General features: G+C 37.5%; 1 protein-coding gene and 1 pseudogene across 4 annotated transcripts; one reads left to right on the forward strand and one right to left on the reverse strand.

The window, feature by feature from the left end:
* The first annotated feature begins 4,688 nt into the window (after nt 1–4,688).
* On the forward strand, nt 4,689–5,196 carry LOC308503751 (translationally-controlled tumor protein-like; annotated as a pseudogene). The gene has a single exon. The product of its transcript is annotated as a translationally-controlled tumor protein-like (transcript).
* Nucleotides 5,197–56,669: 51,473 nt separating this feature from the next.
* BBOX1 (gamma-butyrobetaine hydroxylase 1) lies at nt 56,670–119,590 on the reverse strand. Of its 3 annotated transcripts, none has more exons than XM_081064947.1 (8): nt 118,787–119,590; nt 109,778–110,031; nt 108,453–108,567; nt 82,766–82,964; nt 67,239–67,344; nt 62,190–62,386; nt 58,585–58,751; nt 56,670–57,225 (listed from the first exon to the last, which is right to left on the reverse strand). In XM_081064947.1, the coding sequence occupies exons 2-8, from the start codon at nt 109,994–109,996 to the stop codon at nt 57,065–57,067; spliced, it is 1,164 nt and encodes a 387-aa protein (XP_080921073.1). In that variant the 5' UTR covers nt 109,997–110,031; nt 118,787–119,590; the 3' UTR covers nt 56,670–57,064. The 3 variants fall into 3 exon arrangements, with proteins under 3 accessions (XP_080921073.1, XP_080921074.1, XP_080921075.1); XM_081064948.1 differs by having other exon boundaries at nt 118,831–119,175; XM_081064949.1 differs by having other exon boundaries at nt 109,778–110,034; nt 119,024–119,124.
* Nucleotides 119,591–144,179: the final 24,589 nt, after the last annotated feature.

Consider the following 144,179-nt stretch of genomic DNA (forward strand, 5'->3'; position numbering starts at 1 on the left):
TACAGCTGTGACATTTCAGAGGACAAGGCCTGCGTTCTGCTGCATGGGATTCAGTGATGTTCTTTTTTTCCCTTTTTCCCCCTTTATTAATTTTACTTTTAAATGATCATACACTAAAATTGACTTATTTTTAGTATATAGTTCTATGAATTTGCACACGTGTAGATTTCTGAGCCACCATCTCTGTCAGGATGCAATACCGTTCAGTCGCCCCAAAATACTCTCTCATGCTATTCCCCCATAGGCACACCCTGCTCCCATCCCGAACCCCTGGTGATCGCCAATCTAGTCTCTGTCACTATAGTTTTGTTTTTTGAGAATGTCCTGTAAACAGAACCATACCATGTGTCACTTTTTGGGACTGGCTTCTTTCGTTCAGCTTAACGCCTTTCACAACTGGGTTTTAATTGCATTTTTCTTTGTTTCCCAACTGTAAAGAAAATACTATACAGTAAAATTCTGTGACTCCCAGAAAAACTGTGGTGTCTCACACAAACTTTGAGAGTCTAAATTATTCTAGGAATAATATATCAATATATTTTCATCTGTGCTCTTTCAAGTGTGGGACCATGCATGGAGTTTACTTGTCAGACGCACTCAATCGAATGTTTTGACTGAAATTGTCACTTGGTGTTTGTTCTACTTCATAAAATGCTTATTTGTATTAGCTTTATTAGGCTAATGTTTTTATTTTTTTTAAATAATATTGTTAAAGAATGCTTATTCCTTAACTGTCTTTGTAAACCATATTTTGGATGGAACCCTTAAGTACATACCTGCCCCATCCCACCAAATGTTACAACATGGAGCAAACTTAAACAATTTCTTTTCAAAACTATATTTTGAAACACAGACCTCTAAAACGTCTTCATAAGGAGGATAATGACAGCACTTTAAAAATTCTCGCCTGGAATATAATCTTCACCATCATACTCCTCCTTCATGTTTGCAAGTCAGTTTTCCATTTATCCTCTGTTAGAAATCAACAACCCGGGGTAGTGAAGGAGCCAGGCCAGAGGTGTTACTCACTTTGCAGATGACAAAAGTGAAGACTAGACTAGATGGGGAGGGGAGTAGTCAAAGGTTACACAGCTGGATGGTGTAGAGCCATGATTAGAATGTAACACTTTGAGTTCTATTATGCTCATATGGCATCCAGTATTACAGTTTTCTTTCCCCGCCCCCATTAGATCATCGCAAAGACTTCCTTAGATCTAGTGCATTCTTGAAAGACAGGAACGATCTCTTTTCTTATGAAAACCCAAGTTTTTTCCATTCATGGGAATCTAAAACTTCATGAATATTTTGACAGAGATTCTCTTCCATCATGTTATTTTTGTTTGACTCTAGTCACGTGATTGTATCTGGTGTGAGGATATAATTCATTTGCCATTACAATCACACAAATAGACATTTGTTGTTTCTAGAGAGTAAAACTATGTAAAGGCTGAGACCATTTTCAGGTTCAGTTCCCTGCTTTCCATTTTAGAGGTTTCTAAGGATGAAGTCTATTATGAAACAGGACTTTTTAGAAAAAGAGACAAATTTCTTGTCTTCCTTGGAATTGCCATGGGATCTAGTAACTGCTTCTTTACACCCTTCTGATGAGGTTTATTGGGGCCCTTTTCAATCCAGGGAATAACTGATATTTCAGTGGTAGTGGCTATCATTTTAGTTAACATCTTCAGGGATGTATGGCATTTGATATGAAATGTGCTGTACATTTGGAATTTGGGAGCCAATGTCTTCAAAGGTATGGAGTCTCTCTGAACTTGACCAGGGTTGACAGAATGGGAGAAGCCAGTGGTTAGCCCTCATGCATAAAGATTGCTCTCTATATCTCAGGCACTGTTTTACCCAACCCGACATGCCCTGCACGGCTCCCAATTGAGACCAGTGCCCAGATGCCGTGCAGCTCTTCTGCGAGGATAACCTGCCACCATCACCATCTATTCAGGGTGAGAAACAGGCCCAGAATTCGTTCATTAACGATGGTGATGTGAAGTTGTAAACACAGCTGTCAGCTGTTAGCTCCACAGACCTGCCTGCCTATGGCGAGTGAAGAAATGTCGGGTGGGAACACAGTCTCATTGTCCAGGCCTCCCTAACTGAACTTGACAGCAGATAGTTGGCAGAAGGGCCAACAACAACATGCCTCTCTAGAGGCACCCGGAGGCAGGGCTCCGTTTTGCTTGGAGTTTTTATCCTGAGAGCCAACCTGATGATGAGAGAGAGTCTTGGAGAAGAGTGGGAAGAAAGCAGCAACCTATTTATGAAAGGCTGTCTTTTCCAGTCATTGAGCACTTATGTCCTCAGAGGAGACGGCATCAGACCTTCTCTTCCCAGCCGTCTTTTAGTAGTAGGTACTTATCCTTTACCCCAAACTGGATCATGGCAGTTTTCTTTCTGGGGGAGACACGTTCATTCCTTTGTAGACAAAGTTGTTTGATATGTGAAAGGACAGCACCTATTTTCTAGAGAGCCAGAGTCTGCAAAATATTTTCACTTTTTTTTTGTCATAAAAATTCCATTAAGCCTCACCAGTCCCAGTATACAGATGAAGAAACTGAGGTTCCAAGAGGTAAAGCAAATTGTACAAGGTCATTGAAGAAGCAAGTGACAGGGACAAAACGTGACTGGAATCTCCAGCCCCCACACTGTGTGCTCTTTCCACTGTCTCCTAGAAGCTGCACCAGGTCCTTGGAGATAAACAAGAACTCATCGTGAAGTCTGACTGTTGGCCTGGGGTGTTGGAATCCCTCCTATGCCTTTAAAACCACGGCCCAGACTTGTTGACTAGCACTTCCTGCATTGGTGTTTGAACCAACACTCTGAGCTCACTGACAGTGTGTTCCGGTAGCAGAAAAAGGAAGCACACGAGGCAGCTTGTTTTGTAATTACAAATGAGAGGAAAACAGGAAAACAAGTAGACTCCCAGGCAGGCCAAAGATGATGATTGCTTTGATGAGTTCTTTCCTGTTCCTGGCAAAGTATTTTCCACTTATCCTTCAGAAGGACCACAAGATGTTCAATGTCACTGGAATTTCTAATACTGGGTTCTTTAACAATTTAACCTGGACTTCAAGCTAAACAAACAAGCAAACAAACGTATGTATTTCTTTGCAAAAAACAGATACACTATATATAATCTAATATATGTATTATATTAATTACATATAGTATAATATATGTAATTCTTCTGATCAGGTTTATTGAGATATTATTGAGCTCCCAAATATAGTTTGGTACATCTGTGGTTTGCAAAGCACCATGATAAAGGCTGAGGAATATCAGAAATGACTAAGTCAGTCTCCCTGCTTTTGAGTTGCTTCCCGTCCTGTGGAAAAAACTGACCTGTTGTAAACAACTTTTTGAAACATGAGGCAGAATGAAGTAAGTGCTATAACTGAATGAAAAATTAAGTGCTATGTGAGCCAGAGGAGGGAGAACATACTCCGACAGGGATCACTGAAGACTTTAGGTACGTAAAGGAGGGATTTGCCGTGTGTCTTGAAGGACAGCAGTATTACACGGAAGCCAGGGAAAGGCATTCTGGGCTAAGGGCCCAGAGGAGCATAGGCTGGGGCGTCTGCAATGTTCAGGGGATGGCTGTAGGGTGAGCGACCTGGGAATGGCTGGGAGCAGAGGAAAGGGGCCAGGCTTAAAGAAGGAAGGTGACAAAAGTGTTAGGAATCAAGGTGGGATTTTTAAGGGTTTTATGTCCAGGATCCTGGGAAGGCTTAGATCTACCCTACCAGACACTTTTCCTCGTAGGTGATTTTCCAATGGAATAGAGATGAGGGGCAGCAGTTAAATTCTAATTTGCCTTAGGAGTACTCAATAAGCCTCACTGTGGAGCTCTGGGGAAAATGCTGAAGACTGGGGCGAAAGTTTGACTCTCAATCCTTTTGACCAGCTCAGTTATGTAGAGAGAAGCAAGGGCGGCATGCTTAGGCATGTATATGAACATATTGGTTGGCTTGCCTGAATGTATACTCCCAGCTGCATGGAGAAGGTAAAGGGATAGATGAGTTTATACCTTTAACACATGGTAAACATGGTAATCTGACCCCAAGGAAAATATGACATGAAAAATGTTCCAGAATTTTGACCAAACATATTAGTAACTCCTCCTCTTTCAAGCCCAGGTGTGTCTGATATGAAGGACTATGGTCTTATAGCACTCTCTCAACTGCTCTTTATGACTTTCACTCCCACGTCTAATAGATGAATAAGGGTCCTTATCTATTTTCTTAGAATATGGTGGGGCAGGGGGATCAAATGAATGAATGTTTATGAAAAACGCATAAGTCAAAGTGCTTTAGAAAGGAAGCAATGTTACCCTATTCAAAGTCTGATGCTTTTAGATGTTTATTGAATGAATATATACTAATTAGGGAATGCAATTTATCTCTCAACATTTTTTTCTTCCTAATTGTGTGAAGATGAATTGTTCTAAGCTACAGAAAAACAATTTTCTATAAAATATTTCAGTATAAGAACTGACCCCCCAAATTTGATTGGTTTTCGAGGATTTAAAAGTGATTGACCTTGTGGTTCCGTTCAGTAAAAGAATTATAGCTTTTTCGGCCTCTCCCTGCTCCCCGCTGGCAGTGCTTCGGCTGCCTTGCGCTCATTCTGAGCTCCTGCTAAGCCAGTGCTGCTATCGTCTCCTGCCAGATGCCATCATGGTCATCTACCCAGATCTTACCAGCCATGATGACATGCTCTCCGACATCTACAACGTCCTGGAGATCGCAGACAGGCTGTGTCTGGAGTGGAGGGGAAGATGGTTAGTAGGAGAGAGGGTGACATTGATGACTTGCTCATTGGCGGAAATGCCTCGGATGAAGGCCCTGAGGGCAAAGGTACCGGAAGCACATTTGTCACTGGTGTCGGTATTGTGTTGAACCATCATTTGCAGGAAAGCAGCTTCACAAAAGAAGGCTACAAGAAGTATATCAAGGATTACATGAAAGAAATGAAAGGGAAACTTGAAGAACAGAGTCTCACCTTTTATGACAGGGGCTGCAGAGCAAATCAAGCACATCCTTGCTGATTTCAAAAACTACCAGTTCTTAATTGGTAAACACATGAATCCAGATGGCATGGTTGCTCTCCTGGACTACCGTGAGGATGGTGTGATCCCCATATATGATTTTCCTTAAGGATGGTTTAGACATGGAAAAATGTTAACACAGTTGGTTGTTGGGATCCATCACCTGTCATCATCGTAACTGGCTGCTGCTGTTCATCCACAGACCGGGACCAGGACAGATGGGACTGAGGTTACCTTGAGCTCTTTGTTGATCTTGACCTTGATTTGTTTGGGTGGAGGCATTGTTTTTAAGAAAAACAGGTCATGTAGGTTGTCTAAAAATAAAATGCATTTAAACTCATTTGGGAGAATGCCTCTTAGTTTAATACATATTTAAATCCATCCTGTGTAGTGTTCCTGGAGAGGCTAGAGCCTGGTTGTAGCTTGCTACTGTAAAGCGTGAGACTGTCTTCAGAAAACTGCTACAGTGAAAACTACTTCTGAGACTGGAACAGAAAAAAAATAAGGATCAAAAGTCTTCATTCTGAGTTGAAGTGAAGGGAAAAACCAGGCTGACAGCACGGCCGACATTTGAAGTGGATTCCTTAGTCATTTTATCGCCTATAAACAGAAGTAGTTAACTCTGGAAGAGATTACCAAAAGAATAAAAAGAGATACAGTTGGGGAATAAAAAAGAAATATAAAAGAGCTCTCTCTTATTAAGGATACTGTATGTAGGTGTACTTGTTGTCTCTTTTAATCCTCAAGTGTGGGCATTAGGGAACTGAACCTTTAAGAGGCTGAGCAATTCACTCAAATTTATGTAGCTCAAAATGCAAGCATAAAGTCTGAACATGTTGAATGCCTTGGAATAGGAATATAGGTTTAGAGGCGCAGCTTCGGGATGACTTCATAGACCTTTCACTTCTTACAAAGTCAAGAAAAAAAATGAGTACCACTGACTATTAGAAAAGCATTCCCAAAAGTTTTGGATAAATACGAATACTTTCAGCAGCCCTGGGACCCTGAAAGGTGATGGCTGGTTATGCTCTGGAGCTCTGGTGTGTGTCTCTAGCTCTTCTCAGTAGCCTTGGCTCTAACACCCATCTGGCGAGAATCTTGTTTTCCGCCCCAGCATAGCTGGGCTGGAGTTTTTGATAGCATTTGATTTCAGCAAGTCTCCACATGAGCCTCTGATCTAATGTTGGGACAAAGCAACAGTGGAGGGAGGCCCAAGTTGGAATGAGTCAGGTGGAGACTGATGCCTTGTTTCTTATTAAATACCGTTCCCCCTCCAGGTATGTACTTTTCCCCAACAGTCAAACTCTGTCAACACAAGTCTGGGCTTCCCTCTCCCCACCAAGGCAAACACTGTGAATAGCAGGAAAGGAAAAAAAGGCCATGGTTGGAATTTGAAAACCTATGCTTTCAGGTAGAGGATCAAGAGCCCTTCACTTGCCAAACATTATTTGAATTTTGTAGAACCAACACTGGAGTTTAAGTTACATCCTCGAATTCAATATTTGGCATAGGCTAATAACCACTCGTGATTTCTTCCATTGGTGTATCTGTTAATTGCTTTGAGATAAAGGGACAGACCGGATCAGAGGATTGTGAGTACATTTGCATCACCCCACTATTTTTTAAATCGTGAAGACACTGAGTCCCAGAGACGATATGTGATTCATCCAGTGTCCTATAGCTACTTCAGGAGTGAGCTGTGCAGAACCAAGGGCTTGGAACTTGTAGTAGAGTATCTTTTCAACTACATTAGACTTAATTCTTTTTTGGGGACGGGGGGAGGGTATTAATATCCACTGAAATAAAGCTGTTTGTCTTGGATCAGCTTGAAAACACATTCTGAAGAGGTGATCTGCTAGTAAATAATAATTTTTACTATTGCTAAATATTCTGACTCAGTTTATCAGCATTTCTCACGTTGTGGTTAAGGGTGCAGCTCCTGGAGTGTGCCTGGATTTGTATCTCCACTGCACCACTTATAGGCTTTGTTATCTTAGGAAGTTTTACCGCTCTGCATGCCAAGTTTCCTTTTCATAAAACAGGAATACTATTAACCTACCTAATGGCGTTATTGTGAGAGTTAAGTGAGAGTATACATATGCAGAAGTCAGAACAGTGCCAGGCCCATAGCAAATGCCCAATAAATGTGACATGTCACTATTATTAGAGGGGACCTTAAGAAATTTTAGTTTTGGCTTTACCATTAATTAGCCTCTTACTCTCTGTGCCTAAGTTTTCTCATCTGTGAGATAAAATTCTTACTGCTTCCCTGTTCAAAATTGAATGAGTATATTTATATGCTGTGCAACGGAGACACTTACTCAGTTGTTAATTTATTCATTGCTGAATGAATATTTATTGAGTGCCAACTCTTGCAGGCACAATGTGAGAAACAGAGGAAGTCTCTGTTTTCAAGGAGTTTATAGCCTGTGGGGGAAACAGAACATTCCACAAGCAGTTAGAGTAAGGAATGATAACTGTGTTTTGAGAGCTGAAGTATGGACAGCAGGGGTAACTCAGTCTGAGGGTGGAGGTGGGAGGTTAAGGAAGACTTCTTTGAAGTCCTAATTAAGCTGAAACTCAGAGGATGGGTGGGAGTTAACCAGGAAGAGAGAAAAGTGTTCTAGGAAGGGAGAGAAGAACACATGAAAGCCCAGCGAGTGGAGAAAGCAAGAGAATAAATTGGCTTTACCATATTTCATCTACTCTGAGACAACATTCATTTTAAGATATGCCTTTATTTTATATATCCCTATGGTAGGGCGGGGGGGGGGGGAATTGCCATTTAAACTATGACATAAAGGTTTCTTATCACCCAGGGTTTTAATACTTTTTGAAAGAGCTCTTTACATTCTTAATTGGACATATATTTTAACACATAGCACTCTTATCAAATATAGCAAAATAAAAACATATGAAATGATTTGCTTTCAGTATTTCTGAAACTTCACTTTTAGAGTCAGATGCTTTTGAAAGACACTTTTGATTCAGAGGCACCGACCTCAAACTTTTCCACACAATGTGATCAAGAGCGTTGGTGATAACAGCACTTCTTTAAAGAATTCATGGATGAACTGAAAGTCGCTGGGGCTGGGCTCTTAAGCTGTGCTTGTGAGTATGTGGAATTAGCCTTCTTTTGAGATTCCCACTTGGGTAATGTTGCTAAATGCCTCTGATTCACCACCTCACTCCCCCACCTCCCCACATTTGGTATTTAGGGGTTAAAAGGGTGGTCCACAGTTGTTTCTGGGATTTTCTTACAAGCTAGCACCCATTCTGACAGTTTTAAAGCTGGTGCTTTTCATGTTTGTGCATGCAAGGCCAAAACAATTAGTTGCCTGTTCTACAATGATTTTCAGATGTGTCCTAATCCTGGGAGGGTGGGGAGGAGCGTATTATGATGTGAAAAAAATGTGCATCTCCAAGAATGACGAAATACAGCTGAAGCAGAGAGGGTGTGTGTTGCAGGCAGCAGGGTGAGGTGGACCAAGGTTAGCCTGTGGTCAGATCAAACATCTTAAGGTGTTTTGACTTTATCCTAAAAGTGTTAGTTAAGCTAATAAGGTTATCAAGCAGAGGAATGGCAACCCTTGCTGCTGAGCATAGAACGGACTGGGTGGGAGCAAGATGAATTTGGTGGATCCAGGCTGTGGAGCACTCCTGCTCTGTGAGTTGTTGTACTAAAAAGAGGGAATGATTCTCATCAACTTGGGATTTCTCAGTCGGGTCTTCAGCCATGAAAGGCAGATCTCCCCCATTTCTCAGGAAAAGGTGGTGTCCCAAGAGGAGGATTAAACAGAGAAAGAAACCTAGATTTTTACCCTGAATGACTATCCCAGATAACTGAAACCTATCCCTTTAAGAACGAAATTCTCTTTTGGATGAAAATCTCTTTCAATTCAATACCAATTTAGATGAATTCTTACGCTATGTTCTAATAAGTGTAATATATAACCTTTTCTTTTTTTTTTCTGAGCACTATCATTAAGAACACCAATATTCTTTGAATGAAATGTCAATATTAATTAATGAATGGGGTAATAATGCAACAAGTTCCAAAAGGCTATTGAATTGTATGAAAGAATTTGTCCTATACTTTTCAAAGAAGTGATGATGTAGGTGATGTTGGATCTGCTGGCAGTTTCTGAGTGTGGGCTGGGGTTGTATCTCGTGAAGCCGAAGAATGGAAACACGGACCAGGGAGAGGCAAAAAGTTTTAAAAACAGGATAGTTTATTAGAGGCAGGAGAAGAGGTTGCAGCTCCTGAGCTGGAGGGGGTCCGAATGGGGGGATGCCCCATGACTGAGGCAAAAGCTCTTACTTTTATACCTTCCCTTGCCTGCTTGGGGAAGGGGAGCTGTTTGAAGAAGGGATCTTGTTTGAAGGAGGGAACTGGCGCCTTCTGATGAAATTCGTCTACCAGGTTTGTTCTGCTTGCCCATCCTAAAGGATTCAGCAAAGTAACCCACTCTTATCTATCAGATCAGCTCCATTTGTCAGGCCAAAAGGAATTTTATGATTAATCTCAAGGCCTTGTCACATTATGTCCTGGAGCAAAGGAGTGATTTCAAAACCTGGAGTTTTAGGATATGGCTGTCTTGTCTGTATTTTACCACGGACCTCCCTGTCTACCTAGCAATCATGCTCACTAACCTGGCTCAATGATACCTAATGTTTGTTCCTCCTGCTGCAGGATGTTTACATCCTGGATCTCATTTGCCCCTCACAGCATCCTGTGTGTCAAGTCAGGTCCTCCTGGAAGCAGATGCTAAGAAAAGAAATCAAGAGTACGCGAGTTATTGAGGGATATGCCCGTGAAAGGTAAAGGGGAGAGGGAGCAGGAGCAGGCAGGGAGAGCCTTGAGGCACAGTGTAGGTTCTAACAGCCATGACAGGATACAAGGAGGAAGGAGAGTTGGGGAGGAACAGCCTCAGACTAAGGTATAGCTGCGAGTTAGTCTCTAGGGGCTGATGGGAACCTCCCGAGCAGCGTGCTCCTTAGAGGAATCTTGTGACAGGCAGAAATGGTCTGGTTCTAGTTCCACTGCTGTGCTCAGTCACTCGCTGGGAGCAGCCTGGGGAGGGTGTGGTCCTGGTGTGAATGCTCTTGCAGATGCCTCAAATGCAGCAGCTGGAAACTGTTGGCTAGCTACATTCCTCCTGGCAGTTTTTCCTCTTTAGGGGAGATCTTAGCATGTAATCGTCCACAGCTGCCACACCCTATGAAGTAGGCAGAGCAGGTCCCATTCGTCAGAAATGTCAGATAATTAAAAATGTTCAATGTGACAGTGGCAAATTCTTAGGTTTCATGTTTGTCTTGTTAAGTGAATTTTTAAAGTATTTTTGAAAACCCAGTTGTGACAGATGTTCTTCAAAGATGGCCACCCTCTATTAGTCCATTCCTGTAGGTCACATCCAGGCACTGAATCTGTTGCTCCTCCCCTTTGAATCTGGCTGGCCCTTTGCCTCGCTTTGACCAATAGAATGCAGACAAAGTGTTGTGCTGCAGGCTTTAAGAAGATAGGCAGCTGCCTCTCTTCCCTGTTAGAAACCAGATGGCATGTAAGTAGTCTGACTGTAACCTCATTCCAAGTTTGGGAAAACATCAGAAAGAACGAAATTGAGAGATATTCTACAAAATAACTGTACTTGTACTTGTTTTGACTAGTACTTGTCAAAAGTGTCAAGATCCTGAAAAACAAGGATGATGTACTATTACAGATTGGAAGAGACTACGGGAGAAATAACTGAATACAATGCAGAATCTTGGAATAGAAAAAGATCATTGGTAGATCGACTGGTGAAATTTGATAGTGTCTATAGCGTAGTTAATAGTATTGTACCATGTTAATTTCTTAGCTGTGAGAATGTATTAATGTTGTATGAGAAGTAAACATTATGGGAATCTAGGTGATGGTCATATGGGATCTCGATGTACTATTTTTGTTATACTAAGTTTCAGGGTGATTTGTAACACAGCAGTAGGTACCCAGAACATCAGAACAGAGGCAGCAGCTCAGATAATCCCAGCAGAGTTCCTCTTGAGTTGGGGCTATTGGACAAAAGGACTAATCTCAACCTTGGGGAGTTGGTGGCTTTTTCTGTGTTGTTATCTGACGGGGCCAGAAGACCTTTGGTTTCCAAACAACCTCTTATGTGGTCTATCTTGAAGCCCGAAATTTCCATTCTTCATATAATCTATTAATTTAAGGCAAGTACGTACCATGAAAAGTTTCTCATGTAACAATAATTTTGGGAGATCCTCCAAAAAAGAAAAATGCTTGGGAAATAATTGCACAGTTCATCTACTTCTTGAAGATTAACTACAAACATGAGTATATGAAAGGCTCTGAGAAATTCTACAGTAAAGAAATCTCACATCCAGAGGTGGAATCTGTTGCCTCTCCCCTTCATTTAATCTAGTATTTATCCCCCAAGTTTATTAAACCATGGAATCCTAAAAACATGCATGTAAAACTTTACCTATGGATGACACTTCAGGAAATGCCAGATGAAAGCATTGTGACCTGCAAGGGATTTCAAGTAGCAAAAGTCAGTCTCTTTTACCTAGCAGGCGTAAAAAGGAGGCTGAATGTCAAGATTACTTTGAAAAGGTCTCCCACTCTGATAGATAGTTCAAACTCAACCACCTAACAACCTCTATATGTTCTTTCCCGTTTCCAAAGTCTGTCAGTCAACGGAAATGTGTATATTAGTACAAGTTCTTAGTTATAAATAGCAGAATCAACTCTTGGTAAGGGATTTTACATTGTGGACATTAACGTTAAGGATATTAATTAGGTTGTTAAATTTAAATGAGGGCAAGGGAACTTACTTGAATGCTACACAGCTAGAGAACACAGCAAGGAGAACCCCCCAACTACAATATGAAGTCATTTAGAAGAAATCCCACTGCCAATGATATCTACCTCTTATCACCTGTGGTATCAAACCTTAAACATAGCTATACAGGAGAACCAAGTGCTCCAGAAGATCTGGTCTCATGGAGTGTGGCCAGTACCTCATATTACTTTACTTAGTGTCACTTCTGTTTTCCAAGGTTTGAATGGATGTGTGTCTTCACAGACTGTAAGTCATAGCGTAGCTTAGCTGCAGAGGATTCTGGGAAATGTAGTTTCCTCCACTTTCTAGTAGTTACAGTATAAGAAAGCACATGAGAAGGGTTTTGAACAGGTATTGGGTAAACCAATTTGCAGCACAGGGTGCTGCATTTACCCATTCTTCATTTGACATATGCAAACATGAGATTGGTTTCATATCATGATTGTCATTTTTTTTTCTACTTCTATCCAGGCCACAAAACTAATTACAAACACACTAAACATGGTAGCAATAATAAAATCTAGAACTGTAATAATGATAATAATCATCACCATAAAACCCAGTACTAAGATAATACATGCAATATAATATTAATAACAAGCCAAGTATTGTAGTTATACTAAAATTCAAAACTATGGTAGTGAAACTTAATGCTAATAAAAGTTCATTACTAGAATAAAATAAAAGTATTATATGGCAATAAAATTTACCATTTCAAATAGACTTAATGGCATGGTTTGAATCTCAGTATTTGAACTTAGTTCCTTTCCTCTTACTGGTTGAAGTTGGGTTTTGGCATCAAAGTGCCTGGCTCTACCCTGACTTTCTGACATTAGGTTAGAAAGCAATTTAGCTCTGAGTTTCTCATTATGAATTGGAGATAATAGTAATATCTCTCTCATAGAGCTGTTGTGAGAACTAAATGTGAAAAAGCAAGAAAGTATCCTGCCTATAGTTAACACTGAATAAATGTTAGGTGACAGGGGAGAACTGAAGGATATGTTAGTGAAACTTTCCCTCCTTCCCCAGAGACAGGAAGCCTGCCTCTGTAATCTAGCTTTCTATGACAGATTCCCTAATATTTCCCTATTTAGCTATTTTCTGCTAAGTTACTCACTATTCAGAAGGATGTGCCATTCATTTCCAGTTTTGAATTAATCCCTACATATGAACATGGAATTTGGGACCTGTACTCTGTCATCGAGCAGCGATGGATCTCTTTCTCTAGGAACTAGCCTTCCCATGCGCTCAGGAATCTACCTCTACCTTTAACTACCATTCCTTTGTTGTGGTTTTACAAAAAGAGACAGGGGCTTTGGAACCAGTCACAGTTGGACTCAAATACTATCTTCATTTCTTATTAGCTGAGTGACCTTAGGCAAATTATTTCACCTTTCTGAATTTGGGCTTTGTATGTGAAATGGCGTTAATAAAACTTTTCTCAAAAAGGTTCCTATGAAAACCAATAAAGTGTTGGATGGTATCTGGCACAGTTCTTAGCACATAGCAGGTGCTTTATAGTTAATATTCCACCCATTCTCCACTCTGCTCTCTCTCACGGTGCCATTATTCTTTGTTCTAATAATGTGTGTGTGTATATGGTGTTAGGGGCTGCAGGCTGAACCGTGAATTTGTTCCGATACCTTGAACACCCCTGGATGTTGTTGTGAATTTTGTTTTAGTCCAGGGGGGAAAAAATCAGCTTGTTCCCTTGTGTGTTTCTTCCCCTAGAAGTTGAATCAGCTAAAATTCTGGGGACAGAGTGTTCAGTTAACTGGTTCTGCTTGAGAGCTTTTGCTATGCCTCTCCATGGAGCAGGTTGTTCCGGGTCTCTTGCGTGGGCAGGTACTTCACTTACTCTTAACTGAACAGGTTAAAGGGCATCAGACACTTTGTACAACTTCTGAGACTATATCAAATGTTAGTATAATTGTATAATCTTAATATTATTATTACAGTCCTGGCCTTGACTACTTTGGCTATAGGGCAGAGAAAAGAGATCACACTTTGGTGTTAGATAGATCTAAGTGTACATCCTAGGCTGTGGGACATTGAGAAAATTATATCCGAACCTCTGGGTGTGCCTGAAATGGTATATTAAAGCCCTCTGCTCTTGGGTGACTGAACAGGGACTAACGTGACCGGGGCCCCACAGATGGTTTCTTATGGCTGCCGGTCCCTACAATGTGCTGTGCAAATGGTATCCTTTTATGTTTGCAAGACAAACCTTGGGTTTCTCATCTGTTAAATGATAACAACAATGTATATACCCCGTGGGGTTCTGCAAGTCTTAAAACAATATTTACAAAATGTTTAGAACAGGACCTGTCACATAGTAAGTCTATACCTAAGCAATTATTGTTATTAACTATAATTGTTATACAACTGTTATCTATAAAGGAAGGTTTCATGAATACTTATTTTGCATTTCGGGTAATAACCTAATACTATGTTACTTTGTTGCTCAAATTGTTTTGGCTTTGGCCATTGGGAGTTTTTTCAGGTTGCCTCTGTCTACCTTTGGCATGCCTTCATTCTTTTGTTTTTGAACACGTGCTTACTTTCTGGCTCTGCAAATTTCTCCAGATTCACTTTGTACTTTCCTTGCCCCAGCTCTGAAATTGGCCATTTCACCAAGGACCTCTGGTTTCTTTTATTGAGGAATGGTAGGTATTAGAAACCAAGATGGGGGACGCAGGGTGAGCCACTAGATTTTGATCCAAATACTCCTACTGTTATGTTAATGTTTGTGAAATAAAACAGACCTGAGTTGGTCAGGGAGGCCTGTAGGCCAGGATATAGGATAATAATATCAAGCCAACATCAAAGAAAGTGCTCACTGTACTGGAGCTCAAGCCTACCCAAAGGGAACCCTGCTCAGGGGAAGGTGTGGAAGAAATCAGCACATTTTTGTAGACTGTGTGAGACACAATAATTCTATAGTAATGATTGCATTTGAATGATTCCTGATTTATTCAGTATTATTTTAAGTCTTTCATTCTATTCCAACTACCTACTTCTGTGTAACAAAGTACTCCAAAACTTAGTGGTTTAAAACAACAATTATTTTATTATTTCTCTCGGTTTCTGTGGGGTAATAATTTGGGAAAAGGCTCTGCTGGATGGTCCCAGAGTCTTTCATGTAGTTTGTCAGTTGGTGGCTGCAGCTGCTGGAACACTAGGGTCTGTAGCAGCCGGGGCCCGTACAGGGATCTCTCTCTTGAATCTCTCCTTCCTATAGTCTCGAGGCTTCTTCATGTGTTCTCTTTCTAGGAACTAGTTTGGCTTCCTCATAGCATGGCGGCCTCTCAACAGTTGAACTGCTTACATGGTGACTAAAAGCCCCAGTGCAGGTATTTCAGTGGACAGGGGAGAGGGACCCTCACCCTTTCGGACCTAACTTTGGAATTTACTTCTACTGCATTCTATTGATTCTAAGTGAGTCACAAACCACTCAGATTTAAGGGCTGGGGATATAGACCCACCTTTAATGGGCAGAGTGCCAAAGTCACATTTTAAGAAGTGTCTGTGGAACAAGATACATTGTTTTAGACATCTTTATGAAAAAATTCTGCCATCCATCCACCTCAGCTATGCTGCCAAGATTTCTAGCACTTGAAAATATGCCACAAGCTCACAAAAGCTGAAAGCTGCTGTCCTATAATTGATGGGTATTTATCTGGTATCTTTCTGTATTTCTTTGTTTTCACACTCTCTAAGGGCTTCTTAGAACTCCCTTCCTACCCACTCATTCATCTGCTTTCCCAAGTCACGTTTTCTGATTCTCCCTTGATGAGCATAAAGATTTCCTTTACAAAGATTGTTTGCTCTTAGTGTAGCTGAAAGCAGACATGTCAAATAAAGAAAGCATGTAGATGGAGAGAAACATCATACATAAATAATGGAAAACACAAGCTGGAATAAACAGTGATGAGGAAAAATAGTCAGTGATATTGAATGATATGTGAGAGCACACAAAAAAAGGGCCTGAAGAACACCGAAGAGTAGAAGTAGGATGTATTTAAGGATGGGGAAGATTGCACTAGTGTCACAGGCCTATTTCTGAAGGAGAAGTGAACCTGGAGACCTGGGATGGGTTTTGGGGACATCCTTAAACCATCAAAATTATGTGCAAAATTATATATAAATGGGAGAAGAGCACTTATGAGAACCGCAAAGGTGTATATGGCCAAAGAAGCTTTAAAATACACTGATAAAGTCTGACGGAGAAGGGCTTGATCAAAGTCACATGCTGGTAGGAGCATGGGAGCTCTGGCAACCTGAGGTCACCTGTTCAGGACCATGAACTCTATGTATCCCAGTTGATACTTGTCTCATTTGGGCCATACTCTGCTTCCCCATCCTGTGAGGCACCATGCTGTCCTTCCCTTGGAAGTTTGTACATCTGTTTTTATCTAACTGTCTGTTGCCTTACAGCTGCCAAACCATTTGTTCCCCCACGCTCTTCCCAGGATTTCACAAGGGAGTGCCTCAGCAAACTGAGGCCTGATGGAGAGATAGCAGAAAAGCTCCTTTGAGGGGAAGTCTCAGCAAACTGAGACCCGATGGAATTATATCGGTCCCTCCCCTTCAATAGATTCCTTGGAGATGTGCGTGTGTGAAGGCAAAGTACAAGCTGGAACACAATGGGAACTTTTGGAAAGACAGCCATCGGGCTACTAACACACAGATCTTGAGATTAACAGTCTTTTCCCTCTTTAGAAGTTTACCAATAAAAAACTACGCGTTGGCCCAATTCGGAGCCAGTCCTTGCGGTTGCAACCCCTTGGCCCTGCTTGCACTCTATTCCTGGCTACTGTCGTTTCTTAACCCTGCGCTGCCCTTCTCCCTTCCCACAACTCTTGTGCAGGATGCGACAGTTGTCCATTTATTTCTTCTCATTCATTCATTCTCCTGTTCTTCCTAATTTGTATTGTCTCCAATTTAGCAATTGCCATTGTCCACTCTCTTCCACAACTGGCTTCTTTCTCAGAACACCCCAGCCCACCACACACACACACACACACACACACACACACACACACACACACACACACACACACCTTTGTTCCTTTTGGTCATTAGAAATCATTTTTCTTCTATGTGCAAAGATATAAACTGGATATGAGATGTCCATGAATGAAGAAAGTATAGCAAAATCTAGATGTTAAGAAATCTGCAGTTCTTGGCCATGAAGGGACAGGGTTCACTGGGTTCAGGAGGGACCCTGCCAGGCTACAAAAAGGAACTCTGCTATTTTTTTTTCTATTTTCCTAAAGTTTGTGAAAGGAAATTATGTGTGTTTAAATAAAGGCTGTGGGACAATTTCCAGTGCAAACCACTAGATGGAGGTCCTGCCTAAAAAACATACTCAAAGGCTCAGGCATGTAAGTCCTCAAGTTTCCTCCTCTAGATGAAAATGTGATTTAGGGGCACCAGGTGAGACCCCAATCTCTCCAAAGGGCTCTGTAATCTTGTCTTGTTGTGGAACACGCTTCCTCTCGAACTACTTCAGCAATTTTCTTACTTCGTAATTGCCCCAAATACGGTTCTGTACCCCATGGTTCATTAGATTTGACAACTATAAGATTGTTTACTATCTCACTGCTTTTTTTCCTTTGAATGCCAGATGGCCAGTTTTGTCTTTTATTCTCCATTTCATGAGCTTTAAGTGCTGCCTGTCCTGTGAAAAGTTCTTTGTTCTTTGAAGGGAACCCTTACAAACACAGGTAATTCTCCCAGTATGGGATTTAGAGCACAAACAAGGCAGTAAATAAACTTAGACGTATCTGAAGCTAGCTAACCTCTTTCAGGGGATTGAGCTGAGCTTTTCTGACTGATACTGATTACTCCATAGCTAAGGAACTTGGGACAGACTTTATTTTTATTGCAAGGATTACTAGAGACAAGTGTGCATTGGTTCTGCAAAGAAAACTCCATTAACTTAAACATACAATAGATTGATTTAGTGAGCTATAAACTCACAAATACTTGACATTTTTGCCAAAAAAAAACCAAAACAGCTTCACACTTGAGATTTAGAAGTGAACTGACATTTCATAGGGTTTGCCCGTTTCCCTATTGTGTGTGAGAAAAGAACAACTTTGCAATGGACAAAGAGTGATTTGTTTTCTGCCTCAGCCAGATGAAGAATTAGGTTACACTAATGTTAGCCTTGGGAAATTTTAATACTGAATAGCCTCTGAGTCCCTCCTTGCTATGCTTACCAAGGTCAAGGTGGCTGAAAGAAAATTGTGGGCTGAAGATGTTTCTTTCCTGTGTCCTCAGTGCTCAGGGTTCCTGCCACGTTTAGCTCCCTTTGCCTCTATATTCCTTGCAGTCAACAGCAGAGGACATATTTGTCATTGTGTCTGCTTGCCCCCACCTCTTGTCCAAGACTGGGCAGAGGGCATTATTATCCTACCACCCCAGCCTACTAGAGCAGGATGGTTCTGTCAGGATCTACCAGGAATAACTTAAACTACTGAGTATTTAAATCATAGGAAATGAAATGCAGGTAATTGGTTAAACACATGATAGAAGAGCTGAGAAACCTAAGAGGGCAGGAAGGCAACCCAAGGTTAACTACAGCAACAAGTCATTATTATTACCCCTAGGTTGGAAGGGACAAAGGGAGAAGGTGGTATTACCTGAGTCCAGGGGTGAGTATCACCAATGAGAGCCTGGAACCAGAGAAGGCCTGACAGCAGGAATTGGAGCCATGGGGAAGGCATCTTCCCTACCCGAGATGCCACGAGAGGCAGAGCAGGAGGGGCAAATACACTGGCTTTTCCTTTCATTGATTCTTCAGTCTTCCAATAATGCCTTCCAATGGCTGAACTCAGCAGGTGTCAGCTGACAGGGAGGTTGAGAAACTTTCCACAGGGGCAGAGCTCTGGGCTATAGAGCAAAGCAGAGGAAGGGTAAGGGGGCCCAGCGAAAGCACAGTGGGTGAACATTCACACCAAATAAAACCAACCCTATGTTTTCTTGCAGGAATTAGGATTGGTTAGGAAGCTAGTGTCAGTTGCTTTTGGGTTTTGCAGCTGGGAGGTCATATAGAACTAGAGCTGTGGTTTCCTGTTATGTTTTTGCTAAAAAAGGAGAAAACCAGTGTGGAAGGAAAAAAAGAGAGATAGAAAGGGGGGTAAGTAGGAGAGAGGGAGAAAGCAAGAAAAAGGTGCACCTTAGAGGATGAGGGAGAAGTACAGGTGTTGGCAGGCTGGGGGATAAAATTTGGAAATCAGGAGCTTCCATGGACTAAATTCTCCAAATAAAAGACAAAAGCCCAGGAAGAATTGAATGATGTTTAGGAATAGCTCTAATTAGGGAGAAGTCTTTTCATGGAGTTTCTCATTTTAAATTGGGTGTGTCTATATTCTTCTCCAGAATGGAATGAAAACAAAAAGTTTTCCAAATTTGATGACACATTCAAAAGAATCACACAACTTTTTTTTTTGTAGTTACTGACTGTGCTTTCTAATCCCCTCGCCTTCCCTCTTATCTCTACCCCTCTCCCATCTAGCAACCCTCAGTTTTTCCTCTGTGCCTCTGAGACTGTTTCTGATTAGTTCATTCATTTATTCTTTTCTTTAGATTCCACATATTAAGTGAGATCACATGGTATTTGTCTCTCTCTGTCTGACTTATTTCACTTAACATAATGTTCTCTAGGTCCATCCATATTGTTGCAAATGGTAAGATTTATTTCTTCTTTATGGCTGCATAATACTCCATTGTATAAATGTACCACAGTTTCTTAATCCAGTCATCTACCGATGTGCATTTTGGTTGTTTCCGTGTCTTGGCTATTGTGTATAGTGCTAAACATACGGGTGTATAAATTTTTTTGGATTAGAGTTTTGGATTTCTCTGGATAGATACATAGGAGTGGAATTGCTGGATCATAAGGTAGTTCCATTTTCAGACTTTTGAGATACCTCCATACTGTTTTCCATAGTGGCTGCACCAATCTGCAGTCCCACCAACAGTGCACAAGGGTTCCCTTTTCTCCACATCCTCGCCAGCACTTGTTTGTTGATTTATTGATGATAGCCATTTTGACTGGGGTGAGGTGGTATCTCATTGTGGTCTTTATTTGCATTTCTCTAGTGGTTAGTGAGGTTGAGTATTTTTTCGTATGTCTGTTTGCCATCTGTATGTCCTTTTTAGAAAAATGTTTCTTCATGTTTTCTGCCCATTTTTTAATTGGGTTGTTTGTGTTTTTGGAGTTCAGTTGAGTGAGCTTTTTATAAATTTGGGATATTAACCTCTTATCTGATATATCATTGGCAAATATCTTTTCCCATTCAGTAGGATCCTTTTTTGTTTTGTTGATGGTTTCCTTTGCTGTGAAAAAACTTTTTTGTTTGATGTAATCCCACATGTTTATTTTTTCTCTTACTTCCCTTGCTCTAGGGGATATATCAGTAAAAATCTTGCTCTGGGTAATGTCTGTAAAGTTTCTTCCTATATTTTCTTCTAGGAATTTTATAGTTTTGGATCTTACATTTAAGTCTTTAAGCCATTTTGAATTTATTATTGTATATGGTGTAAGGAGGTGGTCCAGCTTCATTTTTTTACATGTGTCTGTCCAGGTTTCCCAGCACCATTTATTGAATAGACTGTCTTTACCCCACTGTAAATTCTTGCTTCTATTGTCGTAGATTAAATGACCATATAGGCATGGATTTATTTCTGGGCTCTCTATTCTGTTCCATTTATCTATGTGTCTGTTTTTATGCCAGTACCATGCTGTTTTGATTACTGTAGACTTGTGATATAATTTGATGTCAGGTATCGTTATACCTCCCACTTTGTTTTTATTTCTCAAGATTACTGAGGTTATCTGGGGTCTTTTATGGTTCCATATAACTTTTAGGATTATATGTTCAATTTCTGTGAAAAATATCCTTTGTAGTTTGATAGGAACTGTGATGAATATGTATATTGTCTTAGGCAGTATGGACATTTTAACTATATTAATTCTTCCTATCCGTGAACATGGTATGTGTTTCCATCTATTTGTATCTTCTTTAATTTCTCTCTTCAGTGTCTTATAATTTTCTGAGTACAGATCTTTTACTTCTTTGGTTAAATTTATTCCCAGGTATTTTATAGTCTTTGAAGCAATTGTAAATGGGATTGTTTTCTTAATTTCTCCTTCTGATATTTTATTATTGGTATATACGAAGTGCAACTGATTTCTGACTATTAATTTTGTATCCTGCTACTTTACTAAATTCATTTATCAGCTCTAATAGTTTCTTGATAGTCTTTAGGGTTTTCTATATATAGTATCATGTCATCTGTATATAATGACAATTTTACTTCCTCCTTACCAATTTGGGTGCCTTTTATTTCTTTTTCTTGTCTGATTGCTGTGGCTAGAACTTCCAGCACTGTGTTGAATAGAAGTGGAGAAAGTGGGCAACCTTGCCTTGTTCCTGATCTTAAGGGGAATGGTTTTAGCTTTTCCCCATTGTGGGTTTATCATATATGGCCTTTATTATGTTGAGATATGATCCCTCTATTCCCACTTTCTTAAGAGTTTTTATCATAAATGGCTGCTAGATTTTGTCAAATGCTTTTTCTGCATCTATTGATATGATCATATGATTTTTATTTTTCATTTTGTTAATGTGGTGTATCACGTTGATTTGCAGATGTTGAACCACCCTTGCATACCAGGGATGAATCCCACTTGATCATGGTGTATGATCTTTTTAATGTATTGCTGAATTCTGTTCGCTAATATTTTGTTGAGGATTTTTGCATCTATGTTCATTAGAAATGTTGGCCTGTAGTTTTCTTTTTTTGTAGTGTCTTTGTCTGATTTTGGGATCAGGGTGATAGTGGCCTCATAAAAAGTGTTTGGAAGATTTCCCTCTTTCTGGATTTTTTGTAAGAGCTTAAGGAGAATAGGTGATAATTCTTTTTTGAATGTTTTGTAAAATTCACCTGTCTAGCCATCTGGTCCACGGCTTTTGTTTGTTGGGAGATTGTTGATTACTGATTCAATTTCCCTGGTGGTAATCAGTCTATTCAGGTTTTCCATTTCTTCTTGAGTTAGCCTTGGAAGGTTGTATGCTTCTAGAAAATTGTCCATTTCATCCAGATTGTCAAATTTGTTGGCATACAGTTGCTCATAGTAATTTCTTAATTTTTTTTTTGTATTTCTGTGGTGTGTGTTGTCATTTCTTCTCTTTCATTTCTGATTTTATTAATTTGGGTCCTCTCTCTCTTTTTTTGATGAGTCTGGCTAAAGGTTTGTTGATTTTGTTTATCTTCTCTAAAACCAGATACATTGATCTTTTGTATTGTTTTTCTAGTGTCTATTTCATTTATTTCTGCTCTGATCTTTATCATCTCCTTCCATGTACTCCCTTTGTGCTTATTTTGCTGTACTTTTTCCAGATCCCTTAAGTGAGAAGATAAACTGTTGATTAGTGATTTTTCTTGTTTCTTTAGGTAGGCCTGCAATGCTATGAATTTCCCTCTTAGGACTCCTTTCGCTGCATCCCATAGATTTTGGGTCACTGTGTTTTCATTTTCGTTTGTCTTGAGATATCTTTTGGTTTCTTCCTTGATCTCATGGCTGACTCATTCATTATTTAGTAACATGTTATTCAGCCTCCATGAATTGGTGTGTCTTCCAGTTTTTTTCCTGTAGTTGATTTCTAATTTTCATAGCACTGGGGTCAGAGAAGACAATTGATATGATTTCAATTTTCTTAAAGTTATGAAGACTTGTTTTGTGGCCCTAACATGTGGTCTATCTTGGAAAATGTTCCATGTGCACTTGAGAAGAACGTATATCCTGTAGCTTTGGTGTGAAATACTCTGAAAATATCGATTAAATCTAAGTGGTCCAACGTGTCATTTAAGGCCGTTGTTTCCATATTGATTCTGTGTCTGGAAGACCTGTCCCTTGTTGTCAGAGGTGTGTTGAAGTCCCCTACTATGATAATGTAACTATTGATCTCTGTCTTTATGTCAGTCAACATATGTTTTATATATTTAGGTGCTCCTATCACTGGGTGAATAGGTGTTTACTAGGATTATGTCCTCTTGTCAGTTCGATCCTTTATTATTATATAGTGCCCATTTTTGTCTTTTAATATAGTCTTCATTTTAAAGTCTATTTTATCACATATAAATATTGCAACTCCAGCTTTTTTCTCATTTGCATTTGCATGAAATATCTTCCTCTAACCCTTCACTTTCAGCCTATGTGTGTGTCTTTTGATCTCAGGTGAATCTCTTGTATACAGCATATGCAAGGATCTTGTTTTCTTATCCATTCAGCCACCCTATGTCTTTTGATTGGAACATTTATTCCATTTACATTTAAAGTGATTATTGATAGGTACATAGTTATTGCTGTTTTTCAAATTTGTAGTTAGATTGTTTTCATCTTTCTACTGTTTACACAAGCCCTTTTAATATTTCCTGCAATGCTGGCTTGGTGTTAATAAATTCCTTTAGCTTATTCTTTTCTAGGAAGCTCTTTATCTGTCCTTCAATTTTAAATGATAGCCTTGCTGGATAAAGCAATCTAGGTTGCAGACCTTTGTTTTCCATCACTTTGAGTATCTCCTGCCACTCCCTTTTGGCCTGCAATGTTTCTGTAGAAAAGTCATTTGATAGTCTTATAGGAGTTCCCTTGTATGTAGCCTGCTGTCTTTCTCTTGCTGCTTTTAGTATTCTCTGTCTTTAACCTTTGTCATTTTAACTATAATGTATCTTGGTGTAGACCTGTTTGGGTTTATCCTGGTTGGAACTCTCTGCACTTCCTGGGCTTGTATGTCGGTTTCTTTCACCAGGTTAGGGAAGTTTTTGGACATTGTTACTTCAAATATGTTCTCGATCTCTTGCTTCCTCTCTTCACCTTCTGATATTCCTATGATGTGCATGTTGTTGTGCTTGATGTTATCCCAGAGGTCTCTTAAACCATTCTCTGTATTTTATTCTTTTTTCTTTTTGTTATTCCTTTCTCTGCTAACTTGTCTTCTAAGTCACTGATTCGATCCTCTGCTTCATGTAACCTGCTGGTAATTCTTTCAAATGTGTTCTTTATTTCAGTTATTGTATTCTTTAGTTCTAGCTGGTTGTTCACTGTGATTTTTCTATCCTTCTCTATGTCATCACTAAGCTCCTTAAAGATTCTTATCATCAGTGTTTTGAACTCTGTCTCTGATAGGTTGGTTACCTCTATTTCATTTGGTTCCAATCTTGGAGATTTCTTCTGTTGTTTTATTTGGGACATGTTTCTTTGTTTCCCTATTCTGGCTGACTCTCTATGTTTGCTTTGATGTATTAGGTAGATCCGCTAGGGTTCTTAGTTTTTGCTGGTTTATCTTATGTAGTATGTGTCCTTTATATTTGACTTGCACCACTTCCTTCTTCTCCTCTGTGTGTGTTCCAAAGGTGACTCTTGTGTTGTGTATATTGTCCTGTTAAAGTTGAGCTTTAATTGCTTTTGGCTTGTAAGTAGGGGGGATTGATTCCTAGGCTGACTAGTTGTGAGACTTGGCTCTGCTCACAGCAGATGTTCTGCTGCCTGAGGGTTGACCGCTTAAATGAGGGTTGGCTCCTATGGGCTCTTGTGCCTATAGAGAATTCCCTCTGGGTGTGTCACTTATAGGTCAAACCCAGTAATGCTCTGGTTTGGTCTGGAGTTGGCCTCTGGGCGTGTTGAATCTTTTGCCTCTTGAGCGGGGCCCTGGTGTAGGGAAATTTCAGAACAAAGCAAATCACCAAGCACAACAACAACAATAACAACAACAACAACAACAACAACAAAGAAAAAAACAAATACACTCACATGTAAAAACAACTGATAACCCACACTCAACACAGGCAAAAATATCAAAGATACAAAAACAAAACAAAACAAAAAGAGCAGCGCCACTCTTGGCTTAAGCCCACCAAGTTATCTCCAAGTTGTCCTCTGCTGTACCAAAGAGTCCTCTGTGCCTTGTGCAGGCAGAGCCGGTCACCTGGTGCCCAGAGTGACCTTGGGACTGCAGTTTTAGATGAGTGGGGCTATGAGGACTAGATGGTAGTTTTTACAAAGTCAGGGCAGTTTTTGCCCTTGCCTGTACCACATGTGTGCCCTGAGTGTACCACAGCCAGCCCTGTGCCTAGGTCTCCTGAGTCTTAGGGCACTTGTTCTGTGTGTGTGTGTGTGTGTGTGTGTGTGTGTGTGTGTGTGTGTGTAGGGTGGGAGATTTCTGAGCTACTGAAAGCCTAGAGCTGTGTCTGCTGCCTCCAACTTTCTTGATAACTGTTGCCTTGTAATAAAATATTTATTAAATAAAGGGTTTTTAAAAAGAGGCAAGAAGAGAGTGTCTTTGGTATTTGGGCTGAAGTTTTATATGTTTAATCTAAAAAATGTAGAAAATGCTGATGCTGTCTATTTAGCAGATTTTGATCTGAGTTTTCTAGGAACCCAGCACCTAGAAAGTATTTTTAGATTAAATACGTAATGGCCTACTGAGGAGAGTCAATTAAAGGTGTCATTAATCTATTAACCATAAATGCAACTTTGGAGTTGGCAGACAATTTTATGACAAAATTAAAAATAAGATTATATACAATAAAGTGTTCAGTAGCATGCCAGTGATGCCGTGTTAGATCCAGGTATATGTTTCAAAAGTATCCTGCTTAGTTATTTTTAATGTTTTCAGTATTAATTTAGAAAGCTTGAAAATTGTTTAATGTACACAGACATGTCATTTTAACTTTAGAAAATGAATTAAAAATAGTTTTAAAGTGATATATTTTATACATTCAGTAATACAATGAAACCAATGTGTTGATCAATCTAAGTATTAAAAAAAGTAATCAGATCCACTTTGCCCAAGAAGCTTCTGTAATGGTAAGAAGTGCTCTTTGCTGACTCTGAGCCACTCAGCTGCACCCATGGGGGACAGACACAGCCTGTCATCTCATATGCCCTGAATTTTACTTGTGGACATTTTTTCTCCCCAGTAGGGGGACTTAAGCCGCTGACTCTCAGAGAGACTCTGTATTATACTTCATTTTAGTTCCCCACCCTGAAAACAGACTGCTAGTAATTCTCACTGACGTCTCAGAAATTACCCACAGAACAAATTGGCAGGTTCTTGCAGGAGCAAATATTCCACTTTTCTTGCTTGGACTATAGGTTATGTATTAATGCAGAGCCGTGGGGAAGATGCATTCCCTATCTGAGATGCCACAAGGCAGAGCAGGAGCGGGGAAATACCCTGGCTTTTCCCTTCACTGGTTCTCCAGTCTTCCAATAATGCCTTCCAATGGCTTGCCCCTTATGTTTTCCGAGTATATAACTTAAAAGAGGTAAAGCGAAAAACAACTTGACTGGGAAATCAAAAAGAATGCTAAAGCAATTAAAATTAGAATGAAAACAGAGAAGATAAAACAATAAAATAAACTTAAATCATGATAAGGCCCTAAAAAGAGCAAAGATAAGAAAGCAGTATGAATAATACCAAAAACACAAAATAGATCAAGAACAATGAAACTAGAGTAAAAGAGTTGAGATGAAAGGAATCGAAGATTCAAAGAATAACTCAAGCGAAATAGAGAGGAAAGAAAGGACAGGTTTAGGTTTATAAAAACTAAATCAATTACAGATTGGATGTGGACTCAGCTGCATTAGTGTTCTTTGTCTCCCCCGGTCATGGGAAATCTTAGCCAGACAGGCTAAGCCAGACCGATAAATTCTAGAGGCCTCATAGGACTCTGTGAAAAGGACTCTAGGGCAGAGGGCCCTCAGTGCTGAGGTGACTGAAGCTTAAATCTATTAAGAAAAACCTTCTTTTAGGCCTCATTGACTACTTAGGCCATAGATCATGGTGCAGTAGATGGTTCCTTAGAAAAAGACCATCAAGTCCCATTTTTTTGGATACGAACAAAGGCCTATATTGAAGAAAAAGGTGTAATTCTAGTGATGGAGGTGGACAAGTGAACACCTAGGGAATCTTTCTTGGCAATGCCATCTGATTAGGAGTCCTGTTCAATTAAAGACCCTACTCTCGGCACCTTCATAAATAGTACTTTTCTTGTACCTGAACACGTGCATTTGATGTGCATGGTGGTCAGGTAGCTCCCTTGGTGCCCATTCCTTACGCCCTCTAGTTTGGTTGTAGCCAGCTGAGCTATATAAGCAGCTAAGACATGTTCAATAACAGTGGTTTCCCATCAAGGGCACGGGAAGCCCTGCTCGCCTGGGCTGAGTCAAGGTTGATGCAGATGTGGTGAGAGAGGGAGGGTGGTCCTGAGGAACCCTTGGCTAGGTTTGGCGGAGCAGCTGCAGAACACTCCTCAAAGGGGAAGAAGAAGCAGAGCAGACCCTATCCCTGGGCTGGCCCCAGATTCACGTGGCCTGTCACGTAGAGCCGAGGGCTCTCTGCACAGCAGTATCCTGGAAGAGAGCCCTGGACACAGAGCTGTAGTGTACATCACGGCATCTATGGTGTGGGGACAGAGCCCCAGAGAGCAGTTTCCAGGCTCTCGGCCTCATGTGGAGAGGTGCTGGCTCGGGTAGTGGATGGCCGTCAGCTGTGGCTGGTTGGCCATCAGCTGTAGCCATTAATCCATTGGCCACTGATATAACTGCCGCGGCTACGGAGGGGAGCCGAGAGTGAAGGAGGAGACTGGAGGAGAGTGAAGGAGGAGACTGAAGGAGAGTAAGGAGAGTCGTCGAGGAGAGTTGGTCGGTTGGCAGCAAAGCGGATAGCATGTCGCACGTCGTGTAAACCCAGTCGCCAGTGAGACCATAGTGGTATGACTTCCCTACCTATGGCTCCGTGGGTGTTCCTTTTTGGCCTCACCATGTCCTGCGTTCTTATGTGGGGAACGGGAGCAGAGACCCCGCCGGACGCCCTGCACGACATATGGTAAGACACAAAGGGCCTGCAGGCCTCTTCCTTGTACCAGTTCTTGAATAGGGGAATGTATTACTTTACTATTACTGCTGTAACAAATTACCACACTCTTAGTGGCTGAAAAAGACCCAGATATATTGTCTTCCAATTCTGGAGGTCAGAAGTCTGAAATGAGTCTCATGGGCCTAAAATCAAGGTGTCGGCAGGATGAGTTCCTTTTGGAGATTCTCGAGGAGAATACATTTCTTCATTTTTGTAGCTTCTAGGTGCCTCCTGCATTTCTTGGCTCCTGGCTCCTTTTTCCGTCTTCCAGCAAGGTAGTATCTTCAGATTTACCCTCTTGACCTCTCACCATGTCTCCTTTTCTCTCTCCTCTGCCTACTTCCTAGTCTGACTCTCATGCGTTACTCTTGTGAGGGCCTTTGTGATTATACTGGGCCTATTTGGATGATCCAGGATAATCTCCCCAAGTTGAAATCCTTCATTAGATCGCATCTGCAAAGTCCCCTTTTCCATGTAAGACAACATATTCGCAGATTCAGGGGATTAAGACATGGGCGTCTTTGGGGGCGGGCATGAATTCAGCTTACCATAGAGCTTTCGTTCCCTGCCATTTCCGTAGATAGCACAATGTTCTTGCAGAATCACCCACACTGCAGATAACTGTTCTTCAGCTCCGGGTCCTCACCCCTCTCCTGGTGGGAGATGGAGGCAAGGACTGTCTTGTGACTTCATTAAATAATGAGTGGTTGAGCCAGTTTCTTTAGGGCTAGCTTGGGAATCGACTTTGTGTTAGAATTCTCAGCAGCTTAGGCCCCTGGTTCCTTAGGAAGAAAGGAGCTGAGTGTTGGGTATAAGCTGTATAGTACCAGATCTGTTCATTGAACAGATGTATGCTCAGTACTTATTGGGCACCAACACTAGGCTGGGCAGCAGAATGTCATTGGTGAATTAAGACTGATCACTCTCAGGTTTTATTGATTTTACATATTTACTGTTTCCCCATGTACTAAGCTACATTAGAGCATAGACTTTATTGGTCTGATTCACTACTGACCCCCCCATCCTCCTTTTCAGGGGTGTTGATTGTAAATTATTGATGAATTTTTGCTGAATTAGGGAAAGATGTAGTCTTTCACCTCAGTAAGCTTATAGTTTAGTATACTGAATGAGTGGTTGGAAATTCCTGGCCTTTGGGCCAAATCTGGTCTACCACTGGTGCTTGTAAATAAAGTTTACTGGAACACTGCCATACTCACTCATTTACATATTGTCTTTGGCTGTTTTATGCTACAGTGGTAGAGTTGAGTGGCTGTAATGGACTGTATATGTTGCAATTTGGGGCTGAAATATTTACTGTCTGGCCTTTTACAGAAAAAAGTTGGCCGTTCCCTGGGCTGACAAATAAATGGTAACTGTATTGACTATCATAAGATCTATGATAGGAAATATGCTATCAGATGCCTTAGGAGTGCATGGATGAGGTAATATTTTGGTTAATTCTTAGGCCTTCCCATACTCTCAAGGTCATGTCTTTAGAGAGGTCCCTTAGGGTGTTTGTCAACTATCCACAGTGGTTGTCACGGAGAAGCCATTGTTCTAGCCTTGATGGTCCCTGAAGGTTTGTTGCTTTCCAGTCACCCATGAGATTCTTTGTTGATGTGGGAACTCTAGTGTCTAGGACTAGATTCCCTGGAAAAGAAATTCTGCCTTTCCTCTCAGTGTCCCTCTACATTCCTGCTCTACTGTTGAGGTGTAGGGCTTGGATCTCCACTGTCATCAACTTCTCCTTTACCCTCCAATGTCCTATGATGTCTCTTCCTTACCTTTCAGGAAGTCTAACATAATCTAATTTCTTCAAAAGATTTAAACATTTTCAAAACACCTCAGCTTCTAATTTTCTTCCATCATCAGACTCCCCAAGGCAAGACATTACAAAGCCTGGTTACTGATTTATAATAAGCATTAGGTGGAAATGGTGATAACAAACAAAAATTGATATTTTAGGAAATTATCCTGCCTTATTTGCATTGCTAAGCAGTTTGGACTATAACCTGAAAGCAATAAATTTTAAATAAGAGAATGGTTTTAAGGAAGATAGGGATAGGGTTAGTAATAAGAATGACATTCAATGTTTAACAACTGCTATGTGCAGTAACCACTCAGTCTTAAACAACTGTTATAGCAATGTGGGCACATAATGGTGGAGGATCGGCTGCATTTGTGTATTGGAAATTGGTCTAGCTATCAAAGGTAGGATAGCTGGGAAGCATTCCTGCAAGATTAGAGGGAGACTAGGGAGGGAAATATTACATTAGTCTAGGAAAGAGGTGATGGGACCTTTACTAGGAAAGTGACAGTGGGAATGGAGGGCAGTATACAGAATCTCTTTCAGATGTAGAATCAAAGGGGTAAGGTGAGTGATTGGATGCTATGACTGAGGGAGCGGGATAGGCATGGCTTGCTCATGGCTTATGGGCTTGGGCAATTGGACGGATGGTGGAGTCTTTCACTGCGTTAGGAGACAGGGTGGAGAGGCAGTGTAAAGTATGTGGGGAAGATGTAGAATCAACTTTGCTGGGGGATTGAACCTTCTGCTTTACCTCTGGAGTCTCTTTTACTTGCTTACTAAATGACTTAGGCACCTCAGGAAAAATAAGACCCCTTAAGTAGGAATGCCGAGCATCTCTGCATCAAGGGAACCATTCTGTTTTGTTCAAGCCCAGCTCAGGGGGCTTGGAAGGGTGTATGTTGTGATGGGGACAACATAAATGTTTACTAAGTCACTTTCTTCTGGGCTGCCAGCCTTTTTGTATGTGGACATCTATTAAATTTGGATTCCTCTAGTCTGATCTTGTTCTCTATTTTAGGTACAAATAGTTTTATATGGAATTTAAGAACACACAAAACCACAAAAAGCCTTGTCCATTCTGATTGTATTAAGAATTACACTTTTTTTTCAATTTATTTTTTTCCTTCAAAATAAATTTTATAAACCCCATAAAATGCAATCCATGCTGGGTCCATTTACTGTGATTCCACAGAGAGATTTTCAGACAGGACAACACAAATAAGGCACATGGCAAAATTGACATTTGGCTTATATATTTTTTCTAACCCCAAATATCATGAAAAAGTCCTCTCCCATAAGGACAGGATCCGACAATAATAAAATGGTCATTTTTTTAAACTATCAAATTATAATCCTGTCATTGAAGCAGACAGCAAAGTTATAAAAAGAAAGTATTTAAAACTACTTCTTCCTTTCTCTCCTCCCACTCCTTCCTCATCCTGTCCGTCTCTTTCTCCCTCTGTTCCTCCTCCTCATCTTCCCTCTTCCCATAATAGAAAGCACTGGTGACCATACAGTAGCCTAAGCACCCCTCTCTGCCGAGAATTACCCAAGTAGAAAACAAGAGAGAGGTTAAGAAATTAATTTATGAAGAATCAAATGATGGGAAGTGTTTAAAACTTTTCCAGATAAATTTATTTTGTGATTCAGTCCAAATTCTTTTTTATTCAAGTAGTTGGATTCAACTTAGGATCACTTTAGACAGTAAACTAAAATATAAAATAACAAAATCCTTCGGTAATTTAACAATACTAGAGCCTGCTATTTTTGTCTTTCCATCAGATCCATGGCTAGAGGAGGACAGATGTGTTGAACATGCGTTTAGAGACAGTTTTTATTATTTTTGATTTTTTAAAATTAATAAACCATTTTAGAGCAGTTTTAGGTTCACAGAAAAATGGAGCAGAAAGCACAGAGAATTCCTGTATACTCGCCTACTCGTGAACAACATCCTGTATCACAGTGGTACTCTGTTATAACTGATGAACCTAAAGGACTTGTCATCATCCCCCAGAGTCCCTAGTTTACACTGGGATTCACTCTTGGTGTTGTACATTCTATGGATTTTGAAAAATGTATAATGATATTTATCCATCACTATTGTATACAGAAAAATTTCACTCCCTAAAAACCCTCTTTGGAAACACCTTTACAGACTCACCCAGAAATACTCTTTTACCAATTACCTGGACATCCTGCAGCCCAGACAATTTGACACATAAAATTAACCATTACAACAATATTTGCTTTAAATATTTGTATGTGTTTTAAAGACATTAAGAATGAAAGTTTGTTTTTTAATTTACTCAGTTTTACTATTTGGATGCTTTTTGCTCATTCTGAAAGGCATGTATTTACCTAAGATATTTAGCATCTATTTCTTTACTTGTTACACAATAATTGAAAACCATAATGTGGGATGCTAAGCAGTGCCCTTCACTTTGGAGGTATTCAGTATATGCTAGTTTCTCTCTGTGTAGCTTTACTAAGCGGTTTATATATATTAGATAAATAAAATGCTAAATGAAATAGCAGATTACATTTGAAAACCGAGGTACCACTGTATACTAAGCATAAATCCTAGACATAATCATAAAGAAATTTTATTTTTGTTTTCCACTGTCCCTTTGAGTCTTATCTGGGAGCCAGTTCTTCTCCTACCCTGGATGAAAACACATTCAGGCCCTAAGCCTTCTCCAGCCACTTCAAGTTACAAAATGCCATCTTAGTGCACTAACTACCATGTTAAGTCCCCGGTAATAACAAATCTGGATTTGATTTAAAGTTCAGGCTTTGTCCCTATTTCATGTTGGCCTTGCTTCAGAAAAAGAGGAGTGATTGCTTTTATCCATCTTTCCTCATGTAGAACTTCTGCTTGTTCTCCCTTACCTTCCCCAACCTGTCTTTCTGACTCCTCTGGGTTAGAGTATATTGTTTCCTACCTCTGCTCCATCATTTGATATCAGTCTTTTAAAACATGTCTTTCGATCTGATAGACAAAAATATTTCAATTTTTTAAAATTTATAATTTCCTAATTACTAGCGAGATAGAACATCTTCTCATATATTTACTGGCCAGTCACATTTCTTCTTCCATAAGTTGCCTGTTCATGTCTTTTCACAATTTTTTTATTACATGTTACTTTAAAATTAATTTGTAATGTTTTATGTTTTGTCTATAATGTCATTTGTGTAACATTTACAAATATTTTCTTTCAGTTTGTCACATGATTTTTGTCTTAATGTTTCTTGCATAGACATTTTACATTCTTGTGAGGTCCAATCTTTCCCTTATCTTCTAGGTTTTGTGTCTTGTCTAGGAAGGTCTTTCCTACTCCATGATTATAAAATATTCTCCTATAGTTCTTATTATATGTTCATATTTTGTGCATTTATTCTAACTCCATAATCTATCTGGGGTGTATTTTTGTATATAGAGTGAAATGGGAGGGTGGGTGGGGGAGAAGGCCTGAATGTAATTGTTTCTAAATGGATGGCCAGTAGTTTCCGATGCTTTTTATTGGAAAGAACATCTTTTTCCCATTGATATGCACTATCACTTTTATCAAAAATAACATTATAGAATGTTCCTGGACTCTCTTTATAGCATGAAAAAAATCTTCTATTCTTGTGCCAACACCATGTTTTTTGTTACTACAACACAGTTTCCTCTGACATCTGGTAGAGCAGAAGTCCCTTGTTCTTCTTTCTTTACTTTGTTTCTCATGTTCTTGGCTATTTGTGTGCCTGATGTTTTTTATATGAATTTTAGGCTTAACTTGTCATAGCTCATAAACGATCCAGTTAGAATTATGGTTCTGATTTTACTTTATTATAAATTAATTAATTAGAACAGAACTGATATTTTTATTACATTGAACTTTTCCATTGAGAACTATGGTGTACATTGTTTAGGTATTTTGACATGCTTTAGTAAAGTTAAACTGTTTTTCATCTAAATCTTTTATATTTATTGCTAGATTTATTTATTCCTATATACCCCAAATTTCCTTTTACATTGTTTTCTAAAACTGATATCACCAGTCTTGTTTTTGCAAGTTTACTCATCTCAGAGAAACTAATTTGTTTGAGTCATACAAGATTCTGTCATGCTGAATAATATGGTAACATTAATTTTAAGTAGAAGAAAATGTACTAGATTTCACAAAAAAATAGAAATTGTGCTCCATTATGCATACAATAGGTATCATTTAACTTTTTTTTCTTCTCAGATTCTCAGCTGTAAAATGGGAATAATTTTTAACTTCACACAGGGTCATTCCAAGTACCCAATTAGATGGTATTTGGATATATGCACCATATTAATGTAAGGGACTATCAATAGAATTTTTACTTTATACTAAAATATTTGGAAAAAAAGTTCAGTGAGTAAATATTTTTATGGACTTAAGAAGCTCTGCAAGATTCCTATAACTGAAACACCCCGTATGTTACAATAACCCTGTAAGTTAGAGAGAAGTAAAAACTCATCAGAAAACTTTTTCAAATCCTATTAGAATGACTGCATAGGTATATTTTGAGAGCTTTACGTTGTCTAATAGCTATCATTTATTGACCATCTTCTAGATTTTAACCACAGCACTTAGCACTTTACACATAGTTTTTAAATCTATGGGTAGACATTAATATCTTCATTTTAAAGATTCTTTCCTTCTTTTCTTTCTCCTTTCAAATTTACTGAAAAGTTCTGAGAACAGTGAAAAGGATTTCTGTATAATTTTAATTCAGATTCTCCAAAAGTTAACATATTACTATATTTGCCTATTTAGTTTCCTCTCTCTAATTTATCGTTTTATTTATTTCTCTAACCATAGAGAATCAGTTGAAGATATACTGCCTTACTACTCTTAAATACTTCAGAGACCCTCTCCTATAAAACCATTGGACATTATTAGAATCAAATACCATTGATATAAAACGACCATCCCATTGCAGACCCCATGTAAATTTTGCCATTTGCCCCAATATGTCTTTGTAAACAATATTCTTTCCTTTTTCTGTAGGGTGTAATATAAGATTACCTGTTGTATTTACCGAGTAGTTGTCATATCTTTTTAGTCTTCTTCAGTCTGAAAGGGTTTCTCATTTTTCCCTTGTCACTCATAATCTTGACATTTTTGAGAAGCATAGTCAAGTTACTTTGTAGAACACTCCTTAGTTTGGATTGTCTGATATTTTCTCATGTTAGATAACTGTTATCCACTTTTTTTTCCCTTTGGCAAGAATGGCACAAAGTAAGGCTGTATTCTTCTAATTTTTTCATATATGGAAGCACATGTCTTCATATACAGACGCACATGGTGTCTACTTGATTGAACTTTTTTTTTTTTTTAAGATTTTACTGGGGGAAGGGGAACAGGACTTTATTGGGGAACAGTGTGTACTTCCAGGACTTTTCATTGGGGAACAGTAGTGTGTTTTTCCCAGGACTCCATCAAGCTTGTTCCATCAAGCTGTTGTCCTTTCAATCTTAGTTGTAGAGGGTGCAGCGCAGCTCCAGGTCCAGCTGCCGTTGTTAGTTGCAGGGGGCGCAGCCCATCATCCCTTGTGGGAGTTGAACCAACAACCTTGTGGTTGAGAGCACGCGCTCCAACCAACGGAGCCATCTGGCCACCCGTGAGTTCAGCAGCAGCTCATTGACTTCATTCTAGTTGCGGAGGGCGCAACTCGCTGGTCCATGTGGGAATTGAACAGGCAGCCCTGTTGCCCAGAGCTCGCACTCTAACCAACTGAGCCACCCATCCACCCCCTGAACGTTCACTTTTGAAGTTCTCTTATGTTACTTAGTTTAGATATCTGTAAGATTTCTCTCCATTAAGTCCACTTGTAAGTATTTTGTATTTATTAATAAGTAATTATATTAATAAGAAAATAAGTATTTCGTGGTGAACTACTCTGAGTCTATGCAAATATCCTCTTCCTCAACAAACTTTTACCCACTTTTTACCCACTTTTATGCATTGATAATTTTTATCTGAATCAGTTATTACTATCATGGTAGTTTTCTAATTCCATTATTCCATCTACATTATTACTTGGCATTCTACTGAAAGATAGAGCTTTCCATTCACCTCCATCTATTCATTTATATCAGTAGGGACTCAGGCATTAGTCTTTATTCCATCTATTGCCATAGTTATTTATTTGATGGTCAAATTGTCTCATATTTGGGCAGTGGAACTCCTTAAAGCTGGCTCATATGTTCTTTTGACTTGAATTATGATTGTTAAGGCACTTCTTTCTTTCTGGTACAAGATATTCCAACTTGTATTTTCTCTCTTTATCTGAAGTCATCCTCTCTTGATGGCTCTGGAATCAACCACTTTTTCTAGAATCCCTAGTTTCTTTTAGTGGATCATGGTGCTCAGCTGTGTGATGTTCACCGCCAATATGTTTGGTAACTGGGATCATGAATGACTTTTTCTGAGGGGGGATATGGCGGGCCACAGTGTCCACTATATATAGTACAATATAGTATAGTGTTCCTCTTTGTGTATTGTGTGTTTTTTGTGTGATAAATACTATTTTGAGAGGTGGCCGCTCCATTTTGTTTTGTCTCATATCTTCTTTATATATTTTTTTCATCCTTTCTGTGTTTTATCCTTTTAAGTTATTTATCTTTGATAAATAATGCATTGTTGGATTAAAAAAATCTTTCAAAATTTTCATTTGAGAGTCCCTTGCTTTTAATTTGTGAGCTTAATTCCTTTATACTTACAGTAATTACAGTTATTTAGGAACTTATTTTTGCTCTCCTCTCTTTCTCTCTCTCTCTTATTATATTGCCTTTTTCCCCATTTAAATGAAAATTTATTAGGGCGACAATTGTTAATAAAGTTACATAGATTTCAGGTGTACAATTGTGTAATACATTATCTATATCTCACATTGTGTGTTCATCACCTAGAATCAGTTCTCTTTCCATCACCATACATTAGACCCTGTTTACCCTCTTCTAGAGCCCGGCTCCCCCTTCTCTCCTTATCCTCTGGTAACCCCTAAACTGTTGTCTATGTCTATGAGTTTTTGTTCTTTCAGTTGTTTGTCTTGTTCTTTTGTTGTTTTCGGTTTATATACCACATATCAGTGAAATCGTATGGTTCTCTACTTTTTTTGTCTGACTTATTTCGCTTAGCATTAGAATCTCAAGATCCATCCATGTTGTCATAAATGGTCATATTTCATCTTTTCTTACTGCCAAATAGTATTCCACTGTGTATATATACCACAACATCTTTATCCGTTCATCTATCGAAGGACATTTTGGCTGTTTCTATGTATTGGCCACCATAAATAAAGCTGCAGTGAACATGGGAGCACACTTGTCTTTATGTATAAATGTTTTCAGATTTTTTGGGTAGATATGCGGGAGAGGGATTCCTGGGGTGACATGGTAATTCTATTCGTAGTTTTTTGAGGAACCTCCACACTGCCTTCCATAGCGGCTGCAAAAATCTGCATTCCCACCAATAGTGTATGAGGGTTCCTTTTTCTCCACATCCTCTCCAACACTAGTTACTATTTGTCAGATTGATGATAGCCATTCTAACTGGGGTGAGATGATATCTCATTGTGGTTTTTATTTGCATTTCTCTGATGATTAGTGATGTTGAGCATTTTTTCATATGTCTATTTGCCATTTGTATGTCCTCTTTGGAAAAATGCCTCTTCGGGTCCTCTGCCCATTTTTCAATTGGGCTGTTTGGTTTTTTTGTTGTTGAGTTGTATGAGTTCCTTGTATATTTTGGATATTAGCCCCTTATTGGAAGCACTTTTTGCAAAAATTTTCTCCCATTCAGTTGGTTGCCTCTTTATTTTATCGATGGTTTCTTTTGCTGTACAGAAGCTTTTAAGTTTAATATAGTCCCATTCATTTATTTTAGCTTTTATTTCCCTTGCCTTTGGAGTCAAATTCATAAAATGCTCTTTGAACCCAAGGCCCACAAGTTTAGTACCTATGTTTTCTTCTATGCACTTTATGGTGTCAGGTCTTATGCTTAGGTCTTTGATCCATTTTGAATTAATTTTGGTACATGGTGACAGATAGCAGTCCAGTTTCATTCTTTTACATGTGACTTTCCAATTCTGCCAGCATCATTTATTAAAGAGGCTGTCTTTTCTCCATTGTATGTTTTTTGCTTCTTTGTCAAAAATTATCTGTCCATATTTATGTGGGTTTATTTCTGGGTTCTCAGTTCTATTCCATTGGTCTATATATCTGTCTTTCTGCCAATACCGTGCTGTTTTGATTATTGTTGCCCTGTAGTGCAAGCTAAAGTCAGGGAGTGTGATACCTCCAGCATTCTTCTTTTTTCTTAGGATTGCTTTGGCTATTAGGGGTCTTTTGTGGTTCCAAACAAATCTGATAATTTTTTGTTCTATTCCTTTAAAAAATGCCATTGGGATTTTGATGGGGATTGCATTAAATCTGTATATTGCTTTGGGTAATATGGCCATTTTAATTAGGTTGATTCTTCCAATCCATGAGCACAGAATATCTTTTCATTTCTTTGTGTGTTCTTCAATATCTTTACAAAATGTCTTATAGTTTTCGGCATATAGGTCTTTCACATCCTTGGTTAAGTTTATTCCTAGGTATTTTATTCTTTTTGTTGCAATTGTGAAAGGAATATTTTTTAAATTTATTTTTCTGAGATTTCATTATTAGTATATAGGTATACAATGGACTTTTGTACGTTGATTTTTGAGCCAGCAACTTTACTGTATTCGTTGATTGTTTCTAATAGCTTTTTGGTGGAGTCTTTAGGGTTTTCTATGTATAGCATCATGTCATCAGCAAAGAATGGCAATTTAACTTCTTCATTCCCAATTTGTATGCCTTTTATTTCTTTGTCTTGCCTGATTGTTCTGGCGAGGACTTCCAACACTATGTTGAAAAGCAGAGGTGATAGGGGACAGCCCTGTTGTTTTTCTGAACATAGAGCAAAGGGCTTCAGTTTTTCACCATTAATTATGATATTAGCGGAGGGTTTGTCTTAAATGGCCTTTATTATGTTAAGGTATTTTCCTTCTGTACCTATTTTATTAAGTGTTTTAATCATAAATGGATGTTTTATCTTGTCAAACGCTTTTTCTGCATCAATTGATAGAATCATATGATTTTTGTCCTTTATTTTGTTCATGTGATGTATCACATTGATGGATCTGCATATGTTGAACCATCCTTGTGCCCCTGGGATGAACCGCAGTTGATCGTGAAGAACAATGTTTGTAATGTATTGTTGCATTTGATTTGCTAGAATTTTGTTTAGGATTTTTGCATCTGTATTAATCACAGATATTGGTTGCAGTTTTCTTTCTTTGTGTTATCCTTACCAAGTTTTGGTATCAGGGTAATGTTGGCCTCATAAAATGAGTTATTGTTTCTTCTTCAATTTTTTGGAAGAGTTTGAGTAGGACAGGTATTAGATCCTCTTTGAACATTGGTAGAATTCACTAGTGAAGCCATCTGGTCCCAGACTTTTGCTTTTGGGAAGGTTTTGGATAACTGATTCAATTTCCTTACTGGTGATCGGTCTATTTAGATTTTCCAATTCTTCATGATTCAGCCTAGGAAGGCTATATGTTTCTAAGAACTTGTCCATTTCTTCTAGGTTATTGAATTTGGTGGCATATAGTCCTTCATAGTATTCTTGGATGATCCTTTGTATTTCTGTGGCATTCGTGATAGCTTCCCCTCTTTCATTTCTGATTTTGTTTATTAATGTCTTTTTTCATTTTATTTCAGTGAGTCTAGCCAAGGGTTTGTCAATTTTATTAATCTTTTCAAAGAACCAGCTTTTTGTCACATTAATTTTTTTCTGTTGTCTTTTTTTTCTCTGTTTCATTTAGTTCTGCTCTGATTTTTATTATTTCCTTTCTTCTGTTGACCTTGGGTTTCATTTGTTCTTCTTTTTCTAATTTTTTAAGGTGTAATGCGAGGTTATTTATTTGGGATTTTTCTAGTTTCTTGAGATAGGCCTGTAATGATATAAATTTCCCTCTTAAAACTGCTTTCGCGGCATCCCAAAAATATTGGTAGGATGTATTTTCATTCTCATTTGTTTCTATGTATTTTGATCTCTCTTCTTATTTCCTCTTTGACCCAGTCATTCTTTAAAAGTATGTTGTTTAATCTCTATGTATTTGTGGTTTATCCTGCTTTCTTTTTGCAGTTGATATCCAATTTCAGAGACTTGTGATCAGAGAATATACTTGATAAGATTTCAATCTTTTTAAATTTTCTGAGGCTAGTTCTATGTCCCAATGTATGGTCTATCCTTGAGAATGTTCCATGTACCCTAGAAAAAAATGTATAGTCTGATGTTTTAGGATGATGTGCTCTATAAATGTCAATGATGTCCATTTCATCTAATGTGTCATTTAGGGCTGCTATTTCTTTATTTTTTGTTTGGATGATCTATACATAGCTTTTGCTGCATCCCATAGATTTTGGATCATCGTGTTTTCATTTTTGTTTGTCTCAAGATATCTTTTGCTTTCTTCCTTGATCTCATGGCCGACTTATTTATTATTTAGTAACATGCTATTTAGCCTCCATGAATTGGTGTGTCTTCCAGTTTTTTTCCTGTAGTTGATTTCTAATTTCATAGCACTGTGGTCAGAGAAGACAATTGGTATGATTTCAATTTTCTTAAATTTATCAAGACTTGTTTTGTGGCCTAACATGTGGTCTATCTTGGAAAATGTTCCATGTGCACTTGAGAAGAATGTGTATCCTTCAGCTTTGGGGTGAAATGTTCTGAAAATATCGAGTAAATTCAACTGGTCCAATATATGATTTAAGGTCGTTGTTTGCATATTGATTTTTGTGTCTGGAAGACCTGTCCCTTGTTGTCAGAGATGTGTTGAAGTCCCCTTCTATGATAATGTTACTGTTGATCTCTGTCTTTATGTCAGTCAATATCTGTTTTATATATTTAGGTGCTCCTATTTTGGGTGCATAGATGTTTACTGGGGTTATATCCTCTTGTTGGATTGATACTGTTATTACTATGTAGTGCTCATCTTTGTCTTTTAATATATTCTTCATTTTAAAGTCTATTTTGTCACATATAAGTATTGCAACTCCAGCTTTTTTCTCATTTGCATTTGCATGAAATATCTTACTCTAATCCTTCACTTTCAGCCTGTTTGTGTCTTTTGATCTGAGGGTCTTGCTTTCTACTCCACTCAGCCACCCTACGTCTTTTGATTGGAACATTTAATCCATTTACATTTAAAGTGATTATTGATAGTTACATAGTTATTGCCATTTCGTTATTTGTAGTTAGATTGTTTTTATCTTCTGCTTACAGAAGATTTTTTAATATTTCCTGCAATGCTGGCTTGGTGGTAATGAATTCCTTTAATTTATTCTTTTGTGGGAAGCTTTTTATCTCTCCTTCAATTTTAAATGATAGCCTTGCTGGATAAAGCAATCTAGGTTGTAGACTTTGGTTTTCATCACTTTGAATACCTCCTGCCACTCCCTTCTGGCCTTCAAAGTTTCTGTAGAAAAATCATCTGATAGTCTGATAAGAGTTCCCTTGTATGGAACCCGCTGTTTTTCTCTTGCTGCTTTTAGGATTCTCTTTTGTCTTTAACCTATGCCATTTTAACTACAGTGGTACCTCAGTTTTTGAATGTAATTCGTTCCCGAAGACCGTTTGAGTTCTGAAACATTTGAAAATCGAGGCACGGTTTCCCCATAGAAAGTAATGCAAAATAGATTAATTTCTTCCAGACCTTTAAAATCAATCCCTAAAACCGCAAATTTGGCATGAATTTTACTATTGAATGATATCATAGATCCATGAAATTTACAGCATTCATAAAATGAAATGTTCGTCAATGGAGATGTTCGAAAACTGAGGTACCACTGTGTAATGTGTCTTGGTGTGGACCTGTTTGGGTTCATCCTGATTGGAACTCTCTGCACTTCCTGGGCTTGTATGTCAGTTTCCTTCATCAGTTTAGGAAAGTCTTTGGTCATTATTACTTCAAATATCTTCTCGATCCCTCGTTCCTTCTCTTCACCTTCTGGTATTCCTATGATGCACATGTTGTTGCGCTTGATGTTATCCCAGAGGTCTCTTAAACTATTTTCATTGTGTTTATATCCTTTTTCCTTTTTGTTGTTCTATTTGGGTGATCTCTGCTAACTTGTCTTCTAAGTCGCTGATTCGATCCTCTGCCTCATCTAACCTGCTGGTAATTCCTTCAAGTGTGTTCTTTATTTCAGTTGTTGTATTCTTTAGTTCTAACTGGTTGTTCATTATGATTTTTCTATCCTTCTCTATGTCATCACTAAGCTCCTTAAAGAGTCTTATCATCAGTGTTCTGAACTCTGTCTCTGATAGGTTGGTTACCTCTATTTCATTTTGTTCCAATTATGGAGGTTTCTTCTGTTCTTTTTGGGGGGACATGTTTCTTTGTTTCCCCATTCTGGCTGACTCTCTGTGTTTGCTTCGGTGTATTAGGTAGATCCCCTAAGGTTCTTGGTTTTTGCTGGGTTATCTTATGTAGTATGTGTCCTTTATATGACTTGTACCACTTCTCTATTCGCCTGTGTGTGTGCTCCAAAGGTGACCCTTGTGTTGTGCATATTGCCCTGTTCAAGTTGAGCTAATTGCTTTTGGCTTGTCAGTAGATGGGATTCACTACTAGGTTGACTAGCTGTGAGACTTGGCTCTGCCCACAGTGGATGGTCTTCTGCGTAAGGTTTGACTGCTCAAATGAGGCTTGGCCGCTATGGGCTCTTGTGCCTGTAGATAATTCCTTCTGGGTGTGTCACTTATAGGTCAAACCCGGTAATACTCTGGTTTGGTCTGGAGTTGGTCTCTGGGTGTGTTGAATCTTGTGCCTCTTGAGCTGGGCCATGGTGTAGGGCAATTTCAGAACAAAGCAAATCACCAAGCCCAACAACAACAATAACAACAACAACAACAAAGAAAAAACAAATACACTCACTTGTAAAAACAACTGATAAAAAAACCCAACTCAACACAGGCAAAAATATCAAAGATACAAAAACAAAACAAAACAAAAAAAGCAGCGCCAGTCTTGGCTTAAGCCCACCAAGCAATCTCTAGGTTGTCCTCTGCTGTACCAAAGAGTCCTCTGTGTATTGTGCAGGCAGAGCCGGCCACCTGGTGCCCAGAGTGACTCTGGCACTGCAGTTTAAGATGAGTGGGACTATGGAGTCTGGATGGTAGTTTTTAGAAAGTCAGTGCAGTTTCTGCTCTTGCCTGCACATATGCGCACTGAGAGTACCACAGCCAGCCCTGTGCCCAGGTCTCCTGAATCTTAGGGCACTTCTGTGTGTGTGTGTGTGAGTGTGTGTATGTGTGTAGGTCGCGAGATTTCTGAGCTGCTGAAAGCCCAAAGCTGCCTCTGCCACCTGCTACTGACCCCTGGGTGTGTCTCCCCAGTTGTAATTTCCCTTCCCTAGGCAAGCCAGAAAAGGTGGGGCCTGGGGATGGAGGAGTCACACTCTTCCCAGCCTCTCCCTGGGTCACAGCAGCTACAAACCGGGTCTTCCCAGTTCCTGAGCACTACTGCTCCTCTGTGATCTGACTCTATTCCTCAGTTCAGGGGCCAGCTTGAGCCTCTGTAAGGGCAGGGGTAGGATTGGGAGAGTGGGGACAGGGACCTATGTAGTGTTTACTTCCTTTGTCCAACCTAGGGCTCAGCTTGAGGTCTCAGCTGAGGTTACTGCCTCAAATGCTGGATATGCCGCTCTCTCGGCAGGAGAAATAAGCTGGGTGCAGGGAAAGAGCCCACCTCCTGGCTCTTGTGATCTCTGTTCCATCCTAGAGTCCCCTGCATCTCTGCAGGGCCATGTCTCCACTCCGCTCCCTTCCCTGTTCCCCTGCTCACCCAGTTTGCCCACCTTCAAGTAATCTTCGTATGAGTCTCTTAGCTGTTCTTTGTGATGAGCAGAGAGTCCTGTGATAGGTTACAGATGTTCAATTTGTGGTAAGTTCCGGAGGAAAACTCAAGAAGACCACCCCACTGCCACCATTTCTATGACATCTCTCTAGGGTGATTATTGATATGTAAGGATTTCCTATCATTCTATATGTAGTTTTCTGGTAAGACTGTGTCTCCATTGTTTCTTTGACTTTTTGTTGTTGTCTATTATTTCTGTGTGGTGGTATTCTGTGATTTTTCTCTCTGTTTCTTCTTTTATTATGTTATAGATTTCAGTTCTGGATTTGTTTTTTTTTTCAGTAGTTACCATTAAGTTTATATAAAAGAAATTTTGATATTTAGAGTATTCCATTTTCTTTAGCATGCTTACTTTCTCCATTCCCATATCACAGTTTAGGCCTTTCCTCCCTTTTATGTTTTGGTTGCCACAAATTATCCCTATTGATGCTGGCAAATAGCCTCCTTCAGTATTTCTTTTAGTGCAAGCCATGAGTTAGAAAATTCCCTCAGCTTCTATATGTCTGGAAAGGTCTTTATTCCTCCTTCATATCTAAAGGATAATCTTTGCTGGATATATTACCCTTGGCTCATAATTTCTCTTTTTCAATAGTTTGAATATTTGGTTCCACTCCCTCCTGGTTTGTAGAGTTTCTGCTGAAAAATCTGATGATATTCTAATGGGCTTTCCATTATAGGTTATCATCTTCTTTTCCCTGGCTGCCTTGAGGATTCTTTCTTTCTTGTTGATTTTTGACAGCTTCAATGTGCCTTAGAGAAGGCCTGTTGGGGTTGAGGTAATTAGGTGTTGTATTTGTTTCTTGGATTCGAGGATCCAGTTCTTTCCACAAGATTGGGAAGTTCTCATCGACTATTTGTTTGAATATAGTCTCTGATCCCTTCTCCCTTTCTTCTTCTGGTATGCCCATTATTCTTCTATTGCTTTTTCTGGTGGAGTCAGAAAGTTCTTGTAGAGTTCTTTCATTTCTTTTAAGTCTCAAGTCTCTTTCTTCTTTCATCCGTGTCATTTCCAGATTTCTATCTTCGATGTCACTGATTCTTTCCACCACCTGGTCAACTCTACTGACTGAAGCTGGCTGTTTCATTCTTTATTTCTTTTATTGAGTTCTTAATCTTCAGAAATTATATTTGGTTCTTTTTTAATATTTCAATCTCTTTGGTAAAATGTTAATTTTTTTCTTTGATTGTGTTTCTAAGTTCATTAAACTGCCTGTCTGTGTTTTCTTGCATCTCGTTGAGTTTTTTCAGAACTGCAATCTTGAATTTCTGTCATGTAAGTCACATATTTCCATATCTTTAAGTTCATTTTCTGAGACTTTTCATTTTCTTTCTGAGCTGTCTTGTTGCCTTGGTTATTCATGCCAATTAATGATTTATTATTTCTCTTCCTGAACATCTACAGGAGTGGGTTCCACAAAAGGTTGATAGAAAGAGATCTTTCTTTTGTTTTCCAGTAGGTGTTGGTAGAATGTTTTATTTTCTCTCTGACTGCCGCCTTTTATTATTTCTCACACTGTAGTGTTTTCCAGCTTCTCACACAATGGGGATATTCCCTGGAAGGCGGGCTTCTCCTCTGTTTACAGTTCACCTGGGTCATAGGGCACTGCCTCTCTGGGGTAATGTGGCAAGCTTCTGAAGTTCCAAATCTCTTCTTGCACCAGATTCAGAGCCTGTGTGCTTCAGCAGCTCTATTTACTCCTGCAAGAATCTGCCCAGATAGGTGGGGACAGGGGCGGAACGGGGTTGTGAGAGGTGGCCCAGAACAATGCGGTGACCACCACCACAGCCAGTCCTGCTTCCATAGCTCTCTCCCCTTTGCTGGAACTAGATGGACTGCGAGTCCGTGTCTGTGGACCACAGTTCTCAGAACTGCAAATATTCTGCTCTTTTGCTCTGACACTGCTACTGTTCCTCTTCTAGCACTGGGCAGGTGGGGGCGGGGCGAGCTTTGGGAGGTTAGGGAGGAGACGGCTAGTCTCAGTGCCTAAGGCTTCTGTTCTCTGCTTGGCAGTGAGGGCTTAAACCACTGTTTTCAGCCTTCTTCCCTCAGTCTTTGCTTTGATATCTCTGCCGTGAGCATTGGGTTCAGCGGTGTTATATGCTGTCCTCTCAGCGCTGTGGTCCATAAGGGGAGCCCTAGCAGTCCAAGTTCCTCCCTCTTCTGCAGCTGTGGTACTTCCGGGATGCAGTGAGCTCAGAGCACTGAGCTAGGTCTGCATCCTGAGCCCGCCTGGGCCCATCTCCGCACTTCTCTCTTCCCTTCTCCCCTACTCACGCAATTTGCCCACCTTTAGATGATTTCAGTAGTGCACCTCTTCGTCTTGCTTGTCTGATGTGTAGGGAGTCCTTTGTGGAGTTATAGTTGTTCAATTTGTTGTAAATTCCAGGGCAGAGGCTCACCTTACACCGCCATTTTTATGACGTCATGTATATTGTCTTTTATTTCTTTATAATCATATCTCCCAATTCCCCAATTTATTCTTAGCTGAATTCACCCTGCTGTTTATGTCATATATTATGCTCTTTATTTCAACTACTGTGTTTTTCATATCTATTATTTTCATTAATTTTTTTGTGAATTTTTATTATTGCCTCATATTACTCTCTAACCTTATCTCTTTATCTCTTATTTTATTAATTTCAAGTGTACAAAACCATGTAATAGTTAGACCTTTACACCCTTCACCAATTGATAAGCCCCTCCCCTAATCTACTACCCCTCTGATATTGTATATAGTTGTTATAATTCCATTGACTCTATTTCCTATGTTTTACTCCATATCCTGTGGCTGTATGTATGTGTATAAACATATATATTTGTATATATATATATATATATATATACACACACACATATATATATACACATATACATATATATATATATACACGTGTAATATATGTATGTGTATATATATATTAAATTATAATATTAAATTATAGTTGACATTCAATATTGTTCAGCTTCAGCTTCACGTGCCCATGCAGTGATCAGACAATTGTGAAGTGGTCTCCCTAATAAAACAAGTGCCCATCTGACTCCCTACAAAATCTTTACAATATTATTGATTATATTCCCCAAACTGTCTTTTGTATCCCCGTGGCAATATTGTGGCTACCAATTTTTGCTTTCTAATCCCCTCACCTTCTCCCTTACCTCCTTAAATATGTATTTTCTTCTTTATTTTAAATTATTGGCATATTAGTTCTGACTTGCTTTTCAGTGGTTGCCTTTATTTTATAGTGGTCATACCCTCAGGTGACTTATTTTGTCTCATGAGAGCACATTGCCCTGAGTAACAATTACTCTGGAAATCAGTGTTTATGAAGAGCCAAGGCCAGACTTCAGTCTCTGACCACCTCAGTGAGTCTGACAAGAGGGGCAGAATGAGGCCTGCACCACTGAAGATCGTTCTTGTTTCCTGCCACTCCACCTAGTCACTTCTTTTTTAATTCTTAGGAAAAAATAGTATGTAAAGAGGTAATCGCTGTAGGCTGTAATAGTAACTACCGATCCTGGGGATTTTGTTTATAGAAGAGGGTAGGATCTCGGAAGCTGTAACCATTTTCAACAATTCTTCACCTCCTTAAGGCTTTTGAGCTGCTTTGATTTTACCTAGCTGACTCCTGCAACTCTGGCTATTACTGTTGATTTGAGTGCTAAGGGGACAGGCCATAATCATGGTAACATGCCTGGGAAAAACCTGAGACAAGGGGAGAATTTAAAAGATTTAGCCCAATTTGTTTTCACACTGCTTTTCAGACCATCTTCAGCCTCATGCTGCTGTCACTCATTTCCTATACAACCTGGTCAAGATAGTCATCATTTTCTCCAGGGTTTCTCACATTTTTGTGATGGTTCCAGAAATCTGTATTTTCCTCTTATGGCTGTGGTTTTATCAGGTTTTATGTTGGCAAAAAGAGCCAGCAATAGCCTCTGCTGGTTTGCTATTCAGACTAAAAAATTACAAAAAATTTTCTGTGTACTCGAATGGCTGTGATTTTTATTTTATAACTTCTGGGTTTTCAGGGCAAATTATACATTTAGTCTCCTAGATTTATTGTCAAGATTTTATTTTTTTAATTTAAATTATTCATCCATCTGTAATTTATTTTTTGTGGATGGTATAAGATGGGGAGGTTTCTATTTTTACTTTTCTAGAAAAATTGTCAGTTGTGTCATCACCATTTAATAAATAATTTATCTTTTTACTTTGGATTTGAATTACCATTTTTGTCTTATAATAAGTTCTTTTACAAAGTAGGTTTTGCTTCTGGACTCTCTATCCCATTTCACTGATCTGTGTGGCTGTTTCAGTACCAATACCATAGTGAATGGATTAAGTGGCTTTACCATAAGTCCCATGAATCATTAGTAGCCCAGGTGAAGTTACTTTCAGGACGATTCTGGCACCAAAGATGAGACACAGGTCCAGAGTCACCAATGCTGGTCATGACTCACCATTTTAATGAGAAGTACTTTCTGAATCACTTTTGTGTGTGTGTGTGTGTGCCAAAATGTAAAAGGTAAAATTTGCCAGAAATCAACATTTGATGTGCCCTCTGGTTTGGTTGGCTTATCAGATAAATAAACTGTACCTTTGTGTTTTAAAATACCACATTGTTTTTCAAAGTTAATTTAAAAAGCTACATAATTAGTGGTTGCTGCTAAGGGAAAGCAAATGACATCTTAGATTGTCTTACTTAAGAGGTTTTCCAGTTGGATCGTGATTCAGTTTGTTCAGCAAATAATCCCAGTGGGGAAAAGCTTGCTTGGTGATGGCTTCAGATGTGGACCTCTTCCAACTTGAGATCAAATCTTCCTTTGGTTCCTGGGAAAGAGGGTACATTATTCATCGTCCTCAATGCTTGCAGTTGTATCCAAGAAAACATGCAGAGCTTTTCCAGAGATCATTAAATGCTAGCTTTCATGAAGGTTTCATTTTAATTTGGGTTGAATCCAATATTTCAGACACTGCCTACAATTTGAAAGCAAATTGTATAGGGGGAAAAACAGAAACCACTAAATAAGTTTTTTTTTCATGTGCATATTTATATTCATTTAGTTCTTTTCCCCATATGCATCTGTCCTACCACTGGTCCAAGAATTAAGTCTCTCGATATATGACTTAACTCAAAACAACTAGGACTGCAATTTTGCCCAAGTGTTTTCAAAAAGAAATGCTGTAATTTATGTCTTAAAATGAAACCGCACATCTATATGTGTTGCATCTTCTGGACCCTGCTTGTCTACTGCCAGTCAAAGAATTAGGTCTCTCTGTGTATGACTTAACCCAGAACGATTCGGGTGGTAAGATCTGTAATTTTGCATAAATGTATTAAAAGGGAAATCTTGTGATTTACGGCTTTAAATATGTAATGAACATTAAGCGGCTGTGTCAGCACTTGGAGATTTTTTGGAGAGAAACCATAGCAATATTTGGGTTCAACAAGCATCATTGACAGTGATATTTTCCATATGTCTTCCAGAGAATGTAGAGCTTAGTTCAGGGCCACTGCTTACATTATATATAAATAAGCCAAAAGAATGCTTTTTGCACTCATTATAAATGTTTCCTCATTATACTAATTTCATCAATTTGAGGACATTTATAACTAGTATCTTCCAGGTCACATCTTAAGATGACCTTTGGAAATGCCACTTTCTCCAAAAATAAAAGGGAGGGAAAAACTCCCTCTTTTCTACCTGCCAAATGTGAAATTTGGATCGTTTTCCAAAGACAAAAAAATTGCACCCACATTTGATAATTTGCTTGTTTATTCAACAACTATTCATTGAGTGTCTCTTGGGTCCCATGTATGCTGTGTATTGTGAATATGACAACAGGAGAAAAAACAGATAACTAACTTTGCAAAAAACACTTTGATTATAGTTATGGTATATACTTCCGAGGGAAATTTCAGTTTGTAAGGAGAGTATGTGGTGGGCAAGACACTGAGGAAGAACTATGAATTCTTGGGGTTGCCAGAGGGACCTCTAGTTGCTGCTCCTACATAGAGTAAGGTAAGGAGATCCTCTCTGTGACATCTTTTTGCTACTGGTGTACCAAAGGAAGATAAGGGAAATCTTGGATGAGGAGAGTGAAGCAAATGCAGACAATGTGTGGCTATTAAAAGTCCCAGAGGCCTTTTCAGTCAGGACTGGAATGCTTCCTTTGGCCAATGTGATCAAAACATCGTTTCTGAAAGTGTGCTCCATGGACCACTTACCGTCAGATCCCTGGGATGTTTGTTAAATATCAAGATTCCTAGGCTTAGGCGGACTGAATATAAATGGGGGTTTATCGGGAGTCAGCATTTTAAATGGGTTTCCCCAGTGATTTTTATGCACTCCATAATTTGAGAACTTTTGCACTGATTTAGATTCTCATGTTTATTAGACTCTCAAATGACCTTTGTGCCCTTTCACTTTTGTCTCTGAATCAATTCTGGGATTACTTTCAGGGAATGTAAAGTAAAGCCATTGGTCAGGCATTTGGAAACAGCAAGAAGCCAGCCTATTTCCACATGAAATTGAAATCCTCACAGTATGGAAAAATGGAAAGAGAAGTGAACTGGAAACCAAAACTTGTGTTTGAATTTTGGCTCTGTCACTCATTCTATATGGCCATGGAAAGTAATCTCTCCTCTCTCACTTTGCTTGTTCATAAAACGATCAGCATTTTTCAAACTTTAGTCAATGGAGTACCACCTTCAAAATAGAATCATCTGTACAAATAGAATTATTTTTATTTCACTAGTTTCTTTAATTTGAAAATGGTCTTTATATCATTACCATAGATGCAAAGCCAATCATCGCTTACTATAGTTAGAAAATCATAACTGTAAAATGTATAGCAATTTAAAAATTTCAAAAGTGTATTCCTAAAGCTCTAAAACACAAGTCCTTAAATATTCTGTTCTGTATTTTATTTTCGGTCATTTTTCTCTTTGATTTAGTCTTGGAAATTTCTATTTTCATATTGTCAGTTCAGAGCTGCTTTCTTCAGTTGTGTTCTCTCTACTAATAGTCCATTGAAGATATTCATTTCTGTTATAGTGTTATTGATCTTTAGCATTTTTAAAAATTCTTTTTTAGAATTTCCATCTCTCTGCTTATAGTATCTATCTGTTCTTGCATTTTGTCTACTCTTTTCTATTAAAGCCATCAGCTGTTAATCATTATTTTAAAAAATTTCTGCTCTGATAATTCCAACATCTTGCCATATCTGACTCTGATTCTGGTGTTTGTTCAGTTCCTTCAAACTGAGGTGTTTTTTTGTTTGTTTGTTGGTTTTGTTTGTTTTCTTTTTGTCTTTTAGAATGTCTTGTAATATTTTTGTTGAAATGTGGACATGATGTCATAGGTAAAAGGAACTGTGGTAAATAGGACTTTAATAATGCTAGTGGTAAGCTGTGGGGTTCTATAGTCCTGTGATTAGGTCTAAGTCTTTGGTAAACCTGTGTCTCTGGACTGTGAACTTCAGTGCATCTCAGTTTCATCCTTTTAAGTGAGAAAGGATGGCTGGAGGTTTCTGGAGTTGTGTAGTTTTCTTCCCCTGGTAGGTTAGGCTCAGATATAACCCTAGCAGATTAGGCTCTGGTAAAATAACTTCTCCTGAGGGTGGCCTCGTTAAGAACAGAATAATCTGGCACATGTCAAAATGGTCCCTTTTCCCCTCTTCCTTCTGGAAGAACAGGAGATGTTTCTCCTGATATTCACCGTGAGAACCTGTAGAACGCCTGGAGGTAAAATGCTCAAAGTTGTGAGAGCCTCCCTAGGACTGGGTCCCCCAGGAGTTTTTATCTTTTAGGCTTGTTCACATTGCGCATCTAGCAATTTATTAATTATAAGTCAGGTTTTTGTAGCCTGGCTCTGGTTCCTGTGCAGGTTTCTGCTCTGGTAAGTTGTGATTCTCTGTATTTGCCTGTTTGCCACAACTAGGACTGCAATTATAGGGGCAACAGTTTGCCCTGTGACTTCACTTTTCTGATGAATCTATAAAGAGTTGATTTTTAAGTTTTTTTTTTGTTTTTTTTTTTTTTTTTTTTTTTTTTTTAGCTTTTTACTTGTTGTTGGGATGCAGTAAAGACTTGGAAGCTTCCTATATAATGGGATGGAAACTGGAAGTTCCCTGCTGAGATGTTTTAAACTGGTGAATGTAGAAAATGGGAAAGCTTTTGAGGCTAAAATTGGGTATGTGCATAGATAAAATGTGTTATACAAATGGAGGAGGGAAAAGAAATAAGGTCCTGCCTGGCACAAAAATTGAGACTTTTCTGAAATCCTAGGGATGTGACTTGGTTTCATCAAAGATGTAAAATGGACAGTACTCAAGAAACAACCAACCTCGCTCCTTTCATTTATTCCACAAATGTTTAGGCACCGCGGAGACACAAATGAAAATATCTCTGGCTAAAGAACTCCCAACCTATTGGACACTGTTGGTTGGCTACTCGGCTGCTGGACTCACGGCCTTCATCTATTCCTTCAAGCGCACCATCTTGCCTACTATGGCAGAGCCCATACTCTGTTTGCTCTGCCTGGTACGCTGTCTCCCCTCTTCACCTAGACACGTCTCTGCTGTCTAAAGCAAACACTGCTGGGTGCCTGCAAGCCATCCTAATTTGGTCGTTATCCATTCCTTTTCAACCATGTGTACCAAGGATAAAGAACACTTCCCCAGACTGAGGGCAGATCCGACTCATTTAAATTAATCCTGGCAATCCCATTTCCTTCTGCCAGTCAGGAGTTTAGGAGAGTGTATTTGACACAATTCTGACTGAGGAGGCAGTAGAGGAAGGCTGTACTAGGGGTTTTAGGGACGGTTTCTCTGCTTCCAAGAAAGAGACACAGGAAAAATCGGTCTCTTTATTCCTCCTCGTGTAGCCATGTCTGGATGTAATACCTGGAGCTTTTACAGCCATTTTACCAGCTTGAGGATAAAGCAGACCCATGAAAGAAGACAGAACCAAGAGAACTACAGAGATATGGAACTGGTGATATACAATGTGGGGAGCCTGCCTTATATCCTGGGCTTTATGTTTTGCGAAATAAAACATTTTTCTTATTGTTAAATTCAGAGTTTCTGTTAATTGAGGCCAAAAGTTCATTATTGGACATCATTTTTCATTAAGCACCTCAAGAGTCACTTCCTGAGGGAAGCCTTCCCTGAGCCCCACTCTCCTCAGATCAGTCCTGTCCTCTTATTTTAAGCTCTTGTAGCTTCTTGGCCTTTTCATCTGTAATATTTACTACAATCAGTAATTATTTATTTCTGTGATTATTTGATCACTGCCTGATATTCCCACTAGACCATCAGCTCTGTGGAAGCCCTCATGTCTATCTTAAGCATTACAGTATTACCAGTGCCCTGAATAATGGCCGGCACATAGTAGGTATGTGAGAATATTGCTAGAATGAATGGATAAATATACAAATGTGTACAAGTATGTAAGGCTCAGTGGCAGCCAGAGGAAAGGGTACTTAAGCCTGACTGGGAGAATCAGGAAAGGATTCACAGGGGAGGTGAAACTTAAGCTGAATTTTGAAGGGAAAGGAGTTTTCCAGGCATAAAAGGTGGTAGGGAAGAGTATTCCAGGCAGCTGGAAGTATATTTGCAGAGACCCAGAAGTATGCTCTAAGCCATTAAGTCTAACCAAATCAAATTTTCATTGCAAGAACTTTTAGTGCAAATGTATCCTCAAAATGATATATTTTTTGAGGGTGATGTAAAGGGGTATTTTTGTTTATAAAATGTCTCCTGTTTCTTAGTTTAAATTCCTGAAAAGAGAAATTACCCTCAGCATCACTCAGTTTTTCCATAGAATTCCTTCTTTTGCATAAGTTCCCTCTACCTATCTGGTAGATATTTATTGACTCACGGTTTAGTGGTCAGCTAGGGAAAGAAATAGAGACCAGCAAAGAAACCTTGTGACATGTCATTCCAATGACCTGTGGAGTTATTTCAATTAACCAGCCAAGAAGTTAATATTCTCCAAGGCAAATCATAGAAATGGAACAGACAGTAAGAGTCCACATTGCCAAAGAGGGGTAAATTCTAATCCAAGTTACATCAGATCTATTATGAGTTTGGGGGAAAGTCAAATCTTTAGACGATTATATCCAGGAAACCTAATCATTTTCAGTCGGCACCATCTGCTGTAGCCCATAATATGTCATGACCTATATAACACTTCAGAAATTGTTGCAATTGTATCCAATCCTTCTGTCCCTCCTTTCCAGGGCAGAAATAATTTTCTGCAGAGAAGGAACCAGCCAGGCCATGGGGTGCTGGCTTGGGATTCTGTCTTCTAGTAACCAGATACAGTATGTAAGAGGTCTAGCTAATTTTGAATACAAGCCACCACTGATCCTTGATGTATGGAGTGTAATTGATTCCACAAACTCGGCCAATATCATTAGCTTATCATCATGCCATGAGGCTTGTAACCTTGATCACAATCACGAAATGTCTCCGGGAAAACAAGTGATGATTTCATCTACCATCTATATACTTTCCGAATGGAGATCTCCAATCCAGGTCTCTGTCCTGAGCTGTATGTGTGTATATATATCCAACTGCCAGAAGAAATAGCTCAGGGGCAATGCAAGTTCAGTATGTCAAAAACTGGATTCATTTTCTTGCCCACAAGCTTGCTTTTTGCTATTGTAGCTTCTCTCCTGGAGCATGGAATCACCAGTAATTTCTCCACACTTGAAATCTGGGAGACATCCTCGATGTCTCCCTCATCCTTCACACGCAGCGGGCTATCAAGTCCTCTAGAATTAGCCTTCTAAGTGTATCTCCATTCCCTCTCCCAGCATTCTAATGCAGTCTTCTTAATTTCTCATCTGGTTTCCTGCAGTAAGTAGATTTATAACCTCATAAGTGGATTTATGGTCTCTAGTTCTTCTCATTTACAATTCCCTCCACGATGTAGCCAGATGGAAATTTAAACAATGAATATCTGATCAGCGCACTTTATTGCTTAAAAATCTTTAAATGGCTCCTCATTACTTTCAAGATTGAATATCAACTCTTTCATGTAACATACATTTTGGTATTTCATGACTTGGCCCCCATCTCTGTCTTCAGCCTCATATATCTCTTCTCACCCTAATCTACCCTCTCCCTCTACAACCTCTGTTGTTATACCGAATAATAGTTAACATCTACTGAGCACTTACCCTAAGCTGGGAACTCTGTTAAAGTCTTCACATCGATGTTTTCCAAACTTCTCTGATGAGACACATCATTTGGGATGATTGTTAAAAAACACAATTCCTGGTCCTTCTCCTAGACCATTGAATCATAATCTCCAAGGAATGAGCCTGGGAGGTTGTATTAAAAACACATACACACACATAGAACACCATAGTGACTCTTACCATCTGAGAAGTTTGGGAAAAGACTGCTTTGCGTGAATTTTCATTTAACACTCATAAAGTTAATGAGATAAGAGCTGTTACTAGTTTCGTTTATAGGTAGAAAAACCGAAGTTTAAGGAAGAGTTTATTTGTCCAAAGTCATAGTTAACTGATTGTCATTATTACAATTTGAACGTAGGCATCCAATCCCAGAAGTGACACCACTGTGATGCTCTACCCTCTCTCACTTGTGTCAACACATGCGCTGTGTTCACTCTCAATTCTCTGCATCTCTTCTGCTTTTTGACTTGGAAAGTTGTTTTTTTTATCTCTGCCTGGAAAACCACTATTAACCCTCCTTCTACTTAGACTGAAGCTTTCATTAATGTCCTCAGTCTGGCTTGTTTGCCTTTCTATGAACCATTTTGTTCATCTATGTTCATCATCTATGTCTTTATCTGTTCCCCTACCAAACTATAGGCAGGCACATCTCAAGTCCTTTTGTGTGTTCAGTCTAGCAGAGTGCCTGACATATACCAAGTAGGTGATAAATATCTGCTGAATGAATCAAAGTTACTTTAGCTGGGAAAGTGCCTGGGCTTTAGATGTTATGAATGAATGGAGCTAGGATTACTCCAGAAAGGTATTGAATGCTGCCTCTGAGGCCGTGTCCTTGTTGAATTCACCTGTTTTCATTCTAGGAGTGTCTTAGGGGAGATGGGATGGAGAACCCAACCCATTCCTTTTGAAGTTTGAAGGACTCAAACGTATGTGCTATGGTACAGTAGACCCAGTCAAGACCAGAAGAAGGCACCAGAAAGGGGCAGAAAGAGAGTCTGAGCTGGTGACGTGGACTCAATGCCGATTTCAGAGAATCAGAGGAGTGTGGTGGCATGACCTTACGGAACTCTTTATCCAGACTCCTAGTCTCATGGGTGCACTGTAAGTGTGAAGCCAAAGCTAGAACATGGATGGAAGTAGTGTTTTCTCTTGGTCTTAAGGCAACAGGTAGAGTTCTGCTGTGGTGGCAGTGATTAAGACTGTCAAAGTAAGGGGTTTGGTTACCGTCCAAAATGTATGGACTAAAAATCTACATTCTACCAGGATTTCAGCAAATGGTAGTGCTGAGGCTCCCTTTTTTTTGGCAAGAGTAGGGAAGGGACTGGATTCAATAGCAGTGGGATTTCCACAGCTGGCAGTGACACCTGTGTTCCACTACTGGGGACAAGGCAGTGACCATAGAGGAAGCCAAGAACAGCAGGTAGATCTGTCCACAGGTTAACAGACATTGTGTTCATTTATGAGGGTTGTATGCATCTTGATTCTCTTAATACCTTTTTTACTATTAATTGAAGGCAAGGAATGAGGAGAACTGACTCACGGACAGATATAAGCTTTTCTAGTCTTAGGAACATTTATTTGGGGCAAGAGAAACTGAGGGAGACTAGATTTTCTCTTAATTTGGTATGCGTGGGTTTGGTGTCATAATTTAAATATTAAAGGTAATGTTGAGATCACCAGGTTGGTGAAGTCTAGAAATCTGGGTAATATAATTCTTTAATAAAAGTGAGTAAAACAGATCTTTGAAAATATGAAGACGTTTCCTAAGATGCTAAAGACAGTCTTATGCAGTCATGAAAAATGCGACCCTGTAGACAACAGAGCAGAAACCTGTTTTATACGAGACAAGTTTTATTTGAAACACAAGCTTTATTTGAAACAAATCTTTCTTTAAAAAAGGTGTTATTTGAAGAAAGGTTTTATTTGATGCAAAACTATTTGTGGGCATTCTGGAGATTCTCATATACAGGCAAAGGAAATTAGATCATACATGCAATAGAACAGAAAGGAGGCTTTGTTTGGAAAAAAGAGAGAACACTGATACAACATCCAAAGAGTTGGCATTGCAAGTGATTACAAAGAAAAGAAAACTCTGGTGAGAAAGGTAACATGTTCAATGTTAAAGAAATTAATGTGTGCATGGCAAGGATCACGGTCTGTGAAGACAGTTAGCCTTGCCATATACTACAAAATACTCTCCGTGGAATCGTGTTGAAATTGTAGATCTGAGATTCAGTTGCTATTCTGAACACTCTTCCTCAGGATGCGAAGCCTTGACATCACCACGTCCCAGTCGGCATAAGCGCCTTCTAGATGGCGGGATATCTCAGTTCCTGCTTCATAGCTTTGTCGGCCATGAAGCAAACGCCAGTTATCAAAAGTAATCACATCACCTAGACAAAGGATGTTTTCAGTATGAATCATCATGAGTTTAATATTTGCAGAGCTAGAAAATGCAAAATATCATTGCTACTTAGTTTGCATCAAAAAAAACCACACAGTATGTTTATTTCTTTATGTAAATCTGTACATTTCCTTTTCACACAAATCAGGCCACTGGATGCAAACAGCTTTAGACTTTCTGACATTTAAACTCCATAGCCTGGTAGCCTCCTATAGGAACTTTTGTAATTCTTACTTAAAATATCTCTTTGTAAAACTTTTGAATTTTTCTTCTTCACTGTTACTTATCTCCTACTTAAAAATGTTCGTTTCCAGTGTAACCGCTTCAAAGAATTATAAGGATAGTGACATTCTTGGTTTGTCTTTTGTGTTTCTGGTATATTTATGTACATTATTTCTAACCCTCATGAAAATCCTAAAAAGAGAATATTATCTCATTTTTCATACGTGAGAAAACTGAGGCTCTGAGAAGTTGGGGGCTTTGCCTGAAGCCATGCTACCATTAAATGGTGAAGCTTGGATTGCAATTCCTATTCTTTTGGTGTTTTTCTCCCAGAGTATTCCATTTTTACATGTTACTGCTCTTCAAATTAAGCTGGTATGAGTGCATAGCAGCAGATATATGGAGATTTCTAGTTTTACTTTCTTAGGCCAAAGATCAATTCAAACAATAATCACCAGTGAAAAGAATCCTCCACTTCTTGGCTAAATCAGCAGCAGAGGGAAATTATGCTTTTTATATTAAATAACAGAAGCCTCAAGTTTTATGTCACTTTACTGAGTTGAGATGGTCCAGGAAAACCACGATGCTTTCTGCTTCTTTATTTCACGTAGCTGGGACATTTCAAGTCCAGGTACTACTTTATTTCAGGTAGCACTATGTCTGCCAAATCAGATAAGCTTAATGAGTAAATGTTACTCATGCAGTTTAGAGTGAGAATCATGGGGGTAATTGCATTTGTTTACCAATACAGAAGAATTAGGTACAAGCTTCAGTTTGTATCGATTGGCTAGCAGCATAGAAAATATAAGTCATCGGTCTTGATATCAGGCATGCGAATTCATTTGGCCGATAGCTTGTTTTTCAAGGATTTATTCTTTAAGTTGGAGGTTGTTAAATTTTGGTGTACTTAAGGAGCTTGTTAAAAAGGAGTATTTTAAAGTCTGGAGAGTAGGTGGAGCAGGGGTGGGGGCCGGGAGTCTGCTCTTTAAGCTAGTTGGCTACTCACCAGGATTCTACTGTAAGTGTGCCCCATGACATACTCCAGAAAAACTGCTTCGAGATTGCTCTGAACAATGAAGGGTGAAGAAAATACATCTGTACAGTTTGAGAAAACATGCGCACTGACCTGGATTCATCTTGAAAGTAAACTTGGATTCTTTACAGTTCATGAGGTCAACAAACTCCTTCAGAGCTGTGTAAAAAGGCTGAACTTTTTCAACAGGTACATCAAATATGGTGTCTCTAGTTGCATTATTGAAGTTGATGCGAACCACTTGGCCTTTATCATCTAATCTAGTTTTTTAAAGAGAAAAAGTTAAAACACATAAGTCACAAAGTATCTATTACATTTCTAAGGGTCAATTTGCCTTGGAAGGTGATTCTGAAATGCAGTATTAAAGAATCCAAACACATGAAGGTGTTCAGGTGATGTGTAGTATAGTGTATTCAATTGTTTTTCATTTATTCACTTAGCAAGTACTTTTAGAAATCTTCCAACATAAGTGCCAGAATGATTCAAATTAATTTAAAGCAAATGTTCCTAGAGATTCCAGTTAAAACGTTTTTTATGTTTAGGGAAATAGATTCATTCTTCATTCTTTGAGATAATAGCTTTTACCTATTCAAATATTTTTAAGTCCGTAGGCCCAACACTTTATGTTTCATCTATTGCGGTTTTTAAGTCTGATTTTATTGGAGCATTATTGGAAAGAAATATCTGTGTTTTTAAATGTTTGCAATATACTTTTCTAATGCAGTCCCTTGTTTACAGATGGGAAAACTGAGGCACAGAGGAGTGCCTAGTCTGAGGTACATTCTTTGGATCTTTATCTCTATGGCACCCTTTTTACCATCCTTTATGTTACTGACAGGAGTGTCATGACATTGAAACTTCTTGGGGGTCTTCCATTCTAGCCACTCTGACGATCTATTCTTTTTTCACTAACACTATAATTCTTTGATGGGAATGGTTATGCTAGTTATGAACTCTCTCTTTTAGAGTCCATGTGTGTACCCTCACATACCAATGAAGGGAATTTCGTGATTCATTAATCTAATTAAATCAGAATAGTGTGTCCCATGGTACATTGCATTAAGCTTTCATTTCCAAGAATTCTTATATATAGGCAATATAATCAATTCTCTCTCTCTCTCTCTCTCTCTGTTTGTGTAACAGAGTCTTTGTTTCCTTTCACTTGATACTGACTTTCTATCTGAGAAAAGAAGACACAAATTCATTATTTAGCATTCTCAGCTATGACATGAAGGGAAATAGAAAGCAAATTAGTTTCTAGAGAAGACGTTATTCTGAAGATTGAAAAGCATTAGAGGAGATGTTGGCTGACATCTTGAAGAGCAACCTAAAATGAAAAACTGATTCTGAGCAAGAAGGAAATTCTGTATGTACCAATAGAATGAAAGGAAGGTCCCAATGCAGGGCTATATGATGAGGAAGGGTAAAAAGGATGCTGAGGAACAACTGGCTATGTTTTAACTGTATATAAGATGACTGATCTCCTAGAGAACACTATTCGGAACTAGAATTTATTTTTGATGTCTGTCTTCCTCTCACATTCTTCATCCATTCTGTCAGGAAAATATGCTGTCTTGACCTACAAATGTATCTCAAAATGAAGTCTTCTGCACACTTCCACTCTCACCACTTGGACCACTCGTGTTTACAGCACCCTCTCCTCTAATCCTGCAGTAGCTCCCTAACTGCTCTTCCTGCTCCCGTCCTTGTTCTTCTACACTCCGTTCAGCACGGCAGCCAGGATGCTCCATTTAAAATGTAAATAAATTTATATAAATATAAATGTCTCTCTTTCCATCAAACCTTGCAGTAGCTCCCTATTCCACTAAGAGTGAAAGCCAATGCTCTTACAATAGCTAACAAGGCTGGACATGAACTTAGCTCTCTTTGACCTTCTTTCTTCATACTGTACTCCACACTGGCCTTTTAACTTTCTTTGAACACACCAGACTTGTTCTTAGGACCTTGGTAAGACCTTTCTTCTAGCTGTTTCTGGAAACTCCTTATCTTGGCAATCTCCCTCATTCCTTGAAGTTTTTGCTTAAATACCACCTACTCAGCAAATATTTTCCTCATCACACTATTTAGAGACACAAGTTTTATCCTCCTCTAAGTCTTTCGTCCTACAGACTCCTCTTATTCTGACCTACTTTTCCTTTTTTCTTAAGTATTTAAAATGTTTTAATATTCATTGTAATTTCCTCATTTGTTTAAAAATTTCCAATTCTCCCCTCCGCTGTGAGACCGCAATCTACGTGAGGGCAGGAAACTTTATTTGGTTCATTGAGGTAGCCCAAGCACTAAGAAGAGGGGCTGACCTCAATAAATATTTGTTGAATGAATAAATGAAGGCTTTATGTGTGTATCAGAAAGTTGAGTGAGTACTCTGGGGATTTGATTATTTATTAAACAAGTTTATTTTTATATTATTGGGCTATTTCTCCTAAAAGAAGAATACAAACTCAATTCTAAAATTGGAAACACCCAAAAATTTATCAACTGAGGTCTGTCTGATCAAGTAAAATATGTCTTAGAAAGACAATGTAAGATAATTCTCAAATAAAAGGATAAGTGTGTGTCCTTTGTAGATACCTGAAAAATTGTGATCAAATAATGTCAAATGAAAAGAGAACACAAAATATTCTGTATAGGGAACATATGATTTTTGTTGGCATCAATTTGGGGAGACATCCCTGTTTCATTCTCAGCCCATGTGGTTCAGACAAAGGTGACCTTGTTCCAGAGATGAACATGTGACCCAGGAACAGCCAAAGGCCAGTCAGAATTGTCTGACTTTCTGTCTATGGTGATTGTTTCAAGGATTCACTTGAACACAGTGAGTCATTTAGTTTCATTGTAGCTATTGGGAAATAAGTGCTTTCTATGTGCAGTTGATGTAGAAAATGACCTTAAAATGGTTCCCTGCCACTCGGAACTGAGCTAAAATGGTGGCCCCAGCGGAGAGAGAAGGCCCCAGCCTAAGACCCAGCCCACTTCCGCATAACGTCCTCCAAGCCACACCTTGAGTCAATCACCAGAGGATACCTACCCCTTCCCCAACTTAAGGAAGTCCCCAACCCATAAAAACTTGCACAAAACCTTGCTAGGGGCTAGGGGCTGAGTCTTTTGGGAAGGATCCCGCTGAGCCTGCCTGCATAATAAAGCTGACTTTCCTAACAATCTAAGTGCCCCTTGGGTTCTTTCCGGTCCTGGTATCCTTAGCACAGTGATTACCAGCTCTAAGGATAATGAAAAGTTGGAGCTTGCACTGATTATCTTTGAAAATGAAGCCAACACAAAGGATGGCAAAGCTAAGGGGTGAATTCAAAAGAGATGAATTTCAAATAACGTTGTTTAACTCCTGAATCTTCCTAATTTGCATTAGATTCGTTCTCTTCTAGCTAAAAGATTTCTGACTCATACAGTCACACTGATAATAACTATATCTTAAAAATTAAGTGGACATGAAGTCTTAGTTATTTCCCTTATGTTGATTAAGAACAGAGACTTTCATGAAATTTGATAAAGAATTTTTTTATGATGAAAGGTTTTTTTGTGTGTTCCCATCTAAAATTGGATTAAAGAGCTAATAAAAAGTAAAGCTCTGGAGTTAATTGAAGCTTTCTAGGTTTAAGCTTTAGGTTAATGAAGCTCTTGCTGTCAATTGTTTTATTGAGAAATTTATAAATAGTACTTACTCTATAATTTTGTGTTTGGATTGTACAGAGAAATCACAGTAATCCACTCCAATGTCTGTGAAGTCCACAAAGGTGGAGGACAAAATCTGGAATGCCCGAGGATTTTTTTCCTTGAGCTTTCGGCATACATTAAATCCATCTACAATTTCTGAATCACCCCCAGTGACTGTTTGTTTTATGCAGTGCAGAAGCTGAACCTGTAAAGAGAAATATGTTTTAAAATGATGTGCACTTACAGTTTTTGACACTGTGTTAAAGAAAGATACAGAAAGATATGGATGCACTGAAATCAACAGAAATTTTTATATTTGTCTTTGGGCAGCAGGGAAAGGGGTTGGGGAGAAAAAAATTGCTTGTAATCAATATTTTTTATCATTAAAACATTGAAGACATGGGCACAACTGAAGACGGGCACAGGCATAGGCATAATGATGTCCATTAGTAAATGAAAGGCACATATTATAATAGCTGCAGGGAGTGAGCACTTCCTGTTTGAGTATTTATGCACTTCCTGTTGGCTCTACAAAGGACATGGGATTTAATCTGGGTAAAGGAAGATGGATAAGATTTTTGAATATGTAGAATAGATTGGAAAAAGTGGATCAGGTGACAGTGATGATGGCTATGCAAAAAATGCACATTTCACTGGTATCAAAAGGTTTGGCTGCAGTAGAGAGTTACACCTGGGAATAGATCCAGTTGGAAAGGTAATTTGGAACCTCATCATCGAGAGTCTTGAATCTCAGATGAAGGATGATATTGGACTTGTGCACAGAGGAGAATTGTTAATGGCTTTTGAATATGGAAGTCAAAACTGAGTTGAAGAATATTAGTCTAGTGGTGTTACATGGGATACATTTTTTTTAAGGGAGGAACTAGTGAGAGAGTAACTACTTGGGAGTCTAATGCAATAAATCATGGGTATGGATAAGAAGGGAATGAGGTAGGATGGAGGGAATGAGCCTATGAGGTTGGATAAACCCACGAAACACTGGGAATGAGAAACCAAAAGGATAGTAAATATTAGTTATTTTTACCAAGATTTAGGGGGAAATGTTGAACATTATTTCATTTTGAAAAGCAAACAGTAAAATTAAAAAGATTCTTGAATGGAGTTGGTTTTCCTTGGTCATGTAAGTCAGCATGGGTGGGTAACTTTGAATACCTAAATTTAGACCCTGATTTTCTGTGTCTAAAGAAACCTAACACTATTCAGCTGTAAAAATTTTATTCTTGGTGAGTGAAATAAAAATAAAAACCAATGTCTCACAGTTCTTATAGCAAGGAAGAGGCAAAAATGTTCCAATACCCAGACTAGGGGGATATCTATATGAGTGGAGAAGTATCCATATAATTTGCTTATCTCCATAGATTGTCTAGCACAGTGCTGCCCATTAGAACTTTCTATAATGATGGGAATGTTCTTCTATGTTGCCCAATACAATCGTCACTAGTCCCACACGGCTATTGGACATTTAAAATGTGGCTGAAGTGACTGAGGAACTTAATTTTAGATTTTCTTAAAACTTAATTCATTTAAATTAAAATTTAAATACTCATTTGTGGCTAGTGATTACTATATGAAATAGTGCAGGTCTAGCACACAAATCCTGCCACCCTCACAAACTTGCATACATTTTTTCAATGTTTTAAATTTTGTATGTACTTGTTCTCAGATTACGATTGTGTCATGTACATTTATTAATTCCTCACTACAATCCTTAGAATTTGGTACTTTCAGCTTCATTATATAGGTGAGGAAAGTGACACCCAGAAATGAAAAAAATCAACCAGCTAGTAAAATCTCAGCTAATCCATGGTAAAACTAGTATTCAAACCTTGGTCGATTTGCCTCAAAATCCTCCTGCAGCAAATTCCTTTCCTATCTATAGAGACATCTCTTTATAGGACTCTTAATAATTCAGGATTGTGTGGTATGTGCTTTGTAAACTTAAACTTCCATTTCCGATTGATGAAGTCTTAGTTTCTGATGTTACGAGAGGAGATATTCCGTCCTTAAATTGATGCTAGTTTTTCTTAATCTCGAAAAAATTACTTGCCTAAATTGACTAAGTTGTAGAAAACCATCTCATTACCAGGGCAACAATCATGCTTTAATCATGAAGCAGCATGATTAAAAAGAAGATGAAGTGAAAATGTCAACCTCAGATGTACCAAACTCCAAGAAGGCAAAACAATAGCATAACTTTGTCTCTGGAAGAATCAGAGTGTTCTTTAAATCCTTTTAGATTTTACCATGATGAAGTAACAGAGAATAATTCAAATATAAATCTTTATAAAAGGTCAACTGATGTCTTTTACATGTGGCAAGGCCAAGTAATAATCTTCTCTTGCATATTTCTATTTTAATGTAATCTTATGAAAGAAAAGGACAGAGCCAGACAACACTTTCACTGCTAATTCAAAAGGTAAATATATGCCTAATGTGTATAAAACCCAGGTCTATTTCATGTAAGTCATTCGGAACTAAAAGTATTTTCTTTCTAAATGTTATTTTATGGCGGCATGTGACTTTTGGCCCAGACAATGAAGTAAGCGAAACAACATCTGTATTTCTTTAAAGATGTGCTTCCTTTTCTCGGACCTATATGATCCAAATTGATCAAACTGAACTGTCAACAGGTAACCTACCCAGATCATTTCATGGGTACTGAAAAGAACATTGACTCATTCTGTTTGTTATGAAAACCCTCCAACTTTGGAACGGAGACCCCTGAATAACTCAAAATGCAAACTTGAACAATAGCATAAAGAAGTGCCCGCATTTTAACTATTCTTCTACTAGGATCTAGACATTTCAGGACTCATCTTTTATTTTAAATTCTCCTATTGGGTTTATTTAGCGTCGGCTGTTTCATTTGCTGATGGTGATAAGTACAAATTTATGGCATTTCTTTACCTCTTTATAGCATATCTGTTAAGTTTCTATTACATGAAAGGTGCTGAGTTAAGTCTTGAGATATAGAGAAGTATAAGGTCCAGTTCCTGTATTTTGTAATGAGTTTGGCAATGTGTATAAATAATCATCACATTATATAAACTACAGAAATTCAGAAAGGTTAACTTAAGACCAGTCTGGAGTGTTGAAAAAGCTAGATTGAGGCCTGAGTTCAAGTCCAAGCTCCCTATTATTCAGATGTCACCCTGTGAAAATATTTAACCTTGTTTTGTGTCCTTTCTTTATCTGACATAAAAAGACATGATTCATCCTCTCTACCTTAAAGAAATGCACAGAGAGATAAGATAATGTAAGTAAAAATGCTTTGAAAGAATATAAAATGCTATGAAAATGTCAAGCATTATACTACACTTCAGCAATATTTATGAAGTCATTTAATCACTTTTCCATAGGCTTTCCATTTTAACCCAGAAACAAAACCTAAACTCATAAAAAGCAGCAGGTAATTTAAAAATTCAAATAGGAGCTTTAGTTTTCTAGTCTAATTGTAAAAACTTTATTCCATCTAACTTTCCCAACCTATCTTTAGCAGATGAACTGAGCTGATTAGTTTGGCTTTTAACCCTAAGGGTTTTAGAAAATTTCTGGATCACAATTAGAATAAATTCTATTGTGTACCTCTTCCTCCCCCAAACCTCATCCCCCAAAATGACTATAGTGGCCATTTCACTGACATCATTTAGTTCAAAGAAAGCATGTGGTGTTTTGCAATCAACAAAATAATTTGAAATGTGAAGTCAAATACTAGGCTAGCTTAGTTAATGCTGGCTAGGACAATGGAAAACAATAAGGGCACAGAGAAAACGTGTTTAGTTAATATGATGGAAAAACCAGACTAATTTTGATTTCCACCCATTTTACCTTCATTAGCTAGAGAACTGCCCCAAATTTCCACTTACATTTACCTTTGAAAATATAAATTTCTGAGTAGTTACTTCATTTATTCCTACTCAGCTCTAAAAATAGGAACAAAATATCTTTTCAGAGGTAGTTTCCTGACCATTTCTTGGTTTAACAAAATGATGCTTTTGTAAAAATGCAGCTGGTTTAGTAGCATGAAAATTTTGTAATAATATAGTGGAAGAAGGTCTTTCTAGAAATTCTCCTGAAGGGTTTGTGGCTCCATGCTGAACATTTTCTTCCTTGATGAGGAATCTTGATGGGAGAGTAGATGGTTTCCAAAAATAGCCAAGGTTATTCTGCTCCTTGCGTTCACATCCTTGTAGTACATCTTTGCAGCTTCCTAGAAAAGGTGGCCTCTACTTCTTCATCTCTTGAATCTGACCTAAACTTATGACCAAAAAACATGGCAGAAGTGACATTGTGTTGATTACTAGCCTAAGTCTTGAGGGGCCTTGTATATTTTGGCTTGCTCTCTGGGCATTCTGACAGCTTCTCTGTGCATAAGCCAGGGCTAGGCAGCAGGAGGATGATAGGCTAGATCAAGTGGAGCTGAGACAAGCCATGTCAGACACCACCAAGTCAGTCATCCCCTAGCCGACTCAGCAGCAGCAGAACTGCCCAGATGAATGCAGCCCAAACTGTAAAAACATGACTTAAGTAAATGTTCTTTTAAGCCATTAAGTTATGAAATGCTTTTTTGTTTGTTTGTTTGGTTGGTTTTTGTTTGTTTGTTTGTTTGTTTGTTTTTTGGTAGTAATAGCTAACTAATAGGAATGATGCCCATGTGACTTTGTGGGAAAAACCCTACATTGCGTTCCCTTGTTTTCTTTTCTCTTTTAACTCTCTTGGAAATGGTAAACGTGCAAAAAGACCTCAAGAAGTAAGCTGTGGTAAAACGTATTGATAAAGCAAAGAGTGCCTGTAGTTATTTCCAGGAAGAAACAAACAAAAAAATGTTTAAACAATATATATGAAAATCTTCTAGCCCCTGGGAATGCTCAGCTAGTCAGGATTTAGGTACAGAGATATGTTAAGTTTGGATTGTTTTTGGAGAAAGAAGATCTACGTAAGACAAATTAGCTGGTAAAACATAATTTTCTAGGTTGAAAATATAGGACACTGGTCCTTGGCTTGCCTTGTGGAAAATGTGGTGAGGCTCACCTTACCCCAGGTGGATGATGGAGGGCCGGATAATCAGTGTGAAAACTTAGCTTCCCAGTGGTGTAAGCCACATTGTTTGCGTCGATTTTGTCTTGCACGTGCCAAGTATGTCTGTGAAGCACAAGAAACATATGTTTAAACAGGCTGTCACTAAACCAGAGGAAATGTGTTAGAATGAACTTGCTCTATGGGGGAAATGGAAACTTTTCATTTTATGAAATAATTACTATAATGACTACAAGCCAAGGAAGAGAGTCTGACCTTACTTTGTCTAAACTAACCACTTCCGAATTAGCATCTTCTCATTGCTTGTCTCTCCAAAATAGAATACAATTGTCTATCCTATAGAGTTTATAGAGAGCTGTATGTTGAATTGTAGGTTATGTTTTTTAATAGCTTAATGCCTTTTTATAAATGGTTTTTTGATGTGAAATTAATATAACTATTTGGTTACCCCATATAATAGCTACATAGGAATGATGAGATAAATTCTTGATTTATTGAGCATTTGGCACCATAATGGATTAGATTTTTTCCACTCCAAGATGAATAATTAGTGTTTTTAAAATAACATTATTGATGAAAATGTATTAAAACTAGATAGTAGTAATGTTTTTACAACATTGTCTATACACTAAATGACACAGAATTGTACACTTTAAAATGGTTACTTTTATGTTATGTCAACTTTTACCTCCATTACCAGCAAAAGAGCTTGGCTTAAAAGTTAGAAAATCTTAATTAATAAAAGAACTAGGAATTAGTTGCAACTCTGTGACAAGAAAATAAACCATTATTCAGATTCTATAAGGCTTTTCCCTTAGAAGATTGAGGCAATAGGTACTTGGAAGGATGCCATGTTCCCAAATGAACCAAAACTGTCTAGAAAAAAGAGTCACCGTATATACATGTCATTTTATTGCTGTTACAATGTTTATTTTTAAAATTTATGTTCATACTTATTAAATAATTTTTCAATAACATTATATTTATCACCTGTTCTATTCCAGGCGCATTGTTTTGCATTAGAAATAGAGCAGGGCACAAAAAGAAAAATTACCAAGTCTAATATTACATAGAGATAAGTGCTTTAAAGAAAAGAAAGCAAGGTAAGGAGATAAAGATTAGGGGACTGGAGAATATCATGGCAGAGATGATGCTTTGGGGAGTACTCTAAGAATAGCTGGAAGTTTTCATAGAAACCTGAATAAAATCAGGGAAGAACTGTGAATTTCTGGAAGATATATTTTAGGCAGAGAAATCTGAAGTGAAAATAGGGTTTCTTCCCCATTCTCTGGTGTTGAGATTGAAACTAGCTATTTAGCTCTGTTTTTCTTTTCTTTCTTTTTCTCATTTAAAATCAGGATGGAAAGCCTGGTATATCTTTCAGTAAAGGTTAAAGACCAATCCACACGTTGCCGTGAACTGCAGAGACCCAATGAAAGGAGAAGAGTATATACAGCTTGCTGCAAACTCATTTCAAGTATGAGTCAGGCACAGTCCATTGTATTTAATGACTGTAGCAAAGAAATACGTGTTCTCTATGAAGTTCATGTCACTCCAGGTCCCACACGTAATACAGGTTCAGGCTGTAGTCCACATCAACATTCTAAGAATTATCAACGTGTAGGAAGGCATTTAAGGAGACACAAAAAGTAATTTCATCAAGTTGTAGAATATGTAATAACTTCTGACTGAGAAGATGATTCTGTTGACACTGTCAAGTAGGAAATGACTATATTTAACTTTTGTTTTCAAGAGTGATGATGGTTTTGCATTGATTCACCTACATTGTCTTTCCTGGTTTCTCCTATGATTGAGGGTAAGCTAACTGAGTTTTGCGGCAGCCAAGAGCTGGCTGAGATTCAAGGAGCGAGCTTTAGCCAGGGAATAGCTCTCTTCTTTGTTTGACATTATCTGGCTTCTGTAGGGACACGGCTTGTGACTTGGCTTCATCAGAGCAGTTCTTCAGCACTCTGAGCTAACTGGCAGGGGATAATAAACTTTTTTTTTTTTTTTTTTTTTTTTAGCCCTAAAGCATCTTAGGCACAGTATGGGACATGTAGTCTAAAAGTCTGTGCTCGTACATAATGATAAATCCCAGGAAAGGAGCTTGCCAATCCCAACCATAAAACCTTCTCCTAATAGTTTTAGCATAAGTCTGGAGAAATCCTAGAAATGTGTACCTTTCTCCCTCCTTATAGAAAGGAACCATGCCAACAAAGCTGCTGCTGATTGTCTGTGATTCTAAGCTTTCAATTATCCTTCTCCAATCCAAATCTCCAATGAAACACAGCAGAAATAAATGCAAGCCCAATCTATCGGATTATGTAGAAATTATTTTTTAAAAGCCCACTTGTGGAGTCTTAATGAAATAAGGGTGTACTTGCATGCACCTCTCATTAGAGACATGTTCTAAAGTTGTTCTAAGTACGGCAGCAACTCAAGCAGATTAACAAACATTGTCATGACTGAAGCAGAGATGCAGGGACAGATTGTTCTAGAACTGAAGAGGCGGGCATCTTAATCCAATGGTACAGACTTGCTTGGTATTGTGCCACAAAAATCCTACTTTTGCCAAAGATGCTATTTTAAACAAAGCTAAACAACCAAAGATGCTACGTGAAACAAACCACTGACCCATTCATGTCATTCTTAACATTTAACTAGAACTTTCTGTTATGGTTTTCTCATCTATTTAAGGTTTTTGTCAAAAGCTCCTGTACATTAAAAATTATGATTTTTAGAGAATATTTCATAGGCTTGGTTTAAATGCTAATTCATTAGATTCACCCTAATCTAGATGACCAGTCATAGATATCATGATGTTTCATGATATTAATAGTGTTTTGTGACAAGTTTGAAACCTCCAGTGATTATGGAATGCTTAAATATTATTTTTGATAGATGTATCCTTTTATACCCTTGGTGATAGATTTTATACTGGTTTTGGTTAGTGGCTCACTCTTGGAAAATCATGCTGGATTTATTTGCAATCATTTTTTTTTTTTTTTATGAAGAACTACTCACATGAAAAGATGTTCTATACCTGCAACCTGGATTTATTATCACCAGCAGTTACAACCCCCAATGTTGACCAGCTGCAAGTTCTTTTTGCACATTATGGAAGAATACCTTCTTTTGAACATCAATTACTTATCCCATTGGATTAAAAACATAATGCTCACATCTTATTTTTATTTTTAAAATTTTAATACGGAAAATGATCTTCTAGCGAAAATAAACAAAAAGATTTTATAGTTAGCCATCCAAAGGAATACCACAGTGCATATTATTTCTCACTGTCGTTGTGACACTTCCATGTGTGACTTCCCAGAGGCAGTCACTCACCAGAACTCCAGCCATTTATTTTTCCATTATCATTTATTAGACACATACGTTGGGCCAGGAACTGAGGATGCAGAAGAGAACAGACTGGCCCCTCATGAAACTTACAGTCTACAGGGAAGACAAATTATTGTGATTTGTTTTCCAAAGCTAAAGTACAAGGTGTCATAAGAGTAAAGACGTGAAGGTTAAATGGAGACCTGAAGATTAAATGGGATTTGCCTAGAAGTAAAGGTCATTGTAGGCAGAAGAATGGCCTGTCAGAAGGCCCCTTGGAAGGAGAGAACATGGCCTAACAAAAGAAGCGAGAGAAATTCAGTCTGGGCTGCAGTGGAGAGGGTTTCTCTATGTCTATTCTTGGCTTCATCTCAAATTTCTGCTTCTTTACTGTCCTGTAAAGTCTTACACAAAAATATTTCATTACATCAGGGAATTGAGTTCAAACATGTTCTTTATCTCATAGCAATGAACCTTCTATCAAAAATGTTTGTTAATTGAAAACATGGACTCTAGAAGAGTAAATTGGGTTCTTTTTCTGATGATGTGATTATTAACTTTAATCCTGGCCTAAGCTATATAGTTTAGGTCTATTTAAACCATAAGTACTTTAGCCATCAATTATTATTATCTTATTTCTAGGGGAAGGGTTACAGTTATTTGTAAACAATACTTGGCAAAATTGCTAGAATTGGATTTTAAAAAGTCATCTTTTTGGTTCTGCTTGTATTATGGACACACATCTATATTGCATTCATTCCTGAATATTAAAAATGTCATACCCTTTTTAAAGTGAAAATTCATATCTCCAAACACAAACTAGAAAGATAGAAGTAACCTTTCTGATATCTAGAATTGTTCTTATTCAATCCATTAAACTATTATGGAAATCTCCATGAAGCATAAAGATGTAAAGTAAACAAGGAAAATTTTGGAGTTATTGTGGTGACAGTTTTTAATTTCTCTGAATTCTCTCTGAAAGACATCTAGAGTGCAAACCTCCAAACTCAGGGACAACATCTAATCAAAATTAGGTGACAAGATATTTCCATGAACCCCCAAAATGAATGGGTATAGAGATGGACCTTCCAAAGCCATAACAAGTGGTATCAGCAATCCTATAGGAGAATGCGAAGGGAAGCAATTAGGTACCTGAAGGATCTGAAAAACATCAAAGTCCCTAACAGATATTTACTGGCATGTGCAGTTAAGCAATTTGAGAATGGCAGTTAAATCTGAGAGGGTTTTTTCACATTCTAGTAAAGCTGAGTGCAAGAAATCCATGGCAAAGGACTGGAATAGTTGAGGCCTCATGAATTCTCAAAAATTCACCAAACTCCCTTCCGTGATAAAGCTTCCTTCTGAGGAAGACTCCAAAATGAGCATTACAGGGACAAAGGAAAAAGACGTCTAGATGAAAGTGAAGTAGAGAAGCCAGGAGGTCTGAGAACATTATTAACCATAATTTTGAAGTATGACTTAAAACTATAAGTTACAAAAGATTTCTGAATCTTAGCTCCCTTTAATAGCAAGAAAACAAATTTCACTTAAAAAACAGCAACATAAAATGATTAAGGTTTAATTTCATAATTATTTTAAGGAAAAAAAGAATAAATAGCAAAATAGCTACACACAATACATGCTAGAAAACTATGCCGCAAAAGATGAAAAAAAAAAAGCATTGTTTTCTATTTCTAACTTCTGTTTTCTATTTATAATGACTTTTAATGAATCTAAAGATTTTAATAAATGGTACAACATGTGGAAAAATAACCGACAAGAGAATCAGAAACTCCAAAATAAGATGATATATTCAGGAAAAATGTTTTTTAATCTCTAAAAAGTGAAGACTAGAAGAAATGCATGATCAAATAATCATAGCAGATAATGCCTTTAAATAACTAGAAAAGGGAGAAAAATTTAAATGTCATAAAAGGAAGCAATAAGAAGGATTTGAGAAAAGTAACAAATTAAGAGAATAGGCAGACGATTTAATACATGCATACTAGGAGTCATTCAAAGAAGCCCAAAGAACAGAACAAATACTAAAAACTACAATTCAAAAAAAAAAAATTCTTGAAATTAAAAAAAATAAAGATTTGAAAATGCATACTGAAAGACTAAATTATATACTCCCTAAAAATTGCCTCAGAACAACCAACAACACAGTCTGTAAAATTACTGGTTTAAAAAAAAAAAAAAGAAATCTTTGGGGCATCTAGGTAAAAAATATCAAATTACTGAGAAGGAAAAGAAAATTAGATAACCAATAAAACCATAGTGCATATTAAAGCTTCTGTGAGCCAAGAATTTTATATTTAGCCAAGTTGATTTTCAAGTATAAAGGCCTTAAACTGCTGTCAACATGCAAGAATTCAGAGACTATTGTTCCCCGGAGTCCTTCCTGAGGAATTTACAAGAGAACAGTCTTCAGACAACTAAAGTGAGTAGTAATATGTTGCAATAGCACTGGTGCTGATTACTAACCTTGTATTTACTAATAGAACTAATTGTAGGGAAGGAAAAAAACAGATGATCGAAACACTCAAAAGTTAGGGAAACAAACAGTAGTGCCAAAAGATGCACACTTGGGCAATAATACTTTAAACCGGGGAAAAAAGGTGGTGAAAACCATAAAATTCAGGAGAGCCATTACATTTGGGGACAAAACAGAGGTTTGTGATTGGCTGGGATGTGTGGATGGGTTCTGGAGTGGCTGACCATGTTCCATTCCTTGACCTGGGTGGTGTTCCAGCATGTTTGCCTTACAATAATTCACTGAGCTATACTTTTGTTTTACATGATTTTTTTGTATCTGTATTCTACCATGAGAAATGTTTTTTTTTTTAATTTATTTTTAAAGGTTAATGATACTCCCAGTAATAAAAACGAAGACAAGTACTGATAGCAACATGATAACTACCTCTAAGAGTGTAAAGAAAAAAGTTATAGCAGTTAGCTCCAAAGTCCCAAATACCTAAGTTATGAAAAATCTTAAAATGCAGAGCATTGCAAAATAATAATGATGATGATGATGATGATGATGATGATGATGATGATAGTAGTAGTAACTTAGGAAAATTCCACATTAAACGTATTTTGTAGTTTTTTTGGGGGGTGGGAGGTAAAATTGTGCTTAATTTATTTAATCTGAACAAAATTAGATGCTAGTTTAGATTACTGATGTGAAAGATTAAAATATAAACTTTATTTTCTCTTGTGACAAGTAACCTGATTCTTTGTTGATTGTCATTTTCGCTTTTCATAAAGAGTTGGCTATAACTGAACTTAATAGAGGGGAAGGGGATTAATATTCTGGTGCTGTCGTTATGATTTAGTTTAAGAAATTTCCATATAATCCTGTCAAATTATTCCCTAGCATCTGAACTATGAATATGACTAGAAGCCCCATTTGACAACCAACATTACTATGGCATTGGAATCTATAGGGAAAAGGTTAGATAACAACAAACTGCCATAGTACCATGGTGTGACGGAAAGATTACAGACAGTTAAGTCAAGTAAATCTGGGTTTGCAGCCTGATTGCTTTGCCTGTTCCCTTACCTTTAAAATGGGAATAATAATTCTTAGGAGAATTGCGAAGATTCAAGATGATGGTAAAGCATTGAGCACAATACTTAGCACATAAAATGTGCTTACTGAAAGTTTATTTTTCGCATCCCAGTAATAACAGTTGCCTATCGTGGCTGCACAGACTATAACGAAGGAGGCAATGGGGGTTCAGAGGGCTTGTGGAGAAGCAACTGCCTTTTTAGGGCATCCTATAAATTCTCTCAAGTGATTTCTAGAGGCGCATGAGGCACAGAAGTTATTTTTCCTTTCATTCATGAGATGACCTCATACTCAAGTGGTTTTCTTGGCAGCCACTTTAATTACTGCGAAACCTAATATTACAAAGGGAACCCCAGGGACTGGCTCTTGGCTGATAACATAAACTGGGGTTCACAATGGCTGAAAGAACATAACTTGTTACTCTGCTTAGGAAACCCTAATAGTCACAAGAATACACATTTTAAAGGCCTCGGCCCCAACACAAACACTACGGTTAGTAGTAAATCTTAAAACAACTCATTAAGAAATCCCAATGTGAATTTTTTTACAAAGTAGGATGGAATTACAACTAAATTCAGAACTCAGACAAGTTTTCTTTGCTTTCTTCCCAAGTCTGAATTGCTTTTAGGTTGTTTTTTCATAATTCAGAAGCCATTTTTTTATTCAAGATGGACGGTGTGGTTTTCTCAAGCTATTTCTTGGCTAGAGCTTCAACAAAATGGGTAAACTTGTTTTTTCTTCTGCTGTTCAGTCCCCACACCTCACAAATGTTTTCTGGTAACATGTATATCAAGCAAGTAGCTGTTTCAAAGTCAAATTTGGAGGCAGTGCTAATGGCAGTAGAAATTTCTGAGGGCCAGATGCCAAGGAATAATAATATTTTTCACTCAGACACCCTCAATCTCTCATACAACCTAATGTGTGAAATGCTGCTGGGCTGGCTTACAGAAATGCTAGCAGAAATCCAGTGAGTACTGGAAAGAATACTCCCCAGAAGCCATTTCAATTTTGTTAATTCTTGACTGGCTGGTGTATTTGACAAATAGCCCATTAGAAACATTTTGTTTGACATTATTTTATTCATCCAATGAAGCCTGCATGCAACGTAGTAGCATTTTCCTTTTTCCTAGCAAATTTTCATCCAAAGGCCCGAAAGGGCATGATAGATATTAAAACACTCCTATAGAAAGAGAGAAATAAGTCCTCAGTTGAGGAGAGTCATAGAGCTCTGGGAAATTGCATGAAAAGTTTAGATCAAATTCTCACCTACAAATAGCCAGTGGTGAAGCCATGACTAAATTCTGTTTCCCCATTAGTCCTATGGGCAGCTCTCTGGGCAGTAATGCAATACAGATGCTGTGGGGTGTTGGGTTCTCAATTCTTTCCTAAACTTTTTGAAACTAAGTGTTCCACAGTATTTATTTATCTTTTTCACTACAGTGTGTGGCCTTATAAGTTTTATTCAGCTATTACACAGTTTCCATGCTTGTTTCCACAAGATAAAATGTGACTACTACCAAGACCCATGTTTCTTTACTTTTACCCCTTTTCTTCACTGTTTCTCACCATCTTTACTTTATTCCTGAGGTTAGTGTTTCAGAAAAACATATTTTTTCATTTTCACCTCATTATTCTTATTAGTCTAAACATTGCTACATGTATTAAACGCAACTTGCTTAAGCCAGGAAATAAAACATTCTTAGAAAGAAGAAAATCTGAACTTCTGGGATCTGTTCTGGAATGAAGGCAGTCTTGTGAGCTAAGGTTGAAAGTTGTAATCTTCTGATTGACTTTCTGATGAAGAAGGGTTACTCAGAATTGCTCATGAGGTTAATTTTCTAACTAAGGACTGATAAATGTCAATAATGCTAAGAAAGAATTTTGATGTCTTGACCAAATGGAAGTCCTCAATATCTCAGCACACATTCTCTTTCATTAAAATTTTCTGTGTGTGAGGCACTGAGCTAGTACTAAAGGTATAGTCTTGATTAGGTCACCATTTCTGCTTGAAAGGAGCTCGGTATGACAGTGGCAATGGAAATGAGATTTGCATACCTTATTTTCAAAGATTATTCTGATTGGTAGTTACAAACTGGATAAATAGTTATATAAACTTTGGTGGTAAACACTTTTTAAAAAAATGATGCTGAATCGTCCTCCCCCTCTTTGTGTAGGTTTGTGTCATACCTACACAAACACCTTCCGATCCCCTTCCCCACTGTTCCCTGAACACAGGAGCTTATGCAAATAATAATACACTGACCTACCCAGTTTATATAGTTGTCCAACTAATTATAAAAGGAATTTTCAAGATATGATTTTGCCTTTTCAGGGAAGACCATCTGAACTTCTCAATGTTGTGTTATCAAAATTATACTCTCAAAAGACCATGAGCAGCGTACATTATTACAATCCGGCAAACAAACAGTAGTGACATTTTAAAACAAAGTTGTACATTTTCTTTCCTGCATACATTACCACTAAGAGAAGAATCTTCAGAAAATAGAAATTGACTTACTAGATTTAATAATATGTGGGAGAGAAGAGAATGTCACTTCTTTTTCCTGATGGGCCATTGGGAATGCAAAACTGGCTCACTTGGGTGAGGAGTAAAATCCTTCCTTTGTTTTATTATAATGCCCCAAGCTTGGGGATGAGAGGCAGGTGGGGATCTCACAGAGCAGAAGCTGGAAAATGGGTTCTTTTTCCTGGAGCTGCAGAGGCTGCCAGATCAAGAGACATTGTAGCAGGGGTGGTGGTTGGAAGGATGGAATACAAAAGTTAACAGGTTAAATGAGAAAGGAAAGAAAGGCCCAAAGAGGGCAAAAAACAAAGGATGACTTGGGGCAGAATGTAGGCAGAATAAACACTAGGAGATGGAAAAGCAAGGACGGTGCATTTGGAGGAAAGAAGGTGTTCAGTAGGAAGGAGGGAAGCAATCCTGAGCAAAAAATAAAAGAGAAAGGCCTGTCCCTTACCAGCTCTATTTGGTGGGGTGGGCTGGAATGAGAAAGAATGGTTTAAGATTTTAAAAAAAAAAAAAAAGTCTGCCATCTGAGTTGGATTAGCTTGTGATGGGGAGGACGTGCTGTATGGCATTATAGAGTCTTAATTATATATACATTTATTAATGCCGCACCTATTTATACAATGGTAGCCTGTGTAAACTTTGAGGAGTCTGGCTTTTTTATGTTTTTAATTAAAGTTTATTGGGGTGATAATTGTTAGTAAAGTTACATAGGTTTCAGGTGTACAATTCTGTAATACATCGTCTATGTATTACGTTGTGTGTTCACCACCCAGAGTTCTCCTTCCACCACCACATATTTGAAGCCATGTAACCTCATCTACCCCTCCCTCCCCCTCTACCCTCTGGTAACCACTAAGCTATTGTCTGTGTCTCTGAGTTTCTGTTCCTTCATTTGTTTGTCTTGTTCCTTGAGGAGTCTGGCTTTATTTTCTCCAGTGGCCATATTGCTAGCTGGATATTGCCCCATCTTGACCATACTTTGCACCGTGCACACCCGTCAGGTGTGCACTACCTTAACTTGTGCACTAAAGTAATACCTAAACTTTAACTACTGTTGGTGTGCAGATTCTGTCATTTGTAATGTCAAAAGTCCAGGGTTACTTTTCAGTGTATTGGCTGGTTTTATGGATTTTTTATTGGTCCAGATTATTTAAATGAAGTCAACTCAAATATTTATATTCACCTGTATACAGCAAATATAGTTTTCCATAAAGTAGAAACCCAAATCTAGTTCAGAAAAAAAAAATGCCTAGCACAATGCCTTGTACACAGTAGTATTTAAGAAATAGTTATTGCATAAATGAGTAAAAAAAAATGGTACCACTGTTAAAGACATTCTGTTTGATTGATAGTGACTGTCCTTTCTTTTGGATTTACTCTGTGGGATGCATTTTTGAAAACATCTAACTTGGTATATTCACTGAAGATGGCACTATAAAGGTAGAGTATAGTTTAAAATGACTGTTTTCCATTGGATTAAATTATGTTATAAAAGTCAGATAATTTCTTCAATAAAGATAATTTCTTTATTGAAGAAAGTATCCAGAAAGCTATGTTTCATTGACTTTTGGAGGTGTCAGGGACATGGGAGGAGACATTTGGCTCCACTCTGTAAAAAGTACATTGTACCAAATCAGTGGTTTAAATCTTCCTGAAGAAGGTATCGTTTCATCTACCGTCCTACAAGTATGTATACTTGATAACATTGACAATGGGCGTTTCTTGACCCAACTCATATTCTTGATGAGGAATGCTTTCATCATCAAGGTAGTAATTTACTGAGCATTTCACATGGTCGCGTGAAAAAAATATTGTCTAAATGATGCACTGACAAAATAATGACAAGTGTCTGAAAAAATATAGATGTGGAAAATGACATGCGCTTTTGCCCTCAAAGCTATTACCATTTCTGATTTAGTAGTTGAACATAATTTTATAATTATGAAATGCTCTAATAATTATTGCATTCATCTGCTGCTGTATAGTCCTTTAAAAATACCTAGGCATACATTTATTCTTTAAACATTTATTCTTTGCTTACCATTAGGTTGGTGCAAAAGTAATTGCGGTTTTTGCAATTTTTTTTTTTTCACCTTTTAAACTGCAATTACTTTTGCACCAACCTAATATATACTGAAACTGCACAAAATGCTGGAATCTACTGTTTTTATTTATTCAACCATGTAACAATTGAGATGATATCTGAAAACCAAAACTAGATATTATGCTTCTCATTTTAGATCCATGCAGTTGAAATTCTCCAAATATAACCCTGTTTGAATGGAAAAGTGCTAGGTGGGCATTAGATCCCAAGGGAGGCATGGGTAAAATAACACCGTGATGTTATTGTTTTGGGCATCTGAGCAAGAGTAGAAATCAGACTCCTTGAAAAATCTACACAGAAAGTAAAGTTTATCTTTGACTTTACCCACTTTCGTTTCTCTACCCTTCTCCTATTTTTGGTAGTCCATCTTCTCCACTATTTATTGCCTTAATTTAGTCTTTCCACTCACTCTCCAACCAATTGTTTTCTCAAACAAGAGTAAGGCACTTTGCCAGTGGAGAACAAAGATATGAAAGAGAGGGCTCCTGATTAAAGCAGCTACTGATTCAATTGTGAGATAACTCGTGTCCAGGCATTAGCACAATACAGAGAAGAACATGATAAATGCCATTTAGTGTACATCATTGTTAGAGCTCAGAAGATGTAAAGCACCCAAGTTTTTCGCCAATTGAGATCTGCCTTCTCTTAAAGTACCTCTTTCTCTCAATTAGAGGTTTGTAATCATTGCTGCACATGAGAATCAGTTGCAGAGTCTTAAAAAGTCCTGATACTCAGGCCAAAATCAAGTCCTGTTATAAAAAAATCTCTGGACAATGGACCCAGATATTAGTATTTTCTAAATTGGCTATTCCCATATACAGCTGAGGTTGAGAACCATTTTCTAAATATCCTCTTTTAAATCTTATGTTACCCAAACTTTAGTGTTACTTTCTGACATTAGCATGGAGAGGGGCAGAAAAAAAATAACTTCAGGGAAAATATTCACTTTTCTTATTCCCCCCCCCGCCCCACCCCATAAGCAAATAAACAAGTAAGGACAAAGCAACAACAACAAAACTGTTCTCTTTTCTAAGTTCTTAAGATAGGGAATTAAGAAGTAACCCCAAAAGGAGAGATTCTGATCATCAGGGGTGGGAGTAGCAAAGTGGCAAGAAAAGCATTTCTTGGCCTTTTCTATAGTTTGAGATTCAGGAAAGAAACAATCTGTGGAAGGCGGGATTGAGCGGGTTAAATTTATCTGGTTAGATGCAAATGTCTTGGACAAAGGAAATGGAATAGGAGGTCTGATTTATTTTCACGAAAATCTTAATATTTATTCCAGTACATTTCACAATATTAGATCAGTGGCCAAATTAATTTTTAGGATTTGTAACAAAACAAAACAAAACAAAATAAAACACAAGTCATAAGTTAGGACTCAGACTCTGACCCTTAATGTGACGGATGGATGTGGGAGTTAGGGAACTACAACAAAGAACCCCCAATTTGGCCACTGTTATGAAATTGTGAAATATGTTGGCATAGATACAAAAAGTCTAAACTAAATGAAACAACATAGATTTATTTTGAAGTGTTCTGTTTATATCCTGTGCCTGAAAACATTTTTTCCATGTTCTTCCTTCATATTATTGATAGTGACATGGATTAGGAAGCTCAGGAATAGAACAGATTCAGATTCCAGCTCTGGTTCCTTTCTTACCACCTCTGGGAACTTGGGTTATAGTTTAATTCTCTGGGCTTCAGATTCCTTATCCATGAACTGGGGGAATAACATGTATTTCAAAAAGTTGTGAAATTTAAATAAAAACCAAATAGTATTGTTGAAGCTCTTAGTAATTCCAAAGCTTTTCCTTTTATTTCATTTGCCTGTTGTTACTGCTATAATCTCTAAGGCCATTCAAATTCTTGCAGATGTACGTAAGGCATAAATTTTAAATGACACAAGTTTGCTAATGGTAAAAAGTAAGTTCTTGGGGAGGAGGCGGGGTCTGGGTTGTCCAAATCTAAACACAATAGAGTCTTCTATCACGAATAAACTTGCTCAAACCATTGGGGGCAAATGGTTGAATATTTTTGATCCTCTGTTTACTGACAAATGAGGTCTTACTATAGATAACAGGTGCTCAACTCAAAGGCTAGTGGGGCTCTTGCAGAGCTGAGGCTGGGGAAGGACTTTGGTAAACTGGAGAGGGAGCATGTGCACTCTGCAAGGGACAGCCTCTACTTACATGGGCTAACAATCAAGTTCGCGATCTTGTTGCACTGATGTTGTCAAGCTTTTTTGATATCAGAGGGATTATTCATTATGAATTTGTACCAGCTGGACCAACAGTTAACCAAGTTTACTATTTGGAAGTGCTGAAAAGGCTGCATGAAAAAGTTAGACGACCTGAACTTGTCGCCAACCATTCATGGCTCTTGCATCACGACAATGCGCCAGCTCACATGGCACTGCCTGTGAGGGAGTTTTTAGCCAGTAAACAAATAACTGTATTGGGACACCCTCCCTACTCACCTGATATGCCCCCCAATGACTTCTTTCTTTATCTGAGGATAAAGGTAATATTGAAAGGAAGACATTTTGATAACATCAGGACATCAAGGGTAATATGATGACGGCTCTGATGACCATTCCAGAAAGAGTTCCAAAATTGCTTTGAAGGGTGGACTAGGTGCTAGTGTTGGTACATAGCTTCCCAAGGGGAGTACTTTGAAGGTGACTGTAGTGATATTCAGCAATGAGGTATGTAGCACTTTTTCTAGGGTAAGTTCATGAACTTAAGTGTCTGACCTTTGTCTGTCCAGTAGGTGGTTGCCATGAAGGCATTCAGGCTCAGTTATTGCCAGATTTGATTTTTCAAGAAAAGTCAGGTCCATATTTAATATAAAATCTTCCAGTTTTTAAATACTTCTTTCAACATCATGTGGGCCAAACAAAACACACTGAATAGAGCTTGTGAGCTGTTAGTTTGCAACCTTTGGATTTTGAAAGTTCTCTTCACTTCCAGTGTTCTCTACTCTATGAGCCCAAGAAGAATTGTCTCCATCTCCCATGAGTGTCTCACTCTAAAGATTAGCAATACACTCATACCCCCACTTCCAGAGAAGGGTTTCCTGTTAATGTTTCGCCATCCATAACTAGTTTTACCTCCCAGGCAATTCTTACGCAAACAGCCTCTTGTTCCAAAGTTACAATCAGTTATATTTCCTGTTACTTGCTTAAGTGCATAGACTTAATTTTCTTCATGTTAATTTTATCTTTTTTAATACATCTGGTGGTGGATTTCAATTCCTTAGGGCCCAGTTTTATTTTGTGCCAATTCTTGGGAGGTAAAACTTTAATCAACTTTAACATTTGTAAAGCCAAGTATATTATAAAAATCTTGGAGCAACACAGTATTCCAGCCTACCTGTTATGGACTAAATTATGTCCCTCCAAAATTTATATGATGAGGCCCTAACCCCCAATGTGACTATATTGGGAGATAGGGCCTGTAAGGAGGTAATTAAGTTTAAATTAGGTCACAAATGTGGGCCTATAGAACTGGTGTCTTTATAAAAAGAGGAGCAGATATTGGGAGTGTGGGTGCACAGAGGAAAGTCTGTGTGAGGACACAGTGAGAAGGTGGCCATCTGTAAGTCAGGAAAAGAGCTCTCACCAGAAACCAACGTTGCTGGCACTTGTCTTGGACTTCTGGTTTTAGAACTGTGAGGAAATAAATTCCTGTTGTGTAAGCCACCCAGTCTATGATATTCTGTTATGGCAGTCCTAGCAAACTAATAATACACCACCTATAACTAGCCTAATGTCTTTGGCGTCTGATGTCTTTGTGCTTTTAGGTTTCTTAAAAATTCCAGGCATTCTCAGAGAAATCCAACCTTTAGACTCATCTTCCCATCAGACATCCTGCTCAAGATACTATGGAAATTTCTGTATCTCCAACCAAAAGAGTCCCCGTTCTGAGAAGTACATGGAACTTTATATATAATGGTAGAATGCAAATGATTAGTGACTCACCCATAAAACGTGAGATAAAGGAAACCAATCCTTTTCCCAAGTTTTAAAACTTCTCCTCGTTTGTCAGATGCTCCTGTGAGTCGCACTATGCCTACTTTCTTGAGGCTGGAGAGCCACGTGTATGCGTCTTTATCATTTCTTAAAACATCTTCAAAGTCCAGAGTAGGTAGCTGGAGTTCTGAGCCCCAGTACTGACAGTCTGTGAATTAAGAAAAGTGAAAAAAACAGATGGGATTACATTGTTTCTATATACAGTGATAACCTCACAGAAGGGACTGGAGTTAACCTTTGATTTGTCATGGAATTTACTAAATTTCAATCATCACAAATGCCCAGTTTACTAGATTTTCCTCCCTGCAGCCATGCTGATCTTCTATATGCCCCCTGCCTACAACTGTGCCTGAACCATGATGGGTATTCGTTATACCAAGTGTGTCAAGAATATGTAGTTTTGTTTATAGATGGCTTTTGATCCGTATGTCCTTAGGGATTCTCTGCCTGGACACTGTTTGCAACGAACTTTGAGACATTGTGTGTTTTAACAGCTAAGTCATATTGTTCAAATCCAAGTAGATGATAAAATCAGAACATTATATGCCCTTCCCTGGGGGGGAGGTGGAGTGTTTGCCATGGTAGGTACAGTTCCTTCTTTTCTCTTATTTCACCCGATAAGAAGTTTTCTCTGGGGTCAAATTGTTCTTTGGAGTCAGCAAAAGCTGACCATGGGGAAGAAAAGATGAAAGGTGTGGTCCTGGGGTGCTTAGACACCTTGGTGACAATGCCACAGGCGATAAAGTCAAATGCCTGCCTTAGCTCTCTGGTTCCTTGTGATTGGACACTCATAACAATGTTTACGTGAAAAAACAGAAAGGAAAACAAATGTAAAAATAATTTGCTTGCAGACTAGGTCCTCCAAAAGGAGGTGGAACATAGAGGAAACATAATTTTGCCAAGAGAAGTAACTCAGATATTAACAACTATATTCAGGAAAGACCTAACTTAATACATTTGATTTTTTCATTTTTTCAGGAAATAATTGGCTTTTGGAAGGCAATCTTCCTAACAAGTAACAGAATGAGATGTTATGGTCTCAATATCTTCTGAACAATGCCTTACTTTTTTAACTGGGGAATCTACATTATGTTACAGAACACAACCTGACCCCTCCATACCCCTCTCGTTTAAAAATGAGGTGTCCCATTGTAGTAGTTGTAGACTGGAAATCATCAGTCCCTCTAACGTCCTCATGACTGTTTTCTGCAGAAACAGGGATTTATTAGGAGTCAGCAGCTTGAGTGGTGAAAAGATCCATGCCGGTGCAGGAAGCCACTTCCTGCTCTTCTACCGGCTAGTTGTAATAAGAGCATTTGCAGAGGTGGGTAAGCTGGAAGATCCAATCAGACTACAAACGCATACATTGCCAAAGTTTCTGGGTTATTAAGCCTAACAGCTTGCGTAAAAAAGCAGAACCTCTGGGACCTAATTTGCAAACTATACATTAGGTCTTCCTGTGGCTGCATTAATTCTTTCGGACCATGTTAATGTTCTTTAGTACCGAATACATTCCACGGGCCCAAGTGACTTGTATCTTCTCAGGAAGTTGAGCTTATATCCAGCCACTGATTTCTAATTTCTCATTTTAATTTTTCTCTCTCTTTGGGTCTAACCAAAACTGAAAGAACAAGGGCCTGTTCGTGCTCTTTTTTTTTTTTTTTCCCGAAGCATTGCTTATCAAGTGCTTCTTACATTTGAGAAAACCTTAGAATTTAATATCAACTAAATCACTTTGGCAAAGAGAAGCAGCTCAGCACGTGGCCCACTGTATTATGCCAAAGCAAGTTGGCTAAAGCAATAACAGACAATGAGGTGTGAAGCTTTGGGGATTGTGATCATACAGGTACTTTTTTTTTGAGGGGAGGTGGTTTAACATACAGGTTCTTGTTATTCTTTGATTATGTTAGCTATTCAGTAATTATTTGTTCATTTATCTTGTCAAGAAGCCTAATATTTTACCATGTCACAAGGCATTATGGTAGGCAGTAGGTTTTAAGGAGCCCGTAGTCTGTGGGAGAATTGGACATGGGAGCTGGCAATTAAAACACAATTTGATAGATGAAGTATGAAGTATAGTTGAGGTGTGTTCAGGATATTGTGGAGGTATCAGATCTGATCTTTTATCTAACGATCCTTCTAGGATGCCAGCCACTCTTTTACAGGCATAAAATTCCCCAGTCTGTCCCTCAGGCCTCAACTCTTTCTTCTAAAATCAAACAAGGTTGGTTTCATAGGAAAGAGCCTTTTCTCAAAGAGGCAACCTACTTAGTTTTGGTTTGAATGTTGGATTACAGTGGTTGTTTGCTTTGCAACCCCATTTGCTCTTTGTATTTAGTCTCCAGATGGTAATACCTGAAACCAATCCAAAAGGTCTGCAAAAAGAAGGTGATAAATGTCGTAAATATTGCCTATTGGCTACCTAATTAGGAAAGTCATTTGGCTACCAGTGAGGAGAAAAGTTTCCTGGGCAAAACATCAGTATTGAGGAAGTAAATAACAAATCACCAACTCCTACTTCCAAAGCTTACCCTTGGTAGGCTGTGTCTAGAAACTGGAAAATATATTGAAAACAATTTAAAGCTTATTGACCCCAAATGAAAATCATAGTCCTGTAGAGTATTACAGGTGGAGGTGATTTAGAGACTCATCTGCCATTTTCACATTGGCTTTAGGATTTCTCATTGCCATTACTGTTGAACAAAAAGATTGTCTACACCGTAGTTGAGGATTCTCCGAGTCCTTGGACACTGTGATGATCTGGTTGAGGACAGGTATTTCCCTTCCTGCCTAGACTGTTAGATCGATTAGTATTGTCTGCATGACCATCTATAGCAGATGTGCTGTCTTTATTACAGAGAGTTAAGTAATTGATGAACCTTCATTGTAAAATTTAGAAGAAAATCTACGTCCTATTGTGAACAAACCAACCTGGACAGTTAGTGTGGTCTAGATTGCAGGCTTGTCAAATGGAACTTCCTTGATAATGGAAATATTCTATACCTACACTGCTGAGTACCATCGCTACTGGCTACATATGGCTATTGAGACTTGACATGTGGCAAGTGGAACTGAGGAACTACATTTTTTACTTTACTTAATATCAACTAATTGAAATTTAAATTTAAATAGCCACATGTGACAGTACTGTGTGAGACAGTATGGAGGCAAAGAGACCTGGGTTTAAATCATTCTCTGCCTCTTCTGAGCTAGTTTGTTGGTCTCTTCTCTGAGTCTCTGTCTCTTAATTTATGAAATAGCCATAATTATATTTATTTTGCAGGTCTTTTGTGTACCATGCAGTGATATTGGACAAGGAGCCTAGTACAGTTCTTGGCACACAGTAGGCTAATAATGAGAATAATAGTATTAGCTAATATTTGCTGAGTGGTGCTAGGTGCTTCCCATATGTTATTTCTTTTAATGTCCACAATAAACATATGCAATATATACTTTCATTATCCCCATGTTACAGAGAAAGAAAGAGATCCAAGTCGTGTAGCTAATGATTTGCAGAGCCAGTTCGTCAAATCCAGGTGACTGATTCCAAAGTCTATAATTTTAACAACTGCATGTCAAATAAACATTTGATGCCTTGAAATACTGTCATCACGTGTATTTTTATGTCCTATGTCTGAATGTCCATAGCTTATTCTGTCTCTTATGAAGGAAATCTACTAGATGAAAAAGAAAGCAGGGCAAGTTGCAGTTAGAAACACTTTGTCTGAACTTGCTTGAGCATGGGTGTTTAAAGATAAAGATTGGCTCCTAGTCAGGATTTTAAATGCAGAAAAAACATTATGAGTAGGTTCCATTGCATAACACCACAACAACACTGCTATTCACCTTTTGTGAAATGAACCATGGCTTCAAAATCAGCTAGCTTCTATTCTTTAATTTATGCCACTGTATTTCAGTGACCCATGTCAGTTTGGTTTCACTTAATTATCACTTTCCAGAGAGTTTTGGTGACTAGGTGGCAAGGAAATATAATAAAGAGAGATTGAAAAAGCATTTTCACTAGATGTGAAATGTTTTTAAAACTTTGAGTTTGTATTTTGACTACTTTGTGGATTCCAGAAGCATCTGCATAGGACACACACTGTATACCCCTCTATACATTTATAGCATGTTTCAGTGAATTTTGTTTCTATAACACTTTCCCATTAGAAAATAACACATACACATATGCTCTCAAATACACATGCGCGCATGCACACACACACACACACACACACACACAATACCTTCTGTTTTAAAAATACAAAATGAGTTAGATTCTTTCAGTAAATATGTTATATGTTACCCTTTACATGTATAAAATTAACTGTGTTCACACAAAGATAATCCAGTGTAAAGTAAGGCTATCATACCATAGACAGCACATTATAAACTATAAATAATTAAAATCTACTGGATTTTACTATTGGAGTGTTGTTACAAAGATTTTTAAGTTCTGCAGAGTTTACCACTTTCCAACTAGAGCTCTCATTTTGGGGTGCCCTGGCAGGAGCTTTGCAGAAATCAGCGACCAAGAGCCACAGACCATTGCAGAACCTGTGTCCTAATCTGAACCACTCACATACTAGGTTTTGCTAAGTGTCACTTTCAGAGACAACACTGTGACTAATCAGTTTCCAGATTTATCACAATATCCCGAATATAAAACACTCTAATTTTCATGAGAAATAAACTACATTTTGTTAAATCCACTAGTAAAATAATTCTATGATCTCTGCACAGAAACCTTAACTTTGAAAATGTTATTTAATGTTATTATAATGTAATTTAAAAGTATTTTTTCCAGTCTTCCCCAACTGGAAAACATAACTATGGGGACCCAAATGTAAACTCGTTGGACTAGAGTAAATCATTTGTCAGGTGATTACATCAAAAGCAAATTTAAATTTCACACTTGGGTCTGGATACATAAACAGTATGGAAAATGACGAAATATTTAAAGCATGGACTACCCTGTCTGATTTAACTTATGGCCCTCCTAATAAATACTTCCTTGAACATATGCTTCACACATCATAAAGTTTACGAACAGGCTCCACGCTGGCTTTCAAGGAACCATTTGTACAAGGTTTCCTTTTTGGGGCTTAAGCATCACATTCCTGGATCCAAAGTTGTATGTCAAAAAGAAAAGACACAAAGGAGCTCTTTAGTTCAAGATTCGTGAGTGCAGCATGCTGAGTTGCAATGTGTTATTTCAAAAGTGTAGGGCCTTCTGTCCACCTGCACTGATCGGTGCTATTGGCTCTGAATTAGCTAATCTAATGTGTTGGGGATCAGCCAATCTCTACCCATCTTTTGCTATAAATACTTTGTAGGGGTCCAGTCAAAACAAAAATCTGACCCCTAGTAGAGGAAAGTCACCTGAGTGGAAATAGGGCTTTTATGTTCTTCTCTGTGCTAAGGGGATCCTGCCGTCTTTTACTTCTTGTGTAGTGAACGCTACATGTCTTTCAAGACTCTGGTCACCTATCCTCTCTTAGATTGAGGTCTTCTGACCCTGAGATGAAGATTTGAATGCAAGCACTTTATTAAGGAGAAGTCTTGGGAGCACTGAAATAGGAGGTGGGAAGGTAAGACAGGGAAAGTGTTTTAATGAGTGAGTTACTGCTTTTAGCAGTAGAGGCTCAGCACTGCTGGACCTCATGGCAACACTGTGGAATATACTTCACAGTTGTTCCACCCATGGGCAAGGAAGCTAAGATGCACAGGCCATCCATGCCCAACCCTCATTGAGTCTTTCTGGCCTTCCCTATGTGCTGGCTAAGCATGCTCCCTCAGGCAGAGACAGCCCTCTAGCAAGCACGGTGGCAATTGTGCAACAGGAAGCTGCCTACAAATATGAGAAGAGTGCTGAGTGGCTAGGGTGGGGCACTGACAGTCTCCACAAAGCCCTCCTTCAGTATCTGCCAGAGTAGGTAAGATGGCTGCCTTCTCTAGTCCCCCAGCATGGACACACACCACAGTAGCAGTGATTGCCACATTATGCTGCAACAATCTTTCATGTATTCGACACATATTTGTTGAAAGTCTTACTAGGCTAAAGAATAAAAATAGATTTGATTGCTGTCCTTGTGTAGCAATTGTAGCAATGTTTACTTTGCTTAGTATGGGGGTAACGAGGTATCTTGCCAATTACTGGGAGATGGATGAGGAACCTATTTAGACATGGCAGTTATGAAAGGACTAGCTGAAGCGATGTTATTTAAGCCATATCCTGAGAGGTGAGAGAAGCCAGTCATGCAAAGGGCAGGCAGAGGAGTATCCCAGCAGGAGGGACAGTAGGAATATGGGGAATTTTTTAGCTTGTTGGAAGAACTGAAAGTCATTTAGGCTGGAACACATGAGGCAACAGGGGCGTGCAGCAGATGAAATGGAACAGTAAGCAACGGTGTGTCGGGTGGGACCTCATCTCTGTCTCTTCCATTAGACTGTAAGTTCTTTACAAACTATGGAGATCGTGTACTTTATCTTTATTCCTAGCCTCTTTTGCCCCTTTTTCTATCTTTCCCTGGTGTATAGACCAGGGTTAGCACTCAGTAGATTTTCAGAAAACTAATATATTTTGTATCCTGAACAAATATTTGCTTTTTTCCTAATGATCATTAGAAACCAAAAGCAACCCTTGAAAAATGAGATTGTATCTGAGCATACTTTATTATTTCAAAAGATGAAGAAATCCATGAAACCTTTTCTTTAGGTGACATTCTCACCAAACTCGAAAAGCCTTCCTGAAGATGTATAAAAGATGATTCTAAACAAGTTTAAGTTACTTGAAAGGAGAGAAACGCATTTTTGTTTCGGACTACAAGGTAACTAGTATATTCTATATGCTCAGCCCTGGACAAGAGTGACCACTTAGTTGGGGAAAACAAGAACACATAAAACAATGTAGCGACACTAAATGGCAGTATGTGATAATACAGGTGGGTGCAAAAGTAATTGCGATTTTTGCAATTATTTTTAACCTTTTAAACTGCAATTACTTTTGCCCCAATCTAATACTTGAAAACAAAAAAAATGAGAGCTAACATTTATTGAACAGTTAGGATTCCGGACACTCTTTATATGGATTAATTAATCCTCACAACAACCCCATAACAGAGGTTCTATTATTGTTCCCATTTTATGTATGAGGAGATAGGCACAAGGATATTAAATAATTTTCCCAACAATACACAGCTAATGCAAGTCAGAGCTCTGTACCCACACAAATACTCACACAAGTAATTTGATATTCAGAAAAAAAATGTTGTATGTTGAAGGAAAACAAGTACCAAAGGATATCAGGAAAGGAAATAATTATCCCAGACTTTCTTAAGAGTTGGCAAGGCAAACAGAAAATTTAGTTTTACCCGCTCTCCTTGCTATGACTATCCCCTATGACATACATGAAAAGATGATAGAACACCCTTTTGATCACTTTTAATTACACAGCACACATCTCCCCATGGAGCAGCCCATACTATGTAAGAGGGTTATATCTTTACCCTTCAATTATCTCCAATTGGACAGCTTCAGTTGTCACGCGCTTCTTCCTTATACTGAGGCACAATCTTCCTCTGTCACCTTTCTTATAAGCTCTAATTCTGTGCTCCAGAATCACACAGAATATGGTAATCACGGAGATGTGTATAAAGACATGTAATGTGCTAAATTTTTCTTTCCAAGCCTCTTTCTTCCCTATATTTTTCATGTTTTATGGTTTCCAACCCCTGCAGTATCCTTTTTGCTCTCCTTTGGATGGTGTGTTCAAGTTTGCTGATGCCCCATGAATGCACTGGTGTCTTGAATCAGACCTAATACTATAGGTATGGTCTGGCAGATGACCAAACGGTGGGCTCGCTACTGTATTTTCATTCATGCAGCCCAAATCTAATTAATCTTTTTTTTTTTTCTTTTTTGTTGGCAGTCTCCACTCTGTTGACTCATAGAAACTTTTTAGTCACCAAAACACGTAAGACTTGCCTGTCAGCCAAGTCTTCTTTTCCAAAGCTAATTCATTGAGAACGTACTAAGCACATACAGAGATGAGGATTCTGGTCCAATTTGATAGTGTCAAAGTGAATAACTTAAGGTTTGCGGGTGACAGCTCTGGACTCAAGTCTGAATTCTGATACTCCAGCTGCATGACCTTTAGCAAGTGATACATTCTCTTAGTTCAATTTTTTCATCTGGAAATTACAAGATGACAACAACCTGCAGGGTTGTTGTGAAATTTAAACAAGATGATATCTATCAAGAGCTCACCAGAGTGTACTTGATTAATCTGCATTTGAACCAGAGCAGCTGAACATTGTTGGAGAAAAACACTCTGATGACTGATCTTATTGCATGCCTGCTAATCTCCAGTGAACTCTTCTACTCCCCTAGTTGACTGTTTCTCACGTTCTGTATCATCAAACCTCCCACACTTCCTCCTCCTACTCATGCACAGGTGACTACTTTGCTTCTTATTCAGTAAAAAAATAGAAGGACTCACAAGAGAACTTCCCTACACTCCCACCACCACATTCACCCACCTGCCTGTGCCCATGTCCTTCTCATCATTTGGTGTAGTGGAGGTATATTTGTAAACTATCAGGGACAGGGACTTTCCCTGTTTTGTTCACCACAGCATCCCCAGCACCTAATGCCTGGCACCTAGCAAACAGTAAGTATTTGCTGAATAAATTCATAGTAAATGGTAGATGCTCAATAAATGCTTGCTAATATTAGTTATTTCCCTAGATGTCAACTCTCTAGTGAGGGAGACGGTCAAATGCACAGGCACTGACCATTCATTGCGATAATTGCAGTGACACAGAGCGAGGAGCCCACACAAATTGATAGGACCACATAGAGGCGGGGAAGATGACTGGTATTTAATAGAACAGGCATGCTGTCATCAAATCTTGGTTCTGCTAGTTCTGCTTGTCTCTTTGATTTTGGCCTAGTTTCTGCACTTCTATCAGCCTCCCTTTCATCATGTGTAAAACGGTTGTAATGATAATCCTCTGTGAAGTTATTGCTAGGATTAAATAGAGCAATAATATTTAGCACTGAGCTCAGTGCCTGCCTGGCATATAGCAATGCTTTTGAAAACGTGAAGATTGGAGAAAGAGTAGGAGAGGAGACTGAGGAAGAAGAGGGCAAATGATGTTGGTAGTTCAGACAGAGGGTTGTAGTGGAGGCAGTGAGATGTGATTGGATTCTGGATTATTTTGATGATAGAGCTAACAGATTTTCTTGATACATTGGATGTGTAGTATGAGAGATGAAGAGGAGTCAAGGATGATCCTGCTGCCAGTGAGATGGAGTTGCCATCAACTGAGATGGGAAAGACAGTGTGTGTAGCAGGATTATCTAAGGCCATTTGCTCCCATCATAGGTTCATTTTAACTTTGTTTTTTTTTTTCATTTTTTCTTATTGCTCCAAGTGAGTCACGTTTAAATCTCCCTTTTGGCTGTCCATCATATATTTTGCTTGATCAATTTACTCTGGGCTAGAAACTTCCATTATACCCCATTGAAGTTGTACGTAGAGACTCTGCCTACCCCCTGTTATAGGCATCTTGTTTTCTTTAGATACCTTTCCTTTAGCTTTCTCATAGAGATTATCTGCTTATATATGGTCATGAGATTGTGCCTATTATGGGTCTGGAATTTTTTTCATCCAAGTATTTAGCTCATATACGAAATACAAAGTATCTGTGCTGATTGGTGGTATTTTCCTTTGTAGCAGCCCTTAACTAATTGATAACATAACCACTTTCTCCCAAGTTTGCTGATCATCCCAGCTTCAGCAAACATTTCTAAGTCACTGATTAAAATTAGGTTCATAGTTAACCAATCTTTTCACTGCCTTCTTTAATTTTATTTAAATCAAACTATCTGCCAGGAACTTAAAATTTTGGCTCAGACTCCAAAACAATGTCTGAATGATTAAAATCCTTTTCATGGCTGTAGTTCACCTCTGAGCCACTCTGATGTTTTTCATCAGGAATATAACATGATTATTCATCACATACGGGGAACTCAAGCATGAGATGCTATCATGCCACTGTGGTTTCTCTCTCCTTCGATTCTTACCCAGATGCTCTGTACTATGCTTCTGCTCCTATATTTATGGCTTTCTAAATTGGAGGAAAAATGTGAGAAGGAAAAGACTTAACAGGTTTTGAGCATCGCAGAGTGGCAGGAACTGTATGAAGCACAGTACTTACATTTTATCATTTATGCACATCCTAAAGCTGAGAGGCACTGACTCTTTTACATATAGAAAAAGTGAGGCTCAGATCATTTATGAAACTAAGTCAAGTTCACAAAGTAGAGAGTCAAAGCCAGCTCTACTGACTCCAAAACCTATTCTGCTTTCATCACACGATGTTGTTTCACAGGTGAAGAGCTTTCTTGACACACCACACTCTTTCCTAACAAATTCTGTTTTTGTTTTTGAAAAATGTATATGCTTCCATTGTTATAGTATAGCATTGCATTTTAGTGTTACCAGTGAAATTATGTCAATTTCCTGGGTTTACTTTCTTTCTTATCTATATTGTATGGTATGGCTCAGGGATAAATATAAATATAGGGTAGAATTATTGGTAAAGGGCTTCGTTGGGATATGAGTTGGACCTTGCAGAATAGATAGATGAAGTTCGACAAGACAGAAACAATGGAATAAGTGATCTGGGAAACAGAACTTGGATAAAGGTAGGAATTCACATGTTTGTGGAGGGGGCACCAGATTTGAGATAATCGGTAAGCCCCAGTGAAATCTTTGGACTTTATTGTGCTGCAGTGAGACACAGAGCAGGGGGGAAAGAGAGATGATGGTGGGCACCAGGAAAATTACCCTACAGAGTTGTGCAAGCTGGGTGTGAACAGAGGCAATGTTTTGTTCAGTCACCAGACATGAGATGATAGAAGGCTCCAACTAAATTGTTGGCAAGAGAAAACCTATACAGTCTCTTCCCCCTGTAACCTGTTCAGTATCAGTCTTTGAGCAAACAGACAATGTGTTTGGAAACTTGATAGCCAACAAGGGTAAAGGAGAAAGGAATTTCACTAACAGGATTCAGCATTTTATTTTATTTTTCAGTATAAGGATATACTGCTCCAGATGGTCAAGAAGCTTCTCAGGGCTTGTCTCTATAGTTATTTACCACTGCCTTCAAGGAAACGTTGTGAAGGTTAAGTGAGTTAATATGTAAAGTGTGCCATTGCCCTTCACTCAACATTGCACTACTCAAGAAGTTAAGTAGGTACTATTTCTATTGTGCAGATAAAGATTTGGAGGCATTGAAAGGTTAAGTAATTTGCTCAAGACCACAGACCTAGCAACACCTAGGGTCAAGAGCATTCAACTTCAGTGCTGACCTGCTCTTTTGAGTTTGATTAAGAGCAAGTTTATAGACTAAGTAAAATACAGAACTTTGAGAAAAAGAATATAGTAAAGTCAGAGAATTCATCGAATGGAGCAGAGATTTAAAAATATTTAATTTGTTCAACTAGAAACCACACAAATCAACAGAATGTATAAATAGCAATGACAATTAAAAACTCAATTCTTTTTCCTATGGGGAAAGACATTTGTTTTTTAATTAAAAAATAATCAATTTTGTTTGCCATGGACATATTTCAAAGTTTGGGACTGAAATTTAAAAGAAGAAATTTAAATATGATGAAGATATTTACTACCCTAAAACTAAAGTTGCAGTGTTCTATGTTCTGCCATTTTGAAGAAACAAAGTGAAACCAGAAGTGAGGTAATAGTTTTTAAATCAGTTGTCCTCTTTTTTTTGTTTCTTTTTTTTTTTTATGAATCTCTTGATGTGTAGGCATTAGCAAAAATGGCAGGCTAAATATACAACATATGTGTACGTTTAGTAAAAATGAAGCCAGCATATAAAGTGATCCAATTTTACTTCTTAAAAGTTGCCACACTTTGGGATTTTCTAAATTGATAAATTCTAAATTTGGAGTCCAACTGCCAATGTTATAAAACTCATTTCTGGTCTGCAAGAAAAAGTAAGCCTCGTTTGTGAGAAATAGAAGCTTTTTACTCATTGAAGAAAGCCCACTTTACTTTTACCCTGTATGAAAAAAAGGAAATTTACATTAGTATAACTACAGAAAATTGTTTTCCCAAGAGTATAAAAGTCAGTATATTTTCCTTAATTTTTGATGTAGCAAGTGTACTGAAAAAAATATGAAAAGGAAATGGAAAAGGAACTCTATTTCTGCCTTGAAGTGGATTTGATTTAGGTTCTCAAAAATATCCTCATTTTCAAAGCATTTAAAGACACCAGCCTTTTAAAAATGTAATTAAAAATACATTACCATATTTTTATTTATTTAAATATTTGAAATATTTAATTATTTTTTAAATTGAGGTAAAATTAGTACATACCATTATATTTTTTTTCTGGTATACGACATAATAATTTGACATCTGTGGTCACAAAGTGTTCACAACAATAAGTCTAGTTACCATCGGTCACCATATAATTGACCCCCTTTACTCATTTTAGCCTCCTTCCATCATCCCTTCCCCTGATAACCACCAAACTATTCTTTGTATCTATGAATTTTGTTTTGTTTTACTTTTTAGATTCCACATATAAGTGAAACGATGCAGTATTTGTCTTTCTCTGTCTGACTTATTTCACTTAGTAGAATACCCTCTAGGTCCATCCATGTTAGTACAAATGGCAAGATTTTCTTCTTTTTTTGTGTCTATGTAGTATTTAATTTTATATATATGATATATATATATATATATATATATATATATATATCATATATATATCTTTGGATGTATTATATCTTTGGGTATATTATATATATTATATATATGTATATATCACCACTTCTTTATCTGTTCATCTATCAATGGACACTTAGATTTTTTTCCATATCTTGGCTATTTTAAGTAATTTTGCAATACATATAGGAGTACATATATTTTTTTGAATTAGTGTTTTAATTTTGTTGGAAAAAATACACAGAATTGGAATAGATGGATCATATTGCAGTTCTATTTTTAAATGTTTAAGGAACTCCATACTGTTTTATATAGTGGCTGCCCCAATTTACATTCTCACCAAAGGTATATGAGGTTTCCCTTTTATACACATGTCCTTCAAAATGTATTTGTCTTTTTGATAATAGCCATTGTAACAAGTGTGAGATAATATCTCATTGTAGTTTTGATTTCTGTTTCCCTGATAATTAGTGGTGTTGAACATCTTTTCATGTGCCTTTTGGGCATCTATATATCTTCTTTGGAAAAAAGTGAATTTAGATCTTCAGCCCATTTTTTAAATTGTTTTGTTTGTGTTGTTATTGAGTTTGGTTCTTTGTATATTTTGGATATTAACCCCTTATCAAATATACGACTTGCAAATATTTTCTCCAATTCAGTAAGTTACCTTTTCATTTTGGTGATAGTTTCCTTTTCAGTACAGAAGGTTTTTAGTTTGATGTGTTTTTTTTGTTGCCTTTGCTTTTGCAGTCAGATCCAAAAATTTAACAATACTAATGTCAAGGAGCTTACTACCTGTGTTTTCTTCTAGGAGTTTTATGGTTAAAGTCTTTAATCCATTTTAGTTGATTTTTATGTATGGTGTTAGACAGTGGCCTAGTTTATTCCTTTCATGTAATTGTCTACTTTTTTCCCACACAGTTGATTAAAGACACTGTCTTTTCCCCATTGTATTCTATTGACTTCTTTGTCAAAAATTAATTTACCATGTATGTGTGGGTTTATTTGTGGGTTTTTCTATTCTGTTTCTTTGATCTATGTATCTGTTTTTACATGCATACCATACAGTTTTGATAACGATAGCTTTGTAGTATAGTTTGAAATCTGGGGGTGTGATACCTCCAACTTTGTTCTTCTTTCCCAAGATTGCTGTGGCTATTAGGAGTCTTTTATGGTTCCATATATATTTTAGAATTATTTATTCTGGTTCTATGAAAAATTCCGTTGGAATTTTCATAGGGATTTCATAGAATCTGTTGATTGCTTTATGTAATTTAGATTTTATCAATATTGATTCTTCCAATCCATGAGTATGGAATATCTTTCCATTTATTTGTGTGTTCTTCAATTTCTTTCATTAATCTTATAGTTTTAAGTGTATAGGTTTTTTACTTCCTGGTTAAATTTATTCCTAGGCATTTTATTCTTGATGCAATTTTAAATGAGATTGTTTTCTTAATTTCTCTTTCTGATAGTTCATTATTAGTGTATGGCAATGTGACAGATTTCTGTACATTAATTTTATATCCTGCAACTTTACTGAATTCATTTATTAGTTTTAACAGTTATTTTTGGTGGGATCTTTAGGGTTTTCTATATATAGCATCATATCATCTGCAAATAGTGAGAGTTTTATTTCTTCCTTTCCAATTTGGATTTCTTTTATTTCTTTTTTTGAAGAATTTTTTTTTCTTTAATTGTTGCCTAATTGCTGTGGTGAAGACTTCCAATACGATATTGAATAACAGTGGTGAGAGTGGGTATCCTCATCTTGTTCCTTATCTTCGAGGAAAAGATTTCAGACTTGTACTATTGAGTATGATGTTAGTTGTGAGTTTGTCATATATGGCTTTTATTATTTTGAGATATCTTCCTTCTATACCCACATTGTTAAGCATTTTTATCATACATTGATATTGAATTTTGTTAAATGCTTTTCTTTCCTTTTTTTTTGACATCTATTGAGATGATCCTCTGGTTTCTATCCTTCATTTGTTAATGTGGTGTTTTGTGTATGTTGAACCATCCTTGCACCCCTGGAATAAATCCCTCTTGATCATGATGCATGATACTTGTATTTTTGAATTTGGTTTGCTAACATTTTGTTAAGGATTTATTAATATATGTTCATCAGAGTTATTGCACTATATATATATATATATATATTTGTGTGTGTGTGTGTGTGTGTGTGTGTGTGTGTGTGTGTGGTGTCCTTGTCTAGTTTTGGTATTAGGGTAATGTTGTCCTTGTGAAATGAGTTTAGAAGTATTCCCCAATTCCATTTTGTGTAGGATACATATTAAATCTTTGAATGTTTGGTAGAATTTACTACTGAAGCCACCTGGTCCTGGAGTTTTGTTTGTTGGCAGATTTTTGATTACTGATTCAATCTTCTTGCTAATAATTAGTCTATTCAGATTTTTTGTTTCTTTCTGATTCAATCTTGAAGATTGTATGTTTCTATGAATTTATCCATTTCTTTTAGGTTGTCCAATTTGTTGGTGCATAATTGTTCATGGTAGTCTCTTATGATCCTTTGTATTTTTGTGGTATCAGTTGTAACTTCTCTTTCATTTCTGATTTTATTTATTTGAGTGCTCTCTCTTTTATCTTGATTTATCCTAAAGGCTTCTTATTTTTGTTTACCTTTTCAAAGAAACAGCTCTTAGTTTCATTAATCTTTTCTACTGTTTTCTTAGTCTCTATTCATTTATTTATACTCTAATCTTTATTATTTCCTTCCTCTTATTCACTTTGGGCTTTGTTTATTCTTTTTTTTTCTTTAGTTCGTTTAGGTGTAGACATAGATTGTTAATACATGTTGGCCTGTATCGCTACAAACTTCCCTCTTAGAAATGATTTTACTTCATCCTACAGATTTTAGAATGCTGTTTTTCTATTTTTAAATGTATTTTTTTATTTCCCTTTGATTTCTTCATTGACCCATTGGTTGCTTTGTAGAATGATGTCTAATCTCCATGTATCTATGGTTTTTCTAGTTTTCTTCTAATTGATTTCTAGTTTGATATCATTATGGTCAGAAAAGATGCTTGATAGTTTCAATATTCTTAAATTCATTGAGACTTATTTTGTGGCCTAACATGATTTATCCTGCGGAATGTTCTAAGTGCACTTGAAATGAATGTATATTGGAATGCTTTGGGATGGAATGTTGTATGTGTATCTATTAAGTTCATCTGGTATAATATGTAGTTTAAGGCCACTGTTTACTTGTTGATTTTCTGCCTGGATGAGTTATCTATTGATGTAAGTGAGGAATTAAAGTCCCTTACTACTATTGTATTGCTTTCTATTTCTCCTCTTAGATCTGTTTATATCTGTTTATATATTTAGATGCTTTTAAGTTGGGTTCATACATATTTACAAACGTTCTGTCTTCTTGTTGGATTGACCCCTTTATCATTATGTAATACCCTTCTTTGTCTTTTATTACAGTCTTTGTTTAAATTCTATTTTGTCTGATATAATTGTAGGTTCATCAACATTCTTTTAATATCCATTTTCATGGACTATCTTTTTCCATCCTTTCACTTTCTGTCTGTGTATGTCCTTAAATATGAAGTGAGTCTTTTGTAGGCAATATATAGATGAATCTTGATTTTTTTATTCAATCAGTCATTTTGTCTTTTGATTGGATAATTTAGTTCATTTAAATTTAAAGTAATTACTTTATAGGTATGTACTTGTTGCCATTTTGTTATTTGTTTTCTGGATGTTTTTGTAGTTCCTTTCTGTTTTTTTCTTCTTCTCTTGCTCTCTTCCCTTGTGATTTGATGACTTTCTTTAGTGTTATGTTTAGATTTCTTTTCTCATTATCTTTTATGTATCTACTATATGTTTTTGCATTGTGTTTACCATGAGGTTCATATATAATTGTGTATATATAGAACATTCTAACTTGATAGCTACTTGTTTGAAAGCCTTCTAAAAATTCTGCAATTTTACTCCCCTTCCATTTGTTTTGTATTTGATGTCATGTTTTACTTCTAGTTAGTCCCTTAACTAATTACTGTAGTTATAATTCATTTTACTATTTTTGTCTTTTAACTTTCATGCTATCTTTATATGTGGTGAATCCACTATCTTTACTATACATTTGCCTTTACCAGTGAGATTTTTACTCTCATATGTTTTGTTTTTACTAGTTAGTGTCTTTTCTTTTCAGCTTCAGGAAGTCCTTTTACATTTCTTGTAAGTTTATTTTAGTGGTGATAAACTTCTTTAGATTTGCTTGTTGGAAATCTTCCTCCTTCAATTTTGAATAATTTTGCAGGTAGAGTGTTCTTGGTTAGAAGTATTTTCCTTTCAGTGCTTTGAATATATCATGACACTTCCTTCTGACATGCAAAATTTCTGCTGAAAAATCAGCTGATAGTCTTATGAGGGTTCCCTTGTACATAACAATATTTTTTTTTTTCTTGCTGCTTTTCAGATTCTCTCTTTCTTTGACATATATATATAATTATGTCTTGGTGTGGATCTCTTTGGGTTCGTCTTTTTTGGTACTCTGTGATTGCTGGACCTGGATATCTTCTTTTTTCCCCCAAGTTAGGAATGTTTTCAGCCATGATTTCTTCAAATAAGTGTTTTGCCTTGTTCTCCCTTTCTTCTCCTACGACCTCTATAATGTGAATATAATTCAGCTTAATGTTGTCCCATTGGTCCCCTTAAACTATCTTCACTTTTTAAAATTCTTTTTTCTTTTGGCTCCTCCTACTGCCTTGTCTTCCAGGTCTTTGATCCCTTTTTCTGCTTCAGCTCATCTGCTGGTGAAACTCTCTAGTGTATTTTTTAGTTCAGTTATTGTATTTTTCAGTTCTTAGACTTCCCTTTTGCACTTTCTTATATTTTCTATCTCTTTGTTGAAGTTCTCATTATGTTTATCTGTTCTTTTCCTGAGTTCAGTGAAGATCTTTATGACCATTACTTTGAACTCTTTGTCAGATAAATTACTTATCTCCATTTTATTGTTTTCCCCTACCCCTCACTCCTGGGGTTTTATCTTGTTTGTTTGGAACATATTTCTCTATTTCTTCATTTTTCTTGTCTCTCTGTATTTGATTTTATGTATTAGTTGAAATAACTACCTCTCTCAGTCTTGAAGGAGTAGCATTGTGTAGGCAATGAAAATTATCATTCAACCTTGTCTAGCTCTTGGTTGTCTCTTGAACTTTTGTGATTGTCTGAGCAGCCCGATTCATTCTTTATCATTCTTTATCATTCTTTATCCCAGTTGTTGAGGGTGTGCAAAGCCCTGTCAGTGTTCCAAAGAGAGGTATCTCATTCAGCATGTAGTTTTAGGGTGATTGGAAGCCAGACCCTTAGGCAACAGCTTTTAAAGTATATATAGACTCCTGCTTGCTTCCAGATCAGGTGATGTTGAAGTGTCCCCTTGGCAATAGTTACAAAAATTGGGTCTTCAGATGAGTGTATAAGCTCTTTTCTGGGAGAAACTGGCAAGCTGTAGCAAGGCTATGGGTGAGCACACAGATGGCATTCCAGTCTACATTCCCTGAGAGCTCCTCTGTAGCCTCTAGATATATGCTAATCATGAAGCCTGTGCCTCAGACTGATACTTTAGGACAAGTAAATAGTCCATTTTCACAGGAAGACTGAAGATCTTCTGTCTGTCCTGTGCCCTGGGGTAGTAGCCTGCCAAAAACTATCTCTGTGATTGTTTTTGTCCTGTGTGGCCCAGCAACAGTGCCTCTTGGCCAATAGAACCAGGAAGTCAAGGGGCATCTCTTGTGTGGATTGCACATGCCTGCTAGTTTTAGCAGTGACATAGGAGCTCAGGGCCAGGGCAAGCCCAAAGCCTGCAGTGGGACTTTGGGACAGTGCATGGGTGGGACAAGACAACTGGTGCAGCTGGTGGAAGAATAGCATGGGTGTGGAGCAAGCTTTCCATCCCTAGCAAGGTAGAGTGAGAGAGCAAAAATGGTGCCCACCAATGGAAGTAAAAGCAAAAATAAATGAATGGGACTACATCAAACTAAAAAGCTTCTGCAAAGCAAAAGAAACCACCAACAAAACAAAGGGGCAACCAACTTAATGGGAGAAGATATTTGCAAACATCACCTCCAATTAAGAGCTAATATTCAAAATATATAAAGAACTCATACAACTCAAGAACAAAAAAATCAAACAATCCAATTAAAAAATGGGCAAAGGACCTGAACAGATACTTCTCCTAAGAAGACATACAAATGGCCAACAAATACATGAAAAGGTGCTCAATTCACTAGCTATTTGGGAAACGCAAATCAAAGCCACATAAGATACCATTTCACACCTGTTAGAATGGCTAGTCTCAACAAGACAAGTAATAATAAGTGCTGGAGAGTCTGTGGAGAGAAAGGAACCTTCATACACTGCTGGTGGGAATGTAAATTGGGATAGCCACTATGGAAAGCAGGTTCCTCAAAAAATGAAGAATAGAATTACCACATGACCCAGAAACCACTCTTCTGGGTATCTATCCCAAAACTCTGAAAACAGTTACCTGTAAAGATATGTGTACCCCTATATTCAGGTGGCCATGACATGGAAACAACCACAGTGTCCTTCGATAGATGATTGGATGAAAATGTGGTGCATGTATACAATGGAATATTACTTGGCCATAAGAAAAGATGAAAGACTGCCATTTGCGACAACATGGATGGATCTTGAGATTATCATGCTAAACAAAATAAATGAGACAAAAAGTCGAGAACCATATGATTTCACTCACATGTGAGATACAAAACTGAAAGTAACAAATGAACAAAACAAACAAAGGAACAAAACCTCGTAGACACAGGGAACAGTTTAGTGGTTAGCAAAAGGTAAGTGAGGAGAGGGATTGGTAAAGGAGGGTGAAGGGGGTCAAATATATGGTGACGGAAGGAAAACTGATGGTGGGTGGTGAGCATACAATGCAATATATAGATGATGTTTTATACAATAATACACTTGAAACCTATAAGTTTTACTAACCAGTGTTACCCCAATAAGTTTGATTAAAAAAATGGTGCCCACCAGCACCTCTGTCCTCACAGAAAGTATCAATAGACCCCTACACCTCTAGTCAATGTTTTAAGATTAGCTATTGTATCTCCTTCACATGTTGTCTAGGTGCTTTTTAAACTGCTGTTTTTGTGCTGGGTCCCAGGCTTTCACCTGTACGTAAGCCCGTCATAAGCAGATTTACCATTCCCTGCAGTGTTTTGGGTCTCCTGGACATAAGCTCAGTGGGTTTTCAATGCCTGATGTTGCTGAGTCTCGTCTCTTTGGTGCAGGTCCTAGGGACTGGGGTGCCTGGTGTGGGGCACAAATCCTTCATTTCTCAGGGAGATGCTCCACGTGTGTGAGATCCCTCCTGATTGGGGGTTGCCACTGGGGTGGGGTTTTGGGTGACACCGTAACTCTGCCTCTCCTACTGGCCTCCATGTGGTCCTTTTATCCTTTGTTGTGGCGGAGCTGTTCAGCTAGTTTTCAGGTCTTTTTCAGAGGGAATTGATCCATTTGGAGCTGCAGATTTGGTGTGTCCATGGGAGGAGGTGAGTTCAGGATCTTCCTGTGCTGTTATCTAAGACACTAGGTTTTTAGAGACACCAGCTTGTGAATGTCCTATTTAGCACTAACATTGGATGATATTATAATACTTTGTTTTATGAAGTTGTTAAGAAAAAAAGATTAAAAAATATGATTATTGTCTCTTACCTAAGAATTATTTTTAAATGTAATAAATATAGTGTACAGGCTTTTTGTTCAGTATTTCTCTAATATATCCCATTGTAAAATAGACTTATGTTTAATATTTATCTCTGAGAATGTGGTTATGTGTTTTCATACTAGAAATATGGATGGAGATTTTTTTTAAAAGGCAAAAGGAAGGGGATCTAGTTTATAGTGAAACCCAAAACTAGGCAGATGGCTGTGGGAACAACCTCCAGATTAGTGGTACCTGCTAAGAGTACAGGGCACTATAGGACAAATCTCAAGCTGTGAGTCCTATAACTTGGGCTCAATGGCAGAACAAGGGTGGCCCCATCTTGTCTATGGATGTTAGAACATTTAGATATTATGCCCAAGGGTACCAAGTACAATGCAGAAATTGAGTGTAATAATAAATGATATGTAATTAAGAAAAGAACAGGACACGTCGAAAGACAATATAACACAAAGGAAAAAATAAAACAAAATACTCATTTATAAACTCACCGGCATTTAAAATACCCATATTCGTTCTACCAAAACCCCAAAGACATTTCTCTGAAAGTCAGTAAGTCCATTTCACATATAATAGGCAAAACAAAATAGAGATTTGTTTCTTAAACATATGAGGAGTTTGATCTATTCTCCCAGCTGTGCATCACAGGGGGAGCCTGGGGGACCTCAGGGAAGGAATCTTTATTATTTGGTCTTTCCTGGAAAGGGAATGCATTTAGGTACGTGACATAGTGGCTTGATTGCTCTGATGCAACTGTTTTAATGGAGCTATTCTGAAGCCATTCTGACATGGTAGCCCTGATGCAGTTGGGACATTCTAAGGCAGCCTGAAAAACACCTCCCAGACCTTTTTATAATTACCAAGCAGTATGGGAAACAAATACCCTTATTCTATGCCTGCCGTGCATTGCAGACTCCCACTTCTGGGGGTTCAAGAATGGGTGAAGGGTGAGGCAAGGCTTAGGGGAGAACTATCACCTGGGAGTCAGTCATATTTATTGTGTATGTTATTTGCTAATTAAAAAATAGTGATTTTTGCTTTTTGACAAATTTCTGCAAAAATAGCCTCTGCACCAAAACAACTCTGTTCTTTGCACCACAAAAATCTTCATCTTCAAGGAAACCTGCAAGAAAGGGGAGCTCTGTTTCTCTGTCTCTCTCTCTCTTTTCCTTTCTTTCTTCTTTTTTTTTTTTTTTTGCCATGAGCAAGGCACAAAGATTTTAGAGGGTCCTCACAGTTATTTGAGAGTTTTCACTCTCTCCTGTGGCATTCTCCTTTGGAAACAAAGAAGGAGTTATGACTGTGAGCTGAAGGGTTGTAATCTGCTGAAACAGACAGGAGATTTGCTCTGCTATGAGGGGCATATCAAATTGAGAGGAAATGTCTTTTCTGACCATGCAATGTACTCAGTCCCTGGATTGCTGAGAAGACTGAGTAGACTACTTCCATGGGAAAAAAATAATTTCAAATTACAACCTTTTAAATATCAATTTGCAGTCACAAACCTTACTACAGTCAGAGAATAATACACAAATATTCCAGAACCAATTCAAAGAGATAGCTAGGAAAACAAGCATTCGTTCTGATATTGAGTGTTCATAAAAAGAACAAATTTCGAGGTTCATGTATATAAGATTATATTGTATATTGATTTTTCTTTTCCATTTCAGTCCTATCAAATATATTATGGGAATTTTGATATTGAAATTAGTCACAAAAATGTGTGTGTAATTATGTCAGTTTCACTTGGAAGCTAAAATACATAAAAAAAAACTTCGTATTTCCAATGTGTTATTAAAGTCTTCAATTTTCATCCAAAAGGTTTGGACACATTCACATGTCAGTTTTCAACAATCAGGTTTTAAGTTGGTTGAGATTAAAGAACAGGACCAGCAACCTCCTGCCCTATAGGTCAATATGTATTTCTCTTGAATACAAAGTCTACCCATATCCTCTCTGCTACTTCCCTAGTTTAGGCTCTCAGTGTCTTTTACAGGATCATTCCTAGGCCTTGCTAAGGTGCCCTGTTCCCAGTCACTCCTTAGTCCGTTCTACACAGATGATCTGAACAAGACCTTTCTATAACAGATCCAATCACTCCTCTGTCTTTTGTAAAATAAATACAAACCAAGAGCCAAAGGGGTACACTGGGGGAGAGGAGAAATGCAACAAGAGAAAAATGAAGCTAAAGAGGCATTCCTAAACTTGTAGACATTTGAGAAATTATATGCATTTGGTCAAAATCAGAAAGATACATCTTTGAACATGTAAAAAGCATTCTAAAGAAATAAAGTAATCTTATTAAATGTATAAAGATCTTAAGCTCATTTCTCTGGCTTCATAGAATCAGCGTGAGAACTAATAGAAAGGAATATACCTAAGCTCCATGTTGAGAAAACTTTCTTGTCTAAGCGTTTAGGACTGAGACTCTTAGTAGGGCACTTAAGTCGCTTCATGATTTGGCCCCTTTTTCTCTGCAGCCTGACAATTTTAACTTCATTAATATTAAACTAACTGCTATTTCTTAAACCTACCTTTTTATTTTACACTCCTGTGATTTTTCATATGCCTTTTTCCTTTGTTGAAAGTTTCCTTACTTTTATCTTTGCCAGACAAACTGATTCTTCATGACCCAGCTCAAGTATTACCTCCCTTCTAAGGACCATTTCCTTATCTGTTCAGATTTCTTCCTCTGTGTTATAATAAACCTTCTCTACATGCTACAATGTACTTAAAATAATGTATTATACTTATTTGTTTTCATGGGTGGTGTCCCCTCTTACACTTGATAAATCCTGGAGGACAGAATCCATGTCTTTTTATAACTTGGTATATCCTTATAGAGTTTCCAGCACAAAATAGCATCCCTATATTTGTCCAACTAAACAGAAATTTAGGAGGGAATGATTATAATCCATATCTTCCTTCCAGCTGTGTCTGTCCCATGACAAGAGACTTTTTCTGGCTGATTACCATCTGTCTTTTCATTTTTGAGTTCAATATCTAGTGCCAAGGGAAGATCAAGGAAAAGTGGTCTGCATCTTGATGCCAGATTTTAAAAGGCTTTCCTCACTGTCAGGAAAGAGCAGAAAAGGAAACATCGCCACTGAGGACTAAAATCAAAATCCTTTTCTTCACAAATGTGACTGAGTTTGTTTACATGTTCTGGAGTATAAATGTTTGAACATATGCAATGGCAGTGAAATAAGGTGTCAAATTCTATAGGCAAAAAGTCATAGAAGCAATAGTCCAAAATGGCCCATTAATTTCTTCCTTAACCCACCAACTGCACAGCTTGAGAATATATTTTAAAAATCTGATCTTGTTTTAAACCATTAAAATATTTTCCAGTGTCTAAATAGCAGCCAGTTCTCCTTATGTTATTCATGATTGCAGTTTGTCGGTGTGACCAGTTTTTTCCACTACTTAACTGAGTGTAGTATCATTTCCATTTTGCTGCTACTTGATAGCATTGAGAAATGCAAGCTATAAACTGCATTCGTCAAGAAATATTAATGGAGGGGAGTGGCCATCTCTTTTTACAATGCTTAAGAGCTTAAGCTGTAATAATAAAAAGTTGGCTTTTATTCACTGAAATAATCCAAAGGAGAGCTTGAAGGCAATTAAAGTAAAATCCAACAGGACTACAAAATTAGGGCAGAATTAAGGAAAAATATTTTGGTTACCAGAAGAAATCTAAAATAAATAAAAAATAATAATACATTTGTGATTCTGCTATTTGACCCATTTGAAACTCAGTTTTGTAACTGGAGACTCTGAAGAATCTAGCAGGGCACTCACTGTGGGTAGGTAGGAAAACATTTTTCCCTGGATACTCATATGAATTCTACCAGCTAACTGGGTTAGATAGAAAGGAAAATGGATTCCTGGTGGTTTAGACAGAAAGTGCTAGAAAAAAATGTCAGTTGTCAGAATGGTGAGACTCAGGGAATGCAGGAACCTATTTCTTGACAAGACTGGCCTATGCTTGAACTGTAAATAGACAATATCATACCCAATTGATAACCATAGGACAAGGTGAAGCTGTGTGGTTGAGGTTGGTTAATCAGTGACATCTCCATACCCAGTAAACTGCTTAAGTCTAGCATTTAAAACCATGGAGAGTTACCACATGTGTTTGAGAATTTCAGATTTGGAAGGAGTAAGGTAATATCTCTATCTTGGGGTATGACCCAGAATTCCAAGAAGAGGTGTTACAAAATTCAACAAGGCTGGTCTGTGCCTGGAGTCAGAAGTCCAAAATTTCTGGTTAACAGTGGGAAAGAAAATTCAGGAAAACTTGCCTTGTTAGTGTGTTTGTACAAGTCAAGATTCTAGTAAATCCATAATTTGCCTTTGATCCCCATAATCTCATAATACAAATCTTCAAAATACACAAAGAATGAGTTATCAACATTTCCCACGTCTCCCCAGTACCTCTGCTTGAGCTGGAATTATTGTATATCTCCTAAACGTCATATTTTAAAAAGAACTTTCTACCTATTGTTTTATTTTGTCTCTCCACTCAAGAAAGAAGTCTTCTTTTTCCATCAAATCCATCTATTGCAGATTTTCTAAATATTTATGCGGTCACAGATTCTCTTGAGATCCATATAAACTCTCCCCAAACAAAATTTCTATGCGCGCGTGCACATACACACACACACACACACACACACACACACACGCACACACACAATCAGTGTTGTAGATCATTTCCTGGGCTTCATGAATCACGTCCATTTTTCTGTGGTTGTTACCAGGTTAGGAATTCCTGCTTTGTTGATTTGGTATTGTTCTGGCCTTAGATAAAATTATTAAGAAGGGCAAATCTGCCTCTGGTTTGTTTTGTTCCTTTGCAGCCAACACTTACAGAGTGTCTGTGCTGTGCAAGCTTTCGAGGTATATATGACAAGGGTACAAGCTTGCTGTACTTCTTGTCTTCTTTAGAATATCTAGAACTAATCTATATTTCTTTTTTATTTCTATCCAAATGATCTCTATTGGTAAACCATTAAACATTCCACATAAATTACCATAATATTGTAACCAAAGCACAAGGGTTTAAATTTACTTCTGAGCTAATTTCTTACTCTATGAGTTTTTAAAGACATTGAAGACCATGGCATCATTACCTGACAAAAACAATTCTCTTTGGAATTTTTCTCTGGCCTGCTGCGAGAAGCATCTTTTCTTCAGCCAGTCAGCTTCAAAATCGCTGCAATGCTCATTTGGCCATGTGATATGAACCTTATAACACAGAAAGCAAACATCACCTATATGTTTATTGAGCTTCTATATATTTCAGTTCTCAACTGTTGCCCTGTTTCTGAATGTTATTTAAAATAATTAGGGAATCCATTTTTTCTTCTTTTATATATTTATTTACAGGCATAGAATAAGCTTTTGGAAAATGAGGAAATTGAAAGCCACTGGGATACATCTGAGGCCTGAGGCCCCTTAAATATCACACAAAAAATAAAACCAGACTAGATCTGATGTTCTTGTTCTCTATTCTCTAAACCTCTGATTTCCAAATATTTTGTGATCTTTTAAGTCAGATGTCACTTAATATTCCTGCCAAGAGTATCAGAAATAGTAATGATGGTGATCAGGCAGATAATAATAATAATAATAATTCAATAATAATACAAAATAACACCAATTTGAATGCATACCTAATAGTGAGCACTACACACATAACTCATTCGTCCTCATGCAATTCTAGGGAGAAGGTGCTACTATTATTCACATTTTTCAGATGAGGAATGCAAGGGCAAATACTATTTGTATGGTCACACAAGTAGCAGGCAGTGAACCCTGGGAGTAAAGTCCAGGAGTGGAGATGAAAACAAGGGTGGGGAGAGGGTGACCTCGCCGGTCACATTTGCTTTTCTGGTAACTATCCTAGTAAATCTGAAAGAGAGTCACACAGGGTGCTGGTCACATCTCGTTTGTGGTTTTGAGAGCTATGTTTCTGAGAATTCTAGAACAAGCCTTGCACATCTATTCATTAATTTGACTAAAACATGTATATAAATCAATACAAGTTTTTGACTGTTTACTCTATGCCAGGCACTCCATTACACACGTTTACCCATATTATCTCATTGAATCCTCGTATCATCTCTCTGAATCAATTCCGTTAGTATCCCTATTTTACAGCGAAGTAAATTGAGTCCCAGAAACATTCTTTTTATTATAGAAATGTCTTCAAGGCTATCACTCACTGAAGGAATAATGAGCGACACTATACATTTCATTAAAAATGGTAGTTAGTAATAAAAATAAGAATAATCCCAGAATCTTTTATTTACTGAGCATGCTTACTTTGCACCAAGCACGATGCCAACATGATACTATATACGATCAATGAACACATAATTCATTATTTGAATTATTGTGAGACTAGCCCCCTTTATCTTGGGAAGGAAGGGAGAAATGATTTAGAGATAATTACCCGTTTTCTGTCAAACGTCAAGCCTTTAATGCCAATGTTTACATCAAGAGCTTCCACGACAAGTTTTCGCGCTTTCGCAGAATGCAGGTAGCAGTCGGGGCACTGGCAGTTGTCTCTCAGCCACACAGCAGGGTAGAATGACTCTGTACCATCCTGCCAGAGAATCTGCATCAAATGAGCCCCATCCAGCACCTCTGCATTCTGGATGGCACAGTGCATGTTTCTGGTCCTTGCAAGTAAATCTTGTCAGCCACCTGCTATGACAAATCAGTGTTAAAAGGAATCTCAGGCAGATCAGGTCTGAACTTGACCTCCAAGAGTGTGAACAATTCAAATGGACTCTGGCTTCATCTATTCCCTCATCTGGCAGAGTTTGTGGTTTGACTTAATCAGTGCTAGGACCTTTGTTCGGGTGAGAGTATTTCATATGCTGTAAACAGAAACACAGTGACTAAAAGTCAATAAGATAAATGTGCTGAGTCAGGATCCAGATGAAAATAATTTCTTGTTTTCCTCACAGACATTTTAGATAATAAGTTCAGAACCAATGGCATACTCGTATACGTCTTTGTTATTATGTTTGAATAAAAGCTCTAGAATTTTTTAAGGGAGAAAAATTCTCCACAAATTAAAAGAATAATCATACCACTGCTGTTTTAGCTGATGCCTAATTGCACATGCCTTTTGAAAAAATGCTTCTATGACACTGAATTAGTACACTTGTTCTACCGTGTTTCCCCAAAAATAAGACGTAGCCAGACAATCAGATCTAATGTGTCTTTTGGAGCAAAAATTAATACAAGGCCTGGTCCTATTTTACTATAATATAAAACTGGGTCTATAATATAATATAATATAATATAATATAATATAATATAATATAATATAATATAATATAATATAATAAATACCAGTCTTAGATTAATTTTCAGTCCAAAAGACACATTAGAGCTGATTGTCCAGGTAAGTCTTATTTTCAGGGAAACATGGTAATAAGGGGAATACTAATGTAATTCATTTATTTTAAAAGGTTTTGTAATCTAGTATATTGCACTATTTCTAGTCTATTGCACTATTTCTAGTCTATCATTTATTTATTTATTTTTTACTTAAATAGTGTATTTTCTCAGTGCAATATAAAAGTTTGTAGGCTCTGCAAGGAACTCATTTGATTTGTTCTCCAAGATTTTCTGTTTTAATAGAGTGTGCCTTGATATTTTTGTTAGTTTACCCCAAACTTTTCCTGAGTACTTTCATGAACTTTCACTTTACTTGGAAGTACATGCATGACCTCTTTTTATCGAGGAATCCACCAAATTTGAAAACATGCAGTATTTACAAGAAAGGAAATCAAATGTTGATTCTGATTCCAATAATGACTATACTTTTGACCTTCAGAAATTGTGCTAATGTTCTAAATCTCACTTTTTTCATATATTATTTTTCAGGACTCTAAACTTATGTGGAAGAAATAGAATTAATATAGAAGTAGAACTTAACTTCTTCCATCTTATAATTAACTCATCATTAATAGAAGGTGACGTGATAATGGAAACAAGACTTCATTGTCTTGGGATGAAGGGGAGGCAGACATAAACGTGTACACACACACACACACACACACACAGACTGTTTTAACAAGTATCTTCTATGTAGCAGGCAGTGCAATAGGCAATGAAGGGTTCAATGAAAAGCAAGACAAAATAATAGCTCCCTGTCTTTCTTGAATCTGTAGATAGGAAGTCTTTATACATCATTAAAAGAATTTAAAAAATACTTTACACAACATTAAAATAAAACAGCTTTTACATATACTTCCTCAAATCATTAGTTACATAATTTAGTCAGGTTATTAAGCAGAGCAAAAAGAAAACAAAATAAGACTGCTTTCTCCATTTACCTCAACCACTCTAAAGTTATCTAATGATGGAAAGAAAATACAATTCACTGGGCTTCATGCTTATTCCTACTTGGGAACTCCCATCTTTTTTCTTAACGATTTATGTATCAACAGAAGAGAACTATTACCTAAAAAAAAAAAAAAAAGATCAAAAATATAATTTAGTTCATGGATTTGAAAAGGGGTCCCCAGGAAGTCCAAATAGCGGTTTCTCTCTGGAATGGGTAGGGAATTTAATTTCACCAATAGAACGGAAGGCTGCCAGGATTTCTCATAAAAATGATATCAAAGGAAAGTGATGATTCCATTAAGTCAGGGATAATATAACCAGTTCCTTAAATAACACCTGACACACAAGGGCAGCACGGAGAACTGTAGTAAATTTTTATATATGTCAGGGCTTGCAAATATTTTTTGTGAAAGGGCAGATAGTACATATTTCAAGCTTTGCAGGCTATATTATTGCATGTTCTTGTTTTATTTTTTTCAAACACTCTAAGAATGTAAACACTATTTTTACCTCGTGGGCTGTACACACACAAGCCTAGGCCATATCAGGTCCACAAGCAGTGGTTTGCCTGTCCTTCATCAAGTTATCTAAGTCATGCTTTTACCCCACTGGAATATAGCCATACCTGCATGCAGCAAATTGTTCTCTTTTTCCCTCATTACGTATAAAGTTAAACTTATTCAAATGTATCCTAGGTATCTTCCTTGTGCCTGCTGCACTGGGGAGTATAAAGATTCCATGAAGTTCCAGACCTCAAGGAAAAGTGAGATAATTATGAAAGTAAACAAAAGACAAGGCTGGCCACAATAGCACTAATAGTTGTCAGAGAGGCTCCAGGACACCTCCTTAGAGGAGATGCCTATTTGAATAAGTCCTCAAGGATCAGTGAGCAATGCCTCTGAATCCATATTGATTCCATCTTATTTTTCCTCTTCACTAATACAACGATGATTTCTTCAGAGCAAGTATGTGATGTAATCAGCTATGTTTCACAGCTTCTCTTGTAGCTAAGATTCGTGTGTGATATAATCCTGGTCATGAAATATATTTGGAAGTTGCTGTATGGAGCAATTTTTTAAAAGAAGGTAGATTTAGCTGCCATATGCTGTTTTCCCTTTTCCCTTCTTCCTGCTTGGAATGTAGATGTGGTATTGGTGATAGGGCAGCCATTTTGCAAACATGAGGCAAGACGCAGAAGATTGAAATCTAAGAGTAGCCCGGGCTTCCCATGGTTCTGTGAAATCACATTACCCAGTACTGGCCAGTCATGTCTGGACTTGTTTTTAGACAAGAAAAATAAACTCCTTACTAATGTGAGCTACTTGCCAGCTTTTCTGGATACAGATAGGTTGGATCACAAACAGAAAAAATTGTGAAAGGTCGTTCTGAGGGGAGGAGACAAAATGAGCCCAAAAACGAAGATTTGACAGTATGGAGCTTGAAAAATAGAAAATATTTGGTTTAGCTGGAGCAAAAGAGTATACGAGAAAATACACGTTAAAAGAAATTAAAAGGTGTATCGTTACCAGAGCATGAAGTACAAAGCACAAAGAAGTTTGGGCTTCATTCTGTTATAAATGAGAAATTTGAAATATTTTTTCAGGCAGGAGATTGACAAGGGAGATGATATTGACTATGTGATAGTGTCTTGGAAGCAGATAAAAAGACTAGAATTAGAGAAATTGTTTGGAACTTTTTGTAGTAGTCATGTTAAGAATAAATGAAAACGGTGGGAGTGGGAGTGTCGAATGAAATGGTGGGAGGATAGATGTGAGCAATGTCGCAAAGTTATGTTTGATACCCCACAGTTTATGTCCTCATAAATTTTTGTTTTCTTTGGCTCTTTTTTTAAAGGCTGTTTTACAAAAGAGAATGATTTTGTTCCTTGCTTTTATAAGAAATCAATTTTTTATGAGTAACTGCTGAAAAAGAGCAGTTACTATAATTTATTAAAGATGATCAAGAAATACAGTACAGAATGCAGTTGGTCACATGGACACCCATATGGAAATGTGGATATATTTATCAGACATGTAGTTACAACAAGTTTTCTTCTTAGGACAAGGCTATGCTTTTTCAGGAGGTGGAAAGCAGATGAGAGATAGGGAAGATTCTGATTTTGCAGCAGATAAATATCAGCAGGGATGACGGAAATCCAAGGGGCAAAAAAGAAACAGGAAAACAAAAAACTACACATGTGTCCTATTTTGTTTATCTTGTTATTCTTTTTGGTACTTAACCTGATCTATTTATAAACTGATGGATTATTCCCTTGCTAAAATTACTTGCTAAGAATCAAAAGCAAAAGACAACCTCAAAATATCAACAGATGCCAAATAAACAGAGGTAGCTTTCAAGCTCATTTTCTTTATGCTAAGAACATATCTACCTTTTAAAATACATTTTACAAATTGGTTCTGGTCTGATTTTTCAAAGGAATGTAGGATGTATTTATTCCAGAATAACAGTCCTCCGGTTACTGCAGACTATATTCATGTGCTCCCTTCATCCTCTCTCTTCTCTCAATCCACTCAGTTTTTCAGACTATTTTTCATAAGATGTGATACCTAGATTCTGCACCTTTTAGGGTGCATGATTACATTCCAGTTTATAACTGCTTTTCAAAATGGGGGGCTCTGAATTATGCAAGCCACCATAGATATAATATTTCTAGTATAAAAACAGAAAAATTAATACCTTATATGAAGGAAGAGTAAGAATATCTAGAAAATTCTAGAACAACTGGTTTGTTTCTACAATAAGAATATTTGTTTTAATTATATCGATGGTAAGTTTACAATAATAGTAATAATAGTAGTAGTTTACTGAATGAATGCCTTTTTCATGCCAGTCACTCTTCTAAGTGCTTCATGTATGGTAACTCATCTAAGTTTCATTATAATATAATGAAAAAAAATCTACTGCAATTACCCAAATAAGCAGGAGAAGAAAGCTTAGGGAATATTCGCATGGAGATGATAGTAGAAACCATCTTAAGTTCTCCAAGGGAATAAGACAATTAAGGAAGAAAAATAAATCCTTCTTATTTATTCTTCTCATCAAAGTTCGATATCTGTTGGTGTATTTTCTAAACTCAACTCATTTCCAATAATGTGTTCATCAATGGGCTTGAAAATATTTTGGTTAAAAGGATTTTTATAAAACTTGAAATAAGACATATTGATTCTTAATGGATACACTGTTGGAAGAGTGCATTTTCCCACCACAGTAAACATTGTTCCCATACTTTAAAGACGGTGCCGTGCCCATGCCCTACTTTCTGTTGAAGTGATCACACCGACAGACATCTGCACCCACAAACACTAATTATAATCTAATCTTCCCCTTTAAGCTTTCTGTCTCTTTTTCTTTCATTTTTGTTTTTTTTTCCCTTTCTTCTACCTAGCATATTTGAGCTGGAGAGAGAAAAGCACTTTGAGATGTTAGGAGAACCCATGACTCTTTTCCATACACCGTGTGGTCAGATGGAGGGTATTTCAAGAGAAGTGGCAATGCCACGGCTGTGGCTGATGGAAGGCTGCCCTAAGCTCATGAGAGAGTGTGGAAGAACTGGAAAGACATGGGTGTTGGTGAAGTTAAATTGTTTGAGTATCTGTGAAGGAACTTGGCAGGTCATTTCTACTCTTGACAATCCCTTTCTCGGTTTTATGACACATGTCAATGGTAATCCAAAACAAAGCGTGGAGAAATGAGACAAGTTTCCCTCTTTAGCTTTTCTTGGTTTTATGTAAAGCTCCATTGGGGCAAATGTGATGAAAATTACAAAAAAAAATAAAAAATCAAGGATTATCAGTATTTGAAAACAATTTTGTTTTGAAAATATATAAGTTTATACGTGAGTGTGATTTGTTAAAATCTGTTACTTGTTAAAAAAATTAAGCCCTGTTGAAGAAGCATCATGGCCATTTAGTTATTTGATAAACTATTGTATTTTTCTGAAGAAAAGAAAAAAAGGTATGTGTGTGTGTGTGTGTGTGTGTGTACGTTTGTGTGCGTGTGCGTGTACGTGTGTGACTTCTTTGTTGAATTAAACACCTATAAATGAAAGTATTTATTTTATACTTAATTATTATTTGGCTTCTCCTTACTCCAGAATGATATAATTTAGTTTATGAACTGTCATACTGGTTTTTGTGGAAAGAAATAGTTTTTCCTGAAAAACAGAGCTTGGATTGGAGGGAGATTTCTATCTGATGGGATAGATTTCTTTTAATTTCTTCCCATCAGATGATGTGTGTGTGTGTGTGTGTGTGTGTGTGTGTGTGTGTGTCCCTTCCTTCTCACTCACTATATTTTTCCCCTTCAGAGCTATGAAAGTTTGTTTGGAATTCTTGTTTTGGACAACTAAATCACTTGTTTTAGAGATTATCCTACTTCACCAATGGGTGGTTTATCTTTTTTGGTCTTTTAAAAGATTTGATAAATTCAAATTTCATCAGATGGGTTTCTCCAGCATTGTTTGGAAAGTCAAAAAAGTAGTTCTACAAGTTAAACTAAAAGGAACTTAGAGCTAGAACTGTAGAACCAGAAAGAAACAACTTGTGATATCACTGGGTTAAGTACAAGGAAAATAAAAGCTCAGAGATGTTGGATGTGATTTGTCCAAGCTCACACTGCTTGTTAATGGGAGAGGTTGCCCCCAACTTAGGTTTGCCAGTCTAGTATAAACATATAAAGTGAAGATTTTCTAATTCTCATAAAAATGAGTACAAGAATTCCTCAAGTGCTAATCACAGCGAATTAGCACTTGAATCACAGGTTTTGGATGGGATTCTCAGGAAGTTGATGCAGAAACCTCATAGTGACTATACATAACATTAAAATTGATGGAGACTGATAATATATACCTAAGAAGGCTGATTCATCTACTAGGTTACTCACCAACCAAAATAAAAAGTTGTCATTCTTAGTTTTTTTTTAAGGGGAGACTAGGGTAGACTCATCAAATGTCAGTTAAATTCCATCTTCCCTTTCTTAGGTTAGTCATCAGATCTGCTATCATGTAGCAGGATCCTCTAATGTGTTTGACCTCCTGCTTCTAGCTGGTAGGATCCAAAAATGACCAAAATGCAAGAACTGTGCCTACTGTATGGGTGTATGTGTGTATAAGGTGTATTTATAAAACCATTTATTCAACACTTATGCTCTTGACACTCTGCTAATGCTTTTTACTGTGTTAAGCTCGTTTAATCTTCGTGACAACGCTGTGAGATTAGTGCCATCACTTCCATTTTCTAGATGATCTTGAGCGTGGAGAGGTGGAGTAACTGACTTGAAATCAGAGGAAATAGGAATCCTTGACTACTGCATCGTACTGCATTATGGAGAATCTATGGCTGGATAATTTTTCAGACAGTAATTTCAATTGACCAAAAATGTGCCATTAAAATAGTAGTTAAATCTCAAGATTGTTGGTTGTTAGATGACCTTAGCATCTGACATTTCCTTGTTGGAGGCAGAGGACAGAAAGTTGTTTCCCAGACATTATACCATAAAGGTTTAACTATATACTATTCTTTTATATGTCAACTTTTACATCCTAAAGCTCAATTAATTTCAACTTGGTAAGGTAGAAGTTGACCAGACTGTATTTGTCGTGTCTGGACTTTAACATCGCTTGAATATATATATATATATATACATTATATATATATATATGTATATATATAATGTATATATATATATATACACACTCTTCTCATTATACTTGCTTTATAAGCCATTCAACTTAGAGGTTATTTTTTTTTTAAACTTGGTTTAATAAGTGGCTGAGCTACTTAATAATTCATGAACATATCATCATGTGAATAATTAATTATACAAAGCCATTAGAAGAACCAGTTTGTTCTCTTGAGTAAGCTCAGCATTCTGCCTATCTTGTTTAAAGTATTGAAGTTTTTTCAAACAGTTCCTTCCTAAATTATAAAAAGGAAACCTTTCACTTTACTCTGGATGAAATTCCCACATTCAGTTTGGAACTCAAATTATCAAGGCATTCATTTACTGATGTCATGCACAGTACTGGTGTTAGATTTTAAAAAGATTTCTAAATCTTTGAACCAAACACATATTCATTATTTTATGTTTTTAATAAATTTTATTCAAAATATCTGTCATGTCTCTCCTCGAGTTACATTCAGGGAAAAAAACAATTGAAAGGGTGCACAATGGCCTTTATTGAGCAGTATTCTAATGACTCATGTTACATCCAGCTTTCGGGGCTTAACAAAGGGCCAAGGTCTAATATGCAGTCACCTTTCTTTGGGCTGGGTAGTGGATTATTCAGTGAGCATTTCCAGCCAGAATGCTCCCTCCTTTACCACCCAGTCTGCTTTGTAGACAGTATTCTCTCTGTCCCCTCTGTGTATGCTTTCTGGATCAGCTTAGGGCTTACAAAGTAATTTGACTACTAGACTAAGCCAAACATAATTGGGAAAGAGAAGCTGCCAAGATGCAATCAGATCCACTGCATTCCAAAATCAAGTGTATTCCAAATGCCTGTTGGACCATCCCCATCACAGCCCTCATGGCTATGAGATCCATGTGACTGGATTTTCAGTTGGATGATCCTCCACCCACAATCCATAGACTTGAATCCACAAGCTCTTCAAATAAAGGAAAGTAGAGCTCAATCATTAGTGTTCTCAGATGTGCTTTAGGCACCAAACCTCACAACATATACCAAAGAGAAAACACCAGCTTTGATCCTAAACATCCTTTGGGGAGGGAGCCTCCTGATGATCGCCACATCCCAGATTGATCTGTTCCCCCCACCCCACTCCCCAGTTTCCCTATGTCCATCCTATCTAGGACTATTACTTGGAATCTTTTCTCTCTGCTCCTGGCAGTTCCACTGCAGCCCTGCCCTCAGACACATCTGAGGTTTGCAAATGAGAAAGGATGTCCCAGTATGAAGGTGTAGCAACCCCTGAAGGAGTTTGGAGATTTAAAATTAAAAAAAAAAGAAAAAGAAAATAGCTTTTATGGCCTAGAGGGGAAACAGTTAGAAAGAAAAAATACTTTAACAACAAGCGCCTGAAACCACAAAACCCCAGGACTCAATGAAATCAAGCATTACCTTAGTTCCGAATCTTTCCTGATAGAGCGAACAGCAGGTCTCACCTGTCTTGTCTCCTGTCTCTGAGCCAGCAGCAGCAACAGAAGCAAGTGCAGGAGCTCTTTCCCTCCTGTCCCACCTGTTCACAGTGACAGCTCTTGGATTGCAAAACTCACTTGGAAAAAAGGCATCGAGGTGCACATTTGACAGGGAGGAGCTACCAGTTCTCACCTGAGCAAGAGGTGAGGTGGTTTTTACCTGTCCACAGAATTTTTCATATGAGCCTCTTTAGAGGGAGCTTGATTAGTTGTGCGGGGTTGGTAGGAAGGCTGCGATGGGACCCCTTGAGCCTGATGCCCTCCTTTCTCTGCAGCTTTGGCTGGAATAAACAGTAGCTGCCAGACAGCATGGGACTTTTCTGAAGGCACCTGGTTGCCCAGTGACTTGACTCACAACACACAGCCCTTAGGGCAACAAAAGGGAAAGGCCAGAGTGGGCAGTGTGCCAGGGACCCAGAGCTTGGCTGCCAGGCATTCAGATGGGAAGTACCCAGTGCAGGGAAAGGGCTGGTGGCCAAGTCTCAAGTTCTAGTTCCTAAGAGGATCCAGATTCCATTAAAAGAAAGTCTGCAGGTGGCAACAAAAATCCAGGAAAGAGGTGCATAATCCCTCTGCCTCCCTCCCACTACCACCACCACCACCCTTCCCAGGAAGACACTGAAACAGCCTCAGACTGCAACTTGTCACTTCTTGCCCGAAGGACACTCACAGCTGTGAGACTTGGATAGGCAGGAACAAAAGAGCTAGGCATAGAAGGAGAAAGTGCAGCCCAACTTTCCTCGTGGCCTCTTCTAAGGTTTGTTGCCCATGGCAACACCCACTTCCAGAATGCAATGTTCCCTCCCCTAATGATGTCCTGTCAGCTCCTCTCACAGTAGAATTTAAACTATGTCCCTTCCTGTAATCCCCTCCTCCATCTTCCTTCTTCTCTACTCCAAGTCCAGGTCAAATTACTGACACCCAGCGTCCAGTGACAATAACAGCAGGTTTTGTTTACCAGGTAGGGGAGTAGGGTTTGTGTATTTGGGGTGTCCTCATAAACATTGCCAGCCTTTTAAACCCTCAGTAAATGAGTTTACAGATATGCTAGAAGCAGTTAATTATATTTTAAAAATTCAGGTTACTTAATAGAAATATGCTCAACTAATTGTTATTTCACAGCTTGGGCTTGGTAACAATCAGTAGAATGAACTGGGTAAATTCTGTCCCAGCTTTAAGAGAGTTGTTGACAAAATATGTTGCATGTACCAGGCATCTAAATGAAGAGTAAAAGGAAACAAAACAACAAACAAACAAACCTGTCAATAGTTAAAGTTTTAAAACCTGCACAGAAAAAATTATTTCCCACATTGAAAACAAACAAACAAATAGCAGACTAGTAAACAAATCATACTCTTGACTGTGAGAAGCTTCTTTAAGATTGGGGAAAAAAAAGGAGCATTTCCATGAGGTCTCTCTCTTTTCTTTGTTAATCCTTCACACCATTCATAGCGTGATTTCACATATGGCCTTTCAGTGCACTATTCTGGAGTAGTAAACAGTATTCTGGATTTCAGATGGGAGAAAATGAGATCATAGAGATTCATGAACTACAGAAAGAAGGTCTCAGAAAGTACAGGAGGTAGCATTGGTACCGGAATAAGAAATGTTGAAATTTTGTCTATGTGGTTTTTTTTTTTCAGAATTAAGAAAAGTTTATCCTTAAAATTAATTCCATGTTAAGCACAGCTAATTGAACATACGTGTGGCTAATGCGTTAGACATTAGAAACACATTAGAACTCAATGTTCATTTTAAACAGAAAAGTGATGCTCTCATCATCAGTGAGCATGCACGAATGCAAGATGCTCTGGATGACCCATCATCCAGAGCCACAAGACTTCAGAATTGTACAAACAGCAGGATTTGATGAGATTAAGCAAGATCTCACTCGGAGATTTTTGAAACATTTTATTTCTTCATTATGTGACATACAATATTGCATTAGTTTCAGGTATACAACATAGTGATTAAACATTTATGTACTTCATGAAGTGATCACCATGATAACTCTAGTACCCATCAGTCACCATATACTCATTACAATATTATTGACTATATCTCCTATGATGTACATTACATTCTGGTGATTAATTTTATAACTGGCAGTTTGTACCTCTTAATCCCCTTCACCTATTTTGCTCATCCCTTTTCCCCCCTTTCCCATCTGGGAACCATCTGTTTGTTCTCTGTATCTCTGAGTTTGTTTCTGTTTTGTTTTATGTGTTTCATTTTTTTTTAGATTCCATGTGTAAGTGAAATCATATGGTGTTTGTCTTTCTCTGTCTGACTTATTTTACTGAACATTATATCCTCTAAATCCAGCCGTCACTTGGGGATTTGACGGTGGCTGATGTTTCCAGAGGATGAAGCCACTGGAGCCTGGTGACTCCAGTGGCAGCAGAGTTATATTGTATTATTTTCAGCATATGGTCGTGCTCATGGAGCTGTCCTGGGCATACAAAGATATTATAGATGGTAGAACTATTTAGCTTCAGTGAAATTTAGTACCTCTGGAAAGATTCTGCTGCTTACACCATTTCCTGTTTTGAAGATGGAAAAATAGTAAGATTTGACAAGGATACTTCCCATACAAGCAGTTAATAGATAGTAGCGTTCTTATTTATTCAATTTTGGTAATTATATAAAATGATATATTTTATATCATTTAAACACAAAAAATGTTTTAATGATACTAAAAAGAATAATTTATATATAGTTCTATATAAAGAACAAAACCAAAATAGCTCATAATCCCACTGCCTTCATATTATTAAGGAAATTATAGCAAGATATTAAATGACAAGTACATCTTTTCTCTCTCTTTCAAATTCTTTTCCTAAAGGTAATTACTTTTATAATTTTTTTTTTGGCCTATACTGAAGTATTTAGTACGTATATGTGTAACCCAGTGGTATGCTGGTAAACACTGAACAACCAGCTCTCTGTGTCCATGTGGTTTTAATTCTCAGGTAATAATGACAGTGCTTTAATTACCCATGGTGACAAGACCCATGAGCAAGGCACAAACCTAGTCCAGAATTTGCAAAAAGATTCAGCTGGGTAGGTAGAAGGAATACTCGCACTAAATGGAAGCTGTTCTGAGTCCATCTAATAACAAAAACTATTATGATAAATACTAGTAATCATTTTACAAACTACAATCAATAGTCAAGCTCTGAACTTTTAGCCATTCAATCTCCAAGAACTTAGCAATTTCTAAGTAAGTAATAAGCTGTCAAGAAATGGTAATTATTAATATTATTTTACTTGGGATGAAAAGAGGGGTGGTAATAAGCCAACGTGATCTTGAAAACAGTTTGTCATAAGTATTTAAATATTTAATATTTAAACTATTATAACGTCTCCTAGTGGAACACCACAAGGTGTTCCTGAGAGCTTTGGGATTTCTGTGTTTAGTCCCATTCTAAGGCAATATAGGCCTCTACCCTGTGCCCTGTGTTTTAGGGACCTCTACTTGAGCTGCACCATTCTGCATAGTGATTCCTCTGTGGGACCAAGGGACCCACCCAGAGCCTGTACCAGCGCTCCTTTCTAGATAATGCTCTGGAAGTCAGATCCAAAATTTCAGCCCTTCAAAGACTTGTGCCTGCTTCCAGAGTCTGTGTGAGTTTTCTCTATTCTTCCTCCAGGCCACTGAGCTTGTGCGGCCCCCTGGTCTGTACACCCGAGTCCTAAGAGGTGATCCCGGGGCAGCTTTATATGCGTGTGTGGTGTATAGATAAATGAAGCTTAGATGTGTGTGCTGGAGTATCCCCATGATCTCTCTCCCACTGCAGGATAAAAGATGAAACACCATGAGAAGTGGAGAGAGCTGTGGGCCTCAGGCTATAGAGAGAGTGGGGCCTAGAGTCCAGGGATTGGTTTTCCCTTCTCCGCCAAATGTTGGCCTCGAACAACAAGGAATATGGGAATTCTAATTTCACACTTGGTCTTCTAGGATATTATGAAGATATATTTTTCAAGGTTGGGGGATAGAGCATATTTTATTCAACAGTTAGGTTGTTATAAGCAGTGATGTGTTGCTGGTAGTTGTTTAACAAAAGGCTCTCTGCAAAAAACAACAATGACCCAATTGGTGGTGGTTACCATTTGTTGTGCTGTAAAGACTTCTGCCATAGCCAATCCCAAGTTTCCAGTGCAACGTTACTGAGTGTGAACTTGGGAAGACATGCATGCAGTTGGCTCTCCTGAGCCAATAACAGCTGGATCCAGCACACTCCTTTTTATAATTTTAAATACAGTGATGTGCCACTGAACAACAAGGATAAGTTCTGAGAAATCATGTTAGTTTGGTGGTTTTGTTGTGCAAGGATTATTACACAAACCTAGATGGCACAGCCTACTACACACCTGTACGGCATGGCCTATTGCTCCTAGGCAACAAACCTGCACATCATATTACTGTATAGGACAACATGAAGTTAAGTCAAGCACAAGAGAAAATGATGCAATCGAGACACAGTAAACAGGAGATGTATGAAACTACAGCTGGTGTAATATGGCGCACTGTTTTACAACAAACTTTTTATTTATTCATTTATTTATTTTCATTAAAGTTTATTAGGGTGACAGTGGTTAGTAAAATTACATAGGTTTCAGGTGTACAATTCTGTGATACATCATCTACATATTACATTGTGTTCACTACCCAGAGTCAGTTAACAAACTTTTTTTAATAAGTAGCAAGAATATACTCTAAAATAACCATAAAATTATAATATAGTAAATACATAAACCAGTAACATAGTCATTTATTATCATTATCAAGTATCATGTACTGGACATAATTGTATGTGCTCTACTTTTATGTCACTGGAAATGCAGTAGGTTTTTTACACCAACATCACTACAAACACATGAGTAATTGTATGATGAAGTTAGGACAGCTAGAATGTTACTAGGTGACACGGATTTTCCAGCTTCATTATAATCTTGTGGGACCTCTGTCGTATATGTGGTTCATCGTTGACTGAACTGTTGTTATGTGGCACATGACAATATTTGGACACATGATATAGCGGTCTCAATTTGTACTCTTATCCTTGGACCCCAAATATTAATGATGCACCTTAGTGCACAGAACAGTGCTAGCGGACCCTTAATAAATACCTCTTGAATAAGTGCCCTTTTAGTTGCATGACTTAGGCAAGCCATTCATCTATAAATTAATCTGTACTTTACAGAGTTCTTAACCAAATGATACACTTCATGTGAAAGCATCTAGCACAGTTCTTGGCACCTTACATACAATCAATAAATGTTGAAATAATGAATAATATATATCAAATCAATTTTAATATCCTTTATTATCATATTTGGGGAAAATTCAAGATTTTTAGTTTAAGCTATTTTTAGGTGTTTGTAATTTTCTGCATCTGTCTCTAGGTCAAGAGAAATGCCCATTTCTTTTAGTTTTTCTTGGAGAGCACTTTGTGATAGACATCTCATTTTCCTACAGTTCCCAAGGGAACAGTGCTCACACAATGTTACTCATTTTAGAAAGTTTGGTAAAATTCCATTTGGCTGCAAGTCTGTTATTTGAGCCTAGGGGAGGAAAGACTGTGTTTTATGCTCTAATTTTGTTCTCAGCTGTATTTTGTGTCATGAGATAGTAGAGAGAAAAATGGCTTTGAATTAATACTTGAAATTTAGTCGTTACATATGTTACCTACCTTTAGTAAGGAATGTATTGAGTTTTTAAGAGAACACATGAGAAATAAAGAAGTATAAAAGATTCAAGAGTGGCATTCTTCCTTTCATTTCCTTGGCTAATTAATAAAACTTAATGATGAGTGATAATTTCTACTTGGAATAGTTGTCACTTATGAACATATTTCATTGGTTGGTAATTGGTACACTTAGTATAAACATTATTTTTTTCTTAGTAATTCCTGATAGTAAATGTTTTACTTCTCAGGAGGATGTTTTCTTCTTCCCTTAGTATTTCAACGTTGCTACCATGAACTCAAAGAGCCTTTGTTTACCTTCCTCAATATTTTTTTTCAGCAGTTAGATAGACATTTTTTTCTTTTCACAGTGCCGCAAATAGCTTTTAATTTTACCTATCATTTCCTACATAAAAGTTGTTTGACTGATCTCTGTTTCTATAAGCTCAAAATCCAAGGAAATAAATCTCTTATAAACACAGTAAAGACTTTGGGAATCATCTTTTATACTATCAAAAAACTGTCCTTTCTTTAAAAGATCTCCAAAAAGGACTACCCCATGATCAAATCACTCAAGTGTTGAAAACACATCTGAACAGGCTGCTGAGTGAAAACCTAGATTCATCAATATGGACATCAACTTAAAGGCAGAGTTCAGGAAAATCATCAGTAAAAGTAGCTGTATAACTGATGATTTAGAACAAACTTAAATATCTTCTGATTCAACAATCTTATTTTATAGATGGTGAATCTGGAACACTTCCAAACTAAAGAAAAACCAGACATCAGCAAAGGATAGTCTACAGATTTTCATGTCTATATTAGTAAGAATGGTCAGGGTTTTGGTGCACAGATAAATAACCACAAAAGCCCAGTGGCTTAAGACAACTGAAGGGTATTTCTTACATATATGACATGTGTGCAGTGGAATCTGCTCCATGAATGCCTGGACAAAGATTGATAAAGTCTCTACTACCTGGAACATTGCAAATCCTGTGGTGGAGGGAAAGTAACCATGGCTAATTAGGCCTGGAATTTAAAGACTCCCATCTCTAAGTGTCACATATCACTTCCACTTTTTTCATTAGTCAAGTAAGTCAAATGGTCAATTCTCCCTTCAAGGAGGCAGGGAACTGCAGTCCAGCTATGTTATTGGAAAGAAACTGCAATATTTTGAACAGTCTCACTGTCTGCAAATCTTTATAACTCCTACAGTCACTGACAATTTTCAAATGTGTGAACTCATAGATACAGATAGTAAACATGGAATATACTAAGACACAATGAGACCTTAAAAATAAGACGTTTTGAAAATGTGATTATAGAAAACTGATTCTAGACAATTATCATGGGATTGAGTGGCTGAAACGTTTCTTCCATTCCTTACGTGGCTAAATTAGTAAGACCCCTGCAGTTGCAGGATTAATGAAATTAAGGTATCTAAGGAAAGTATTAGTTGGAAAGTGAAGAAATATTACAAAACACACACACACAGGAGTTAGAAGAGGAAAGCTGCTAGCACCCCACCAACACCCCCGAAGGAATTGGCAGTACAGATGGATGCATTAGTGTCTGATAGCCACATATTATTCAATAATGTTTGAGACCCACCTCAAATAGTTCTCCTTGCTCACTCACCCATTTTTACCTCAAAATTTGGCATGCACAGATTTTTTTTTTTTCCTTAGTGGAAGAGACTGGACTGCTGAGGCTAACATGAATATTTGACATGTGAAGGGTAAGAATTCTCTTTCTAATTCAACAAATCAGTCTCTAGTCTATATGCTTCAGTTTGGACATGCAATCAGTGCCACTAAGTGTTATCAACTGTGGGAGACTGACATCTTCTTAATCTGCATGGCCAATACTTGACAGTGGTAAATTCACCCAAGGAATACTACTGGATAAGACTTGCTACTCACCAGTCAGGTAACCTTTTGGCAATACCTGAACTCCTGTCTCAACCACCTCTCACCTTCCAAAAGACAGTTCTTGCCTTCTCCATTGGTACCATTATCTTCAAAATGTGGAGGGTGCTAGTTAACGTCTGTTCTTAATATGATCTCTTTTCTGCCCCAAGAAAGTACTCCAATGGTAGGGGTCCCATTGATTGCAAGGCACAAAATCTCCTTGTTAAGATTGAGACTGGGATTTTTCAAATGCACATGTTCTTTGAGAAAAATACTTTGTCACCAATGTTTACTGAGCTTTTCTTATGGAGTAGATACTTTAATCAGTGTTTTATGGGTGTTTTTTTTTTTTTTTTTTTTTTTTTTTTTTTTTTTTTACTCTTCAGAAAACCCAATGAAGTAGATACTATTATTCCTGCTTTATAGACAAGGAAACTGCCTGTACAGATGAGGAAACAGAGAAGTTTGGTAACTTGCCCAAGTTTAGTCAGCTAGTAATTAGCAAGGCTAGGATTTAAATGCAGTTCTGACTTCAAAACTTGGGTTCCGTATCATTATGTAGCAATGAAGAGACTAAAAGTGACTACAATATTTATTTCCTCACTTATTCAAAAAGCACGTTTAAGAGCCCATTATGAGCTCTTCAAGGCGCTATTATTCCATCGAAGAACACAGACAATAAATAAATACATTAATGAGGTTATTTCAGTTAATGGTAAGTGCTGTAAAAAAGATTAAACAGGATAATAGGGTGGAGAGAAATGTCCGTGAAAAGATGTTAGTCACGCTGGTCAGGGAAAGCGTTTAAAAAACAATTTTATGAAGAAAATGCTGAAGCTGAGACCTGAATGATGAGAGAGAGCCAGCTTTTGGGAGAAGGTGTAAAACGTTCTAGGCAGAGAGCACAGAGGACTGGAGAGAGGCTGTGAACATTCTAGACAGGAAGAATTGCTGCAATCAGGGTCAGCATGGTACCTTTGGGGAACACGAAGGACACTGTGGGTGCACATAGTGATAACGGGGAGAATGGGAGGAGATGAGGTTAGACAGATGGGCAGGAATCAAATCATTTCAAACAGACCATGAAAAAAGAGGAGTAACGTCTACTTTTGAAGGTGGTTGAAAAGCCCAAGAGGGGAAAGTTTAAGAGCCTCAGAAGACAGAAGATTTTTTTTCTTTATATTTCTTTCCAGGGTTCGCCCTGCTCCCAGTTCTCCTTAACTTATATCCTCCACCCTCGATCCGATGACATCTACAGATTTGGTTTTAGATATGCAAGCCACTGTATTCCTTCAAGCCCTGTTGACCACAAGACATGGGATTTTCTACAGTACTGACCACAGTTAGGTTAAGCACACATCATTACGAACAGCTTGGCCTCAGCCACCGCCACCCCTTCTAGAAGTTAGTGTTTAAAATTTTACATTTAGAAAAACGTATAACAAACTTATGGTGGCTGAAGACTCAAAACAGTTAGAAATGGGACTAAATGAATATTGTTTGTAGATTTGAGGACATAGTCTGATAAACCGATGCTTTCCTAAGAGTATCAAATGATTTCCAAATCAACACTGTAACATTTGTCTGAATCCTATAGGTTCACCTTGAAATTAATGGGATTCTTCTGAGTCTCAAGGCAAAGATTCAAGTGACCTGGAAGATGGAACATGTCCAATTCTAAGAGACCCAGTGGGACCCAAGGGGACATTTTATGCTGTTTTCTTTTTAATTTTTTCAAACTGAGATATAATTAACATATAACATTACGTTAGTTTCACTTATACAACACAATGATGCAATATTTGTATATATTGTGAAATGATTACCACAATAAGTCTAGTTAATATCCATCAGCACATATAGTTACAAATTTTCTTTTTTGTGTGTGATGAAAACATTTTTTTTCATTTCTCCTTTCTTTTTTAAAATATTTTTTTTAATTTTTCAATTACAGCTGACATACAATATTATATTAGTTTCAGGTACACAACATAGTGATTAGATATTTATATAAATTACAAAGTGATCACCTCCATATATCTAGGACCCATCTTACACCATGCACAGTTATTACAATATCATTGAAAATATTCCCTATGCTACAGTTTACATCCCCATGAGTACTTTGTAACTACCAATTTGTACTTCTTAATCGCTTCCACTTTATCACCCACCCCCCAAAAAAAACCCCTCTCATCTGGCAACCATCAAAATGTTCTCTGTTGAGAAATCAGCTGACTATCTTATGCTTGTAGGAGCTCCCTTGTAGGTAACTTACTGCTTTTCTCTTGCTGCTTTTAAGATTCTCTTCTTGTCTTTAAACTTTCACATTTTAATTATGATGCATTGTGGTGTGGGCCTCTTTGGGTTTATCTTATTTGGTACTCTCTCTGCTTCCTGGACTTGTATTTCTATTTCCTTCAAAAGGGAAGTTTTCCATCATTATTTTTTTAAATACATGTTCAGTTCCTTGCTGTCTCTCTTTTCCTTCTAATATCCTTGTGACGTGAATGTTGGTACTCTTGATGTGTCCCAGAGGCCCCTTATTGAACTATTCTCATATTTTTGGATTTGTTTTTCTTTTTGCTGTTCTGATTGGGTGTTTATTGCTACCTTATCTTCTAAATCACTGATTCAATCCTCTGCTTCATCTAATCTACTGTTGATTCCCTCTAATGTGTTCTTCATTTCATTTACTATATTCTTCATTTCTGACTGGGTCTTTTTTATATTTCTAGCTCCATTTCTTTTTTAAGTTTTTTTTTAAAAGATTTTATTGGGGAAGGGGAACAAGACTTTATTGGGGAACAGTGTGTACTCCCAGGACTTTTTTCCAAATCTAGTTGTTGTCCATTCAGTCTTAGTTGTGGAGGGCGTAGCTCAGCTCCAGGTCCACTTGCCATTGTTAGTTAGGCGAAGCCCACCATCCCTTGCAGGATTCGAGGAGTCAAACCGGCAAACTTGTGGTTGAGAGCCCACTGGCCCATGTGGGAATCAACCTGGCAGCCTTTGACATTAGGAGCAAGGAGCACCAACCGCCTGAGCCACCAGGCTGGCCCTGTATCTCCATTTTTATGTTTCCAATCTCTTTGTTGAAGTCCTTCCTGAGATCATTGAGCATCCTTATAACCAGTGTTTTGAACTCTGCATCTGGTAGGTTGCTTGCTTCCATTTTATTTAGTTCTTTCTCTGGAGCTTTATTCTGTTCTTTCACTTGGGACATGTTTGTTTGTCTCCTCATTTTGGCTATGCCTCTGTATTTGTTTCTATGCATTAGCTAAAGCTGTTATATCTCCCAGTCTTGGTAGAGTGGCCTTATATAGTAGGTGTCCTGTGGGGCCCAGTGTCCTTGGTCACCTGAGTGGGATGTTCCAGGTGTGTCCCTTGTGTAGGTTGTGTGTTGCCTTCTGTTGAAGTTGAGCCTAGATTGCTGTTGGCACATCAGTAGGAGAGACTGACCCTCAGGCTGATGAGTTGTGAGGACTGGCCATGACTACAGTAGAAGAGCTGTTATACAAGAGCTAACCCTATAGAACAGGATTTACTTTAGCAGGGCTCTGGTGCCTGCTGAGTCTGTGTCATTTGTGGAGGTGGTTGGGTGGTGCTCTGGTATGGGCTGAAGCTGGCCACTGGGTGTGTAAGTTCTGGGGCTTCTTGGGAGGGGCTCTGGTGCAGGCCAAGGTCAGCCACTACTTGTGCCATGCCAAGGGCCACTTGTAATGAGCTGAAGAATGATCTATAGATGACTGCCACTTGTGCTGGGCTTGGGGGTGATTGGAAAAGGCTAAGCTGTGAACTGAGGCCAGCTGTCCCTAGTGCCAGGCTTGGGAATGCTTAGCAAGAGGTACAGGACATGCCGAGGCCAGATGCTGCTTTTTTGGGGTTTGTGAGCCTTTGAACGTTTTTAGGAAAGTCCACAACAAGATAGGCCATTTGTATGGAAAAGTGACTGCAAGCAGCTTGGTTGGGTCTACAAGTTGGGTGAGGTGAGTTCCTAGGGAATCACCAGGGTGGGGTGGGGTGGGGGGGCAGTGGTGTTTGCTAGGTTGATGGAGACTCAAAAATTGTGCCTGCCTGTGCCTGCAGACTGGGTGTGGGGAGGATTCAACAAAGGAACAATGGTTTCTGCCAGCATTTCTGTCTGGGAGAAAACTTCCTCTCCAGCCCTTGACCTTAAGCCAGACAATCCATTTTCTCCCTGTATGTTGCAGGTGCCTTTTGCACTGCTTCCCAAGAGCTGGATCTCAGAGCAAGTGAGTCCATCAGTGAGTAAGCCCATGTGTGGGCCTTTTAAGAGGAATGCCTGAGCCTCCAACACCCTCCATCTTACTCAACCACAATCTCCACTGGTTTTAATGGCCAAAAGTTATGAGAAATTCTCTCCCTGCCTCTGGAATCCTGGGCTAGGGAAACTGGTGTGGGGCTGAGACCCCTCACTCCTCAAAGGGAACCTCAGCAGCCAAGATATCCCTTCTGATTTTTTCTATTACATCAATGGCTTGAAAATTTTTATTTAACTTCAGCAAATATTGGAAATAGAAAAATGAGTTCTGAAGAATTTCACAAATAAATGTTGCAATCTCCACTAACAAATGTTATACCTCCTGATTTTGAACTGCCACATGTGGATCAAGCTCATTCAGCATCTCTGCCCCTCCTACCAGTCAAGACGTAGCTTCTTCTGTATATTCTTAGTTATAGGACATCTATCCAGCTCGACTTCAGGCAATTCTCAATGATGATTGTTCTGTAGTTTACCTGTAATTTTAATATGGTTTCGGCAGGAGGTGAACATAGCATTTGCCTACTCTGCCATCTTGACTGGAAGCCCTCTGATGAAAAGTTTTAAGATTTACTCCCTTAGTAACTTTTAAATATCCTTGCTGTTTTTCCTTTTCTTTTTCTTTGTGTGTGTGTTTTCTTTTCTTTTTTATTTTCTTTTTGCATTTCCTTGCTTTTTTTGTGAGTATAGCTCTAGCATAAAGCTTTTCTGCAAGCCATTAATCCAGTTAGTTCAATAAAGAACACATAATTCTGTTTGTTGATTTGTTGTTTAACAAATGAAGTGCTCTCCAGGCTGTTTAAATACCTTAACAAAACCTTTAAACATGTGCCTGGACAAAGAGAGTTAGGATTTGATAATATACTGTGAAATATGAGTTCAGAATATTACTGAAAGAAAATATATGCTACACTGAAATCTCTTCACATAGTCCAATGTGTGCAATTCATGGGCAAATTTGCATTTGGGAAAGTATATTAATGTCTTTTACTCATTTGAAACTAGATCCTAAATCTTACATTCCTTTCTTATTTAGATGTATTTACAATATTTTTTTGTTGTTATTCTTAACTTTATAGGATTCTATAACATTCTTTTTCTTTCATGATCATTTTTCCAATTAGCTCACAAAGCTCTGACTGCATTTTTGGCATAAAGAAGGTAACTCCTATTCACTGCATATTTTGAACAGCGGGAGAAGAAAGTTAGCATACCCTTTGTATAAAGCATTTGGGAAACAATGATTTGTGAGTTTATTATTTGTCTAGCCAAATCTGAATTTCTCAAAATACTCTATTTTTTTCCCACTTTGAAGAATATTTCATCTTGAGTATCAAAAGCCACTAAAAAATACTTCATCCAGACATATGTGCTTAATTTGCCAATGTAGGAGAGAATTTTAATTTTGAGATGCTTTTAGATAGATAAACTGAAGATATAAAAGCATCTCAATGGAAGAGTTGTTTTACTCTTTTAATAAATTACTTAAAAGGGTTAGGCTGGCCCATTAATGGCTTAAAAAAATTGATAAACACAGAGCTTTGAGGCTGAAAGCCTTCTCCTGAAGGAAATACAAATGGAAATCTGGAACTCATTTGTTTTATAGTACATTAGCATGACTTGGTTACTTTTGTGAGCCTAGTCAAATATACATATAGTATAAGATTTTCTTTGTATTTCATCCCTCTTTAATTAATAAGAGAATTATCATTATTGACTGCCTTATCAATAAAGGATGTTTAAAATATTTTTTACTTATAACTTATAATATTTGATGTATTACTAAGTTCAGTAACATTAATGATAAATGCCAGGCACTCAAGAATTGTGCCATATCATGTGAATATAATAATTTACTTCTCAGTGAGGTTGAAAAGAAAAGAAATTGTTAAATGGAGATTATAGCTGCATAATTCTGGATAATGAAGATTTTTGTTTTATATTTAGAAAAACATCTTTATCACTTTCTTTTGTTATAAAATATTATATGATTATAAAATTTTAAACAATACAGAACTATGTACAATTCTCAACTAATGTTCTCTCCTTACTCCTCTGTCCCCAAATTAATTTGTCAGGAAGAATCATAGTTACAATTTAAAGAATATTTTTTGAGATTTTTAATGTTTGTATAGACTTATGTAAAGGTATGCCTACAAACACACTCTTATACATGCACACATTTACATATACATGACATATATTTAAGTTCATATGTATATACAAGAAATGAGATCATAATACATATAATTCTACAATTTGCTTTTTCACTTATATCGGTATTATGAAAACCTTTCCATGTGTACACACATAATACCTTGCTATTTTCAACTGCTGATACTGAAACAATGAGAATCTGTTTTTCACCTATCAGTTTGGTAAAATTGTAAAAGATTGTTAAGGCTTGTCTTTAGGTGGAGAAACAGGCCCTCTTATATCCAGTAGGGGATATAAATAGGGGATGTAAATAGTGATAATCTGATTGGTTACAACAGCTTTCCTGGGTATTTCGGCAGAATATAACAAAGTTTTAATATACAATGCCTTTGGCTTAGAAATTCCACTTCTAGTTTTCTAGCTTATAGAAATACTTTCTTATACACATAATGATATATGCAAAGGGATGTTTATTGCAGCACATTTTTTTTTTTTTTTGAGACTGAAAACAGGCATTTCTGAGGGCTTTAGAGATTGGTTTTTATTCCCCCGCTCTGTCATGAAGCATTTTTTTTTTTTTTTTGTCTCTCTACCATTTTTTTTTCCCTTTTTTTCTTTTTTATTCCCAGTGCCTCACCTCCTCCCTTTTGGAAACCATCATATCTATGTGTGTGTCTCTATTTTGTTTTGTTTATTCATTTGTTTTCATTTTTCAGATTCCACATATAAGTGAAATCATGTGGCATTTGTCATTTTTGGTCTGATGTATTTCACTTGACATAAACACTTTCTGAATTAAAAATATTGAAAAGGTAAACAACCTAATGCTTATCAATATAGTGGACTGGCTAATATAACTCAGATCTGTTTTCCATATTGCACCACTTGGCTGGGCTCCAACTGTTCTAGACTGGGCTTGGCTGCACTTTGTGAGTTGGGTTCATGTCTATTCCACCTGTCTCCCATCCTCTGAACCAGTGACCACCTGAGGCACATTCTTCTCATGGTGAAACGCAGGAGTGCAAAAGGGCCAACAAATCCACTGAAGTGCCATTTGAGGTCTTGATTACATAATGTCTGCCAACATCCCATGTATCAAAGCAAGTCTCATATCTGAGCCTGACATGAATGACTAGGATTTGTGCCATTCTCCTCCCATCTGTAGAGAAGGTCTAGGGGGAGAAAGTGACCTTTTCCAAATAATCAAATGACAGCTAATAACCTAAGTATTTTAGACAGATTCCACAGGTTTTGATTAAATTTTAGGTACAAAGAAGTCCAAACCAATCTAGTTGAACTTAAAATTTCAGTATCATTCAATTTACTACTTATATCCTACTCTTCTGCATCCAACTTCAGCTTAACCCAGGGCCGGCACACCTGCAAAGATCTCTCTCTTCTTTCTTTTCCATTTCTTGGTCTTCTAATATGGGGAAGATGGACTAGGGCATCTTACCATTTGCTTTTTCATTAGCATTGGGTCTTAAGCATCACTTCCAAGGAAATGGAGAAAGTTGCATTCAATTTCATATTGCTTAGCATATGTAAAACTGGGATTTCCAGTTAAGAGCGGTTGTGCTGCTAGGGAAATTGTTATGCCTGCAGGATATAATTTGAGTGCTTTGGTAAGGTCCTGTCTTGGTTAAAAACGTACACTTTTAAAATTCTAAGCTGATCAGAGCCTAGGAATCAGCATTGTTTCCACAAGGACTAAACTAAGAGACCATCTTAATCTCTTGTATTATTGATTCAGCTGTCTGGCATCCTGTGTTTTGGAATGCCAGAACTGGGTGGATCATTGGAACCATCCTGAGATACAAGGTGAGCAGATATCCCTTATACCCACCACATATAGTGCCAGCTGTACCCCTCCCAGTAGTAATATTGTCATCAAAATAAGGAAATCATCATTCTGTTTGACATTGTGAATCATATTATTGACTCTGAGCTAGACTTCTGGCTGCTTATCATGAGGGGAAAGAATAAGGGTGTTGGAATCAAGATGACACTTTAATCCTCATCTGCTAATTCCTAGCTGTGTGACCTCAGGCAGTTAAACTCTGTAAGTTTAGTGTCTTCATCTGAAAACTGGGAATCCAGTTAACTATGTGATAACATTATTGTGGTTAAATGATCTAAAATAGATAAAGCTCTTAGCACACAGTAATTACTTAATAAATGGTTGCTGCTATTATTTAGAAATGTATGAAAGCAGATAACTGATTTATTACAACATATACAGTACTTGCTTGGCTAGAGACTATCTGCTGCTATCTCCTACTAACTTAGTCATACTCTGCAGAAACTTGATTTTGTTTGAAAAACTCACTTTTTACTTGTTCTAATTTTTAAATACCTGCAAATAATGTTGATTATTTTTTAATGTATTTGATTCTAATTGACCATCTGGCAAAAATCAACAATAAATAAAATGAAAATGCTACATTTTGTGAAGCAAGGCCCAGGAAAGTTGAAAGGTGATCTTGGGTAACAACCAACATATACTGACTTTCAGTGTTGTGATTGTTTCCATTTTTCATTATTTCCCTGTATTCATTGCAATGCACGTGTGTACACACATGGACACACACACACACACACACACACACTACATCAGTCAGTGTAGTTTCTCCCCAATAGTTTCCAACTGAAGGACAGACATCGTTCTTTGTGTAATGTAGTTGTTTAGTGGGCCTCCAAGGATTCAAGCATAATTAGGGAGCACCACACACGGCTTTGCTTAGGATATGATGTTTATACTCCAGCAGAATCAGTACATCAGTCCAGGGAGCACATGTGCCCTTACATCACAGAATTTGTTACTCATGGTCTATCATTATCATGTGATATTCCAAAGTCATTTTTGATCTTTGGCATTTGTCTTCAGAGGAAGCAATCTGGTACAATGGAAATAGCATGATATTTGGATCCAGTGGTAGAAATCACCAGCTGTTCACCCAATTCCACTCTTCCCAATATCAGCCTTCTTCATAGTTAAGTGTGATCTGATGACTTAATTTTCTTTAATGCAATTTGAGTAGGATTAATGAGTATCATTCTAAACCTGGCCTATACAACTCCTCCAGTGTATTCTTCCATGTTCTTTCTTACACATAATGATGAAAATCTAGAGGGTTATGGAATCACAAGATGGAAGGAATTTAGACCACTCTGTGACCACATAGAGGACAGGCACTCCACTGACTTGAATGCTGCTCCTGGGACCCTTGTGGGAATAAGTAAACTTCTATTGTGTTAAGCTACTGAAAGTTTGGGAGCTACTTGTCATTGCAGGTTAATGAAACTAACACATGATCTAATACATGTAGGTCCAAATCTGATATTTAATTTTTATAGGATACTTAGTGTTGGGCTATTCATTTGTCCTTTTGGAGGCTGTTATTTTGTGTGAAATATGGGTATAGTAATAGCTACATCACAAATTATAATTAGGATTTTAGGTAAGGTATGTAAACCACCAAAGTTACAGCTCTGAGACCATTACTTTTTTCCTTTTATTTTGGACCGAAGAGCACAGGATTAGATTAATCATAATCTTTAGTTAGGAAGGACTCTCATCACTGAATGGTTGCAGTTGTTTTGTTTATTTATTTGTTTATAATTATTTTTTATTTTCAACAATACAACAAACACTTGAGTACTCACCACTCAATATAACAAGTAGAATATTGCTTGAAGTCCCTTTGGCCATTCCATTATGGGGTAGGTCACAGTTATCTAGCATAAGCAGATGTCAAACTATAGAAGAACTTGGTGCTTGGGTTATAGAGCTTTTCATCTGTGTGATTAGGGATTCTCCAGCTCCTCTGCCTTTGTGATCAGAGGCCAAAATAAAAGAGCAAAGTGACATAGTAGAAGTTTTAATCTAGCCCTATTTTGTTAGTTGAGTCTTCTTGGAAGATAGCACCAGCTCCTCATTTGCAGTAATCAGGAGGTCAGGTTTCCAATCTACCAGATGTATGATGATGTGAGGGAGTGAGAATTTGCTACGTGACATACTACACATGTTTGTGGAAGCACCATTCCATCTTGGGGCATAATAAGGGGGCTGGAGTCTAAGCCTTGTGGTTAGAACTGACAGTCTTTGAAGTTTTTGACCAATGCTGGTTTCCCTGGAGCTTTGCAGGAGGCCAGCTCCTTTTCTGAGAAAAAAGCCTGCACTGGCTTGATCTTGGAAAGTTAATCTTTACCTGTTTCAATCCTGTTCATCTGAATTCTTTCCAACACTTGGTATTAACAAACATTAGTATCGTTATTGTTTTTGTTATTTTGCCAATCAAAATGATCTGAAATAGTATGTTATGTTGCAATTTGTGTTTTCCAGATATCTGATCAAACTGAATCTTACTGTGTATGAGTGTTGTTGCCATGTGCTTTCTTTACCTGAAAAATGTTTGCTCATTCCTTTGATCATTTGTTATTGCTTTAGTTGTTCTTTCCTTATGATTTCAAAAGATTCTTGAGATATTGTTATTAATTTTTTATTGGTTACACATGTTGAAAATATCTTCTTCCAGTTCATAACACATATTTTATCTTCTGATTAGCAAGTGGTCTTAATTTTAATAGAGTTCAGTTGATCCACTCTTTAAACTTATATTGGCACATTTTGTGTTTTAAGAAATCCTTTTCTATCTTAAGGTCAGAAAAAAATTCACCGTTTTTTCACTAAAATATTTACTTTTGACATTTAGGTCTTTAATCCATCTGGAATTGAGTTTTGTGGGGCAGGAAGAAATCCACTTTCATTTTTCCTTTATGGATAACCAATTTGTGATGGCCTTTCTGTTACATCATATTTTGTATTTTCTGGGATTTGGATTTAACATTCTACCTGGGTTAAAATCATGCCTCACACAGAATGGGCCACATAATTTCTTTCCTTAGACAGGCAAAGTCTCCCCATCATTACTCCAATGTTTCTCTTCTCACCAATACATTTTGTTTGTTTGTTTGTTTGTTAGTGAAACTGTAAGCTTTGTTTCTTATACTTTTTTAGCGGCAAAATTATTTGATTTGCTTTGCTCTAAACCATTTGTCAAAGAAGTTCTTTCAGGGTGATTTTCCTTGACTGGGCCACATAGTATTGCCCCAAAACTTTTGTCCCTGATCACAATCAGTGACTGAAGGAGAAGCATGTGTGCATTGAGTATCTCGTCTCCCTCGGTGGACAGCCAGGACATTCAATAGTCACTTTGAAGAAAGTATAGGTTTGAGTGTTCTGCAAAGTTGGGGAAAGACACATTAGTGTGTCAAGAGTGGAAAGCTGCTGAGATGGTATTGTGTGCATGGCATATGTGGACTCAGTAAAAGTGTGGGGAGATGTTTAGTGAGTTCTGTGGCCTCACTGACGAAATCCAGATCTCTGTGGATAGCAAGAACTAGTGGCTTCCAGCAACGGTTCTCTCCAGGGAAATAGTTTTATTCTCAGAAACAAGTAAAAATATTACTTGATGAAATTGGCATACAGTCTTGTTTTAGTAAATTTTTGAGCCACATAAATACCGGCCACTTAAAAAATAAGTCTATTCTTATTATTTTAAAAATGTATCTTATTGAATAAGTTGCTTAAGAAGAAGTGTTTCCTAGGAACACAGCTGCAATCTCTCATTTTTATTTAACAGACATTTGCACAACTGCCAACTTGAATTGATCTAATGTTAGATAAGGGAGGTACTATAGAAACCCAGTAAAATAGAGAGAAAACATTTTTGTTTTTTCCAGAGCTTTAAAAGGAAAAAAACCCAATCCATGCTATTCTGTGCAATTCCTATTCAGCATACATTCCTCCATCTGATGCTGCAAACCATTGTTACTGTTGAGTCAGTCTGGCTAAACCAGAGGTCCAAGCTACACTTCCATCCTTTACAGCTACTTCATGATGAAACACCACCTGCAAACATCGACAGTTGCTTTGGAACAACATTTCCCTTGCAAATTCTTGACAGAACTCCTAGTATCACAGTTAGACATATAATTTGTCTAAGAAGTGTTTAAATAAGGAGTTGCTGAAATCTTATCTGTCAAGATTCCAGAATGTAATCTTATGAATACAGTTTTCTGAATGGCAGTAAAATATTCTAGTTTTACAAATTGCTGTGGGTCTTAGAAAAGCCTGCTTAATTCCTTTCAATTCAATTCAATTCAATTATAGTTGCTGAATATCTAAAACACACTAGGTCCCTTAAACAGAATTTATTGAGCAACTATTATGTACAAGGTACTGTGCTGGGGGAGGTGATGAAAACCCATTTTTGCTGCTTTCATGAAGAGACTAAACACTTCTTGGCAGCAAGCAATAAAAATCCCCCTGGCTACTTTAAACAAATGGATTTAGTGGAAGGATTTCAGGGGGTCATAGAACCATAGAATTATTTTTATCTCATCACTTGTAACACTCATATGAGCAAATGGCCATATAAGCAAAATTTATACAACTGCTAATGACTTGAATGTATACTTGTCATTGTACATTTGTCCTTATCACCATATGTTCGTTTGTTAAAGGTGCATGACAAAATAAATATCATGAGTTTATGAAAGCAGTTCTGACTACATGCATCCTTGTTTATGCCTTTTAGAAGCTAGATAAAAGAAAAAAATGGGGAAACAGGAGCAATGATGCATAAATGTTATTATCCTTGAAATAACCTAAGAAATATTACCAAAGAACTAATGAACATGTTGTAGAAAATTAGCCTTTCATTGTTTTCATCTGTGAAGAATCTATTGCTTTGTACTGTCTGTTAAGCACTTATATTGGGTTTGTCTCAGAGCTAATGAGATAGATATGAACAATTGAGTGACGTGTTGAAATATTCAATATGCTATCATTGGCAATGAAGTTGGCTTAGAGAAATCGGATTTTTACTGCAAAATACTTACCCAGCCGAGGTTTTAAATGCAAGATATTTATTGATAATGTCCTCAAATGCAATAAAAGCATTGTAACATTAAAAAAGACAGTAGGGAGACAAGACTTAGGAATAATAGAAACCAATATATTATAGTTTAATAAATATAATATAATATAAAATTATGTAATAAATTATTATATAAGATGTATAATACATGTAATAATATAAGACATAATGTATTATATATTGTGTGCATATATATGTATATATAAAATACATATATCAATCCAAAATGCAGGGAGCTTGGACCATTTGACAAATATCTCTAGCAGGAACTAATATTGTATATGCTGGTGATATTAGAGTGACTGCCAATCTATCCTCCCCAGTAATAAGAATGACTCCCACTCAAAATCCCCCAAACATCTGATTGATTGAGTGTTGGTCACAGACCTATCCTGGCTGAACCAGAGTCTCGTCCATAATTGGAGGTGGGTATTTACAAGCCAGGAATTACCCTTCCAAAACTTCAGATATAATGAGGGAGAGGTAATTCTCCCCTCCAAGTTAGAGGATTATTGAGAAGAGGAATAATGCTGGGAACTGCCTACTTCATGCAAGGTGGGCATTGTTACGTTACATAAAAATGAAGGAGAATGAGGGCCGAGTAGGGCACATTATGTTCAAAGATGAATTAGAAGACTGTTATGGTTGGTGAGAGATGGAGTAACAATGATGTGTCCTCTAAGAACACACCAAGTGAAAGAACAAAAAAGGTAAAATACGATGGTCACATGAGAGTTAAACCATAAAATTAATACTTTGGTTTGATTGGTCAGAGATAGGCAAAGTTACATAAAAGAAACAGAGTGTTGTCCAGGCCAGTAAGATAGGACTGAAACCTGATTTGAAGGCATTACCTTATCTAAAGAAAATGTGTATCATTCAGTAAGGATGTTGGCCAGCAAAGGAGAAGCAGAGAGACACAAGTCAAAGAAGGGAGGGCCCTGATTAGATGATATAAACATCCATTTCTTGTAGGCAGATGCATGCTTATCCTGGAAACAGATACGCGGGTATCATTAAGCAATCCAGTCACCAGAGCTGACTACCAGAGATCCAATTCTTTGCTCACCGATATATCTTCTGATAAATTGGTTTTCACAAGGCTTTTCTATAGGGAGAAAATGTGCAACAGAAAGATACTTTCCAACAGTTCTATTTCTCTTTTCTAATACATGCTCTGGTTTAAATATCATGTATTTACATCCCAAATATAATCAACTCTGAAAAACTGCTAAGGCCAAGAAATGAGTCTCAATGAAGAGATAGTTGGCTAAAGCCAGAATTCAGAGGGTTAAGGCATGAAAGTGTTTTAATAACAATACTCCTTTATACGGGTGTAGTGTCGTATAGTTTTCAGAGCATTTTCACCTGTATTACCTCATTTGACTATATTGTGAGGGAAGTAAGAATTTCAAAACCCAATTGAAATTAGGGATACTGGCATTTTGAGATTATGAAATTATGTGATTTACAGGTGGAAAGTGGCAGAGAGAGAAATATTCCTTCTGTCATTCCAGTGTTTTCCCATTGATCTACACTTTCTATAATTTCTTCAGCATTGTGCTAACCACCATTGGATGGCAAATGGTGAATGAAACACTGCTCTGGCCCACAAAGAGTAGGCAGTGCTACAAAGCTATATTACATAATTTATTTTGTATCTAAGCTTTAGAAGGGATCAATTAAGTCATTCACTAATCCAATCTAAGCACTAGAAATATAATGGAGAATTGGCCGATATGATTTTTTCCTTAATCAACCTTTTAAATCTGGAGGTATTGGGTATCTACTTCTGTTTTCTTCAAGGACAAGAGTCTTGAAATCCAAATTATTGAATGTACTGTCCCAGGGACTTTGTATGCATTATTTCACAAAATACTCTCAACCACTTTATTAGGGAACTTTGCTAAATCAAAATCTTTTGGGGGGACTCTCAGCTCACATATAATTAATTTTCCAGATGTCTCTGTCCCTGGGTAAACTATAAACTTCATGAGGGCAATGGCTAGGTGTTTCACCCATGGCTATAGTGTCAGAACCTGACATGCCATGATATTTCTTGAATTGAATGGAAAGAATTTGTCCTTTAGAGATAAATGGTTAAATAAGGTTCCCAATTTCTGGAGGTTGTAAGTGGTGAATCAAAGAGTCAAACAAAAGTCCAAATTTATTCAGTGTCTGTGTTTATTTGTTGCTCCAATCTTGTCTCTCTGTATACCAAGCAATGGTATTCTTCTGCTCAAACTAATCTCACAGTTTTATAACCATGAATTTCCATTTTATTCATGCTAGCAATTTATCATATTGTTAAAAAAGCAAAAACTAAGCTCTAAACAAAGACTAAATCAAAACAATGATTTAAAGAAAAATTTAAAAACAGAAACACAAGGTGCAAATCTGTATATGTGTATGCTAGTAGATTATGTATTTGCATATGTAAATTATATATAGATATATATCTTTATAAATGTACATATTTATACATTTATATATTTTAATTTACCTATGTACATGTATATGCATATGAGGTCGGACAATTAAGTTCAAAAACTCATCCTAGAAAAAGTGCTACACATTTCATTGCTGAATATCACTATGGTCACCTTTGAAGTACTCCCCTTGGGAAGCTATGCACTGATGCCAGCACCTAGTCCACCCTTCAAGCAATTTTGGAACTGTTTTTCTGGAAAGGCCATCAGAGCTGTCATCGTATTACCCTTGATTTCCTGAAGTCATTGGAGGTCAGATCAGGTGAGCAGAGAGGGTGTTCCAGTACAATAATTTGTTTACTGGCTAAAAACTCCCTCACAGACAGTGCCGTGTGAGCTGGTGCATTGTTGTGATGCAAGAGCCATGACTTGATGGCGAAAAGTTCAGGTCGTCTAACTTTCATGCAGCTTTTTCAGCATTTCAAAATTGTAAAGTTGGTTAACTGTTTGTCCAGTTGGTACAAATTCATAATGAATAATCCCTCTGATATCAAAAAAATGTTAGCAACATCGTTCCAACAAGTTTGCGAACTTAATTGTCAGACCTCATAGGTATATATGTATATATTTATACATATTTATATGTATATATTTATGCATACATATTTATATATGCATTGTATGTGTACACATGTGTAAAAAAACAACATAAAACACATGAAAGTATAAGGAAGATAATGGAATTATTTAATTTTCCCACAACTCCCAATATGTACTTTACACAGACATCAGAACTAATATCAGCTCCATTATTTCCTATTTTCATTTTTATTTTTCTCGCTTTCTGATTTTCATTTTCTTATCTTCATTTTTTGGCTTTAAAGGAAGGGTCTTGGCTACTTACTCACCAACTCACTCACAGCCCTGGAACAACGTGTCTACGACATTCTGGTGTTTGGGTCACTCAGCTTTGGATCTGCTCTGCTTTCCTTTCTCCCAGAAAGATCTTTCCATGTTTCTCTCTTGCAGACTTTGTGCTTTAAGAACTCTTTTTCTTTCTCTGTGAAAAGAAATTCTGAAATGGACTTTGTGTTTAGAAAACACAAAGTATTCTTTTAAAAGTTGTCCTCACATTTAGAAAGACGTGTTCTTCAAATTGAGAAAAAAATTTTTTTTCCTCTAATGTTGATTTCTAACAGAGGAATAGAACAGATTCCATATCTTATTTTCTTGAGCAATTTTTGCTAAATTAATTTTCTTATAATTGAGGGGATTCCTCATGTAATTAATTAGTAGCTGGATCCTCAAAGGTCGCTCTAAAATTATTCTGAAAAATATTCTATACTCTGTCACTACAGAAAATTTAAAGTGATAGTGTCGCTTATATGAGAATGGTTAATTGAATAGTAAGGAAAAAAAAAATCCCGCCCCCACTTTCCTCCTGGACATAACATGTAAAGATTTTCTTTTTTTAATCAAAACAAATGTCTTCCTTGACTTCTCTCACCAGGTCTAATCCCTTTATTACAAACTGTTATAGCAACTTCTATGGCTCAGTTATCCCATCTATTGTATTTGCAACTATCCGTCTATTCACTTAATCTACAAATATTTATTGAACATTTTGCTCTGTGTCAAGCATTGCTCTAGGCTTAGGGGTTACAGCAGGAAACAGTACAGACCAGGTCCCTGCTTTCACAGTTTTTTTCTATTGGGAAAGGCAGACAACAGAAAAATAAATAAAATGACTGTAGGTAGTGATAAAAGCTACAAAGAAAATAAAACAGGGTAATGTGGTAGAAGGAAAATGTGGAAAATGTGTAGATGTGATGTGTTTTAGCTAGCAATTGTTATATAACAAATGACCTTCATAATTTGTGATTTAAAACAATGGCAATCTAGGT

Source organism: Rhinolophus hipposideros (assembly GCF_964194185.1).
Source record: "Rhinolophus hipposideros genome assembly, chromosome: 10".
Classification (NCBI taxonomy): Eukaryota; Metazoa; Chordata; class Mammalia; order Chiroptera; family Rhinolophidae; genus Rhinolophus; species Rhinolophus hipposideros.

What these genes read in the sequence shown, in the direction of transcription:
- BBOX1 (XM_081064947.1), bottom strand. Translation starts at nt 109,996, where the DNA reads ATGCACTGTGCCATCCAGAATGCAGAGGTGCTGGATGGGGCTCATTTG. An exon ending in TGACGTTTGACAGAAAACGG is followed by an intron (nt 108,568 to 109,777) that starts GTAATTATCTCT and finishes CTGTGTTATAAG; the next exon opens with GTTCATATCACATGGCCAAA. An exon ending in TCCAAACACAAAATTATAGA is followed by an intron (nt 58,752 to 62,189) that starts GTAAGTACTATT and finishes TTAAAAAACTAG; the next exon opens with ATTAGATGATAAAGGCCAAG.